The 110,810-nt window shown below is 41.6% G+C and overlaps 8 protein-coding genes and 2 long non-coding RNA genes across 21 annotated transcripts; 7 read left to right on the top strand and 3 right to left on the bottom strand.

The window, feature by feature from the left end:
• Positions 1-10,084: 10,084 nt before the first annotated feature.
• Positions 10,085-12,459, bottom strand: LOC116735992 (uncharacterized). Its single transcript, XR_004342466.1, has 2 exons — positions 12,325-12,459; positions 10,085-11,005 (listed from the first exon to the last, which is right to left on the bottom strand). It is a non-coding gene; the product is annotated as an uncharacterized LOC116735992 (long non-coding RNA).
• On the top strand, positions 10,912-21,576 carry LOC116735991 (extracellular serine/threonine protein kinase FAM20C-like). Its single transcript, XM_032588201.1, has 11 exons — positions 10,912-11,021; positions 12,282-12,809; positions 15,132-15,310; positions 17,764-17,842; positions 17,967-18,059; positions 18,833-18,948; positions 19,078-19,258; positions 20,273-20,382; positions 20,486-20,567; positions 20,708-20,767; positions 21,291-21,576. Exons 2-11 carry the CDS (start codon positions 12,283-12,285, stop codon positions 21,547-21,549), a joined length of 1,686 nt encoding a protein of 561 aa, XP_032444092.1. The 5' UTR covers positions 10,912-11,021; position 12,282; the 3' UTR covers positions 21,550-21,576.
• Positions 21,577-21,689: 113 nt separating this feature from the next.
• Positions 21,690-32,958, top strand: LOC116735990 (nuclear body protein SP140-like protein). Of its 2 annotated transcripts, none has more exons than XM_032588200.1 (16): positions 21,690-23,117; positions 23,844-24,018; positions 24,203-24,391; positions 25,133-25,249; positions 25,325-25,458; positions 25,544-25,588; positions 25,666-25,705; positions 25,792-25,848; positions 25,951-26,070; positions 26,184-26,323; positions 28,635-28,703; positions 28,797-28,930; positions 30,062-30,179; positions 30,282-30,356; positions 30,531-30,674; positions 32,712-32,958. In XM_032588200.1, the coding sequence occupies exons 1-16, from the start codon at positions 22,974-22,976 to the stop codon at positions 32,796-32,798; spliced, it is 1,788 nt and encodes a 595-aa protein (XP_032444091.1). In that variant the 5' UTR covers positions 21,690-22,973; the 3' UTR covers positions 32,799-32,958. The 2 variants fall into 2 exon arrangements, with proteins under 2 accessions (XP_032444091.1, XP_032444090.1); XM_032588199.1 differs by having other exon boundaries at positions 24,203-24,424.
• Positions 32,959-34,987: 2,029 nt separating this feature from the next.
• Positions 34,988-36,637, bottom strand: LOC116735834 (uncharacterized). The gene is made up of 2 exons (XR_004342444.1): positions 36,527-36,637; positions 34,988-35,690 (listed from the first exon to the last, which is right to left on the bottom strand). It is a non-coding gene; the product is annotated as an uncharacterized LOC116735834 (long non-coding RNA).
• A 63-nt stretch (positions 36,638-36,700) lies between these two features.
• Positions 36,701-42,028, top strand: LOC116735833 (uncharacterized). Of its 2 annotated transcripts, none has more exons than XM_032587971.1 (4): positions 36,701-37,231; positions 37,404-37,472; positions 38,603-38,895; positions 39,963-42,028. In XM_032587971.1, exons 1-4 carry the CDS (start codon positions 37,012-37,014, stop codon positions 40,842-40,844), a joined length of 1,464 nt encoding a protein of 487 aa, XP_032443862.1. In that variant the 5' UTR covers positions 36,701-37,011; the 3' UTR covers positions 40,845-42,028. The 2 variants fall into 2 exon arrangements, with proteins under 2 accessions (XP_032443862.1, XP_032443863.1); XM_032587972.1 differs by having other exon boundaries at positions 37,078-37,314.
• An 830-nt stretch (positions 42,029-42,858) lies between these two features.
• LOC116734992 (GTPase IMAP family member 7-like) lies at positions 42,859-45,389 on the top strand. Its single transcript, XM_032586567.1, has 2 exons — positions 42,859-43,052; positions 43,907-45,389. The coding sequence occupies exons 1-2, from the start codon at positions 43,013-43,015 to the stop codon at positions 44,848-44,850; spliced, it is 984 nt and encodes a 327-aa protein (XP_032442458.1). The 5' UTR covers positions 42,859-43,012; the 3' UTR covers positions 44,851-45,389.
• A 2,095-nt stretch (positions 45,390-47,484) lies between these two features.
• Positions 47,485-58,245, top strand: LOC116735352 (uncharacterized). Of its 4 annotated transcripts, none has more exons than XM_032587185.1 (12): positions 47,485-47,604; positions 52,873-53,131; positions 53,300-53,362; positions 53,899-54,032; positions 54,116-54,169; positions 54,259-54,646; positions 55,718-55,803; positions 56,199-56,235; positions 56,316-56,462; positions 56,549-56,644; positions 56,731-56,851; positions 56,928-58,245. In XM_032587185.1, exons 2-12 carry the CDS (start codon positions 52,936-52,938, stop codon positions 57,115-57,117), a joined length of 1,512 nt encoding a protein of 503 aa, XP_032443076.1. In that variant the 5' UTR covers positions 47,485-47,604; positions 52,873-52,935; the 3' UTR covers positions 57,118-58,245. The 4 variants fall into 4 exon arrangements, with proteins under 4 accessions (XP_032443076.1, XP_032443075.1, XP_032443077.1 ...); XM_032587184.1 differs by lacking the exon at positions 47,485-47,604 and adding an exon at positions 51,680-51,847; XM_032587186.1 differs by lacking the exon at positions 47,485-47,604 and adding an exon at positions 51,682-51,847 and having other exon boundaries at positions 56,731-56,839.
• Positions 58,246-58,349: 104 nt separating this feature from the next.
• Positions 58,350-69,818, top strand: LOC116735353 (uncharacterized). 3 transcript variants are annotated; one of them, XM_032587189.1, is made up of 12 exons: positions 58,350-58,615; positions 63,916-64,084; positions 65,005-65,190; positions 65,341-65,409; positions 65,629-65,762; positions 65,847-65,897; positions 65,977-66,250; positions 67,146-67,231; positions 67,676-67,721; positions 68,768-68,908; positions 68,986-69,091; positions 69,175-69,818. In XM_032587189.1, the coding sequence occupies exons 3-12, from the start codon at positions 65,028-65,030 to the stop codon at positions 69,419-69,421; spliced, it is 1,317 nt and encodes a 438-aa protein (XP_032443080.1). In that variant the 5' UTR covers positions 58,350-58,615; positions 63,916-64,084; positions 65,005-65,027; the 3' UTR covers positions 69,422-69,818. The 3 variants fall into 3 exon arrangements, with proteins under 3 accessions (XP_032443080.1, XP_032443079.1, XP_032443081.1); XM_032587188.1 differs by having other exon boundaries at positions 65,001-65,190; XM_032587190.1 differs by lacking the exons at positions 58,350-58,615; positions 63,916-64,084 and having other exon boundaries at positions 65,136-65,190; positions 65,341-65,462.
• A 482-nt stretch (positions 69,819-70,300) lies between these two features.
• On the bottom strand, positions 70,301-74,416 carry ccdc97 (coiled-coil domain containing 97). Its single transcript, XM_032587192.1, has 7 exons — positions 74,039-74,416; positions 73,789-73,953; positions 72,782-72,941; positions 72,058-72,146; positions 71,753-71,933; positions 71,524-71,647; positions 70,301-70,570 (listed from the first exon to the last, which is right to left on the bottom strand). The coding sequence occupies exons 1-7, from the start codon at positions 74,201-74,203 to the stop codon at positions 70,426-70,428; spliced, it is 1,029 nt and encodes a 342-aa protein (XP_032443083.1). The 5' UTR covers positions 74,204-74,416; the 3' UTR covers positions 70,301-70,425.
• Positions 72,883-109,696, top strand: LOC116735351 (myocardin-related transcription factor A-like). Of its 5 annotated transcripts, XM_032587178.1 has the most exons (20): positions 72,883-72,984; positions 77,198-77,298; positions 80,787-80,979; positions 85,456-85,521; positions 92,526-92,581; positions 93,606-93,681; positions 93,819-93,962; positions 98,365-98,522; positions 98,721-98,807; positions 98,885-98,938; positions 99,006-99,175; positions 99,257-99,398; positions 100,685-100,856; positions 100,960-101,081; positions 102,642-103,505; positions 103,694-103,819; positions 106,019-106,171; positions 106,299-106,382; positions 106,522-106,564; positions 107,237-109,696. In XM_032587178.1, the coding sequence occupies exons 3-20, from the start codon at positions 80,853-80,855 to the stop codon at positions 107,719-107,721; spliced, it is 3,129 nt and encodes a 1,042-aa protein (XP_032443069.1). In that variant the 5' UTR covers positions 72,883-72,984; positions 77,198-77,298; positions 80,787-80,852; the 3' UTR covers positions 107,722-109,696. The 5 variants fall into 5 exon arrangements, with proteins under 5 accessions (XP_032443069.1, XP_032443072.1, XP_032443070.1 ...); XM_032587181.1 differs by lacking the exon at positions 93,819-93,962; XM_032587179.1 differs by lacking the exon at positions 72,883-72,984 and having other exon boundaries at positions 76,898-77,298.
• The last annotated feature ends 1,114 nt before the right edge of the window (positions 109,697-110,810 follow it).

Here is a 110,810-nt window from a genome sequence, read left to right as displayed (position 1 = left end):
GCCCATAAATTGACATTTATCATATCAATAATTGCAAAATGATGACCGGTCAATACTCTGAATATTGAGTCTCTGCATCAACGTAACATTTTCTCGTGACAGCTTTTAAAACCTGGACATTTTAGTTGCTTTCCAGCATGTCAGAAATGTTTAAAAAAAAATACTTTGTGATCCAAACTGCTCAGCCTCCACTTGGTCCAATGCCAGAATCATTACATTTCTTTCTCTCTCCACACAATAAACCTCCCCACACACACAAACACACACACGTTTTCTGCAAATGGTCCAAACTCCCATGGAGGCTCCATCTGGACAGGAACAGGCTCTTCCTCCGTTCGTCACCCACTTTGCATCTTTCATCCTCCCACCATCCCTCACTTATCTGTAACGGCTCTGTTACTTAGCGCTCCTTCGGATGCAAGCTCCGGGCTTCGTGTGAGCAACAAAAAGAACAGGAGTTGCCGGATCCGTTTGCCCTGCGAGGCAACGTTGCAAAAATACATAACGCTGTTCGAAGAGGCGTGCGATAAATTGTGTTCATCTGCCAACAATGTTTTAATGCTGCCGCTGCAATCCGCTAATGGCTGATGCTTCAAACGATCTCTGATGTTCTGAGGGATTCGTATCCATTTGTTTCACTGAGAAATGTATGATTATTGCTAATGGCATTTCTGTGCAACTATTTTATGTTATTCTTCTTAATGTTAAAGTTTTTACCCTCTGATTTATTTTTTTTACAAAAGAATATTCTGCCTGGTTGTTCAGGGTGACGTTTAAAAGAGAGAGAGAGATAGAAGCTGTCACATTTTTTTGTTTGTTTATTCACTGCAATATCTCAACAAATGTCTAGCTCCAGGAAATATATATATATATATAAGTATCAAATGAACTCCAGCTGCTTAGATCCATGCTTATTTTCTTATGCAAGTGAACTTTTGTTCTGTTTCTGTCATGATGGGTACCAGTTTCTTAACCCACATGCAGAACACCAGGAGAACAGGAAATCAGATAAATAAAGTTTATTGAACAAAATGAAAAGGTTGGTGAAAGGGTCTGGTCCTTGGAAGGGCACACGGGATCGTCTGCACACTGAAGAGCAGCACAGGAAGATGGTGAGGTTTGTTTTTTTTTGGTATTTTTGAAGCAGTTATATTTTTTCTCTCTGTTTATGAATAAGTGGCATTCCAGTCAAAAATTTTGCAATACCTAATCTTTGCCAACAGGAGGCGATAACTACCTGACAGCATCAGGATTCCAAATTAGAAGATTTTGAGCACGGCTAAAGTCATGCTAGGCTAAAATTCTCCCAGAGCAATCATAGCTTGTCTTTAACATTTCTTACCATTTTCTCTCAGCTATTTAAGTTTCCCTCCCTCTATTTGACGTTTAATGGAAACAGATTCAGAAAAAAAGCGAAACACCTCTATTACTTTTGGCCTTTAGATCAGCAGATGATAGGTCGTCCTATGTCATCATTCTGAATAATTTTGGACGTGTAGTTAACACAGACACACGACAAACCAAACTTTGGATCTAAATTCTCCATTTTGGAAAAATCTCTTTGCTTCCCTCCAGCTTCTCGGTTTGCATGTGTACAAGAGGAGCAAATGCACCAGAAAAGCACCATCTTTGACAGCATCTCCATTAACGTGTTTCGTTGGCTTATCTTCTCTTCACCTGGTCTCGGTTTCACGTCTGAGAACGAAGCCGGTTTTCTCCTCTGCAGATCATTGCCGTGCTGCTGCCGACATCCTTTGCTTTTCCCTCTGGATTTATGTTTGGACTCTTATTGGATTTTCTGGCCTGCAGCCCCGTTCCTTATTAATTCATTTGTTACAGTGTTTGTTCTTTGTTTACCAGGCTCCTGTGAGCTCTCGCTAGTGTCCTTAATTAAGCTCAAGTCTGACAAATCGCTGCATTTTCCTGTTTAGTTCGTCCTCATTTCATCGTCTTTAGAACCCTTTCACTATAGAGTCCAGACGATAAACATCCTGATTAAGGCAACATCTTTGCGTCTTCTTGTCTAATCAATGTTATTGGCTTTTGAAAGCCAGAACATGTAGAGCGCGTTTATTTTTCTGTGGCCCTTTGTAGACATTTACAGCTTCAAATACGTAGAAATATTTTTGGAAGAACGAGAATGTTGATGTTAACGTTTAGGTCGTTTGGTAGGCAGTGATGTCAGTTTCTCTAAATTGACTCCTTTTTTCTGTAACTATTAATCTACCTCGTAATTTCCAATACAGTAATCAAAAGCGCTTTGGAGGAGGAAACACCATCAGTATTTTATGCGAGTGTATCAGCAGTCATTAGGAATCATACCTTTAAACAAAATCTGTATGTTTTTTTTGGGCTTCACTCTTAAACCCACTGTAGTTTATTCTAAGAGAGATGTTCCCTACACGGTTTGTAGCGCCTGCTCTTTCAATTTCCCGGCTGCTAAAAATGACACATAAAAATACATTCAAACTGCCACCTGACAAAACATAGAGTTTTGTCCGGGTCCATTCAACCGGCAAATGCGCAATTTGGAGGTGTGTGCACAATTCCTCTGCTGGGATCAATCTTACACTGTTTTTTTTTGTTCATTTTGCACCTGGCAGCCACAGATCCAGAAGTTTTATAAAAAATGACCATGGTTGCCTGCCTGATTAGGTGACTAAGCGCCATATTTATTCTAAACATTGCAGGAAACTTATCAATAGGAAGAGGACTGTGCTTAATGCATCCCTCAGGAAATACCCTGAAAAAAGCATAAATTTTCTGCAAAATCTTTAATGTCGTAAGGCAGTCTTAGTCTGATCTAACACTCCGACCTTTGTCTTCCCCACCTCTTGTTTCCCACCCGGAGGTTTTTGTCCTCAACAGCGTTTTGTTATTCCCGTCTAAAGAAGAGCTCTTTCATATTTACTGTGGCATTTTCAAGCGAATCCTCTCTCGATGCTGACGCACCCACTCCCAATCAAATTATCCGCCGCGTTTTGGGGAAGGCCATTAATACTTCAGTCTGCCTCGGACACATTTATTCTCTCACTTGTGCGCGCCGCGTTGAATTTCCAATAAAGTTGGAGAATGACGAGAGAACAAAACGGTCATGTGAAGATGAACGAGTGTGAAGCGACGAGCGGGAGAGTGAGAAAAACGAGTGGCTTGTGATAATGTGAGGCAGCAGCCGGAAAATTCAGGGAGACGACCGAGTGGCGGCAGAGTCGCAGCCGGGAATGTCCGCTTTCGGGATGACACCCATCCGGCTTACAATAAGTCTGAGATTTTTTGTAATACCTCGCTGTCACGTTACTAAATCATGTCCTGTCGCTGCTTTCTCCGCCCTTGCTTATCAATAGATTATGAAAACGCTCACAGAGTGAGGTATCCTCGTCAGCTTCAGACTAGAGGCCTCCGAAAGGCTTTTAATGCCATCTGTTCAAAATGGATTTGAGACACCGCCATTTTTTTTTTTTTTTTTAACTGAAAGCCTGAGATTATAAACGAGTCCCTTCCCTCTTCCTCTTCACTCTCCTGGACTATTTTTTCCCCTCCGCTCTGCATTTGAGAATTTATGCACACATTCACAAGCCACATCTTCAGTCTCGTTTCGTTGCATGAGTAACGGATCCTTCAGGAAGTAGCCGAGCTCTCAGTCAAACTCATCAGCCAGGAATCACGTTTGCTACAATTCGTAGCGATGCATCAGTTCTTTGAGTCACAGTTAACGACGCCAGATGAAATATCAGAAGCACAGAATTCCTCGCCACCATGCTTTTTCGATTGTAAAGTCTCTCTCTGTTTTTTAATTCAGGAAACTCCATCTTGATGCGCCTGTAAAGCTCTGGAAAAATCAATAGTTTGAAGCTGATCATAACAAGACACATAATCTTTCATTTCTCATCGTTTCTTTGTCAAAGGATCAAGAATTTTAAATATAATAGTTGCATTTGGATTTGCATTTTACAATAACACTACACAATGACAGTGGCTTTTCTGCCACACAATAACAACTATTTTTAAATAGTTTTCCCTTGAACCCTTTCTAAAAACTCGCCAAACGTAGCAAAAAGCATCGTCAAGGATACAGTGGCTGTTCCTGGATGTTAAGTCAACTACAAAACACTTTTCTTTTCTTTTTTTTTCCAGCAGCCGTTGTAAAGCTGAGCAGCTTCGCTTGCGTTGCTGGATGAGGTTCAGTGGCTGTTGATTCCTAATGTCATAACCAAAAAGTTTTTCAAATGGCTTGTTTTCCAGACGGCAGTGAAACCCCTACAGCTGCCTTTTGTAGGGGTTTTAAAGCACTTTGCTGTTTCTAGAAGCAGAAAAGACCTTAAAGAAGTACAAAAACATTTAAAAAGGAAATTTTTCATGAACACAACCCCCTTACAATCTGATCATTACTTGTTCCATCCTTTAGAGAAGATTCATGGTAATCAGATCAAGTCTTTTCTAGTTCGAAGTGTTACTCTGTAAAGAATAATAAGGTTCTCTTTGATTTCTTCTCTAGTCCAAAAAAAAAAAATCATAGTTTTTCACCTGATGTTGCAGAAACTATAAGCCTAGCATTTAGGTACGTACCTACCATGATACCAAAGTTTTAAACTTGAGTCTCAGTCATGACTTTTCAGCTGGGTATTAATATTGTTTTGACAACTGTAAACCACATCACACGCATTTTTACTCCACCATCTGGCCAACTGGTCCGCAGCCGACCACGCATCCTGTCCAGCAGCCTCTATGCATCATCAGAACACTTTTGAACACTTTTAAATAATGAAACAAATACTTTTACATAGCCCTGGGTTTAAAACACACACCCACACACACTTGCCAGAATTGTGTTGTACTTCTTCTGAAACCTATTACACCGGTTACAGCAAAAGCATGTCTAGAATGATTCGCGTTGAGCTTGCACGCCTTTTGTTTTCCTCTCATTGCGACAACAATCGCTTCCTCACACAGCGCTGCCGCGATCCTCAGACTTAAGTCGCAGCAAATGACAGATCACCCCCATGCGGAAAGACGTGAGAGCGGATTGTCTCACAAGCTGTCACTTTGAGATGGATGCGGACGAGAATGAGAGCATTAGGTTGTGGAGTCAGACAGGACAGAAATATCACATCTGCGTCGTATAAACACAATCACCTGGCTTTCTACATCAGCTGTATGTGTTGTTTTTGAGTAAATATGTCTCCAAGTAGCATGTTGTTGGGTGAGCTGTTGCTCTCCCCTCGACATTCCCCCTCTCCCTCCATCTTGCTTCCATCTCCTCCCCGTTTGTGTTTGGTCTTCTTTGTTTGCATTTGTACTTTCTGCAGCAGTCACCTGTTTCTCTCCATCCCTTCTAGCTCCCGGCCCCATATCCATCTACCAAACCTCAGTCCCGGCCTCCTCCCCTCCGCCTCTCTCCCATCATGAATTATTAAAGGCGCTCCATACGGGGAGTGCAGCGGCAGCCGCCTGAGCTGCAGGAGCCGGCGCAGTCAAAGGCGTCGGCTCCTGCAGCTCACAGTGTAAGGAAAGAAAATAAAAAGAGGTGATGGGGAATAAATAACAGGAGAAAGGAGTAGATGAGAGAGGAAATATAAATTTACCTTTGATAAAGAAAAAATACTCATCAAAACCATACCTGGAGTGTATGTTTTTGATGAGTATTTTGATGAGTATGAGTATTGAGCTGTGCGAAACGCTTGGTGGGACCCAGCCCCGCCTTCGAGGACGAAGCTCCTCCCCACCTCAGAGCTGCAGTTTCTGAGCTTCACTCTTAAAGAGCAGCCCTCTGGTGTGAGCTCCTTCAGACTAGCCAGTAGCAATTAGCAAACACCTGGTGCTCATTATCCTCATTATCATCTATACGATAGTCTATACAATAATAATGGCGCTCATTATTATCGTATAGCTCATTATACGAGCTACTTCTTAGTGCGACGCTGACAAAAATGTTGCTAAAGGGTTAATAGAGAAGCGATGTTTCGATGACGTCTTGAGTTTCTTCGAGACAAAGCCCCAATTCCAAGGCGCTAAATTACCAAGTCAAAACTCCTTTAAGTCATATTTGATATATGCAGCATTTTATTACAACTGAAGGTAACATAGTTACATGATTGTGTTATAAAATGGCTAAAATGCAGCTGGAAAACATAATTCTGCAACGAGAAGGAAATTTCATGAGGTCGTTCAAACACATCCCAATCTAATCTTGTAAGTTTTAACACACATTTTCTTAACAAAACCAAACGACCGCTCGCTCACCACATAAACAACCACATGAGCCAGTATAACTAACTACAAGTACAAATCCACAAAGCTCCCTTTGACTTTCGTTGGTCAGCCTTCAGCATCTCCCTCCGGAGAGCCAGATGTGATCTTACATTCACTTTGTCTACTTATCCTGGGTTTTGCACAACAAAGTCGCCGGGAGTCGTCCCGCCTGTTGGACAGGAGAGCACGCGCGGCCCAATTAAGTGTCAGATTCTGGGTTGTTTCCAAGCAACCCACATTCAGCCACAACTGCTGAGAGGGAGGCCGGGCTTCAAAGCTTTTGAAGGATGTTTTCGGCGTTTGAATGGGAGCGTTCGGCGAACGCTTCCTGCGTGGGGAGAATGGGAAGAAGGCCATGAGAATGGGGAGAGAGAGGATGTGATGAGAGGAGAAAGGCGCCACTTTGCGATATGATTCACTGACAACCTGCAATCAGATCTGTGCTTTCACAAAATAAACCTATCTGATGTGGAATCCTCGTTTTGGATGATCACAAGAAAATGTTGCCGGTTAGTGGTTGCTGACGAGAAACTCTTGGATTTTCTGAGAAATCTGGTCAATTAGGCAACAGAGAAATAGATTAAAGGTCAAATCTGATTTTTTTTTCATTTTTATTGACAAACTGAATGAACTCTTATGGCTTTTTATGATAAATCTTCAAATATGTAGCTTAGATACAATAATCCAGCCAGCTGAATATTTCTTGTTACAATATGTGCCATGGCTACAGTGAAAACGCTCCGAAACCTTTGGTGAAAATAAGCAATAGATTTGTGTACACATTTCTTACCTAATTATTTCAAAGTGAGTGGGACTCCTTTGTATAAACGTGTGTAAGCCTAATTACATCTGAATTAACTCTTTCCCTTCTCTGTGGTCGCTTTGGTGCAACCTTATTGCAACGTGTGGTGTGTTTAAAGGAGCATTATTATGTAAATTGACTTCTTTTGAGGTTTACATCATGCTAATGTTATTCCCTCTTCAGAAAAAATACCTGGAGTGTCGCTTTGATTCTTTCATGCGTTTTTGAGAAATCCTTTAATCTCCCATGGCAACCGTTGAGCAAAATACCACGGAGATGCATTTTCCACGTTTCCAAGCCTCCTCCGTGACTCCCTCACCCGGCCCCTTCAGACTAGCCAGCAGCAATTAGCAAACACCTGGTGGAGCTGTGCACCTGCTGAGCTCGTTAAAGGAGCTACTTCTCAGTGCGACGCTGGTAAAAACGTCGCTAAAGGGTTAATAGAGGAGCCATGTTGTGATGTGATTTATTTTTTACCCATATTTGGTTAATAATACCTGAAGGAAACTGTTAGGTTTATTCTTCAAATAAACTCTGAAAGAATCACAAGGACACAAAAACGTGTCTTTCTGCAGAAAGGGGAGAAGCGTGTCAGACCTAGCAGCGTCAGACGAGCTAACTCCAACAGGCCAACTCCTACCGGGTTCAATATTTATTCACTTCTAAGCATAGGCGTGTCATAATAATGATAATTCAACAGCAAAAACAAGTTCAGGAAAATGCATTCCATATATGGTAACTCTTTAAGAAAGCTGCGTTTGACATTTACACAGGATGTCACCTACCTTTGTAGACAGCTGCGAAAGCATTTTGCACCTTGTCTGGAAACTTCTTTAACAGGAAATCACATTTTGCAGAAATATAAAAACAGCAGATACATCAGTAAATAAATGGCAAAAAGAATCAATTCCCTATCAGAAACATAATTACTGGATTGTGCTATTAAATAGCACTATGCGGCTGGAAAATACACAACACTGCCGCTTTAAAAGAACCCAACATGCATGTGGTCACCGCGACGATGGATGCCTCTCTGTAAAAACATAGTACAGGACAGCTGGTACCTAAATCTGGCTCGTGATCAGAACACGTTTTATTTCTGTGGTCCGTTTCACAGTGAATGAATGGTCAGTTTTCACCAGACCCCATAAACAAAACCCAGAATTCAGGAGGTAACATTTCACTGACCGTTAAATGGTAAACAGACTGAATTTATACTGCACTTCTCAAGTCATCCTGACGACTCAATGCACTTTACGCCACAGACACATTCACCCCATCACACCCGCTGACACACACACACATTCATACACTGACACAAGTCGACAGGAAACTTGGGGCTGAGTGCCTCAGTTGCCCAGGGTTACATCGACATGCTGACTGGACTCAGTCTGTGATTGGCCAGTGGCTCATTTACACACGTTTGGTTAAGCTGCAAGCAGCCTCAGAGCAAAGTTTTGCAAGTAGGGCTAACAACTTTAGCGGCTAAAAGCAACATTAGGTTTGGTGTGATCAAAGTATAAGTTTGTTTGGGAGGTAAAATATTTTAGCTCAATGACTGCTTGACGTGCACAAACTTTCACATATTTTTAAAATCTATGAAAACACAAAAAAATAAATCTATGGAACCACTCTGCCCCAGCGACTCAGTAACCTTTTTTTATTTAGCAGTGCAAAAACGTGAGCATTAATACTGCATTACTTGGAATAGATTTACAAGGCGTGGTGTTTATTTAGAGCATTTTCTCAAATTAATTGTTCTCTTTGTGTCATTTACAATGTTTAAGAGATGTCTGCATATGTTACCCACTGCTTGTTCATGCAAGCTTGAGAAACATCACTGAAATCCACTGGGATCTACTGTAACACATAAAAAAAACATGATGTGCAAAATCCAAACAATTTAATTAGCAACAGACTATTAAATATTATTTTCATCGGCAGAAAAAGAGACAAAAAACGCTGAAGGTCGGGGGAAAAATTGCCTTAAAGTAGCAGCTGGAGATTCAACTGATGGTTTGTTAAAAAGGAGCTGTCGTTTTCAAAAAAAAAAAAAATGATGGAGGGAGACTGTGTTCGGGGTATGAATATTTGATGTAATCTGAGCTTCTTTGGAATATTAATTCAGTAGCCTGTGTGCGCGTTTCTGTTTGTGTGCGCCTGAAAATCCCTCGCAGGTGAATTCAAGACACTTCTCCATTTTCATCCAGGTTTCAAGTGAGGCTTTTTGCATAATGAAGTTATTTGCATTTAGGAGATGGTGAGATAAAAAAAAAATAGATGAAAAGAGGAATTTGAAGCAACAGGAGAGTAACAGAATGGTGTTACATCTCAAAGAGCATTCAAGGTTTTGGGTTTTGAAGTCCAGCCTGGTGTTCTTCTGCAGGGAGTCGGCGTGTTCTTCAGGACATGCGTGGGTTCCCTCTGGCTTCTCCCCCAACGCTCAAAAATATGCATGTTAAGTTAATTTATCTTTCCATAGTGCGTCCATATGCAAGTTTATTCACGTGTGATCATTTGTCCTGTGATGGACGGCCAACCTGTCCCAGATGTGTCCATCCGGAGCCACAGGAGACAGACACCAGTCTCCTGTGGCTCCGTAAGGAAAGTGAGACCAACATCTGGGATTACTTTTGGTTTTCTATCAATTACTTAAAGAAGCAGCACTGTGTGTTTTCCAGCCTCATAGTGCTATTTTGTAACGCAATCATGTAACTATGTCACCTTGAGTTGTTATAAAAATGCTGAACATGTCAAATATGACTTAAAAGAAATTTGACTTTATAATTTAACGCCTTGAAATTGGGTCTCTGCCTCTTTAAGAAACTCCTGCTCTTTCTGAAACTCCGCCCTCAGGAAGTCATCGCAACATGGCTCCTCTACTAACCCTTTAACAAAGTTTTTAGCAGCGGATGCATAGTTTCACCAGGTGTTTGCTAATTGCTGCTGGCTAGTCTGAAGGAGCTGAGTGGGGGCAGCTCCGAGGAGGAGGTGCATCTCAGAGGCGGAGCTAGGTCCACCCAGGCGTTTTGCACAGCTGAATGGTTGCCATGCGAGATTAAAGGGTTTCTCAAACTTGCCTGAAAGAATCAAGGCAACACTCCAAGTATATTTTTGATGATAAAATATCATTATAACATGATGTAAAACAAAAAAAAGAATTAGATTTTCCACTACACTGCCCCTTTAATTGTTTTTATGCAGTGCTCAAGCAGTTGGCAGTCATGATCAGTTGTCCTTACAAATTGAATATGGCGTATGATTTGTATCTTCTAACTCGATAATGGGATAAATCTCATTTTTTCATTGAGATGCAGTTGTCACATTGGATGCTAACTTCAGTGTTGCGTTTTCCTCTTTAAAAAGCGGAACAGCCATTGAGGAGTTTACCGCGTTAATCATGGTTCAACCTGTTTCCTGTCACAACATTGAGGGGGAAAAAAAGATGAGTACAACCTTTAGAAAGAAACGAAGAGTAAAAGTAAAGCAGGATTTCATTTACCTATGCTTTTTAATTTGAACTTTTATGTTTTCTAGCTGAAAATGTGCCATTTAAACCAATATAGAACCCACAAAAGAGGCGTGATAGTACAATATTTAATATAAAACCCATGTATTTCATCTCAAAACGTGATGATTTGAGAAAATGAGAGGGCTAGTTAATACAGATTGATATCATGATGCAGCGTCAACCTCCTCCTGTACATGTTAGCTGACCTGCATTGTGTAACATGGGCGTTTGGCGGTGTTTTTTTCTTGTGCTTTCTTTCCACCCAACTGTGGGTCACGCCGACACAAGTCACCGCGACCTGCCGTTCTCCTCTCGACTGTTTGCTCTGCAGTGACCACACGATGACAGACAAACAATCGGCCTTCCTGCTGTGGCGTGGATCAAAGTGTAGCTCTGTCACACCGGGGGAACGAAGAGGAGAGGAGCAGGGGAGAGAGGTGGACCTGAAGGGAAAGAAATGTAAGTTATACCTTCTTTTTTATTATTATTCCTCTCTGCGGCTTCTCACAGGGGATTCTGAAGGCTTGCTCAATAATGCTTTGATTTTCCTTGGGAACTTTTCTCTCTTTGATTGGATGTAAATGACCTTTTCTTTATGACTTATATGAATATGGATGAAAGTGTGGATGCAGAAAACAAAAAAGGTCGCCGCGCCTGTCTGCTGTGCTTTAGATCTGTCCTCGGAGAACATATTGCAGGAGGACAAGGAATCGATAGGAAGGACAACAATGTTACAATAGTCCACTTTATTATGTTGAGTAATCGTTGCAGACCTGACAGTAAAACTTTGAGATGCTGTTTGGAAGCTAGCAAACTTTTTTTTTTTACCTTAAATTTACCAAATAGCACAAAACAAATCGTTTTAATCAGATGACTAACATTATATTGGCTTTGTAAGTTTTTCTGTGGTGTGTGATTTAAATAATTATAGAATATAGTTAAATAATTACAGCAGTTTCTACTTATAAAGATAAATGTCAGTGTCTGTCTTAAGAGGGATTAGTAGAAAGGTCCCTCAATGTCAAACTTCCCAGTTCTGGAATCTGAAGTTCCTCACCAACCCCAGCCTCAAAATCCAATATGGCCGCCTTCATACATAATGCTAAAAGTGTTTCAAAGTACAAAATTCAGAGATGCTTGTTTTGCTAGTAGCAGTTAGCTTAGCCATTGAGGGCAAAGTCGAAGCAAATCTAATCGTCTCTGTGTTTGCCTGAAATCACAAACATCTCGTCTGCTCCTCAATTCCTTCAGGTCGCTGCATGATGCGTTGCTTCTTGAAATCTCTGAGCCTGTTTTATCTGGTCCAACGAGTTGAATTCAGCTGATTCTGTTGGCAGTAGTCAAGTCCTGGGCGTGGTTTGAAACATTTTATCCCGGGAAAATGGGGAAGATATAATTTTATACGTAGAATTGGGGCGGCTCTGATAGCTTTTTGTTTCTTACTAAATGAAGTCGTCATTCAGAAACTACATTTATGTATTTGCCCATACACATTTTTTCGATTATCTGAACTATTTAAATGCAACAAATAAGTAGAAACAGAACAACTTTGTTTTGTTTTTTGTTTTGTTTTTACAAAACTGTACTTCCAACAGTTAAACTTTGGTACAAATCAAATTGAATCATGGTTTAAACTTAAATGAGATTCTTAATTTAACACTTTGACTGGCTTTTCATGAGGACTTCCTGGTCTTTTTTTTTTCTCTTCCTTGCTCTCAGCATGGTGCGTGTAAACCTGAGACAGTCCACTCGCTCCATCTACCTGGGCCTGGCTTGTGTGTCCCTAACTCTCCACCTTCTTCTGGCCTTGTTTTGCCTCTCCGTCCTCCAGTCCGCCTGCGTCCTTCCCACTTCCTCCTCGTCCTCCGTTCCGAGGATCGATCCAGTCTCACACGCCGCCTCCTCCTCCTCCTCTTCTTCTGCTGCCTCAAATAAACAAGCCAACAGCCGCCAACACAGTGATCGTCACAAGCCCAGCGTCGGTGGCACGTTTGAAAACGAAGGGAACGACTCGTTCAGCGAGGACCTGGAGAGGGCAAGGAAACTGATCGGAGTTGGAAAAGTGAGCCCAGCGGAGCGCGGTCGCTCCAAGCTGCAGGAGCTGTTCAAACATCCTTTATACAACCTGCCACGCCCGAAACTGCAGGAAGACGATTGGCTGCTGAGGCTGAAAACGGATGCAGAGGCAGAGGACATAGAAAAGGAAGAAAAAGCGAATCGAGACTCCGCCACTAGCGACAGCGACTGGTAGGGAAGATTAATCAGAAAAACACAAACCTGAAATCAGCAGCCTAAAAGGTCACGCTTCTTCATACCGGGCCTTTTATTTCTGAGAGAATTAAATTAGAGATAAGTTCTTATAGGCCAATGAAAATCATGATTTATGGACAGAAAAATGTACTTCTTACATGTTTCTTAGGGGAAACGACCAACATCGCCATCATTAAGCTCCTTAAAGTTATGACTTTTCCAAATGATTTAATAACCTCAAATTGGAACGATATTCTTAGAATGTAATCACAAGTTAAAAAATATATTAATTATTATGAGTCTTTGTGCAAATTCTTACAATTTTAAGGGGGTTTTTTTGTTTTGTTTTTAATCTAATGAGTTTTGCTTTCTGTCACAAAATCCCACATCAAGTTCACACCCGAGCCTAACAGGTGATTTCCATTTTGTTGTAGGATTTTCAAAGTTTTTACCCAAATATCGGGTAGTGAAGTAATCTCCTGTGAGTAGGAAACTCCGATGTCAAATCTTTTTAAAGATTCCTTTCAGAAATGCAACAAAATTTGGTCTTGAAGTTGGAACCATTACAAGAAAAGTCTTCAGCTTATGAGCAGCAGAGTGCAAATTTTAAATGCAACATGTAAAACAGTGGGAACTGCATTTATAAGCTACTTATTTGCACTCCAGTGGCACACGACGTCTATCCATGAACATGCATCTCTAGTAAATGAAGTAATGGTCGATTTATATGTTTGTTTTGTCAAATAAAAATCTTAAAAGTTTTAATTTTCATGGTCCAAATAAAATCCAGTTACTTTAGGAAATAAACTTTCTAGCAAATAGAATTTAGGTTTGGAAAACAACCTCAACCTCAAAAAAGTTGAAAACCAAACTTCATTGTCCTTGAACTTTACAATAATAGCGGTCACTGTGTTGATCTGGCACAAAGCCCACACTACAGTTTAGTGCAATGAGAGAAAATGTAGCGTAATCCATCAGCATTACCCAGGCTGGTGACAGAAAAGAACTACAGCTATTGTGTTACCTAAAACCAGGCCGGGCGGCATGGGCGAGCACTGGGCGGGCATTGGGGGGCATTGGGGGGCACTGGGGGGCATTGGGGGGCATTGGGGGGCATTGGGGGGCATTGCCCGCCCACAGAGTCGGCCGTGCCCCCCCTGGACTGGAAGCTGTTTTCTGTTTTTACCTCAGAGTGGCCAACTCTGTTATTCCTACTTCTATTTGATACAGAAGGATTTTCCGCACTTCCTATATCTGCGTCTTCGGTGTGGTGTTCCAGACAAAGAAATGATGGAACCTCCAGGATTAAGATTGTTAGATACTTTTGGTCTGATTATGCTCCTATGTGTTGGAGGCTGTTTGGTTGTATAATCTGAAGGTAAACGAAATATAACAATTCGCCATTGGTGGCGCTCTTGCTGTGCACAAGAGAGGTGAGCGAAAACCTGTGCAGAAGAAGAGATGTTCCCGGTTCGAAAATAAACGTTGCCATGTGCTACTTCCGGTTATCTGCTTGAACAGTATTTTATTTGACCTAGTGTACCATACACAACATTCTGTCACTTTTTTCAGCAGTTAAAACTGTTTAATCCGTTGTTAACACGTTGTAACTTGTTTTTCCGAGGCCCATTTAAACGCAACATGAGCAACATGAGACGCTCGCGCTGGGTTTACACCTGCTGCTGCTGCGCAGAGCTGCTCAGGTGTGTTAGAATCATGGCAGCAAAACGCGAAGAACTTGGCACAGTTTTTCCTCAAACTAACAGAGTGAGTTGAGTAAAGCTGTTCAATACAGGTAATGTTAGTTAAATGATTAGCTAATACCAGTACAGCACCTTAGGCTTGTTAACAAGTAGCCTATAGGCTGCTGATGTTTTTTATGTTCAAAGGTGGGTAGTACTTGTTATATTCACTTGAGTAACTTTTTTTTATTTATTTATTTTTTAGACAAAAGGTACTTTATAAGAGTAGTGTTACTGCACTGTACCTTTTTCTTTTACTTGAGTAATATTGCTATTGCTATGTAGATTCATTCCCCCACCACCAAAAAAAAAAAAAAAAAATAAGCCGATGTTAAACTGGTGTGGAGCCGGGGCTGCCTAAAAGGTTTTTTTTTGTTTTTTTTTACCAACAATTAAAACTATAACAGACATTTAAAAAGACAAGTCATTTGACAAACATTCATATAAGGTGTTAATGTAACCATATCTTTTATTAAGTTCCTTCCGCTGTTGTATTTTCGCCTGCTTTTCTTGACCAACAAAGTGTTAAACGACTCTGTTACATGCTACTGTACGTACACTGGCACTTTATCTGCAGGCAAAGTGCCAGTGAAGAGGAAGGCTATGATAAAGTCACCTGGACCAGAGATGAGGAGACCCACCCTCCCTGGCTGAGGTTCCACCTGGGCATCTCTCGCTGGGAGCTGTACGACAGGAAAGACCTCAACCTGGCCCAGCTGACTCATTATCTGGCAACGCAGCGCATCCTGGGGGCCGGTGAGTAAACATGGCGACAGGTGAGAGAGAGGACAGCGAGCGGAAGTGACACACGAGGAGAAAACGCTGTTGTTGCTTCAGGTTTAAGGACCATGTCCACACATTCACACATAACAACGCATAAGATAGAGGAAAATCAAACGGCAACGCTTGCCAGCGCAGTGGGACGTACCAGAACAAGCCCAGGAGGATCTCAGAGAAGAAGAGGGTTAAAAAGCAAACAGCGAGGAGGCGAGTCGGGCGGTAATTGAGTTCTTGGAGGTCAGTGAAGACCCGACTGCAGCCTCCGAGAGAGACCGTGATGTATTATTAAACCCAAACAAGCAAACGGTGCAGAGACAAACAGCACTTCATCATCATAACTGCTTTTTGTTTGCTTGTTTGTTGTTGTACGGTTACAAAACCTATATTTTATGTCTTCAGCACCACTGAAAGCACACACAGTAACAGAATCTTTCACAAATGCTTTCTGCATACAGAATACAACCTTAAAAAAGTCAGCGTTTAGCTCTGTTTGGTGCAGACAGTACATGTAGCTCTCATCAGAGTAAGCTAATGTAAGTACAATACACAAAGTGATATATTTAGTTTGCATGTCTCTGCTGGAAAAGATAACAGAAAAGCCCCAAAAATGATTTTAAAAATAGATAAGTTGACATTGTAAAGAGGACTTTGTACCACTGAGGAGCAGCAGCTGCGTTTCCATTACAAATGTGTGCAGAGCTTTGTCAATATTCTGCTAATATATAAAAAAGCCCACACAATTTCGCAATTGCGTTGTTTCCATTAAATGAGACGCTATTGAAATCACACGTGAATACGTTTGTTCGTGGGGCTTGTATAAAAAAACGTGCGGCTATGTCACCCTCCTCCCGTTTCCGCTGGTCGTCTTCTTCGTCTTTTCCGCCAGTAGTAAACATCTGGTTGTTGATGACGACTTGTGTGACACGAAAACAAGCATTTCTAGTTTTGCAAAATGCACAAATATTGATACGTTCGAAAAACCACCTTGTTGTAGCGCAGACACATTTCAGCAACAACAAAAAAAGTGAGTTTTTTAAAATGAGCTTGTTTCCATTCAATGAATTTATTTTTACAGTTCCGATTTGCACAATTTGTACTTTCTTTTAGAAGCTCCTGATGTTGTCGCTCGTTCAAAATGGCTTAAATCAAGTAACGGGACAATTGTAACACATTTCCTTGATAGTGTCTGACTGAAGCTCTGATTCCAGAATCTGCTCCAAACACTTGAACAGGCTTTTTCTTCCACTTAACTTTACAACAATATGCTTGGTTACAGCTCCCTGTGAGCAACCGGTTTCCTTAGCGACGACATTTGGTGGCTTAACCGAGCTTAACCTGTGTCTGCTGAACAACTGTCAAGTCAGCAGTCTCGTTCATGACGTAACATTTCTGTACTTTTTTGTTTTGAAATTCTGTTTCAGTCTTATGCCATATCAGAATCTCAAGAATCTGAATTTGACATTTTTATATTAATCATAAAATCAACAAAAACAACAGTTTGAATGACATCACTCTGTGTTTAACGAAACCGTATGATGTCTGAGTTTCCGTTTTTCACTTCAACCGTTGAACTAAGTTCGCTTCTTATTTGACAAACGTATTCGATCCATAGTTTGTCATTTACAGTCTGCACCTCTCCGGGCGTCAGGATAAATAATGTATTGAGATGTAATATTGTTATTGACTTTTCAGTGCAGATTAAGCTCAAATCTCTGCGAAGGGCTTTTTGTTTTTTCCTTCAGCGTGACAATCCGGTTTTCCATGTCTAACTTCTTCATCACCAAGGTATCTATCTAAATACATTTAAATGAGATTGTGTTTGTGCAAACTGATGAAACCAAACTGAGTTAATAAAAACTCAATTTATTCTGAAACCTGAGCATCCTGTTAGTAACTTGGTTACAAAAAGGTGACGCGTCTGAATTGTATTTATACCGATAGGGGCATTGTCTGAAGCTTGGAGGAAGCTGATTTGGTCAGTTGGGATTAAAACACCTAAAAATACAAAAAAAAATAAGTGAAAAAAAACAGAAAAAGACATTTTTAAAATAATTTTTAAATCCCCACAGAGAAAAACCGGCTTCATTGCAGCCATATTTTAAAAGTTCCACATTAATAACATGTACTATTAAATCCTACTTCATGAATTAACTCATTAGATCAGTTTCATCGGTTTATCCAGGTCTGTCTGCAGTGTGTAAATAGATGGCTGAGCAGCAGCTCAGTTATGTAATATGCCACCATGTGGAGGAACAGACACATTGCGCCTCTCAGTTGCAATCCATGCTGTTCTTCCCTCAACAACACAAATCTCGTCTTTAATGTGCGCAGCATGTACCTTACTAAGGCACAAAAGCAGAGAGGAAAGACAACACCCTCTGTATTTGATCATTTATACACCACTGTATCCGCTTGGTGCTTATTTTTAGTTCAAAAGAAAGGAGGCACCCAGCTGAAACTGCTCGTGTCGTTCCCAAACTACGGCCAGGCTCTGCTCAAACCCATGAGGTAAGACACAATGTTCCGACTGAAAACTCTGAGGCTCACACAGCCGGAGGTGGTTCATATTTTATTTAAAAAAAACAAGAAACAAACCAACATACTTTTGTGTGTGTGTTTTTGTTGCCCACAGACAATCCAGGGATGCTGAGACGGATGTGAACCTGTTTTATTTCTCCGACTTTGAGCGACACAACGCGGAGATCGCCGCCTTCCATCTTGACAGGTGCGGATGATTAAGCCCGCTGTCGGTGTGCGAAAAGTTTTAGTTGGAGCCCTCACTGCATTTATTGCCACCAAATGAAAACGAGCGTGCCTTTACTGTTCTACATGTGTATATATTTAAAATCTATGCGAGGAAATAATTGTTTGCTATTTAGCAACTCTCAATCCAATCATTGCCAACTCTAAAATGTCCTACTATACAAATGCAACTGAAGCACTCTTTGAATTTGTGTACATATTTAGGAACTTTTAAATAGTAATACGCAGCTTCCTGTTTCCCTGGGGATGAAAATGACGTGTCACAGTGGTCTGTTTCAAAATGGAAAAGGCTGAAGAACATGCAGTTTAGCACAAGTAAAGCAGAGTGATTGTTGGGCTATAAGAGTCAGAAAGTAGTTTACAACAGGTACTGTGACAAACAAGGCTTTATGTCAGTGTCAGCTGACTGGTTAGCCTCTCTTTTGGAAAATGAGTTGCATTACTTGAAGCCGATGAGCTGAATGAGCAAGAACGCGATGTAAGAACAGAGATCTGAAAGCTAACAGACCTGCGATGAGATCAAAGCAGAAGCCGATGAAATGATTGGAAGAAAGTAGGTTATGCAGCCTGTCAACAAACCCGCCACAGTAGGCTGTTGAGTGATAGCTCAATGCCACAGACTTTAGCTGTTTTAGTGTTATATATAACTCTGCTTAGGAAGAAAACATACACTATTTCTTTTTGCAAGGGATTTGTTTTACGCTAGCATGTAATATTTTCCCTTCAACGTCACAGAGTGCTGGGCTTCAACAGAATCCCGCCGGTGGTCGGTCGACTCATCAACGTCACCACAGAGATCAGAGACGTTACCACTGACGAGAGGCTCTCCAGGACCTTCTTCACCTCCCCAGGTGTGTAAGGCAACGCACGCGCACACCTCCGGACCTACTGGAGCGCCGATGTCTGATGTGTGCTGCTCCTTCATGGAGTCCCAGCCTGCTTTTTTCCTGACATCGCTGCGTCTTATCCACTCATTTCAGCCGGGAACGTGTGTTTCTATGGTCAGTGCGAGTACTACTGCTCAGCAGAGCACCCGGTATGCGGTCGGCCTCACGCGTTGGAGGTGTCCCTCGCTACCATGCTGCCCGACCTCAGCCTGGCTCCACGCAGGTCTTGGAGGTCACCGTGGAGACGGTCCTACAGCCGCACAAAGCTGGCACAGTAGGTAGCCGCTTATGAGCGAAGAATAACATTCGCTTGCAAAAGTATTTGTTGCTCTTCAACTCTTCCACGTCTTGTCAAATTTTGACCCTAAACAGCAATACAAAGGAGTGCCTAACTTAGGAAGTGGATGGCTTTCGAAACGTATCCCAACAAAAATCTTAGATGTATGGAGCCCATTTGTTTTTAGCGCTCCTGAGTCAATACTTTTTAGAACGAGGTTGGACTGTAATTCCAACTACGAATCTGCTGGGTTATGTCTCTGAAGAGACACAAGAAAAACATACACGTGCTTCTATTTCACCATTTTGCACTATTACAAGATAAACCCCTAATAAAATACATTGAGGCTTGTGGTTTGAATATGACAAAAGGTGCAAAAGTTCAAGGGGGATGAATATTTTTGTAAGGAATATCAGTCAGATACCCTGCTGCTGACACACCTCACTTCTTGGTTTACTTTGGCAGTTATATTGCAAATTCTCTTATACCCCTTAACTATTTTAAAGTTGTTGTATTTTTTTGCATGTGCAAATACACGCCGTTACTCATCGGAAAAGCAGTATGGCGGGAACATTACTGTTGCTACCCCGTCTCATCTGCACTGCGATCATCTAAAGTACCATGAGTTTACACTGACCTCCAGAGGTGGGAGAGAAAACTGCAAGGTGCAGTTGTGCATTTTTGTCCAGTCCTCTAGATGCACTTTCATAATCACGCTATTAAGTTTTCAAAAGGCCTTTTAGCAAGTTGTTCATTTGATTCAGTTGTGTTGGAGTAGATATGCATCTATACGCAGCAAGATGGTGGTTCTTATAAAAGGTTTATGATTACAGTTTTCTGTTATTAAAACGAGGAAGGCATTCAAGAACATTAAAACCAATAGCTGAAGGACTGAAAATACACACAATGTTAAAATCTGTAACTTTATTTGTACAGAACAGCAAATTGCAGTTTATGGTCTTGTGTAAAATTACACAAATGTGTTAATTGCTGTTTGCTTTCTGTCCCCAGGTGGGAAAAGGATGCCGCTTACTGTGACACAGTGAAGAAGACGCCTCCTTACAACCGCGGCAGCAGATTGGTGGATCTCATCGACATGGCTGTGCTGGACTTCCTCATGAGTCAGTTCATGTTTTCAACGCCAAACATGGAAAACGCATCCAAACTACCAACAAAACTCCACAGGGAAAATAAAGCATCGCTACTGGTTATTTTGTTTGCTAGGCAACATGGACCGGCATCACTATGAGACGTTTGAGGAATTTGGCAACGAGACTTTCCTCCTTCACCTGGACCACGGCCGGGCGTGAGTATCGACTTTAAGATGATCGTCATCATTTGAAATGATCTCCACTCCACTATTTCTTCTTAATGGTTCGTTTTATTTGCCATTAATTGATGTATCTGTGTTGCCTCTAAAAGCTGTTTTTAATAATTATTTAATAGATTCGGGCGACATTCTCAGGACGAGCCGTCTGTTTTAGCTCCTTTGGTGCAGTGTTGCAGGTAAATACAATTTTTTTAAAAGAAGGAAAACTGAAGAACAAAATCTGCAGTGCTGTGAAATGTATTTGGAAAATATCAATCACAGGTTTCTTCTTTTTGTAACAGCTATATTATTCAAAATCACATCAAAAACTTTGAGTTGTCTGTGCTCGGCTACACTTGATTCAGTATCACCTGCCAAACGTTACTGCCTCTTCTCCAGAATAAAAGAGTTACTTCACTAGAACCCGTCTGGCAGCAGGAAGTAGGGTAAAAGCAAACCAACGAGAAAGAAGCGGAGCTTTTCGGAAGGTGTGCGTAAAACGCAGCATTACGAAACGAAACTAATTGAAATCCTCTCTTTGTATTTAATCAAGTTAAATTTGATGTCAATGTTTGTCGTTCTGAAACGTCTAAGTGTGATAAAAACAGCAAAGACAACAGAAGTCTGTAAGGGAGCAAGTACTTTTCACAACACTGCACATTACTGAAAATCTCAGAACTTAAAGTCGATTTTTCTCCACCTTCCGCTCCTTTTCCGTAGAATCCGTCGCTCCACCCTCCTCCGCCTGAGGCTCTTGTCCCGTCCCGACTTTCGTCTGAGTGACGTCATGCGGGAGTCGTTGGCCCAGGATCCTCTCACAGCCGTGGCCCCCCTCCTCGCCGAGCCACACCTGTCTGCTTTGGATCGACGCCTAGCGACCGTTTTGGCGGCCGTTCAGACTTGCCAGGACGGGAACGAGGATGTCGTTTATAACGATTTGGATGAACCCGACGATCAACAGCTCGGGGAAAATCCATGACAATAAATTATATATTTTCTATATTTAGCAGGTGTGTCCCATATTTTTCGCCCCTGTTTTGTAATTTAGCAGATAGTGTTTCAAATGCTTTGATGCTCTGACGACAGCATCCTTATGGGCCCAATTAGTCCTACCACTTGACTAAACTAAAGACATTCATTTAACAAATTATAAAGAATTCCAATTATTTGTAATTCAAGCTCATTTGTGTACTGCCGTCCTCAATTGACAATCCTGTTATGCCACCAGCAACTTTAAGTAAATCCTAATATTACTGGTTGAAGCTTCTTTTTTCTTCATGCTAGAAGTTCATCAAGATGTTTGAAACATTTTTCAAATGTCTAAACGGCCTTTAACATCTTAGTAAATAAACCTGCTTGCCAGATGTTTCTGTAAGTAAACCTCGCTCACTTGAGATATACCTATAAATTAGCACATCACAACCAGTTTTTCCGTTTGTTTTGCCATTTTGTTGGATGTTAATATTTAAGATAACATCTACCCTCCCAGAAAACAAACCTCAACGTATACATGGATCTGGTGACATAACGAGGCGTCATAGTCATTGCTTTTTTTCCTGAAAATTAGCTGATTTTTGCTAACTGGCTAGCAAAACATCACACAGTAACTGGCTAAAATAATTTAGAACAACTGCTCACAAATAAGCCAATTCCAACAGAATAACAACCATTTTGCTTTAAAATGATAAACTCAAGGCATGCTGTGGAAAATCAAAGGTTTGATGTTCGTACCTCTTGTGATGTCATCAACTCTCCCCTCCACACACACACAAAGCAGAAAAAGTTTTTCTATTGGCTGCACTTTCCGTGAAATCAAGCAGAAATGTATACTTTACATTTAAAACCCTGTTTTATTCTTACTTGTCCATTTGTTAAGGGAGAAAAAAGAACATGGAATAGTTTTCTTTAAAAATTCATTTCACATTTTCTCAGCGAGACAATAAGGCGCTCGTTTTATAAATTGAGTCACAATTTATTAATTCTCTGAGGTTTTATTCCCAAATTAATGTCGCTCTCTTTGGTTATTTTGTTGTTACGGATGAGATCTTTTGTCTGCAAAACCACTAAATAAATCCACGGCGCATAATCTTTTCCTTTGATTTGATCGCACCAAATGTTGTCAAGACAACATTTCGCAAAAAACCCGAAACTACTTTCATTTTCGAAACGTCACTGGAGGAGGACCAGCGGAGGCTTTTTGTTGGGACGCTCCACCGCGAAACCTTTAGAAGTGCTTCCGGCCGTCCCCGCTCCGGACACTTCCAACATATTTTCAAGGAAAAGTGTTTCGCTTCGTGCACCCGAGTTGTTTCTCAAGCTGTGGAACAGCAGCAAAAGCGTGGGTAGTGTTTTGCATTTAGCCGCAAAGACGCTCGGTTCGCAGGGCCCGCACGCTGACCAGTGATGGACCCGCTGGATTTCCTGGAGCACGACGAGCTGCTCAGCTTTTTCCACTGTCGCAAAACAGAAATGTCCTGCATGGAAAACCCGCGGACCTTCCTGAACCAGCTCAGGGACCACAACCTGATACCGGAAGACAAATACAAGGTAACGTTTTCAAGCTCTGTGTATTGTGGTGGTGACGGGGAGTACACGCCCACAGCTCCAAAGGTCGCGCGCGGGAAATAAACACGGACTCAGCTGGTTTAGCTGGCTGTTTTATCCAAATAAGTTGGGTCACAGCTGATCGAGTAAACAATCTGATACCACCAGCCCACCTACTCTTCGGTCTCTAGCCTCTAATTAGGCAGTTTGGGTGTAAATAGTTGCTTCTTTTAGTGTATGTACTGCTTATTTTTATTGTGCAACTGAAGTAATGTTTGTTGGTAGTTTTACGGGCTAGTAGTGACAGAGCAGGCAGGTCGCGGCTCGGAGGGTTGCAGGTTCGAACCCCGTTCCCTCCCCGGGGTACACTGGGGAAGGACATCCGGTGTAACCCATGGCAACCCAAACCCAAAGGGAAGTGACAAGATACTTACAAATTAGTAAAAAAGAATGAATAAAAGACCTATATTTATATATTTAAAATCTGCTTACTGTCACCTACAGACAATACCCGTGTGTAACTTTTAAAATGTCACTTGTATTACAAAGTATCTTTCAATTGAATTAATTCATCTTGTAGTTTCATCAGAGAAACAGCTGTCTAATAACTTAGTCCTTATAATGCTAAACATATCCATATTTATATGAACCTGAACTGACAAATAACGTCCCTAATTTTTGGCCATTTCGAGTACTGACTTCTCTTAATGTCTCTTGGTGTGTGTTTAGACGACGATCCGGATGAGAAGTAAAGATAAAATGAGAAAAGCTGTTTATGAACTCTTAGACTGGCTTGAGAAAGAGAACTCGGAGCACATCCCGCTGTTCTTCAGAAGTGTCTTCAAAGACGTCATCATGAACCAGTATCCCACCCTGAAGCTGCTGCACAATAGTCTCATGGACGGTAAGATGTATTCAGCTCTACTGTTTCATTGGACCTTGACAAACTAAAAGAATGTAAAACAATGTCTAAAAATGTTTTAAATAGCACGTCGTTATCATGTTGGGTCTTCCTTTTATTAATTCAGCTCCTGTGTTGGAAGAAAAAAAATCATTCCATAAGTTATTTGTAAATTTTCTGCTTTAAGGCTCTTTCCACTTTGACCCAAAACTACCTGAAAGGAGGGAAACCGAAGAGAGCGACGAAAGGGGAAGCGCGAAGGTTTCCGAAGGCGAGGAGAAGGAAACGAAGACCGCCAAAAAGAAGAGGAAGCTCACAAGCGGGAGCAGCGAAGGCGACGATGAGCAGCCGGGCTCGTCAGCAAAACAGACTCCAGGTCAGAAGAAAAAGGCCAAGAAAATACATTTCTGTAAGTCACCTCTCTGGCAGGTCACTTTTGTTCGTATGCGTGCATCGGCACCGGGATTCGCCGTTTAATCTTTGTACGTTCCCTGTTTTATTGTGTGTTTTGAGTAGATTTTAGGCATGAGGCGCCAAGCTAAGTGCAACTCTTCATGGCATAATTTAAGAGGTGTAGATCAGCATATTGATATGGATCAGAAATCCATTTCAGAAGCGGAGGAGGGAAGGACTCAAGGAGGGTAGAGCTCGATTCGGGAAAGAACAGCGTGAATTACAAGGGAACAAAGTTGATTTCCGTACTCTTATTTTCTTTTTTCCACACTTATAAAGACTTTGAAAATACTGAAATCAAATTCCAGACTTTTCCCAGATTGCAAAGTAGTTTTTAATAAGCCACAAAGTGTCAGCGGTGCAAATAAACAGGTATCTTTTTGTGGCAGCCATGTTTAAAGTGAACTCTTGTGTACTATGTGATTATTCCCACTAACGGTAATTCAGTTTTTTTTTAGTGGAAATCAAACGCACCATCACAGCTGCTGCTTGTCCACCTGACTGCAGCGTGCTTTCACCCCTCTGTAAATGATCTAATGCTTTTGTAAAACCGTATTTTTATGGCTATGGCTCCTCTGATTTTACATGTCGAATGTGTTTTATAGTCCGTGAAAGTTCCAGTTTGAAGATTAAAAATCCCAGTCCATTGTCTTTTTTTCCTCAGCGTCTCCAAGGAAGGGGGAGGTGGGCGAGATCTGGACCTGGCCCCTCTATAAGACCCAGCTGCCTGTGACCTGTGGCGAGATGAAGGGGACGCTCATACGAGACAAGCTGGCTAACGGTCAGCCTGCGTTCATTAGCCTGTTAGATTCCCAGGAGTCATTTATGTGAAAGAATCGAGTCGTTTTGCTTTCAGGTGAAAAGTGCATCCAGGTGGACAAACAGCGGTTCACTCCGTCTGAATTTGAGAAGTTCGCAGGGAAAGGAAGCGCCAAGAACTGGAAATTGAGCATCCGATGCAAGGACACCCCTTTGGGAAAACTTATCAAGGTTTGCCGAAACGCCGTTTTGGAACTGTAAAATTATTTGTGGTCCGTCATATCGGTTCACTCACACGCAGTCGTTCCTTTGAAAGGACGGGCACCTGAAGGCAGCGGTCTACAAAAGAAGAATCAGACAGGTAAAACCAAAACAACAACAACAAAGAAAGAAATACGCATTATTTTTGACTCACTCATCCACGTCTTTAATTGCCAGGCCAGAAAAGCCCTGTTTGTTGCCAGTCATTCAAACACAGGTAACGCTATTTCAGAACCCACCAAGATTCATAATGACCAAATTCTGCTTTTTTTTAACTGAAAACCTTCATTTTCTTACTGTCAGATGAAGAAGACAGTGAGGATGAAGAGGAAGCACAGCCTTTAACAGAGGAAGCCTCAGGTGCCGGTTTCTACACAACACTAACAGACAACAGCGCTGACATAATAGCAGCGGCGGTGCTGACGTAATAAATATCATTTGCACAACTTTCGTCTCACAAAGGAGAAGAAACGGAGGAACAAGGCGAGCCGACACAAGTGGGCCCGGATCATTACAGGAGCATGTTCAGAGTGACGTGTGGAGCTTTAACTGGGACTTTATACAAATGTCGGTTCGCATCAGGTGACCACAACTCAGCCGAAGAACAAGAAGTGTTAAACTAAAACAGTTCTGCTGTCAGACGCCGTGCGCTGACGTATGAAACGTGTCTGTTATTATTTATCCCCCCCCACTAGGGAAATGTGGGAAAAGTATTCGCACCGAGGTGAGCTGGATGAGTCCGGAGGAGTTTGTGAACACAGCACTAAACCAGAGAGACGCCTCCTGGAGGAAGGACATCCTGTACGAAGGGGAACCCCTCAGCGTTCTCCTGGAGGTAGACATGACTCGCCGTCATTAACCCAACATGTTGATGTAGATTCGATTATTATAGCTGAAATCTAAAATGAACTTTGGTTCTTGGTATTTTCCATTAGTGCTTATTTCATGGTGTGAAGAGTTTTTCACAGTAGATCAAGTTGGGATCATTTCAGCTGTTGGAAAAATGGATCCCTGATTAAGGAGATCAGAAATATTGTATTTCGGGTTGTGAATTGAAACTCTAATCTGCAGTGCTCATCACGCTATTCCTTGCGCCGCTATGAGCCATCCAGATTGTAGTGCATTTGATTCCTGCACACAAGAAGCAGTTAAACATTTTCAAGCCTGCTGTGAGGACGTCTAAATCGCGGACCAGTGAGCGTCACGAGTGTTTCCGGGTCTGCTGCAGTCTGGATTAGCGCCCCGACTCTGTGACGTCCTAGATTAACTTTTATTAGGACACAACAGTGACAAACCCAACCAAACTCAGACAGCTTCCTAGAGAAAGAGACTGGATAGAGATGGGGACAAAGAAAGATGCACAAAGACTCAAAACACATTTAGCTAAAAGGTGAGAAGAGCTGATTTACTCCATTGTGAGAGAATAAAATCAGCTCTCTGCCAGTGATCTGTTTGAATAAAAGAGTAAATCCTATCTATCGTTAATGAACCTGGCCAACAATCTGAACCAGTTCTACTGCCGTTGAGAAAGGCAATGGGTCAGACCTGTTCCCTTCCCACACCTCCACCTATCAGCCACTGATCAACACCTGGACCACCCACCGAGCACCATACCACCCAACTCTCTTATACCACTTAAACGTCTCTAGCAAAGAACAGGATGTAAACAGACCATTTAAAGGCCTGAACCTCCACCAGGCCACAGACCCGGACTCTGTTTCAGCTGATAGTCTGTCTCCAGTGGGGGGGTTAAAAGTTTTCACAATTTTAACCCCCCCACTGTTGACCAGTCATGTTCCGGTTTGCTTCAAGACCTCAGCCAATGTCCCAGTCCCTAAAAAGACAACAGTCAAAGATTACAGGGGAGTCGCACTGATTGTGGTCATGAAGTCTTTTAAACACCTTGTCTTGACTCATCTCAAAGCCAAATAGATGGCAGCTTGTAAGGTTGAGGTAGTTTGTCTCTGATGTCAAAGCATCAACACGGCATACTCCAATGTTGTGGCCTTTCTGCGCACCTTCAGACTCTACCATACTTCATCCAGAGTGTAGGATGACGCATATTGATGAAAATTACTGACTGAAATTGAAATGAAGATGAGGAAAATTGCATCATCTTGTTCGCCGAGAGACGACCTCCTCCACGTCTCAAACTGTTTTGCGCAGAGCTGCTTTGTACGATGCGTTGTGTGCTTGGTCAGAAGTTTGTGCTCAGACAGCAGCGTTGATATTTCGCTTCAACTAGTCTCCGTTCACTATGCAGGTCAGTGTTGGCAGATGACATGAATACTTTTGAGGAGCGTTTATCAGACATGGGGAGAAATTGTGTCAATTTTCACAATTCTTCATAAAATACCTGCAGAGATTGTCAAATTGCTAAACATTCCCGGTTGGAAATTGCGAAGTTATTGTCCGCAGAGGAGGAGACTCTGTCTATTACTGTTTTGTTATCTGTATACAGCTCTGGAAAAAAAGAGACCAAATGATCAGTTTCTCTATCTTTTATAGGTACATGTTTGAGTAAAATGAACTTTGTTCTTTTATCCTGTGAACTACTGACAACATGTCTCTGAAATTCCCAGCAAAAATTTTGTATTTATTGGCAGAAAATGAGAAATGGTCAAAATAATTAAAACAATGCAGTGCTTTCAGACCTCACATAATGCAAATAAAACAGGTTCATAATCCTTTAGAAACAACAATACTAAAGTTTTAACTCAGGAAGAGTTCAAAAATCAATATTTGGTGGAAGAACCAGGAGGTTTTCAATGGGACTCAGTGGAGTGGGCTCTTCATTTTTTTCCAGAACTGTATATATATATATATATATATATATATATATATATCGACAATCACAATATCCTGTAATTCTTTTTATTTTTTTCTTACTTCCTTTACACAAATGTGCTTTTTTTGTTTTTTGCTTTTAAAATCCTCAAAATATTGATGCTTCTGGTTAGAGGTTTTAACTGTGTGTTGTGAAGCTGGGAACTATGCAGAATCAAGTTAGGTCTCCCACAGTGTGTTTGAGTGAAGTTGTTTCATGAAACTGTTCTAAGATGAGTCTGAAAATATGCGGTTTCTAAATCAGGAGCCCTAAATTGTAAAAACAAAAGACTGAGAATTTGTCTACTTTTCTCTTTCAGGCAAAGGTCTTGACGATGCATTCGTTGCTATGCAAATGCAAACGGTGCAAACCGAAACCTGAAGACCTGGTAAGTGTGTTGGGCTCGTTTAGTTTTGCATTTAACAAGCTGTAAAATCACGAAATTGAATTCAATTATGAAATGAATGGACTGACTTTACAGGACGATGACAAAAATGACGACAAGTGTTGCATCTGTAAAAGTGAGGGAGAGGAGGACTTGGTGGAGTGTGATAAATGTCCGAGATCATTTCACCAGAACTGCCATCTGCCTCATATAGACGACACGATACTGGGGTAAGAACTAATGCCTTCTCAGTTTGTCTGACAGTCGTGGCATTTGGAAACAAGACTTAGTTTATCTGGTCTGTTGGGTTTATTGGGAGTTTTTCTGCAGGCCATATTCAGTTTTGAGAAGTATATTTGATTGTAATATTTTCCACATCTGGATAAGTAAGGGGGGAGGAGGGGGAAGCATTTGTGGTTCCATATTTAGTTTTTATTCCCTCATAGAAAAGATAGAAATATATTTCTGAAACAAACTGTGTTTTACATTGATTTACAGTTAGAGGATGATCCTTATCTTAGGTTTACTACATCACAATTTGAGTTTTTGTCCCAGTTATTAGTTACATTGGCTTTTTGCTTTTCAAAACTGATGCCAGCTGCAGTTCAATTCAATTCTTTATTGCTATAATAAATTTAACAACAATATTTCGCTCAGAGTTTGTAAAAAATGTTTTCATTGCACTTTTCTGAAATACACTAATTTTGATGCCACCGAAAAATTACATCATCCTCATGCAAAAAACGTTTCTAACAAGCTTTTTCAAAATGGCCGTGTTTCCATTGAGCACATTTATTTTCAGAATTTCAATTTGCTTAATTTTATGATCAATAGAAATGTAGCTACTGCCAGTATGGGTAGAAAGTTATATAAATACTTCTAATATTTTGCCGCCATGATGCAATAGAAATTCCTAACCTCCTGCTGCACCATGCAGACGCTCTGTCTGCGCTGTTGATGATTCACTCTCCTCCAAATGATTCGAACACAACTTGATGTTTTCCGCAATAAATTTAATTTCCTTATGTTTAAACCCATAAAACACATGTTTTAAAATATATGTAATCAGACTGTTATGCTACCTAAAGTGAGATAGCTACAATGTGCGTAACTGTAAACGCATTCTTTATAAATCTATAACAGTAAAAAGAACTAAACAACTACATACCTGAAGTATTATTGCAGAATTTTGAGTCAGTAACTACCTTTAGTTTTGTCGTGTTACCACTCAAGCCTGTCCAACATATCAACATTTACACTGCTGTTGTTTTGAGTTTGAAGGAAGATGATTGATCCAGTGGAGACCAGACTCTGTCCCCTCAGAGTTAGTTTTGTTACATATATATATGTATTTTTTTCAGCGATGACAACCAGTGGCTTTGCACATTCTGCGTCTTTAAACTCACTGAGGAGTGCCGCTACCCCGACGAGCAGAGAACCGAAGCCGTCATGTCCCGTCAAATATCTCAACACATGCTGGTGAGCATCTTTTCCTCTGCTCCAGTCCGAAAGTCTGTTCATATAAAAACCTGTCGCTCAGACGTCCTGCTGCAACTCATCTCTCCTGTCTCCCCTGGACAGGAATGCGAGTATCTCCTCCTCTATCTGTGCAGCTCTGACGAGGAGCAGATATTTGCCACCGACCCGAGGGAGTATGTAAGTGACTTCTCGCGTCTTTCTGTGTCCGCAAAATAAAACTTAAATGATTCAAAGTGTAGGAATTATGTCTGCTCCTGCTGAAATCACAGTATTGATTATCATATTGCTACATTGCATGGATTCTGTCGTCTTAAAATGAATGCAAACACAATTTGTGCTCGACACCCACAGCTGAAAAATTACTGCAGCATTATTAAGACTCCGATGTGGCTGGAAAAGATTGCAGGCAAACTTCAGAGGAGCGAATACCAGACTGTTGGCGAGTTTGTGTCTGACGTTCAGTTCATTTTCACCAACTCTGCCACATACAACAGGGTAAGCAAATGTTGGAAGCATCTAGCGCAGGGGTCTCAAACTCGCGGCCCGCAGGCCAACTGCGGCCCTCAGGACGATAGTTTGTGGCCCCCGCCTTAATATGAAAGTTTAATGTTAGTGCGGCCTGCGAGTTTGATATAATTGGCACTTTTCAGTGTTGTGTGCGGAGCTGAACGAACTTACCAATCACGGTGGAGTATATTGCTCTCGGGGGCGGGACATCGGCCGGGCCTATTTGCATTTTCTATTTGTCATTATTTGCATGCGGTACATGCGCAATTTCCACGGCCGCTCCCGCTTCATGTTGTTCAGCATCCAGTCTAGACCCGGAAGTTGCTGATCAGTGTAACGTAATTAAGGTTAGGCGCTGTAACGCCTGGGTTGTGTTTAAGGGAGGAGAGGAGGCGGCAGATTCGTCAGGTTGGTCAAAAACTCACAACCACACTGGTACTGGGAATTCCACAGTGTTGTCCTTTAATAAATACGCTCTTCACCAACCTTACAAAGCCTGGTTGAACGGCTGCTATATTATCAGACATGAAAATTGAGCAGCGTCCAAACAACCCGTAACATTACTAAAAAGTTAGGGAGCTAACATGTCCGTCTAGCACGTTTCTCCCACGCTCTCTACAGAGAAGCCGTGGCGCATACTTCTGACATCATTAGCAATACTAGAGTATCTTAAAGAGACACTACACAATTATGGCTGTTACAGCGCCTGACTACGGCCAAATATGGTAATAGGCAATCAGAAAGGTTCGGCTGAGGAGACCGTGTGTGTGAATGCGGCCCGGCCTCACCCAGACTCTACCTCCAGCGGCCCCCGGGTAAATTGAGTTTGAGACCCCTGATCTAGCGCTTTCGTACAGAAAACCGCTCAATATCAGGGTAATGTTCTCTGACTTTTTCAAAACATATTGAATGTGTTAAAATGGGATTTCTGCAGAGGGGAAATCTTGCATTGTACCACATAATGTCTCCACATTTTATTCCATTTGAAGTTTTAGATTAAATTCACATTTATAGTAAGTACAGGTTTTGACTATTTTTTTTACTGCTAACTTATAAGTGTAAGTATAGTTTTAAGTTAGCAAAGCTCAACATATTTAATAAGCCATCAATGTTAATGTGCATCATTTGTATAATAATTAGTCTCATAAACGCATCAAAAATCCATCAAAAAAAATTCTGAAGGAGTTATTGTTTTTTTTTTACCTTTATTAATCTAATCAATAAATATTTTTTATATGAATACAGGGTTTCCCCCAGAAAACTTGCTAGGCCCGGTGGTTGGGCGCGAGAGCAGTCATTCATCCAGCCGGCCGCCATGTTTTTGAGTTAAAAAATGTTTAAAGTTGACAGGAAATTTGAGAATATTACTTGATAGTCTCGCATTTTTGGAAGATTGGAAGACAAAGACCTAAACACCAACTATAAAATCTTTAAAAGAAAGGCAATAATTAATAAAAAAAAAAACTAAGATAAATTAACATTGTTTAGCCTGGTGGCCCGCCAGGCTTATAATAAATTGATTGAAACCCTGGAATAATAAGAAGGTTTATTTTCCAATAATTTGGGTAAAAAGGAGGACAAGAAAATAGAAAAAATAGACTAGTTTTATCCTGTTGCTAGAAAAGGCTGAAAGAGATTGAACATTTAAAACAGTTTAAGTCTAATACTCCCACAGCAGTTTAATGAAAAGTGTTTCACTGCCTAAAATTTAGGGTTTCGTCTCAGGCGTTTCATGTTACAATATAAACAAAAAGCATTTGTTTCAACTGAATCTGACAAGTTGATCAGGTTTGAATATGTTCAATTGAGAAAATGTAGTTTCACTGCAAAAAAGCAAATTTCACTTCAAAATACATTGAATTGAAATTTAAATTCTCAGATGCTCAAAATTCTATAATGTTTTGTTTTTTTTAGAAAATACAGAATGTATATTTTTCTTCTTCATCAGTCATATTGTGTATTGCTCCTTCAAAGACCGTCCTCTTCTTGTTGGAGAACTAACAAGCTCTTGAATCTCTTTCACAGAACAATCCAGAATACCTGGACATGGGCGAACACCTGAAGCAATTATTTGACAGAGAATTCAAGAAGGCCTTCAACATCCAGGATTAGACGACAGACTCACGGACCACCACTTACAGACACTGGCTATACATAAATAACATTTAAATGTTGTGCTGATAATACCGTATTTTCCGCACTATAAGGTGGAAAACCTTAAATTTTCTCAAAAGCCGAGAGTGCGCCTTATAATCCGGTGCGCCTTATATATGGACCAATATTGAGCCACAACAGGTCTCGCAACTACGGTAAGCAGCCGCTGACTTCATTTTCCTCCATAGAAGAAGAAGCGCGCGGTGCACGCTGGGTTTTGTGTAAAGACCCCAAAATGGCTCCTATTAAGAGACACGCTTACGACACAGAGTTTAAGCTCAAGGCGATCAGTCACACAGTAGAACACGGGAATAGAGCAGCAGCAGAGAGAATTTAACATTAACGAATCAATGGTGCGGAAGTGGAGGAAGCAACACGATGACCTGAGCCAAGTAAAGAAGACTAAACAGAGTTTCCGAGGGAACAAAGCGAGATGGCTACAGTTGGAGGACAAACTCAAACAGTGGGTTGTTGAACAGAGAGCAGCAAGTAGAAGTGTCAGTACAATCACTATTCGAATGAAGGCAACAGCGCTAGCATGAAAACTTAACATCAATGAATTTAGAGGTGGTCCTACTTGGTGCTTTTGGTTTATGAAAAGACGTAATCTCTCCATCCGCACACGAATGAATACCACGTCACTTACTTTACCTCGGGGAAAATAATAAAACAGCTGTTTATTCATTTTGGGAATGAACAAAGTTTTCAGAACGCTGGTTTGTAATCTATTAATAAAGTTTGACTGACCTATCTGACTATTTTGTTGACATTCCCTTTAGCGCAGCTCCATCTAATGGATGCATAAGGTAACCCCAGCCTCTACTGTAGCATCTATTCTACGCGCCTTATAATGCGGTGCGCCTTATATATGAAAAAAGTTTTAAAATAGGCCATTCATTGAAGGTGCGCCTTATGATGCGGAAAATACGGTAATTTGATTGCTCTTTATCTAACCAGGATCCACCTTGTTTTTTTAAATATTCTGTTGAACTAATGAAAGAAAATGTAAAAAAAATGTTCCAGTACTGAACGTATGGCACACTCTTTGAAAAACATGCTTCGATATGAACTGAAGTACAGCAGATTCTCTATGATGTTCTGTGGTTATCTTCATCCTGAGAGTCTTAGAGTAAACTCAGAAAAGTCTCGTCCTGCAGGGTCGGGCCGACGTTTTGAAATCGGTTCTTGTTGTCGAAGTTATGTGACGAAAATGGTGTCATTTTTGTTCTCAGCCTCATGTCGTCCGCCCCTTCTTGTCACATGCTCCCTTGCCATGTGAAACTATTGTGTGGATTGGTCAGGAATGCGTTGAACTAAAACACAGAACTCAACCGTCTGCTCTGAAGCCTTGTTGAGGGAACTTTGAGACTCACTTTTGCAACCGGTTGGCCCACAGACTTTTACATTGTGTGGGGAATAAAATGGCGGCATAACCTAAGATGTTTACAACTAGAAATAACCAAAAGTCCAAGATAATTCTTTTTTTTTAACACAAGATTTTAAAGTGCTAAAACGTAGCTAGATTATGACAGTTTTTAGTATTTATTTACAAATATTTATGGCCTTAACTTATGAAAATTGAGAGGTATGCAATGGAGGATGCATATTAATGAAATGATAACGGTGCATTTTAGGAGGATGAACTGCTGAAGTTATCCGAAGCCTTTATCTGTTGCAACGGTTCACGACAACATGATCGCACCATGCGCCGCAAATCCACCCTGAGCGAAAACTAAACCTGGATTTAGCTCTCACAGATTAAAACTGAGTTTGCAATTTGGACATTTTAACATGGCCAAAGTCTCACTAAACCTGCTTTAATCCATGGAGGAATACCAGTACTCATTTTTGACCTAACGGTGGCCTGTTGAGGCCAAGTTTGTATTTGCAGCCACTTTTGAAGTTTTATTATGTTGCTGTTCCTCTTTGTTAAAATCCAAATTCTGGTTAAGCACATCAGTTGATAAAAGTATTACTCAGATAAGGATTTGATGTCAACCTTCAGTCTTTTATGTAAAGAGGAATGCATTACCGCAATGCGAGAGGTATGTATTATTAATATTAATTTCCCACAAAAGCTGATGTAATTGTGCGTAAAGCCTGGACTGCCTCCCATGTACAGAAAGCAGTTGCCAAATGTTTATCTCTTTGAGAAACTCTTTTTTTTTTTCTTCTAAAACGATCTCCGAAATCTTCATTTTCAATGCTTTCGTGAGTAAACTGCAAACAAAAATGACCAAGTGTTCAATACAATTAAGATCTTAAGTTTGTTTTTTTAAAATGCAGGACCAATGCAATTTGTAATAACAGTTTCTTTTTTATGTTTTTGTATGTTTTATGCTTAAATGAATTTGTTTTATGTGGCTTGTTTTTTATTACATTGTGGTACTATGTTTAAAACTGCCAAAAGGTTCACACGTCTGCACTGACTGTGGATGTCTTGTGAATGTTTCTGTAATAAATTAACCTAGAGTGTTTCCCAAACTTGTGCAATCATCCTAAATTTCTTGAAAAGTTGAAAAAAAAAAAAAACATTGTTGGATGTTTAGAAGTGAGATCAAACATGGCAGTCCAACTGATGGCTTAGCTTAGACTTCTTGAAAACCCCAAATTCAGCCAATAGTAAATTTTATTTCAACAATAAGAATTAAAGCCGCAAACGGCGTCGGACGGCCCTCAGAGCTCAGCGCCGCTCCAACCGCCGGGGTTCCGGCACCGCCGCCAGCCAGCCACCGCAGACGCTCTCCCGCAGTTCCCACGCCCGTCTGCCAGACGATACGTACCGATGCATTTGGCAGCGCTCCTCGGCGACGCACAAAAAATCTGGTGCAGATTGGCTGATGGATTAACCTGGGGGTGCAGTGGAGTCAAATTACAATTCAGTGCTTTTGGGCTCCTTAGAGGTTCACAAGAGTCGATCATAAAAAGTTACGTGGAAATCCGATGATGGATGTATTATTTAGAGACGACCGTATGCGGTGGGATCGACGGAAACGCCGTCGATCCCACCTGATCCCACAGGCCCCTTCAGCATGCACGAAAACTCACCGTTTTGATAACTTTTAATCAGCCATGCCTTATGAACAGACTGACCAAGTTTGAAGCTGATCGATCAAAATCCCTAGGAGGAGTTCGATCAAATGCGATTCATTTGATCGAACTAAAAAATAAGAAAGAGTACAATTACAATAGGCCTTCGCAGCACTTAGCTGCTCGGGCCTAAATATATTTTTAATTCAAGAAATATAAGCTTGTACACTTAATGCTTAGTTTGCGTGAATTATTGTCAGTTTTGCATCTCCATTTGGCAATCAACCAGTAGCTTTGTTACGGACTTAATGATTTTATAGCCCTTTTTTTTTCTTCCACTCAATTTTCCTGTGATCAGCTTCACTTGTGACATTTTGGGGTTCACCCTTCTTGAGCAAGGAGGATTGTATGGACCAAGTCAACAGGCTCCTAAATTATTACAAACTCGCCTTTTATGAATTAAAAAATTATCATGGAGGCTAATATCAGTTAGCCTATATTTGTAGTTTGTTTTTATTAGCTGTAAGTTATAATCATCCAAATAACCAAATATCAATGCTTGATATGTATTAATATCTATGTAAGAAAAATAATAGCGTTAAAATAAATTACTGAACCAACATCCAGTTTTTGAACACGTTTTAGATCAGACCTACCCTGGGTACGCATCTTTTTCCTGTGGGTTTGAACTGATGCCTTTGACTTTATTTTTGAAGCTGCGGCGTTCACTAACCACGTGCCGTGCGATCAGCTGACGTCACTGTCACGCTTCCCCAACAGCAAATCCGTGCTGCGAGCTGCGCAGCCGCCCTGCGCATCCGCCAGCTGAGCTGAGGTGGACGGCGCAGCCATTTCTCCGCTCGTCGCTGGAAAACAAAACCCGCGCGGGGGGAGCGTCGCCCTGGCGCGCACGCGGCCGAGCGGAACGTTCCTCGAGCCGAACGCGGCGGCGACGGCGGCGTGACTTCCGGCCGAAGCGTGCATCGCCGATCAACAACCGCGATCTCCAAACTTTCTCTCCCGTTGAACGCCTGCGCAGACAAAAACGTGCGCATACGTTAGTTTTTTTTTTTCCTTCTTCTTTTTTTCCCCCCTTCTTGTTTTTCGTCTTCTTCTTCTTCTCCTCCATGCCGCAGCAGCCATGGACGCGAACCTGCATGGAGGCGGCGCAGCGATGCATGTGAAAACCGAAGCCGGGGATGAAAGCTCATCTGCGCTGGGTTTGGGCAGCCGGGAGTCGCCTGCGCCCTGCGGAGATGCCGCATGCAGAGCGGGAGCAGGAGGAGGGGCGCAGCAGACTGCGGAGGAACTGACTGACACGGAGCTGCAGGCCAACACCTCGGCTCCCTCCGTTCTGCTGTGTGAGCACAGATGAGTCCATTCATGGGGCCACAGATCAGTCTGTCGACACTGGACCTCAGTTATTGTTTAAAAACTATAAGAGGTTTAATCTCCATGTTAATATACCTCATAGTAACCATAATTCATACAGGCACCGTTTCAAGTCTTGTCATGTAATTTGTTTGATCTCAGATCCCGTGAGCACAGATCGGTTCTTTACATCATCAGCCGATGGGAAAACATACCTGAAGATTGCCCCAGGTAAGAGAAGAAACCACACTGATGCGTAAAATCCAGTGATATGCTGCATATTTCTAGGTGGTAAATGCACGAAATACACAAATGCGATTAAGCCATTAAATTAGTATCATCTACAAAAGCCTCCATATCGTTTTTTTCACACTTTATTCCAGAAATCATTTGAATACGTTTTGTTGCGATTTGGTGTGATCGGCCAAAACAAAGTGAAGTGAAGGAAAACGATTCACGATTTCCACAGCTCTGTTTTCACCATTCCCTTTGTGGAACATGGTGGTGACAGCATCATGCTGTGGGGGTGCAACGCTGGTCAGACTTGATGGGAAGATGAGTTGAGCTAGAATCGGTAGATCCCTGAAGAAAGCCTGTGAGGCTGCCAAAGCCTTCAGGCTGTGGAAAGGGTTCGTGTTCCTAATGGGCAGCAGCATTAAAAACACAGACAGACACAAAGTGTTGAAATGGTCTAGTCAAAGTCTGTACCTGAACTCAATCGAAAAATCTAAATTTCCAGTAGACACTCTCCATCTCATCTGACTCCAAGTGTTTTGCTGAGAACAATGTGGAATAATTTGACTCTAGATGTGCAAATTCACTCTGCAGTAATCACATTTTCAATTGCAAATGATGTTGAAAATCATCCACTCTTCCTTCTTTTTCACTTTGTGTTGGTGAATGACGTCAATTCCACCAAAAAATGTCTATCTGTCACAGGGTTTCCCCCAGAAAACTCTAGTGCCCAACCACCGCCGCCATGTTTTTGAGTTAAAAAATGTTCAAAGTTGACAGGAAATTTGAAAATATTACTTATGCATTAGTTATATAGTTATGCATTTTTGGGAGAATGGAAGACGAATACCTAAACACCAACTATAAAATCTTTAAAAAAAAGGCAATCATTTAAAAAAAAACTAAAATAAATTAACATTGTTTAGCCTGGTGGGGGCGCAAGTAAAGCCTGGTGGCCCGCCAGGCTTATAATAATTTGATGGAAACCCTGTGTCATCCTTTTTGGGCACATATTCTTAAGTATGTCACGGCAGCACCAGCTATGATTTATGTGCTCCTTTTAAAGTTATGAGAGGATAAGTGCGGCGAGAAAGCCCCTGATCAAAGCCGCCTTTGTCCCGTCCCAGCTGCAGTGCTGCCACCTGCTCCCTCAGACAAGACGCTCTCCTCCGGCTCCGATTTCTCCTCCAAAGCTGTCCTGTGCCTGATAGAGGCCGTCGGCCGCCGCTGGGGTCTGTATGAGACGCGGGAGCGCTCCCAGCTCTTCCAGAGCGTCCAGGAAGAGATGGTCTCAAAGGGCCACGTCCTTCCCGTGGAAAAAATCCGCCGCAAGTGGAACAACCTCATTGTCACGTACAAGAGGGTCAAGGACCGCAGCCGGGAGACGGGACATGCCAAAACATCCTGGGAATTCTTTGATGTAAGTCAGGAGGAGGAGCGTGGAGACAAATCCCTCTGCTGGGCATTTTAAGACTAATCCAAACCTTCCTAAAGCAGCAGAATATAGGAATGACATTTTGTAATGAGTTTGGATAAAAGAATGATTGCGCACAGACTGTCCTGTTGTCCTCTTTTGCTTTGTCTTTTTGCAGTGTTGTAGAATGAAGGCACTGCTATTATCTGGTCTAACAGGTTTTCCTTTAAGATGAATGGAGGCGACACAAAATCTGAATCCCCAAAAAGAAGCAGTAGAAACAAAAGTCAGGGCTGAACATTGTGTTAGCAGGATGTTAGCACATCTGAGTGATTCCACAACAAAAACAGTCCCAATGGATTTGAGTGTTAAAATATGAAAGACTTCAACTTTAACGTGACTTATAACTGGACTGATTCCAGGATCACTGTCTAAATGTTCTACTCATCCATCTATCCATCATGCCTCCATACACTCATCCATTCATCTGCTTCTGTCTATCACCCATCTATCTTATTATCGTCTCTAACCATCATTCATTCATCCACCAAATCATTGATTTTTTTTCCCATTTTCCGTCCACTTGTCCAGCCACCCATCGTCAGTTCTTCACTCCTTGCCAGTGTGTACTTTTTGCATGTTCTTCCTTTAGAGCCAGATCCCTGGAGAAGCATTTTCTTTTATAAAGTAACTCAACCTTTGTGGATGGACAACTCTGACAATTGTGAGTGAGGAAAAGTGTGAAATTTGAACAAGAAAGTGTGCAGGATTTCTTGTGCTTGGTACAATAGAAGAGTTTCTTAACTTTGTATGAGCTCATAATATTAAAGGATGATCTCTTTTCTTCTATGCAGCAGTACACAATCCGGGAGATAAAGCCTCTGTGTCTATATGTATTTTGTATTGTCTGTAAAAGTCCTTCAAAATTTCCAGAGACAAAATTCAAGGCAGTATCTTCCTGCTTTACAGTGATCTGAGGGGTATTAATTAGGTTAATTTTACATGGTATGACTAGCTGCTCATCTTGGTATCATTAATAAAAATAGTTTGTGGTTTTCCTTTTCTCTCTGTAGCTCATGGACGCCACGCTCTGTGATACTATTGGCTCGCAGATCATTAGCAACAAAAGGAACAAAGGTAGCAGTACAGCTTCTTCACTGGCCATTCCTTCAACAAAGATCCCTGCAAAACCAGCACAGCTTCCGCAGCCCACCACCATCATCCGTCCCAATGGGGACTTTGCTGGGACCGGGGGTTTGGATACGGCCAGTCTGGGAGCTGCCGCCAGCCAAATCATGAGTAGCACCGCTGCCAGTCCCTCACAGACTGCAACAACTGTTACGCTTGTCAATGCTCCAGAGGTCAAGCCTGTTATTGTCCTCAATGGTGACATTGTCGCTACTAGCATTCAGCCAGCGACCATCGTGCCGTCTCCATCGTTTATCTCTTCACCATGTTTTACTGAAACAGCCTCTGCATCTTCTGCTCTCGGCTCATCCGGCAGCACAGACCTGGGCTCGTCGGCCTACAAAAGCCGAAAAGGTCCGTCTTTCACGTCGGGCGTCACACCTTTCTGCCTCGGTACGACCCCACTTAGCCACACTCAGAACATCCTTGGCCTCTCTTCGTTCCCCACAACGTCTTCCTCTCACACCGCTTCCAGTGCCACTTCGATATCTGCGCCTGCGAGTGTGGGATCAGGGGGGCAGAACCAGAAAGGAAACAAGGAGCAAGGCAGCATCGGGTTGTTCCAGGAGGTCCTGAAGCAGCAGGAAGAGCAGGGCTACCTGGATCGGGTGGCTCGGCGCAGGGTGGAAGCCAGAGAGAAGAGGCGTGAGAGGAGGGAGGTGCGGATGTCAGAGTCTCTTGGAAGGATAGCCACGGCGTTGGAGCTGCTCTCCTCCAAGCAGGATACGGTCATTGCGCTGCTGCAAAGACTGGCAGATCGGAAATGATGAGCTTAAGGCAGAAACATGGTCATTTTGAGCCTCGTTTGAAATTTTCCTTTATGAAGACTTCTTCTATGTTGTGAACAAGAACATTATCAAGAAGAGGTTTCAACTCATCAGAAACCTCGAGAGATCAATTTGTGTTTTTATGTACTTTCAGTTTGTTGCACTTACACTTCCAGTGAAAAGTTTACATACACTCGCCATCGAAGGAATTCATTTTGAGCCTTTAAGGATGTATTTGAACCTCATGATAATATTTGGAGACAGTATGTTCCATTAGTGAGTTGAACCTAGAAATCATCAACAAGGTTCTGGCATAATTCTGGTTTGGTGTTGGACCGTTCCTCCTAGCAGAGTCAGTTGAGTTTGTTTGAACTGGTTTGTTTCCTGCTGATGGACTTTAAAGCGTCGTCAAACATTTCCAGTGGATTTAATGGTTACGGTTAACTGAGCAAATATTCCAAAACCAGTTTTGGTGTGTTTTTGGGATCAATGTGCCATTGGAGCAAACACGATTGTGTCCAAGCTTTAGCCATGTGACCCTCGGCGTCAACAAGAAATTTGGTTAGGATGTTCAAGAAAAGCCAAGGTGTTCAAAGCTCAATGAACTGAGAGGGTGTTGGCCAAGAAACAAACCCCAGCTATTAAATGGTCATCTTCAAGCCTGATGGAAATATCAAGTTGCCCACAAGTACAATCAAAATGCCTTCTGGAGAACTGTTAAATTGTCAGTCGTGACAAAGATTTAGCTCTTTATCAAAAATTCTGAGAATAATGTTAGAACAATCAGGCATCATGGTGACAGTATCAAACGGAGGGTTTGTTTGGCTTCCAGTCATATAAAATGGATAAAACTTGGACACAGTTGAATGTTCCAACAGGACCATGATCCCAACACACCAAAACGTAGCATTAAGCAAATATATTGGCACTGACCTCTTCCATATTAGAAATTGTGATCTATTCCTTTAAACCCCCTAAAAAGCAATCTATTTAAACAAACTCGGCTAGTTGTTGACCATCCAGCCCAGAATGTGACAGAAGATTCTTGATAGCTGGAGAAAGTGGATAGTTTCTCTGCAACTGGGATTTCGTAGAGATGTAATTATATATTTAAGATTATATGAATATTTTTTACTCTGTGTGAACTAGAGAAAATCTGCAATAAATTCTAACTTGGAACAGTTTGTTTGCCCTGCGATCATTCCAGCCTAAAAGTAACAGGCCATGTTGGAAGCCATAATTACTGACATCCACTTTTTTTAATACCCCTCCAGGGGGTCTTTTTGTGGGCTCTAGTGTCCCTTATACGAAAGTAGGCTGACAGGAAGGGGGACAGAGAGGGAGGAGGACATGCGGCAAAGATCGCCGAGTCCGGAAGTCGATGTCCATGTCAAGGACTCAAGGCTTCCAAATATGGGTCGTGCTATCCCCTACGCCACCGCGGCACGCACCCCACGTCCATTTTTAGTGCAAATCTTTCACAGACTGCATGTCAAATAAGGGTTGTCTTTCAAGTTTTACTCTGACTTTATTTCCTAATACATTTTCTATATGTGATTTTCTGTCTGGTATCCTCTCTGTCCATCTTTATATCCTTCCTTCCTTGTTGCCCTCATTTGTGCCCTTATTTCTATCCCTCTTTGTGTCTCTTACCTCACTTCTGTCTCTGTCCTTTCCTTCACTCGTACCTATCGTCTTCCATCCCTTCTGTCCTTGCATCTTTCCTCCTTCACTTCTCTTCTTGTGTTTCTCCTTCCTTTGTTTCTTTCCTTTTGTCCTTCCTCCATTCCCTAGGTCCTTTCATCGTTGTGTCGTTGCTTTTGGTTTATGCTGGTATCTTACTTTTTTCTGGAAAAATATGTATAAACCCTGATGGAGTAAACAGCTATTACAAATTACTGTCTCTTTAATTAGGTGGATTGCAAAGTCTACAGATACGTACGGGATGCAGAGGTATACGTACTTTATAATTACCACTAGATGTCGCCAGATAGCTGCTTTTTCCAGCCTTTGATCACTTGGCGAGTTTCACTAGCGGCCGTCACAGCCTCATATCTGTTGGCTCTAGTTTCCCTTTCGTTTTTCTCCTTTCGTAAAAACCTGTATGATATATTAGGACTGGATATTTAAAGCTGCAGCTATTTTCCAACCCAGAACTGATTTCTGCCATGGCTGTTGTCGGAAACCCGGACGCGAAACAGACCACAGGTAGGCCAAGTGTGAAAGTGTAGTACGGTCACTGGTTCTCTAGGGAAAATCTTTACCAGGAAGAGAGACCAGGAAATTAGAACTAACGTGTTTATGATGATGCAAATGAGCCCAAACAAGTAGAAAGATGAATAACCACATCTTTGCTTAAAAGACATCGCTACTTTAAGAGGAGTAACACGTTTCAAACCTTAAACATTTCAACCATTTGAAACAGAAACCAGAAAGTGAAACTTTAAGGTCGTATTAGGATCTGAATAACAAAATTCAACTCAGCTATGATCCAGAGTCAGTTATTTATTCATCACCCTGTTAGATTGAGATGTAAACTTATTTTAATTAAACCAATTTAATATATATACCGTACCGTATATATATATATATATATATATATATATATATATATATATATATATATATATATATAGGATTAGGGCCACCGAAAAAAACCAAACAATTCTGACTTTAATCTCAGAATTCTAAAATTAAAGTCAGAATTCTGACTTTAATCTCAGAATTCTGACTTTAATCTCAGAATTCTTTTTTTTTTTTTTTTTCGGGGCCCTAATCCTCTTCCGTATGTATAACTTCACAGTAACATGTCCTGGATTAGTGGTTAGCAAGCGCTGCTAGTCCACCTCATGTGCTTTTTATAAAAGCAATTTGTCAACAAAAACAGTTTAGAACAAGTCAGAAAAAAAACTAACAGAGCTACTCCATCATGTAGTTGCTATTAGCACCACAATTCTGTAGTTAACTACCATAAGCTAATGTTACATTTCTGAACAAGTAAAGACAGAAAATATAGTTTCTGTCAATAGAAGTGTAATTTCTTTTGCTCATTTTCTTTTCAGAACCTTTGAGGATCATGCTCATTGGGAAGAGTGGAGTCGGCAAGAGTTGCACCGGGAACACAATTCTCAACAGAGTTGTCTTTAAATCCGACATGAAGCTTAAGAGGGTCACCATCCACTGTGAAAAGGAGGAGGGGATGATCGAAGAGACGCCCGTCGTGGTCATCGACACGCCTGGGCTGTTTGAGAAAGACCGCGACAAGGACGAAATCATTCGAGAGATTCTCATGCGCGTTACGCTCCACGAGCCGGGCCCTCACGTCTTCGTGTTTGTGGTCCCAGTAGGACGGTTGACACAGGAGGACGAAGACACCCAGAAACTGATTGAAGCTAAGTTTGGCCCGCGGGTGTGGGACTACACCCTCGTGCTGTTCACCCACGGGGATCGGCTGGAGGGGAAAACAATAAACCAAGTCATTTCCGAGAGCGATGACAACCTCCGCAACTTCATTCGCAAGTGCAGCGGTGGCTTCCACGTCTTTAACAACAAAAACCCGGAGGACCAGGTGCAGGTGGTGCGCTTTCTGGAGAAGATCGAGACGCTGGTGGCCCTGAACGGAGGCAGTCACTACCATGCAAAGCTTTATCCCAAACAGGAAAGCAAGATCAGAGAAAGACAGGAGAGCATCCTGGCAGAGAGAAGCAACGGCATTGGCCGTAAAGTGGAAGAATTCAAGCTCAAGTACAAAGAAGAGGAGCTGAAGAAGAAGGTTAAAGAGCTCTGGAGGAAAGAGGAAGAGAATGCAAGAAAGGAAGCAGAGAAAGAAATAAAAATCAGCAAGGTCTCCAACATCCTCCTGTCCTTGATGCTGGTGGTCCTGCTGTTGGGCTTTGCTCTGCAGGTTCCAGTTGGATACCTGTTTGCAGGAGCAGTCGTTTGGACCGGGATGTTCTTCAAGATCCCGTTAAAGTTTCTAAACCAAATACCATGGTGGAAAAAGTAAAAAATAACTTTTCTATCACAGTTTTATCTATAATCTCTCTGTGGATTACCCACATTTCGGGAGAAGAATGACATATTAGGTATGTTTGTGTGAGTTTTGTTTACATGTCATGATGATGATTAAAGCTATAGCCTTTGAGACAATGGTACATTCGTTATGTACAGGAAAGAACTGAGCTTTTCTTGGTACTGCAAGTAGGCTCGTAAAGCAATTCAATTACCTGCAAGCAGTGTGGTTTACAAAATAAAGTCATTCATGCTTCTGCTTACTCCGTTTACCATGAAGGCAGCAGATTGTGGCCGTTAAACTTCCTGCTCATTTTACAGGGCAGAGTCCGCTGGTTATCTTGTTCTAAGGCACCATTTCTCCATTTAAGTCCTCAGGACAACTGAGAACTGGAGTACGCACTGCCCTGGATATTTTAGACGTGTCTAAAATTGTTACTTGTACGTGTTTGACCAAGCTTGTGAAGTTTATTGGTGTATTTAAGCGTGCTGTACTGGTGCAGAGTTATCAAATAAATTTATAATTTAATACCATTATGTCTATGTTGTTGTTTTTTTGTTTTTTTTAAAAAAGAAACAGTTTAAGTTAATGCAGAATTTTCTTTCTGTATCCAGTCGTTATTGACCAATACTAAACTTTAGATATCTGTAGCAGTGTGTCAAGTGACAAGTTGGAAAGATGGCTGACAATGCTGCGTTAAACCCCCTACACAAACTCCCTCCTATCCCTAACCGACCTGCATGAAAAACACAAACACAATCTGTCAGGAATTGCGGTGGTGTGGTAGAGGCCAGGAGATCCAGGTAAGTGAAATAAAGAATATTTAATGACAGAACTGATCTAGAAATGTAGTCCAATAACAAAGTCAGCACTGCAGAGCGGATACCAGGGCTCTTCGCAGGTAGCGACAAGGAGAAACGAATGGACTGACACAACATCAGACAAGACACCAAACGAGACCAGGACCCGACAAAGACACACAGGTGACACTAAATACACAGGAGGTAATTAGGGAACGAGAAACACCTGGGAGTAATCAAAAGGAGACAGGACAACACAGAGACTCAGGGACACAGAAAACTCTAAATACGCATAAAAACACAGAACATGACAGTACCCCCCCTCAAGGGCGGCTACCAGACGCCCAAAAAAACATAAACACAACAAGGGTGGGCGGAGGGGCGCTGGATGGGGGGCCAGAGTCCAAAACAACAACAAACACCCACAAGGTGGGCAGAGGCAAAGGAGGCGGGAACCACGGAGGTGGTCCGGCAGTCGTCCACGGCGCTGGAGAAAGAGTCTCTGGGGTCGCCCTGAAGCAGCGAGGACTAGGAGCACTAACAGGTGGGGTCTCGGGAGGAGCATTGAGAGGCGGGGTCTCGGGAGAGGCACTGAGAGTCTCGGGAGGAGCACTAAGAGTCTCGGAACTGGCACTAGGAAAACACCCACTAACCGGGGCGAGGACCCACTAACCGGGGCAGCCTGTCGGCCTGGAGCAGTCTCTGGAGCGAAGGCTGGAGGCTCGGGAAAGCCGGCAGGACTGCAGCTGGAGCAGCGGCAAGACGCGGAAGATCCGGCGCTGCTGCGGCGAGACGCGGAGGATCTGGCGCTGCTGCGGCGAGAGGCGGAGGATCCGGCGCTGCTGCGGCGAGACGCGGAAGGTCCGGCGCTGCTGCGGCGAGACGCGGAAGGTCCGGCGCTGCTGCGGCGAGACGCGGAAGGTCCGGCGCTGCTGCGGCGAGACGCGGAAGGTCCGACGCTGCTGCGGCGAGACGCGGAAGGTCCGACGCTGCTGCGGCGAGACGCGGAAGGTCCGGCGCTGCTGCGGCGAGACGCGGAAGATCCGGCGCTGCTGCGGCGAGACGCGGAAGATCCGGCGCTGCTGCGGCGAGACGCGGAAGGTCCGGCGCTGCTGCGGCGAGACGCGGAAGGTCCGGCGCTGCTGCGGCGAGACGCGGAAGGTCCGACGCTGCTGCGGCGAGACGCGGAAGGTCCGACGCTGCTGCGGCGAGACGCGGAGGATCCGGCGCTGCTGCGGCGAGACGCGGAGGATCCGGCGCTGCTGCGGCGAGACGCGGAAGATCCGGCGCTGCTGCGGCGAGACGCGGAGGATCCGGCGCTGCTGCGGCGAGACGCGGAGGATCCGGAGCTGCTGCGGCGAGAGGCGGAGGATCCGGAGCTGCTGCGGCGAGAGGCGGAGGATCCGGAGCTGCTGCGGCGAGAGGCGGAGGATCCGGAGCTGCTGCGGCGAGAGGCGGAGGATCCGGAGCTGCTGCGGCGAGAGGCGGAGGATCCGGAGCTGCTGCGGCGAGAGGCGGAGGATCCGGAGCTGCTGCGGCGAGAGGCGGAGGATCCGGAGCTGCGGGCTCTGGAGGTGCTGGAAGTGCTGGTCACGGAGACGCTGGAGCTGGGCTGGCGGAGAGACCGTGCGGTTTGGGAGGCAGAGTGTTGCCTTTCAGAATGGCAACCGCCGTCAGGCGCTCACACTCTGCCTCCTCATGCAACTCCGCCAGCCCCAGGTGCGGAAGTGGCGGGATCCAGTAATCCAACATAAGGACCAGGCGAGTAGCAATGCCCAGACGCTGACGGGCGGAATAAGGCTTCGCCACCTCCTCTACATAGTTCCTAATGGTTTTCTTTAATCCCGCTGGATCCATATTGAGCAAGCCTCACCATACTTTCTAGTCGGGTCCTTCTGTCAGGAATTGCGGTGGTGTGAGGTGGTGAGGTAGACGCCAGGAGATCCAGGTAAGTGAAATAAAGAATATTTAATGACAGAACTGATCTAGAAATGTAGTCCAATAACCAAGGCAGCACTGCAGAGCGGAAACCAGGGCTCGACAAAGACACACAGGTGACACTAAATACACAGGAGGTAATTAGGGAACGAGAAACACCTGGGAGTAATCAAAGGGAGACAGGACAACATGGAGACTGAGGGACACAGAAAACTCTAAATAAATACACAGAAAAACACAGAACATGACACAATCTGGCACACATGTAACAGATTCATTTTGCATCATTAATCTGTTACGCTCCCTTTAGAGACCACTAAAGGGGATGGGGACATGTGGGATAAACCTGGCTCTCCCAGGGAAACCCACACCAACAACTAAGTGTTGGATTATTTTTTTTTTTTGTGGAAGATGCAGATGTTTCACAAGTTGCAGGTTCTCATAATTTCACAGAACCTGCAACGCATCAGACGTTGGCTGTGGAAAAGGTTAGTTAGGGAAGGGGGGACGTGTGGGAATTGTCCTATAATGACATTATAATGATAAGTGTTGGAAATTCTGTGCAAAATGTGAGAATGATGTGTGAATTTGCGCCATCAGATTTGATAGCATCATGGAAGATTCATAGTGGGATTGTGTCTGTGTTCCCTTGTTGGCTCTGTGCGATTCTCTCTCTTTTCTCCTCATTTTCTTCTTTATGGCAGGAAACATGTCTTCCAGACGTTTTTGCACATTTTCCAAATTGACCCTGTCATCGAGAAGCTTCTTTCGTTCCTCTTGGTGTTTCGCCTCTGAGATGTCTTTTTCCTTCTCCAGTTTTCTGCAGGTTTCCTTGAGGGTGTCCATGCTGACAATGATGTAATCCAAGAACTTAAGCCTTTTCAGAAAATTCATATCTACATTCATCATGGCTCCAAGGTGCGCTAGAGGATAATCAAAACCCTGGATCACTTTCTGCCAGTCCTCATACTTGTCCCACAGCTTATTCCGCCTCTCTGAAGTGGAACTCCTAAATGTCTTAACTTGGTCCTTAAAGCTCTGGATGTTTCTGGACAACGTGATGAGGCATTCCTGATTTTTCGTGATTCTTTCAAGTTGCTTGTCGATCAACCTGAGTGCTTTGTATGTATTGAAAATGGTCGTTTCTGCTTTATCCTTTGACGTTTTGCTGTCTGGGTCTTTGCTCTTTGGTGACCTCTGTCCCGACTGGGTTTTCCAATCCGAATCGAGACTGGACACATACTGTCCCAGCGAGCTGAGGTCCTCCAAGCTTTTGGCTCTTCTCGCTTTGCTCTTTTGCTTCTTCTCTGTGGTTGGACCTAAAGACTTTGAATCACGGTGGTCTCTGCTCTTAGATTTTCTCTGTCGAGATCGCTGTCTCTCATCTGAATTAAAATCCACCAGAGGCAATCCTGGCTTCTCGGTCTCCTTCCAAAATTTGACTCCAAAGTCTTTCTTCCTTTGTTTTGTCGGATCCAAAGTTTTGGCTCTTTGGCCTTTGCTCTTCGACTTCTTACCTGCATCGAAACTGGCCCGATACCTTTCCGGCATGCTGATTTCCTCCAAACTTTTGACTTCTCTCCCTTTGCTTTTGTCTTTTGTCTGTTCAGTCACATCCAACATATGGAGATCCGTGGCTATGCTCTTCGATTTCCTCTGTCGGGGTTGCTTTTTATCGTTTAAATTGCTCTCCTCCACTTTTCTCCCTTTGTTCTTGTGAGATGTGTGTCCAGACTGATCCAAATTTTTGAGTTCTACGTCTCTGCTGTTTCGTTTCCGATGTTGGGATCGCCTTCTCTCCTTTGGTTGAGTATTTGTCTCATTCATTTCTGCGTTGCTGGTTTCCGTAGAAGTTGAGCTTTCTTTTTGACCCATATTTTCTCGTCTTAGCAGCTTCTGTTCAGCAGTGGTTTCTGGTTCTATGACTTCTGCTTTGTGTGTGTCTGTTACAAAAGGCACTGCAGATTCTGACAATGACATCATCTCTTACATCACTGTCAGATCAAAGCAAGGGAATGACATCACCAGTCACATTCCACTCAGACAACTTTAAACCACACACACAAAAAAGAACATAACCCAGCCCTTCAAACATAAAATCTGTTTAAATGGCCAATGACCACACTAGTTATTCTGAACAGGCTCTTGATATGCATAAACATGTGCTGCAAACCCTCCACCCCCCAAAAAACAAACAAAAAAACCCCAAAAACAAAACAAAGTGAAACCGTCAAAAACTAAGTTTGACAAATTAGGTAGGGTATAAGTAATTTTGGCATTTTCTTAGTGAGCGGTCAGTACTCTGGTAATGTTTGTACTTGTGTTACAGATACAGGAAAACCATCTATTTGTATTAATTCAATTCGATTCAAATTCAGACATACTTTCTTAATCCCAAAGGGAAAATAAACGTTGTTGTAGCTCATTAATTTAGATTCTTCAAAGAGTCATTGATGGCTGTTGGCAGGAAAGATCTTCTGCAGCTGATCTTTTAGCTTTAAAATGCCTCCGCAGGGCGTGCCGTGGTGGCGTAGGGGTTAGCGCGACCCATATTTGGAGGCCTTGAGTCCTCGACGCGGCCGTCGCAGGTTCGACTCCCGGACCCGACGACATTTACAGCATGTCTTCCCCCCTCTCCTTCCCAGTTTCCTGTCAGCCTACTATCACATAAGGGACACTAGAGCCCACAAAAAGACCCCCTGGAGGGGTAAAAAAAAAAATTAAAATGCCTCCGCAATGTATTGTAAACATCAGTTGTTCTCTATGATGGTAAACACATCGAAAAAAAACCCCCAAAACATCTAAACTCTACTATATGAGCCATATCGAGAGAATCGGCATTAGCATTTTTCTTCCCTGCTATCTAAACAGTAGGCGAAAAACGTTCAATACCGAAAAGCTAACATATAATCACAATACGTATGCACACATTTCTGAACCGGTCCGAATTACATAAAGCATCAAGTGTTTCATGCAACGTTAATTGTGTTTTTTTGTTTGTTTTATTGAAAATTGTAGGACATACAGAAACACTGGCTGTTGACCAGCCAACAACAGCAGATTTACAAAGTACCAGGGGTGACTGAAAACATCCATAGAAGTTATTAATCTTAAAAAAATATTTGTTGTTTAAACAGCTTTCTTGTTGGGGATGGATTTGATATTTGAGTCCTAAACAAGAAGTTCTAGGAGGAAACATCCCATATTTGGTTGGGAGTTCTTCTATCTGGCTTTATCAGTCACGTGTTTCATGTAACACAGGGGTCTCAAACTCAATTTACCCGGGGGCCACTGGAGGTAGAGTCTGGGTGAGGCCGGGCCGCATTCACACACGGTCTCCTCAGCCGAACCTTTCTGATTGCCTATTACCATATTTGGCCGTAGTCAGGCGCTGTAACAGCCGTAATTGTGTAGTGTCTCTTTAAGATACTCTAGTATTGCTAATGATGTCAGAAGTATGCGCCACGGCTTCTCTGTAGAGAGCGTGGGAGAAACGTGCTAGACGGACATGTTAGCTCCCTAACTTTTTAGTAATGTTACGGGTTGTTTGGACGCTGCTCAATTTTCATGTCTGATAATATAGCAGCCGTTCAACCGGGCTTTGTAAGGTTGGTGAAGAGCGTATTTATTAAAGGACAACACGGTGGAATTCCCAGTACCAGTGTGGTTGTGAGTTTTTGACCGTCCTGACAAATCTGCCGCCTCCTCTCCTCCCTTAAACACAACCCAAGCGTTACAGCGCCTAACCTTAATTACGTTACACTGATCAGCAACTTCCGGGTCTAGACTGGATGCTGAAGCACGTGAAGCGGGAGCGGCCGCGGAAATTGCGCATGTACGGCATGCAAATAATGACAAATAGGAAATGCAAATAGGCCCGGCCGATGTCCCGCCCCCGAGAGCAATATACTCCACCGTGATTGGTAAGTTCGTTCAGCTCCGCACACAACACTGAAAAGTGCCAATTATATCAAACTCGCGGGCCGCACTAACATTAAACTTTCATATTAAGGCGGGGGCCACAAACTATCGTCCCGAGGGCCGCAGTTGGCCCGCGGGCCGCGAGTTTGAGACCCCTGATGTAACACATAAATACGATGTTGTCAATAAAGTTTCGAGAAAGCCAAAAACAACCGACGTCACCGACGTAGCAGCGTAACGTAGCAACGTGTTCAGCACGCGCGCGTGGCTTTTGAGTGCAGCCGCTAACGCAGCTCCAACCGCGAGAGGCGTTTTCACTCCCGTGTTTTCAGGTGAGCGGACGCAGCCGGGACTGTAAATTTTCCACCGCCGCAGCATGGACATAAAAAAAAAAAAAAAAAAGTGGACGTGATTTCCGAGTTAGGATTAAGTTGTTCCGTTAAACGAACAGCTGTAGCTACGCGCGCGACTCCTTCTTGTCTGTTAGTTGTTGGGATGCTAGCCGCGAGGCGGCGCAGATTACTGGAGGAGTTCTGCTGCTCCCAGGATGAAGACAAACTCATATTTCGTGTCTGGGGAAAAACATGGATTTTTTTCCCCCCCAGGCGTGTGAAACAACAAATATCAACAACATCTCTCTTTTGAAGCCGTTTTCTCCGATTTCAATTGTCCAACATGACGTAAAATGTCGGAAAATGTTGGTTGATTTTCCCCAATAATTGTTTAAACTCACAGAGGGCGTTTCACAATTCTGCTATATTGAAATTTCAACCGTGAATCTTGCTTGTCTGTCTAACTTCAGAACGAGAAAAATCACAGCTCTAATTGGGATAACAGTCATTTTATCTGTAGACATAATTAAGACTGACGGTGATTTAAGATCTGAAGCTGAATTGAATCAGCTTTAATGGAGAGGAAAATTAGAATAATTTTCAGTTCTTTAGTAATTAAAACCCGTGAGACGTGTTTCAGAACAGGCTCCCTCAGAAATGATCAGTTTCTGGGCAGTTGTGATCACTTTAATTTGTATCTATGAACATAAAGACTTTGATAAGAGTTTATCTCTGTATGTTGTAGGAAATGCACAATAAATAGGAAGTTTGTGCTTTCTTTATTGAAATATTTTCACCAAGGTTGTTGGGATTCATTAATGTATCTGAATACAAACAGTGGTTTTGGCTGGCTGAACAAAAATACAGAACTTCGCTCAAAATTTAAAGTTGAAAGAACATGACCAGCAGAAAAAGGGGGATGGAGGAAATAAAATACCGGGGATATTCAACTTGTGAGAAATGTTTGGCATGAACCAAAACGTCATTCATGATTACTATACTGTGTTTTTGTGTTATTTTCCCAGACTTCTCCTGAAATAGCTTCTTTAGACCCGGCTCCAAGGCGGAAAATTGTTTGGCAAGAAAATATGTCGAAGAGAAGAAGGCCTTTGCTGAAATCCTGTTGTGCACAGGAGGAAGTGGAAGAGAAATTTGGGGACAGAAAGTTTGGCTTAAGACAAGCAAGAGTTAAAACTCTTAATGTATACAGTAACCAATGTGATGGGAAGAAGAATTTGATTAAAGAGAATGGCATTACAAAGCAAAATGGTGAGTTTTTTCAGGGTAGGTGTTATATTTTGCGTTCATCTTTTTTGTTTGTTTTTGGCGTAAAAGAAAAGTCTTACCAAGCATTTAAAGTGTAATTATTTCACAGTTAATATACATTTTTAATGTTCTGATAATGAATGTAGAAATAAACTGTTCTATCATTTGTGGCTTTTGTCCTCCTAGGAATCTGGTTTGTGACTTGTGAAAACAAAGAGGGAATTATGGATATAGAAAAGCTGAAAAAAGGTGAGAAAAAGAAATTATACAAACATGCAATTTAAAGTATTTTTAATAATATGTATGAAATTGTAGAAGAATATCGGTGTGATTATGAGTAGGTGCCGTTTGGGATGTTACACAGCCAAATAATAACAGCAATAATTTGAGTTATTTGGCCTGTCGCAGTTCCAAACTAAATACGTAGTTGGCAAGCCAAATATTTTGGTTTGTAGTTAGCAGGCTAAATATGTGACTATAAATTGGCAAGCTAAATATTTGACTATGTAGTTAGTAAGCTCAGCATTTGGTTATGTAGCTAGCAAGCTAAATATTTGGCTATGAATTAGCAAACTAAATATTTGACTATGTAGTTAGCAAGCTAAGTATATGGTTATGTAGTTAACAAGATGGCACCAAACTTAAAATTTATTTTCCAGGCTAAATATTTAGCTCCAATTTAAATATCCATCCATCCATTATTTAAACACACTTACTTCCAGGATTATGAGTGGGGCTGGTGTCTTTCACAATCTATATAATCTATGATTTTGGTCTGATTTTAGGTGAGAATTGCATAGCGTGTCGGGGCCTGTGGTTTACTCCCCCGGCCTTTGAGGAGTTTGCAGGACGAGGAGCGTGCAAAAAATGGAAAACCAGCATATGCCATGAAGGAAGACCTCTGACCCATTGGTTTGCGGTAATTAATTCTTTTTCTGTTTTGTCAACTTAAATCGATAAAGTCCTAAACAAAAGTTAATCGACATATGTTGGATCTTACAGAAAGGTATTCTGTCCACAACTGGATATAAAAGAAGAGGAGCCGAGCCTATGAGGGTATTGTTCCTACATTTAGCATTAGCAAAATGATTTATTAAGTAATTATGTTTATTCTGAGTTTAACTCATTCCTAATTCCTACAACAGAAGGTTACGGTTTCATCAGGAAAAATGGAAAGCAAGCCAACACAAAGCTTCCACAAGTTCCAGGGATCTAAGCGCAGTAAATATAAGAGATCTTCCACCTCGGTGACCCAGAAAAGCATCTCTCCAGGAGGCTTTAACCCTCCTGGAGAGGCAGTAGAGGCAGAAGTACAGCTTGTACAGGATCCTGAGGGAAGTCATATTAAAGATGACCACAAGCAGTCCGACAGTGACGAGTTTCTGAAGAGAGACCAAAAAAATAGAGATGATCCGGATGAGAGAAATGATGAACACGGTATAAACTCAGGAGATGCTGAGGACGAAAATAAAACGGACAACGGCAATGTGCTTGCTGATGCTGATTACCTCGACGACCACGGCGATGCCAGAGGTGATGTTTCCCACAAAAATCATTTATTGAAGTTACTGCTGATACCAGTGTTGGTAGAAGGATTGGTGCCTTGCTTTTCTGTAAATTTGGAGAGATATGGTTTTATTCTTCTCCTTAAAAACTTGAAATTTTTCTTCTCACTCTGAAACTTAGATGTGTTTCAAGTTCTTTAATTTAACTAGAAAGCAAACTATTTACATGGTAGATGGGACTGGAGGATGTGATTTAAAAATTAAATCTCAAATTTTTATTTAAACATACAAAATCCGATTTTAATCACTTTTTTTCTCTCGCTAAATTACAAATATTCTTAATAATATTGTAACCATTTTCTAATTTAATGTATTATCATGTTTAGACTAATGTCACTCTGAACAATGGAAACCTACTAAGGGTTATTAGTAAATTTTTGTCAAAAAATCTCAGAAATATTTTAGATTATTCTCAGAAATTTGCTAAAAAAAACCTGACATTTTCATCTTAATCTGATATTTTTTTGCAAAAAATAGTGCAAGTTTGAGTTTCAAAACTTGAACATTTTCAACTTTTTTTTTTTCTTCAAAAGTCAAGACGTTTTTTCTAGAAAGTTTCTGAAACTTTTTTGACGGAAATTTACTCCTCCATTTTTTTTTGCATCTAGAGTGGCCCGAATATACTATCATAGGATACGAAATCCTGATTTTACACAAATTAAATCTTCAAACAAATTCAATTAATCAGTGAAGTTTGTTAATCACTCAGTCGAAATAATTGATGGTCATAAAACCTAAAAAAAAAGTGTTTTTTTTCTTCAAAGGGGGAAATAGATTTCACTCCTCCAGATAAATGATCCTTAGTAAGTAATACAAGGCGATGGCTGCACCATCCTGTGGGGATGCTTCTCTTCAGTCATGATCAGAAAGTAAATGGAGCTCAATATGTTGAAATCATTGAAGAAAATCTGTTTGGGAGAACAAAATGCCATTAAATTACGTTGCCGTTTGCTGTCGTGTATTCAAATGTGAGCGAGTTTGAAGGCTGTACGCAGCTTTTCAAGAGTTTGTATTTCTGAATGTTTCTTCTGTTTTGCAGAAAGACACGAGGACTCGGACGCTGCCGGAGCCGAGGAGCAGGAGATGAAGAGGAAAACTAAAGTGATCATCAGAAGGCTTTCAGAGGTGAGTCGGAGAGCAGAGGTAGAGATGGTAGACCGCATGCAGATTGTTTAAATGTGAATTTTGTTTCAAACACATTTTTATATGTTGGAAACGAACAGAAAAAAGTTTGCAATTGACCGTCAAATCGATTGGAAACAGGGAAGTCGTGCTGTGAAGAAAATAAAACTGAGGGGAACAAAATAGCGAGAGTGACCTCAGTGAGTCAGAAGTTTACATACATCACGGTCCTCATGGTGGCAGCATGTCGGAGCAGCTCTGTTATGTTAGCTCTGATTCGTCCTTGTTGCTGACTTTTACTTTGAATTTGTTTTGGTTGATTTTATTTTCTTTCTTACATTCCTTCAGCTTATGGAGTCTTTCTGCTTGTTTTGCACTCATTCTGCATTCTTTTACAGAGGTGGAGAGCCTGTAAGGTGAAATGGCGTCCGAAAGGTTTGTGAGTAACTCGAGTAACTTCTCAAATCCCCTTCATTTAAACATAGTAAGTATTTTATTGTGTTGCTTGTGAACAGGTGCCTGGTGTGAGCCTTTGGAGGAAAACGCACACATTGAGGAGACTGAAGGCGACACGACTGTCGCTGAAGGAAACCAGTTGATCAACGAGAACCTCGGCGCTTCCTCTGCAGAGCTCGTCGTTAGTAGCAACGGTGACAAGACAGGTAAGGCTCTGTTAGTTAAAACAAAGCTTTCATGAGTCTTTTTGAAAATATTTAAGTAGATTTATTATATTTTGGCATTGTTTAAGATGAGGAGAAAGATGCAGTGTTGGATATGAAGTCACCTCAAGATGCAGAGATGACCTCAAGTCCACTTGTCAAGAACCAAACAAGTGACCTGATGTGTGAGTTCAGAAACTAATTAGATCAGTAATAAAAAACAAAGAAGCAGCAGAAACCTTCATTTTATTGTTTTTTGATTACTTAACAGGTCTTTCTGTTGCACCTGTAAGCCTGCTGCTTCCGTTTGTCAATAAAGAGGTTAATAAGAAGGACGCAGATGAAGCCAAACCGGATCATGACGAAGCAGAATCAGAAAGGTCAGAGACATGGTGAGATGAAACGCATTGCTTCAGTCAACAAAGTCTGCAAATATACCAAACAAATTTTTCTTCTCCCCCCCCAAAGCATCAGAGCCTCAGACTGTCCGAATGTCTCAGAGAAGATGGAGGACGGAGCTTCGGGGGTCTCAGACGGCTCCGACGTGGATGCAATGGATATCAATCAGCTGAAGAAGGAAAAAATAAAGATGCAGCTAAAAGTTTTAAAACTGCAAGAGGAATGTTACACACTGATGCTAAACAACTTAAGAAACTGACGAGAAAGGTTTTAGTGTCAACATCGTAAATGACCAGTTAACCTTCTTTTTTACAATGTGCCTATTGGATCATTTTTACACCTTTTCTTTTTAAATGTGTTCCACATTGTATATCACTCATTTTTTTAACCAGAAAATGTCACAGTTGAAAGTTGCCAAAGAGACAAGACAGAAAGTAGCGATGATATAGTTTGAAGTTTACAGAAAAGTGGAGGAAATGAGAAGAGCTGAGCACAGCAGCTTAAAAACGTATCTAACCGGCATCCCACAGTGGAATTTAAAAGCCCTCTGTGGTTTGCCCCGCCTACCTGTAATTCACCCTGCTGGTGAGTAACTCTTTGTTTTATAAACGGTAATTCAAAACACTAAAATTTTGTCTGCATGCATTCAGTTAGATGTAATTTCTGCTCCGGTTCTGACCGGCATTATTACTTTGACGACCAAAAACGTTGGTCTCTCATTTCTCCAAACAGCTCTGCAGCGGTTGTTTAAGCTTCACTTTTCTTCATGTAATCAGTTTGTATTTTACTAGTGAGGATTTGGGTATTTATAGTTTAATTTTTATCAAATTCTTTTACGCCGTTTCACGACTTAAGCTCCGTTTATCTCGACGTCTTTACAGAGCTCGCATTCAAACATGACAAGTTAAGAAAATGTTGGGTGATTTTCCACTTTTCATAAGTAGCATTTACAGGTTGAAAAGTATTTCTTTTTCTAATTCCCAAACATGATTGCCAGAAGGTCACCTCCGAAGGTCACCTTTCAAGGTCAAGGTGTTATTATTATTATTATTATTATTATTACCTATAAGTGCAAAACTGGCAAGCAATCTTGGAAATCTGAAATCTCTAACCCGTTTGTTATCTTACAGTTTTGAAAGAGGTGTTTTCAAATACCATAATTGCAAACCTGTGAATAACCCTGAGGAGAAAATAAATATTTACTGTTACATCTCATGCATTCAGCTGTTTATAGCTCTTTTGACTGTATTTTGCATTTGGTGCTTTTCCTCACACTGTGCTAAGAATGTCTCTGTTTTTTAGTATACATGTCAAATGCTGCTGTATCCAGGTCTGTCTCAAGTTTTCTACTCACTTTTCTTCTTGTTGTATTAAATAATTAACCAAACTTCTTGTTCCCGTTTTATTTATTTTCTGCAACGACAGCTGAAGCACACAAGTGGTGACCGGCGATGCGTAAAGCATCTGAAGCAATGACGTGTTCTGTTTTAAAATGTCACAACTTTTTTTTTCTGTCTGAAAAGTTTATTTATTGTTTGTTATGCCAGGAAACAGCTGGTTTCCTTTTTAACCCTTGGACGTTGTTGCGCGTCTCTCGGCTCTGCGCTGTTGCTGTGGTTTCTCCATGAATCACTCTCTTAAATGCAGGCATGCTGCGATCCGCCTGGTTCTCAGAGGAGGAAGACGACGTGGGGCGTGTCTGCAGCTGAAGTTTCCGTTTCGTTTCTCAGCAGAGGGAAGACGTTCGCTGTTGATTCGTAAGTTTTCTTTGGTTCTTAAGACTTTTTTGAATTAATGTCAAGTTGTTGTTTTTTTGTAAGGACCACAGATAAGTGAATTGGACCAACGTGTAGGAGGGAAATCATTTTGATAGCTGCCTGAAAACAAAATATCCATCCAGTGGACGTATCTCTGGAAGACTTAACTGTTTTTGAAGTATATTTCGTAATTCTGTTTGGACGGAAAGGGGCGGACCGGTGACAAAAAGAGAGTAAATTACATTTAAGGGTTGATGACAGACAGTAGCAAAGTTAACTAAAGATCTTTTTGATTTGTGGCTTTCAAATATTGTTGGTTGCAAGATAGCGAGTAGAAAAAGAAACTTCCTCAGTTTTTTTTTACTGTTGCTGACGGGCTGCTTAATATGTCGTCACACTGAATTGTTTCAGGTCAACAGACGAATTTTTAACATCACAGAGAGAGAGAGAGAGTAGATTTCAAATTCAAAAATACTTTATTAATACAAGAGGGAAAGTAAATAATTGACTGATTGAAGTTAAAATATAGAGAAAGCCACCTGAACATGTACCAAATACTGTCGTCTGAACATGTTATTTGAAACGGACGTTTCAAATAATTCGTCGCATCACGACTTATTTGAGATTTACCACTTCCTGTGAAAGCAGAGTTCAGTTTCATAAAACGCTTCCGGACCTGGTCTGTGCCAGACCCGCAGAATCTTTAAACAAAACCCGTCTAAAATTACAATTAAAATAAAAAAGTAGAATAGTTTAACTAGAAAATTTCGGAAGAAATTTAGCCGGGGCCTGCCAAGGCGCGCCCGTCGGGCTTGGGCCCGGCGTCGTCACGCCACAAATCGGCGTCGACGCTAAAGAACGCCGCGACGTAATCAGTGGCACGCGGAGAACCGCAAGAACGTTAAGCGAGGCGGACGTGCACCATTCAGTATGATTTAAAATGTTGTCAAGGCTTTTATTTTGGAAGTTTTGTTAAACTTCATTTCAAAGGGCCAAACTAATCCCATGCGTAACAGTCATTGGGTTAAAATAGTTATATAATGCTCAAAACACAAGTAGCTGATGTAAAAATATTCAAGGCTTTTATTTTGAAATGTTTGTTAAGCTTCATTTCAAAGCGCCAAACTAATCCTATGTTTATCAGTGCTTTGGATGAAAACGTCAAATAAAGCCAAAAAGAGCAGTTACGTCATGTAAAAATATTCAAGGCTTTTATTTTGAAATTTTCAGTATGCTTCATTTCAAAGGGCCAAACTAATACCATGTGTAACAGTGCTTTGGATGAAAAAGTCAAATAAAGCCAAAAAGAGCAATTACGTCATGTAAAAATATTCAAGGCTTTTATTTTGAAATTTTCAGTATGCTTCATTTCAAAGGGCCAAACTAATACCATGTGTAACAGTGCTTTGGATGAAAAAGTCAAATAAAGCCAAAAAGAGCAATTACGTCATGTAAAAATATTCAAGGCTTTTATTTTGAAATTTTCAGTATGCTTCATTTCAAAGGGCCAAACTAATACCATGTGTAACAGTGCTTTGGATGAAAAAGTCAAATAAAGCCAAAAAGAGCAATGACCTGATGTAAAAATATTCAAGGCTTTTATTTTGAAATTTTCATCAAGCTTAATTTTAAATTGCCACACTAATCCCATGTGTAACAATTGCTGGGTTAAATCAGTTATATACAGCTCAAAAGAGCAATTTTCTGATGTAAAAATATTCAAGGCTTTTATTTTGAAATTTTTGTTAAGCTTCATTTCAAAGGGCCAAACTAATCCCATGTGTAACAGTTACTGAGTTAAATCAGTTATATAATGCTGAAAAAGCAAGTAGTTGATGTAAAAATATTCAAGGCTTTTATTTTGAAATGTTCAGTATGCTTCATTTCAGAGGGCCAAACTAATACCACGTGTAACAGTGCTTTGGATGAAAAAGTCACATAAAGCCAAAAAAGAGCAATTACGTCATGTAAAAATATTCAGGGCTTTTATTGTGAAATTTTCAAAATGCTTAATTTTAAAGTTCAAAACTAATCCCATGTGTAACAGTTACTGAGTTAAATCAGTTATATACAGCCCATAGCAGCAATTAGTTGTAAAGGCCAGTTCAGTCAACCTCTGTTTCAACTGAGCGGTCCACTATAGATAGAACTACAGCGATGCGTATTCGTAGTCCAAACCAGCAGCCAATAGCCTCTTGAGATCCGTTGCTATGGCAAATAATGGTCTCAGCAGGGTGTGAGCTCTGAGCTCTGAGCTCTCAAACACACAATTGTGTGTTTGAGCAAACACGTTTTACTGACAAAAAGCATTGGAAACAAATCCTTCTTGTTCGGGAACCGTAATACATATTCGAAAAGCGTTTTAAGCGTATGACAGTTCAATATGTCTTCTGCGATAGTCCCGAGATTCATATCTGTACCTCACTCAGAACATTTACAGCGATGAGAGAAAGAAATGTTGTGCCCAGATCTGAACCGAGATCGGCTGTCACTGTAATTTGAGCAAAAATGAGAAAGTTTGGGTCGCTTAGAGGCAAATTGTGGACAAACCGTAACTGGTATCGACGAGCCGTCTTCACTTTCGAAGAGATCACAGACGTATCTACAAAATGAAATTTGAATGGCATTTCTAGGTGAATTTGTGACGACACAGCAAATCCTCAAAAATAGGGTATTTCTAGGATTTTTCCCATTGAGTTATAATGGGGTTTTTTTCGTAGTTTTTTGCGAATTATGTCGCCACGTTAAGGCCAAATCCCACCAGAAGTAATAGCTCCAATGGCGTGAATTTTCTGCACGTTTTGATACCTCATTTGTAGGTGTGCACCCAGCGGTACGAGCCGCATTAACGGTTACGGAAGAAAAATAAAGATTAAAGAGACGCTTCTCTCCGACAATAGTAATAGGTTCCTGCCATTGCTTTGCATGGCAGGCCCCAATTATAGAGACGGTTTATCTATATTTTTAGCTTTGAGAGTTTTTCTTTCTCTGCGCTGCGCTCGGCTCGTATCGGATAAACCAGCAGCCCCTTAAATCCAACCAAATAATACTAATAAAGTCAAGGATAAGGTACATTACTGAAAAAGTAAGTACAAATATACAACATTCAAATTTCAGAGGCATTTTCGATTCAAATCCTGATGGCACATATTTACCTCCATATGTGCCATCCATATCTGGATCTGCCATCAAGGCATTTACTAAACCATTAAACGTTTACAAAAATATTTGCACTAGTATATGATAATTATTTTAAACCATAATAATTTTTTTATTTTAGAAACAAACGTAACCTTGTGAACTAGCCTGCCTTTTTTTTTAAAAAAAGGCGCATATTTTCCGAAAATAAAGAGCAGATCAAATCGCCAGCTTGTCAAACTTAAACAGCAGATATAAAAGTTGCTTAAAAAATAACATTGTGGTGACGTCTTCCCTAAAGGTGTAGTTTTACTTATTTAATTGTAAAATAAACCTCTTTCGTTTTAAAGGGTTAAGTTTTAAACAGACTAAATGTGGAAGCCTGCCTTCAGATTAAACATCTAGGAGAGAAACGTCGCTACAATTATGATATGTAATATAAATCTAAGATCTCGGTCTAATTAAATAAAATATTATGTTAAATACACAGAGCAAAGGAAGTAGGAGGGTTTTAACTACAGACTTGCCATGTAGATGAGGAAAAAATGGAGGAGGAGCTGCACTTTTATTTTTATTTTTTACTTGATCAATCAAATTGAACAGTAAAACGTTATCTATGGTCGGTTAAAATGAACATTCAGCAAATCAAATTTATTCATCGTCTTCCTCAAACTTTTAACATTCTTTTTTTTTTCTCAACAAATTTTACCAGCGTAGTGCGACGCTCATGAAACAGCAAGAGATGCGAGTGTAAAACCTTTATTTTTGGTAAACTGTCTAGCTGTCTGAATATTCAACTACAAAATATATTTGAACAAACAAAATCTGTAAACTCTCAATTTTGTCTTTATCAATCTTTCATTTCACTGTTAAATTCGGTGCGAAAGCAGGTAGAAGGAGACGGCTCAGCTCACAACACATTGTCAAAAAAATCTGCAAGACAATAATAAAAATGTTTGTGGGAGTAATGTCTAGCCATTTGAAAATCGGTTTCATTTAATTACAAGAAAAAAATGATCCCCCCCCCCCCCCCCCTGCCTGATACAGTTTCAATCTTATCTTATCCTAAAGTTGTACTAACTTTATTTTGGACGAATAAAATAAAGGAATCAAGTGCGTCAAGTTGTGCTACCCATGAATATTTGGGTTTTCTGACGAAGGGCGTCGGTGCAAACAGGTTAACAGGTTGGATATGCTGATGATTTCAGAAAGGTTTTTGTTGTTCATAACTGTCCCTTCCTCACATACCTGCTACTCCGATTCCTACTGACCTCTTCTAGTCTGAAGAGGGGACGCTGCAGGTCGCAAACCCACCAAGTAGGCCTGTCACAATAAACAATGAATCCATAAACTGAAACAAGCTCAATAATTTTCATTTCAACATTTTTCCACTCTCTTTCTACCACAAATGGTCTTCAGTCTGATGCTTTGGTCTCAACTCTCCCTTTTTTTTTTGGAAAGACAATTTTGTCTACAGAGACTTCACAACTCATTTTATTTGTTGCTTCTGTTGTTTTATTTATTTATTTTGGATATTAGATTAGATTCCAGTTCCGATGTTTAAATGTTCATCAGAATTTAAAGTTTATTGATCATTGCAAATGTATTCTTGTGTTGTTCTTCCATTATTAACATTTATATTACTTGAAAATTGCCTCAAAACAACAATGTTATCATTTATCGCAATAAGTTCTGGGACAATTTATCGTCTGTATCCGTATCGTAAAAAAAAATCAAAAAATGTCTGCCTACAGGCTTCATACGCCTTCATGAAACACCCTTTCTACTATTTGATGGAATATTATTACATTTTATATTTTATCTTCAGGATGAGGAGCAAAAAGCAGCAGCAATCCCTCAAGTTTTTTTTTTGTTTTTGCTCCCTTACAAGTAATAAATCTAAATGAGAAGTGAAAAAAAAAAAAAAGTCAGACTTATGATGCACTTACAAGTTTTTTCTTTCTCATTTTAATGATGAGATTGTAACACTGTTAAAATGAGGAAAAACTCATTCAGCTGCCTTTGTATTTGATTTGTACAAATGATCCCCTCATCTATGTGTAATATACAGTTCTCATACTGTGCATTGGTGCAAGAACGCATCCTGACTGAACCTTTACAAGAACAAAGCAGTTATTTGGTTCACTGACGGCTGTTTGCAGATAAACCACCAGCCAGTCACAGACAGCAGGTTGGTGGTCCAGACGAGGACCGCCTGCTTTCCAGAGGCGGCAGATATGACAGCAGGATCCAGATGTGTCATGTAAGAGAGAGCTGAGCACGTCTCTGGAACAGGACACAAACCTGCAATGAAATCATTTCATGGTGAAGGTACTGAGTTTTATTCTTTTTATTATTATTATTTCATGCTTGGACCGTACAAATGTTTTTGCTTAATTTTATATTTTTTTACGAGTCATGAACCAAGAAGAGTTTTATTTACGACCAATACCGGTTTTCTTAAGTCTGAAACTTATGAGTTTCTATTTATGAGCAATGGCACACGAAGACCCATATGATTCACTGGACTTAATAAAAATGTAAGTAAAACATGCTGCAGATTTCCTTGAAAGACGTTTGTTTTGAACGGTACAGAGAATAAAGTCGTTTCAAGATGATCACTATTAGGTTTTCAGCCTTAAACAGACTTTAGTTGGGTTTGAACGTGATGCACGAACAGCAAAAAGAGGAAAGAAAATCAGCAAAAGTTTTGTTGTTTTCACAGACGGAAATAATCATGAGAAACCATGATTATTATTATTATTATTATTATTATTATTTTTTATAACAGTAGCAGATAAATGTATGTCTTGTGTCCAGTGTTATACATCACCTTTGATTGTTAAAGACATTATCACATTAAAACGCACCAAAGTGTGAAAACTTGTAAATGTTTTCCTGTTCTGTCCCGACTGAGACAATTGAGTTTATAAAGAAAGAGATGAACCTATGAAAAACATTTCTGTGGTTCTTTTTCTTTCTCTTTGTCTGATGTTACATGTTTTGAAGTTTGAAACTTGAGCCAATATAGAAGAAACTATATGAAAATTTGTTTTATCAGCACTACATTAAAAACCTGACAGTTGCAACAAATGTAGTCTGTCTCATCACAGCGAAACCTAAAATCTTGAAGGCTGAGACAAAAGTTCACCATGGGTATTCACAGTATTTTTTTATTTTTTTTATTTTATGGAATAACTGGTTATGTCTACATTTCCTTCAATTTCTAAACGGTTTCTTTCTCAAGACAGACGGCAGTGAGTAAGAGGAGAAAATGAAGAGAAGGTCTTCGCTACGGTCCGACTCTGGACAGGAAGAACGAAGTTCAGACGCAGAACATAATCTAAGAAAAAGAAAGAGCATCAACTATCACGATGACGATGAAGATTATTATTATTACGAGGAAGACGACTGCTACCGGTCACTAACACACGAAGGTATCCGGTTTTTAAATCAATCCACGCTGCTGAAAGCAAACGTGACTTTTAAGCATTTCAAACCGTATTTTATTGAGAGAGCAAAACGTTTGTATTCGCTTCAATTGCTGAGGAACATCTGAGGAATAAACTGGCTTTTCTGTCTGCAAGATCTAGAACTGTGGCCTGTAAGCTGTGGGGACAAGAAGGGAATGATGGACGTCCAAAAGCTGGCGAGAAGTAAGAACGTCGAGTTTGTGTGAGATGATTAATCGGATCATAACAAGCTAAAGGTAGCGGGGTTTAGTGGAGAAATGCCCGTATTTTTTAGGGGATTTTTCAATGTTATGTCAGCAAATGCATGAGAAAAACATCCTGCTATGTAAATATTAAAAGCAAATTCATTTTTAATTGTTTCTCAACGTCCATCTGTGATGCGTGTACGACTTCGCTCTGCAGGTGAGGAGTGTATCGAGTGTGAGGGCCACATGTTCACCCCGCCTGCCTTTGAGGAGTTTGCAGGAAGAGGCTCAGCTAAAAAATGGAAATTCAGCATATACTCTGATGGAAAACCTCTGCAACATTGGTTTGATGTAATCTAGGTTTTTTTTTTATGAACCTATTTCAATAAAATACTGTTTTTCTCTTCATTTAATGAACATTTTCCCTCATCACAGCAAGGCCTTCTGGACACTGAGGGATACAAAAAATGGACAAAGACGTATAAAGTAAGCGAGTAACACTTGGATGCAAAACTTGTTTTTTTTTTTTTTTCTTCAATAACACTATTATTTTTTCGTCCAACAGAAGAAAGGTAAAACATTTCAGAACAATGGCGCTACACCAGCTCATAATTTAAGACGACTCGACGCTCCAGGAGCAGGAGAGTCAGGAGCAGAAGCTACGGACGACTCTGAGAACGACGATGGGATTCCTTCACGCTTTGGAAGCCGGTTACTGAGGACCGAGGAAGAGAAAGAGAGAAACGACTCAGACCATCCAGAGGAAAAACAAGATGAGAAACCGGATGAAATGGAAGACGACAGGGATGATTACAATAAAGACCTCTGTGCTCCTAAAGGTAATGTCTTCTTCTTCTGTTTTGGATTTCCCCTTCAGGGATTGCCACAGTGAATCATCTGTCTCCATTTAATCCTGTCCTCTGCATCCGAAGGCCTTTACACCAACTAACTTCAAGTCCTGCTTTTTGGTCTTCCTCTGAGCCTCCAACATCAACATCCTGCTACCGGCATAATAATTGTCTCTCCTCTAAACATGGCCAACTCTAAAGTATCTTAACACCAGTCGACCCTCTGATGTTCTCATTCCTGATCCTGTCCATTCTTGTCACTTCTAGAGGAGAACCTCAACATCTTGAGCTCTGCAACATCCAGTGTTTTCCTCAACCTCTTCTCTCTACACCAAGCATCGCTGCGTTGCCATGGACCCTAAAAACTTAAAGTCCTCTACCTTCTTCTCTTCTACTCCCTTCAGCGTTCCACTTGCGCCCGTATCATTTGTGTGCATGTATTCGGTCGTGCTTAAACCGATCTTCGTTCATTTTCCAGCACACGCCTTCACCTCCTTAGCTTTTCCTCTACCTTCGACCTGCTCTGATTGCAGATCGTAATGTCATCTGCGAGCATCGTTATCCTGCCTAACCTCATCAGAGGAAACAAGAAGGGGCTTGGAGTCCAGCCTTGATGCACTCCTACAGCACACCTCACTGCCGTCTAACAGCTCTCCCGAACCACTCTTTGCCACTCCAGACCTCCTCATGCTTTCACAGTTCCTCTCTTTCTCTGAATCTAAGGACACACTGCAGCTCCCTCTGGCCGTCTCTCTACTTCTCCATCAGCGACCTTAAAACGACAAATTCTTTCGAATCATTCAAGCAAAGTCTGTTTCTTCAGTCAGAGTTTGTATCGCTACTCCTGACCAATGATGGATTTCTGAAAACGCCGCCTCTGTTTCAGAACCGGATCCGAGGTTGATCATCTCAACACCTGAAAAACTCGCGTTGCAGATGAACTCCATTGTTCTTCTCGAAAGAATGTCAATGGTAAGATGAGCAGCTGAATTTATCCAATGGTTTTTACATCATCACCCAGGTTTTTGCCTGCTCTCTTGGTTATTGAGGTAAATATCTTCCTCTTTGAAAGATTTCCACTTTAAATGCACCATATATGTAAAGATATGCCTTCTGAGTCAGACTTTCATTGCAGCCCAATGGCAATAATATAGAAATGTCAAGGAAAACGTTAGAAGAAATGGGATAAAAAGCCTTCTTCATCTCCATGAGAAGTCAAAGCTTTGATTGATGAACTAAAATATTCTGACACGAATGGATCAGAGGAAGAGTTGGTTATATTCACACAGAAAGAAGTTTGTTTCTGATATGAAACTAGATGTTATGAAGTACTGATATGCCAGCTGATGTTGGATTGTCATTTTACTCTGTGGAGGTTTTCTGTTAAATCTGGTTTTCTCTTCTGTGTCATTTTAGAGGAGGAGTCGTTGTCAGACCGCCGCTGTGGTACATCAACTCAAAGGTTTATAAGTTTTAATATATCCATATTTTCACAACCTTCTCATTTGAACTTGTTTTAAATCAGAATTTATATGGTTGATTATATCATTTTTCAATCGCGATCAAGAAATGCGTATGAAAAAGAGCATGAAAACAACGAGCCGCGCTTAGCTGGAAACACAGCCAGGAGTTGCGTTATGATGTCGGGATGTGTTTCTGTGTGTGAAGGAGCCAAATCCAGCCGCGCACAATGACAAAAACGTTACAGGCTGTGCAAAGTGAGAGTTCATCTATTAAACTGACTGAAGATTAATACGTAAAATAAAAACTGGGGCGTTAGAAGTGCCTTTGTGAGCCTGCTGCTTTATTATTAAAGTGAATATGATTTCAGATTTCTGTATAATGTTTGTCCAGGTTAACTTAAAAAATGAGCTGTTATTGTTACAGGTTTAATTTTCTAAACTACAGAAAAGTAATTGTTAGGGATGCACAGATATGAACATTTGGGCCGATGTTGATATCCGATATTAATACTGCTGCTATGGCAGCATTTATCAATATTTTTTTTATCCGATTACTCGATTAATTGTCAGAATAATTAACAGATTACTAGATTACTAAAATAGTCATTTACAACAGCCCTACTACACAAACCACAAAGCAGCTGCTAAAAACATTTTAAAAAAACTAGCAAAGCAGCACTGTCTTACCTAAGACACTTTATGCTCACAAACACAGATGCCTCTGTTCCTTATTTAACTTTTACACAAAGTATATATTTGTGGAAAATAATATTTTATTGGCTCTGACTATTTTAGCCAGAAAAGGCCAATTTAAAATGAATTCTCTGCTGTAAAAGACAGTAAAATGGGAGATTTTACCTAATTTGGTATTCACTTCCGTTTTTAACATCTTGAGGTTTTATGGTTTTACGAGATGCTTTGGTGAAGCTAACCGACATTTTCACCATGTCTGATAAACTGTTCCTCCTGCAGAGACACACATTCTCATGTGTTACCTCTGAGGTTCTTAAATTTCTCTCTTTAAACCAAATTTTCTTTCCCGTAGACGATGAGGAAGGAGACGGAGATTCAGAGATGAATTACTATGAAAAGCTCGAGCAACCGGTGGAAAGTGAAACGGCAGACGTGGCCACGAACACTTCTCCCCAACAAGAACCGGTCGAGCAGAAAATCCACAAATTACAGAGTGAGTACACAAACCAAACGCAAGATCAGTGGAAAGACGTTAAAATTTGCGGAACCTACAATATTTCAAGTTTGCAGGGCTTTCTGCTGAAACTTTGACTATGCCTGGTCCGAGCGCATGGGACGACCACACAGATGTGAGCTGCTTGGACGAATTCAAATCACAGACGATGTCAGAGACGAGGTAAATTGTAGGAGTTCATTTACTTCAGTGGTGCCATCTGAACAAATGCGCCCCGGGGTTACAGCTTTCCCCTTTCCTCCCAGAAGCGTCTGCGATTCGGACAGCACTCACATCTCGGAGCAGGTGGAGACCCCAACGTCGGGGGTCTTAACCGGTTCCGATGTGGACACGATGGATCTGGATCAGCTGCAGAGAGAAACTCTAAAAACGCAGCTGGAAGCTGCAAGAGAACAAAGGGAGGCTTCGAGAGTACAGAAGGAATATTACACTTTGAAATTGCGCCTTTTACAAGTTCAGATGAAAGCCGGTCGGTTCAGTTCATCCATGTAGGTTGTGATGCAACTTTAGCAAACTCTGGGAGGGACGAAGCATTTCCTGTTGCAAGAAATTACAAAAAGAGTTGAGAATTTTATCATTGCAGTTTCAAGAGAAGATTTAGATCATCTGTGGAATTAAACTAGGATCCCAGGGAATAAAATAATGTGAATGGACATTAATTTTGAATGGGTATTGTTTTTACATGTAAATAGAGATGTATATAGAGAGGCTATATTTTAAGTTTTCTAAAGTATCTTGTTTTATAGATAACATGACATTTTGCTCACTGTCTTCCTGTTAATTTTAACATAATTATGTTACAAGATGGTTTTCTGACAATGTTGTTTAAAGTTTTCATTTGTCTTGTTTCAAGGTGGAAATAAAAACTGTAGATTACTTAAAATGTTTACATCAGATGTCTGCCGGGACAATTCCCTTATCTTTTCTAAAACAAAGTCAGCCGGTCGTACATGTCAGCACCCAAATAATCCAATAACCTTCACAAATTCATCGCTTTGAAAGGAAAGGTTTCCAACTTTAAAGAAGCCTTTTCAAGAAAAAGCTCCTAAGAAACAGAAAAGCAATTAAAAAAAAAGGAACGTAAAATTATTTTAATATACATTTCATGACATTACAACCGCAAACTGGAGTGGATCGTATTGAGATTTTATTTTTTTTGCGAAAAGCCAACTGTAGAAGAGAAGGACAACCAAACATGGTCGCCAACATTTATCAACGAATGAAAATCTGGAATGTGTTTACTGCATTTTTTTTTTTTACACTCAGCCCCCTTTTGCTCTGATGCTCCAAAAGAAAATCCGGTACCAAGTATCGCCTGCAGAAGTTGTCTTGTAGCTGAAAGTTTCAAACAGTGAAATAAAACTCAGGAAAGCCAAAGACCAATAAGTTTTTATTGCAGGTTGTTGATGCAATCAAAAAAAAAAAATCAACATCCAGCAGTTTATATTTGTACGCTGTTATTTACAGATTATCAGTTGTTTCTAATGAACTCTTCCCTATTCAGCCATTTTCTCTTCATCATCATCATCTTTTTCCATCTCCTCCTCTTCCTGTTCGTCGTCATCTTCATCAAAGTATTTATCCTCGGCGTCTCTGCTGACGATGTCCAGGTTGTCGTAGTCGGGGTTGTCGTCCACCTCGCTGAAACACACAAACACTAAAGTGCTTCATGTTCTAGGGGTGAAATATTTTTACTGAACATTCCAGGAGTTACTTTCACTGATGTGAGCAAATATCCAAATGTTCTTTGAAAATATTCAAATTCAACAACAACAACAAAAAAAGAGTTAAACTACAGTCAAATCCAACAAATTAGCTCCTTTATCAGATTGCAAGTACCTCTTGAAAATGGACAACTTTTAAAAAGCAATTAAATATACCTTTTATACGTTTCCTCATTTAAATTATTTATTGTATGATCTAATTTTAAATGTTTTCATTAACTACAAGTGGAAATCTATCAAACTGATCAGAAATAAAGGCTTAAAAGCATTTATCTGGTGGGCCACCAGGGGGAGCTGTGGAGGCCCTCAGAAAGCTGGAGGGAAAAAAATGCAAAAATAAAAAGACTGACTTCATTGAAATTTTTTAATCATAAAATGTAATCTGTTTTCTGAACTATAAGCAAAAATTTAATTATTTACCATGCTCATTTCTGATTGGCTGCCAGTCAAATTCATCAAACTGCGTTGCTACTCAAGCTAGCATAGCAAGCATGAAACGGGCACGTTTCTGACTAGAAGAAAACTGAAGGAACTGTTCTTTTGCTAAATGAATGTATTGATTATTGAATAGTGAATAAAAGTAAAGGAAAAACTTTCCAAAAGTGGATGTTTCTTTACATATTTTGCTGGATTGTTTGTGGGTTTTCCCCGAACAGAAGCTACGGCTATTTGAGGCGTGATGGCATGAAAAAGTTTGGGAGAGAATTTTATACTGTCGTATTTAGGTTTCACTTCTTTATTATTATTGAATTGTAGAAATAAATTACATTTAGCATTTTATTCTCACTTGTAAATACATTTTTTTTTAAAAAGTAAAACAGTCGCTTTTGGAGAAGTTTCTAGAAGTTTACTGCGCTAACTGTGACTGACCTGTAGTTGAAATCTTTGTCTTTTCCGTCTAGGAATCGCTGATGCATCCGACTGATGAACTCCTCCCTCAGCAGAGCCTTTTCCTCTGCAGTGGGCTCCCATCCCCTCTGCTGGACTCCATCTTCTGTGTAACAAACGTTCAGCAGCCGGATTGAGACGGGAAGCAGAAGACGTAAAAAAAACAAAACAAAAACTCATATTTCTGGGTATTCTTTTAGCAGTTCCTTACCGTCGTCATCTTCGTCCTCCTCTTGGGCGCCGTCTTCTCTGTCCTGCTCCTCCTGCAGGCGGTTCTGGATGAGCCGCTCCTGGTAGGAGTTGAGGAGGAGATTGGCGAGCCCACAGGAGCCGCCGCCTCCTTGTCCCTCCTGCGCACCGTCCAGCATGGCCTCCTGGGAGCGCTCCAAAACCTGGAACATAAATCAAAGCCAGCAGGTTTTGCGAGGCTTCGTGGAAGCTACACACACACACACACACACACACACACCCACACACACACACACATAAATATTGATTTAAGAAAATACGAGTGACCTCTTCATCAGTCAGAAACTGGCCAATATATTGCTCGTACAGCAGCGGCTCCCTCATCCGCATCTGTTCCTCGCTGAAATACTCGCCGTCTGCCAGAAGAGTAGAAGAAGAATAATAAGAGAACCAAATAATCAAGATTTACAACTCCAGTTTATTAGAAATGCTTTAGAGAAACACTTTAAGCAGTGAAAATGATAATTAGTAAGGATTTATTTTATATTTTTAATGATTTACCCAGAATACATAGAAATATTGAAAATCCTCATGATAAATATAAGGAGTTTAATCTGAATGCCTCCATTTTTACTTCATTTCACGTTGGGCTCCCAAATGGACAGAGGCACATACACCTCCAGATTGTGCATTAAGACTGGTCATTTCATCTGTATGTAATTGTCTCTAGACTTTTTTTTTTTTGTTCACTTAGATTTTAAGTGTTGTTAGTGTATGTTTCATATTCTATCCATGAATTGCGGATCAAAATCAGCGTTAAAAATAACTGGTATATTTAGTAAATTACTTTTAACTTATTTGTCTCTGTTAAATAAGGGAGAAAGAAACAACTGTTTCTCAAATACAAAGTTTTTTGTTTTTTTGTATTATTATTCTGCCAAAGTTAAAACCCTGGAAAAATATTGACTTTTAATCATCCCACCATGGTTCTTGATGGATGATACCACCAGTTTTTCCTCCACAGCGGTCCCCATGGTAACCCAGCCCGTACCTTTCTGCAGCGCTCTGAGGGCAGCGTAACGCTGGTTTCTGACTCTGGTCCTGTTGGTGCATCCCGCAGGTCGCGTCTGCACCAGCCAGCTGTAGTGCTGGGCCCTCGGGTCCGAGCTGACGTGGGCGAAAGCAGGAAGGTGCTCAGGCTTCAGGTGGCCCTGATGATGGAAGAAGGTACATCACACCAGAGACATGACATCAGTAAGTTGAGCTCTTTTTTTCTTTTATTTAAATTACTGCTGTTATTTATTTACTGTGTTTTTGTCAGTGAAACAAGAATGACCTCTGCAGGCCTCCTTGAGGTCAGGTTGGACATTTCGGTTTGTTTCATTTGTCCTGAGGATCTGGTGGGATCCTTTGCTGTTTAAAAGCTGCCATTTTTTTTTTTACTACAGTTCATTGTATTTGTACACTGCAACATTTGTACTTTGAGATTTATGTTTCCCTATCTCAATATTTCTGGGTCTTTTTGCATGCCATCTCTCTCTGGTTGATATTGCCTTTAAAGTGGGTCCTAAGTGTCCCAGGGATGAATGTGTGTGAGTCGACCCGAAAACAAAAGCAAAAACTTGGTGCTCACTGATGCTGGTCACCAAACTACAGACACGCTCTGAAAGGCCACAACTCCACGAGCATTGTGAAAACCCAGACTAAAGTTTGTGAATGCTCTCAGGAACAAAAACATAAAAAAACCAGAGACATTCCTAGTGATCAAATGAAATTGAGATATTTGACTATAATGATCACCATTCCACGAGGGAGGCTCGTACGCCTGAAAACAACATCCAAACTGCAGCACAGGAGAGGCTGCATCACGAGAAAGAAACTCGGATCACTAATCAGAGGCAAATTGTCCCAGTCCGATCTTTAAAGCTTTCAAATCTTTCCCCACGTTTCGATTGGCAGCCAGAAGACACATAAGGACACTTCCGCATACAGTAGCTGTGCAAGATCTACTTGTTGTCCCCTCGTTGCTGTCTAGTCTTGTGTCCCGCTGGCACTTACATGGTACCTCTCCAGGAAGACCAGCGGCCTGCTGCGGTACTGATGCAGCAGCTCCTCCCTCCGCTGCCCGAAGGTCAGCTCGGCCTCTCCGATCTGCTGGCTCTTCACGGGGCTCCCGCTCATGGCTACCGACTCTATCATGGCTCCAACGCAGCTGGGCTCTGCCTGTGGTTAGGAAGGCAGTTAGCAGAGAAGCACAAAGAATCCAACCCAAAAATAGACAAATGAGGAAAAACCCATGGAGCCTCACCGAGGGGTCCAGCTGGGCGACCGGCCGGGTATCTGTTCTGTGTTTGGGTATGTAGAGGTCGCATGTCTGTACAGGAGCCGCAGGTTCCTCTGGTAACACCGTTCTCTTTTCGCTCTCACACGGCCTGGGCTGGTCTCTAACGGGAGGGTCGATCTCCCCCCACATAGCTAAACTCCAGCAGGCTTTACCTGAGCAGATAACGCGATGAAATAAACGCTAATTCACTGCGCGTGCTGTGTCGACGCCAAACTTAACGAGTGCGTTTTTAAATATCTACATTCTAACAGTTATTTAATGCTTAAAACACACTACGTTTACATGTTTTGCTAACTGTTTTGGCTGCCATCATAGTCCGTCATGATTATGGTCCCCCCCCTTGTTTGCAAGTGAAATGTTGGTTCCGTTCTCAGCCTGTGGCGTTAGCTTTTGTCGCCATCTAGCGGCGGACCGTTGAACGCCAACCCCAAACTATTAAAAAAGGTGTATGAATTTTCTTTTGCAATCTCATCATTTACTTGGATTTTCTTTTCATTTAATACGGTCTGTAGTTCCTTGTTTATTTACTTTATGTTAATTCGGGTCATTTTCTATGCCATATGCAGCCAGAAAATAACAGTATATTAGAATCTAAAAACTATGTTTAATGAACGGGTGCCCTTACAGTAGAAGATCAGGATTCTGTTACCCATGTGAAGCATATTCAAGAATATTTGGCTAAGATACGTCTGTAAAAACAAGCTGGACAGGGGTTGGTTCCCCTCCTGCATTGTGGCTAGCTTTATCTCCCTCTCAACAGTAGGGGGCGCCGTTGTTGTTGTGGTTTTCCATGAGCTGTGTATTTCACGGCGCAGTCTCAGAATGAGGGCTGCAGTAATTATTACATACTTACACGTACAGTTAGACTCATACATTTCTGCTGCATTTCGATTCAAGTCTCCACCTTGAGGCCAGTACACACACTACAACCAGCAAATCACATGAAAATAATCTGCTACAGATCAGATCAGATCGAAGAGACCAGCTGGTCTTGCTATTTAAACCTTTGGCAGAGAGTACAGAGGTTATGAGATATGTAATGAAAGAAGAAGAAGGAAGAGGGGGCAGGGTGGTGTCAGTTGAGTGTACAGTAAGTAAGTTAGTCAGGGGTGTCACTTCTAATCATCGGACATCAGAACCAAAAGCAGCAATAGAAAGTGCAGAAGTTTTATTCAGTTTGTTGATACTCACTCTTTGATGCTATTTAGATTTTATGAAATAATGCATTTGAAATCATATCTGTGAACTACACATCCAGACTTTGACTTGGCCCGTACGTATCAAGGATTAACCTTTCAGTTGAATTATACAGCTGGCCTTTGATTGGGCAACACGCAAATCCACTTTGATCTAGACAATTTCGTTGTACCTAAGGCTGGTTTTTCAGGTTGTTATCTTACTAGAAACTACAAGTCCTTTGTAGTTTCTCTCTGGTACTGCCCTGTATCTGGTCATGTATCAGATACAGGGCAGTATCTGACACACGATACAGGGCACAATACTGTATCATTTATCGGATGATACACTTATTAGGTACGTGTATCGGACCAGCTTCCTTTCACTTGCTAAAAAAGAGCTGCTGCCACCACCGTGTGTTGCTATGAAGATGGTGTCTTCAGAGCGATGAGCAGTGTTGGTTTTCCCTTAAGGAAACCGTCTTCTGCTTGTTTAGAAGATTTACAGGGGTGGTCATTTCCCGTGCTCATGCTATTATTGTTGACTGCTGCAAACAGACAATGTTAGAAGAAAAACTAAACTAAATTTTGTGCCAAACGAAGGCTAACGGAACTTGAGAAAGTGGTAATCTTTGAACGTTTTGAATCGAGCAGCTTCCTGTAGGGATCTCACAACTTTCCCTAAAGAAATAGAGGACATGTTACCGAGGAGCAAACAAGACAAATAATCATCAGAGAATCATAAGAGCAGGTGTAGGAGGAAGAGCAGCTGCGACTTTGAGCTAATCTGACACTTGTTTACAGCTTTATCGTGTTGTAGAAAAACGACACCAAGCTCTCGCCGTTAAAAAGACGAGGCTCAGATTCGTGACTTTTTTATGAGATTAGATAAAACAAAGTCACGACCCGTGTGTGATGTGAAACCTGAGAAGATAATTACAAAAGTACATCAAAATGTGAGATGCGTGGCTTTAATATTAGCAATCTGGTTTCAGACTCCAGTTACATTAGTTTAATATGCCGAAGTTGGTTCTGGCACATATTCTGAGCAGTCGTTTGTTGTTGAATGTTGTATTAACGACGGAGCAAAATCTAGTAACTTCATTTGTTTAATTCATTCCTTGTTCATTTCTTCTTTCAAACACGTTCTCAAAACTCAGTTTGAATCAGTTTGACCTAATTCTCAACGAGACCAAATGGTTTAATGGTCGGAGGATTTATGCCAGGCTCTATTTTAGATGATGTTCTGCGCTGACAGGATGCTGTGGTTAACGCGTCCCCGTTTCCATCTAGCCCATAACATTCGACTGCTTCCCCCGCCGAAGCGTTCCCAGCTCAAGCAGAAAACAAAACAAAAAACTGCAACATGCAAAGAGGTGAACCCTTCCCGAATTATTACAACACGCCTGGCAGATTTAAATGTTCAAATATTTTCATTCAACCATTTTCCCAAGAGAAAAAGAAAACAAGCAAAAGCACCTACAATGACACGCACAAAAAAACCAAATTATAATGTGAAACAAACACATAAACTGAATTAAGGAATTTACAAAACAAATAAGAAATTAAGTAAAAGCCAGGGAGGATACTTCTTAGAGAAAGTTATTTTGGGTTGCCATCCATGGTTTAAAAAACTTACTTCCATTCTCTTAATAGTAAAATATTTGTTTTCTCCCAATGCACAAAAGACTAGAATGACTATATTCAAATTTAGTCTGGCCAAATCTGAATCTCAGATAGAGCAAACAAAGCTGTCAGTAGATTGGGTTCAAGTTGAGAGTCAGGATTTTCTGAAATTATTTGAAAGGTCAAAACCCCAGATAGCGAGAGACAAATGCGTATGAAACATTTTTTCACTTTTTGGGCGGACTTGTTTGATGTAGATTGAAATGATGTCTGTCCTTAGCAGCTCTTTGTCATAGTCATTGTTGCTCTTAATTCCTTCCAGGCAGAATAAACTGCATGAGAGCTGAAACTACTGCAGAAATGAGGTCAGAGCCTAAAGAGACCGACATCAACAACAGCACGGCGTCCAGAAGGTCAAGCTGCGTACGTTTATGCTCAATTTGTTCTTTCCAAATTAAGAATCCGTCATAAATCTGATCCTCCCGGATGGTGATCAGGTCACCGACTGAATTAAGAGCAGCTGCTTCCAGGAATCTTGCTGATACGGCATAAAATAAACCTGAAGAGCCTGATAAGGTTGGCTGGTTGTTTGTAACACAACGCTGTGTTTACATTTCTTTGTGTTTTTGTTCTAGTTTTTAGTTGAAAAACTAACTTACAAGTAACTTTTCAGCAAGATACAAGAGCTTGTTTTGAGTCTATGATTCCTGAATATTATTTTTTAATTTTTTTGAAGTTCTAGTTCCACTGGTAGATTTTTTTTTACTTCAACTGTGTATCTGCAGGTGAAACTAGCACTTTATATCAATTTTAAGGAATTGTTGACTTAAACCAAGCTCCTTTATCTTATTAGAAAATTTCCTATAGGCTAATTTAGTCTTATTTTAGGTGTATACACAGTGATGACAGTAATGCGTTACTGTCATCGGACCACTTTTTTTCAGTAACGAGTAATCTAACGCGTTGATATTTCAAATCCGGTAGTCAGACTACAGTTACTTATTGAAACTACTTTGCGTTATTGAGCGTTACTATTTTCTTTTGTAATTTTCTTTTATTTCCTTGCGTCTTGGGGAGTGATCGCCATTTCTATGCGACAGTATCAGCAGCGACAGAAATGTGAATAATGAAGGGAAGAGGGAGATGCGCATTTTGTTGCTGGAAAAACAGGAACTATTTTGAGTTTCGCTCAAAAAGTCCGGTTATTACCAGAGGCTTTGGGCTTGTTTTGTTCTTTCTAAAGTCGCTTGCAAATTTAATGAGTCGCGGGTTGCGCTTTTTTTGGGCTTGGAAATAAGCAGACATAAACACAAAAACACGCACAAATTACAAAAGGTTTTTGTTTTTTTTTGTACTGTTGTAACCATTAAAAAAAATCTCCCCTTCAGTTCAACCATATAAGTAGAGACACATTGTTGATCTTACCATTGTAAAATAACTTGCAATTAAGTTTTGGCAAAGATCAATGTAATTTTCACAGGTGGCGGAGCGTTGCTGTTAGCAGCAACAAAAAAGTTACTTTTAATGTAACTTAGTTACTTTCCAAATCAACTAACCAGTAATCTAACTAAGTTATTTTTTCAAGGAGTAATCAGTAATCCGATTAAAGTTACTTTTTCAAAGTAATTAGACCATCACTGTGTGTAGAAATATTCACACTAGAAACTAGACTAAAATATCTGTTCAGGTTTTGTGTGTTTTTTTTTTTTTTTAGTGTGCTTTCTCTCTCCTGATGGACTGATGAGTTATTTTAGAAAACATATTTAACACAAAACCTTGATAATAAAGCGTTTTTCTTCTCACTTTTCGCCAGCTTTGTTGTGTTTGAGTCAAACTTGCCGATTTCTCCTGAACGCAACACCAACCCGTTGGCTGGATTTAATCCCGACTGACAGACGTGAAGAAGCTACTTAGGTTATTACCTTGGAAACGGGGCCCTCTCACCTCCTAACGCCACGTCACATTACGGGACGTCACCTGGGAAAGAGCCTTGATAACAGAGACAACCTCTAGTGTCAGCGGAGGTGAACCGACGATTCAAACCCGGGGGCTTGAGGAGGTGACAGACCGAAAGCAACAGAGACAGCGCTGACCCCATTAGGAACCGAAATGACCCGTAAAACACCGACAGACCGGACGCAGCATCAAAACAGATCATTTAACGGTCTTTCTTATTTCCTAAAACAACCCCCGCTCCCCCCCGTAGAGGAAAAACATTCAGATATCGCTGTAAATTGTCGAATTTCGTTTTTAAAAGAAAAAAAAAACACGACACGGTGCAACACGAAGGTGGCAGTAGCAACGGTTGCTATGGTGATATGACTTGCGGTAAATAAGCAAACGGAAAGTGTTCCTTTCTTTTTACTTTGGGCTAATAGCAGACCACAGAAAGTCCATCAAATTACTAAAAAAAAAAATATTCATTCCATTTTAGTAAAGAAACTTTTACTGAAAAGTTGAGTTTGGGAAACATTACCTTAGTTGTATTTTCTTAATAACTTGACCTCTTTATTTCCTCTTTCGTTGGTTTACATTTGTATGCTGCATTTTAACAGGTTTAATGAAAAGCATTGCAGACATGCAGCGCATGAAAGAATGTACTTGGATAATTATATAACTTAATGGGATTCCAGGAAGTTCTTCCCAGATTTGGACATTATATGCAGTCATATTGCACTGATAAACATTATATTGCGGTTTATGTGGTAGAATGGCCTAGTAAAAACCTCAGTCCTAAATCTAGCTAATTATCTTGAAAGCTTGAAAACTGATGTTCAGAGATGTTTGTCCATCTCTCGCTAGCTAGCTTGACTTGAGCCCATTTGCAAAGAAAACGAGCAAGAATCTAATTTTCTTGATGAAAAATGTAAAGATGCTCTGAAAGAGAACAATGGTTCTCCAAAGTAACGACTCGGGTCTACATATTTAGACTTGGGAAAACTATGTAGAATGAGTTGATATGACGACAAAATGTAAAAAAAATTGTCTGAAACTAGCAAACAGTAGACGATGAAGTGAAGAACGCTGCGTCTCTCAGGCCTGCTGTCAGCTCTCTGCTCAACTTCTTCTTTATGTCATCATTTCCAGTTACTGCTGATGTGCTGCAGACAGACCTTTATTATTATTATTTTTGGATAGTTTAAATTGGGGAAGTTTACAGTTTCCTCACGTTGCTGGTAAGAAATTCATGCAGCTAATCGCTCTCTTAGAGAAATCGTAGACGTAGAGATAATGTGGAATGATTTGCATCGTTTTTATTAGCATAACCGCATTTCTGAGTGGCTCATTTTCTCGTAATTGATTTGGATTTACAATCAAGCAGCAGTTCAGTCATTGTTCTGCATTCACTGGCGCCACCCAGTCAAACAAGTGGTTTAGTTTTTCCTCTGCTGTGTAAATCAAACATGACCTTTAGTCTAAATCGACTTTGTTAGCAGGAAACAGTCAGAAACAAACATCAGGAGAAGGAAAAGTCGGCACAGTTGTAGTGTTAGTGTGTTTATAATGATTTCTTTAGGCCTTGATCAAGATGACAGCAGCGAGGTGCGCACTGATCTCATCAGAGGCGCTAAGTGAGCGGAATTTGCCGTTTGAACGCGCGCGGCCAGGATGCGCGCCTGTTAGAGTCTGTCACCGGCTGAAGGACTGAGTAAAGCAACAGCTGTGGCAGCCTGCTTGATCACACACTCACCGACATCTGACACACATGAAGGCACACACACACACACACACACACTTGTCTCAGTCAGCCTTTGCAACAACAGGCAAAGCGCTTCCGGAGCTCCACGGTGGTTTGAAAGTGGCTGATTTATTTATTTAACCAAGCGGATGGAAATCGTTTTTGATCACCTGTGATTGCTGAAAACACTTATTTTTGTTTCTTTATTTTTTATTTCTTTACACTTCTTCAGTCTGCAGGATTTTCTTTCATTTCCTTTCCCCCCCTGTGGACCTAAAACACTGAAGACTTGTGGCAGATGGAGCACCTACAGGGCGTCTGCATCGACCCCGCCCCTCTCAGCGCTCAGCCAATCAGCAGCGACATGGATGAACGAGCCGTGAGATTTGCGTTGGAGCGTCGCGCCTGCCTCAGCCTCAGAAAAGGTGGGAGGTTTGGTGGAGCACAGATTTGAACCTTTATTTGAATCTGGGAAAGGTCACCAGGCCGGGTGGTCACCGTGTTCGAATCCCGGTCACCAGGCCGGGATTCGAACCTGCGACAGCCACGTTGAAGACTAAGGCCTCCTCTTCTTCCTTATGTGGGCTGTGCTTAACCCCTGCACCACCACAGCACCCACAAAACGCAGCTTAATTCCTAAGGTGTATCTTCAGAGGCGACGTGCCATTCAGGTTTATTTTCTGAGCTGAGGTGATCGGATGACTTACATGTGGCTGGGCGTCAGATGGGCCCCAGCCAGCCGGCACAGTGAGGCACACATCAGTGCATGACCTCATCAACCTGAGCTGCGACCGGCATTTAAACCCTGGGAACTGTTCCCATTTCAGCCACAAACTTCAACGTACGTCAGAGGGATTTAAGGCTGTGGTTTTCCACAAGTCAAAAAGTCGTTTGCTCTCCAATCAGTTTGATTGTTTACATGTCGTGCCACTGATTCCCAGTTTAAAGTCTAGATTTTGTTGATTGGCTCCCTGTGGGGGAGCACCGGACTTAAAGTGACAAGATATTAAAGCATTCAAGTGTGTGAGATTTATATCATAAAGCCCCCCACAATATTCACGGTTTTCATTCACTGCAATGTCATATTCCTCCTCAGTTCTCTTGCCAAGAGCTGCAGGTCTCTTTTATACACGACATCTTCCTGTGTGTCTGCTGGAAGTTTCCAGAAATGCTCCTTCCTTCAGTTCATCTTTCTGTCCAGGGGGATTAGGATCGCAGCGGTTGCAAGCAGAAAACTGATCAGAGGGAGAATGAGGAGGACGGTCTTCATACACTAACAGCTCAAAGTAAAGTAAAGTAAGGGACATTTACGGAAGGAAGCGCTTGCCAAATCTGCAAAACAGAAGACTGATTATGTTTGTTTTGTAACGCAGAGTTATAGAAAGCCACCGGCAGATACATATCTAATAGATGTCTCAGTGGTGAAAGACATTCAAAGCCAAACTCCAGAGGGAGATCTGTCTGCTGCATAAATTCTGAGCTGGGCGTTAAATATACGGCAACATATTAACGCCATAATTTAAATGTCTTCGTGTCTCCCCGGGGACAAACAAACTGTAAATACAGCGGGGAGAAAAAAAAAAAACGCACGTGGAAAGACAAAGATAAATGTTCCAGCGTTTCATCAAGCTGATTTATTTATTTTTTATTTTCTGCCACCATTACAAGAATTTTGCAACAACACAGGCAAGCGGAGCAGCATAGGGGGCCAGTTCAGCTGCTCTACTTCCATTTAGCAAAAACATGGAGACAAATGACCATGGAAAATGTTTAAATTGGAGATATATTTTAACGGTATTAGTTTCCGTCTTATTTTCAGCTGACTTTTCTGAAATTCAACAATCAGATCTCTGGTTAAGCTATAAATAACTGAGTGACCTATATGAGAATCACATAACCACACGCACTTTTCAGAACGGTCTGAGTAGTTGGTGGAAAACCGCTTTAATCGTCGGCTCTCCAAGCGAGTGAGAAGCCAGGGGGTGTCACAGTATGTGTCCAGAGACTGAAATTTTGTCTAAAATTGAACTTCTTGGCCTACAAGCAAAAAAAGTATGTTTTAGCGATTGGAGCATTAATTGGAAAATAATTTCGGAAGCCCGTCCTAGAAGAACTGCAAAGATCTAAAGCTCAGATGGTGAAATTTGTCGACGGGCCAACGGTCAGACGCAAATCGGGCCTTTCAGGTGGAGAAGCAACAAAAGATGAGTTCTGTTCGCCAAAAGTCACGTACGGGAACACGTTTGGGTCAGATGATGTAGAAACTCAAATAATTAAATCTCCATTCAAAATACTACTCATGAAGAAAACAATGTCTGTCCCCCGAACACACTGTTCCACACTGCTGCTTCCATGCAGTGTAAATTTAGGATAGCTGAAAAACAAAACATGCCACACCATTCAGATATGCAGTACATTTATTTGTACATATTTTGACATCCCTACGTTATTTTTCTTTCCTCTTAACAACTCAGCAGAACAAAAGTGAGTCTGCAGCTGCTCCCTCTCTGTGACCCCCGACAGAAAAAAAAAAATAAAATAAAAATCACGGGTAAATAAAACGTTGAGACTTCAGAAATGGCTCCCCCTTCATTGCGGCGCTGCACTTGGACTGTAACTGCTGAGCAGAGCCACGCTCGGTGCCGCACGCTGACATCTGAGCAACGAGCACACGCTCCCGAAATAGACTGCCATCTTCCCTGCCATCTCTGAGCGTAAATCACACGACAAGTGTTTTGTATAATACGAGCGCAGGTTTTTTTTTTTTTTTTTTACTACGGGGCAACACACACGTGTTGTGGTTGTTAACTGCGGCCGCCCGTGTTGTGCCTGCAAACATCGGACGTGCTGGGGCTGTTGATAGTCTGCTGGTGTCCGCCCTGCAGCAGGAGCCAGCCCGGTCCCTCCCAGGCGGAAACACAGAACTCGACCTGCGTCTGGCACCGGCTCCGAAATCAGAGCGCAGGAAATTGTTTTGTGTCCGAGGCTGCGGAATGACGCGCATATATTGTCCGCAGGACGATTTGGGGAAACTCCGAGACATCTGATTAGTGCTTCTTTAAATACAATAAAACACGGTTTCTAAACCTGAGGGCGCGACTTTATTCAAGTGAACACAAAACCGGATTATTTTTAGCAACATGAAAAGGGGGGAAGGAGTCGTCTGGGGTTTTTTTGCATGTAGGTAAACAGAGATTTTACAAAATGACAGGAGAAAAATGGATGTAGAGTTGAGGATGGAAAAGAAGGGAGAAACAGGTGAAAAGATTTCCATTTATACTTTTGCAAAAACCATGTATGGAAATTGCAATGTAGGTACAGTCTCCTTACAGCGCTTTTCTTTAAACGGACCTGTTGCTGTTTTCATTTCTTTACAAAGCTGGACGCCTTTACAAAATGTTTCTAGATTTAAAGAGCAATAATGAATGTTGCAACCATGCAGTGTTTTGTTTCTCCTTTGGACGAACTGAATTCCTAAGCTAAGCAGATAAGTTAAACTAGCGTCCTAAGTTGGAAAGTTTGAGGTTTGTAGCTCCAACATGGCCGCCGCATGACTAAAACACAGGGACACTTGAATTTCTAAACAGCTCAGATCACGTTCTTACAGTTTCCATCTCATTAAATGAGTCACCAGATAGCCTGTGACTGTTTAATGTTTGCATGCATAAAATCCTGGGCAAATTTTTTTTCTTTTTTTTTTTACTATTAGCTTGTTTTGCTATTGCCAGAAAGGTTGCATAAAAATGAGCAATTAGCATGTGTTTCGTTTTATGGTAATTTAGCTAACATGTTATGAGAGGGCTGGTGAAACAAAACAGGACTATTTTCTTTCTGTCTTTCTTTTTCTTTCCTTTTTGCACAAGCTCAGTCGTGTTTTTAAAGCTTTTGTCCCCGAATTTATGTGATAATCAATTTGAAAAGCTGCATCTCTGCCCTCTTTGTCTCGTGTTATTTTTAGTTTGGTGATCTGAAACCTGTAAGTGTGACAAAAAGAAAAAAAAAAGGGCAAAAATAATGAGAAGAAATCCATAAAGGGGGAAATACTTTTTTCACAGCTCTGTTGATTTCTTATTCAGTGAAAAGGGAAGTGAGCCGAAAGCACTCAGAAACGTTTAGTTTTTAACATTTTTAAGCTGCTTGATCCTCCTTCGAGGCACAGCTGATTAGGTGACCCCCTCAGTGCGCTTAGACCAAAAAAAAAAAAAAGCTGCACAGTTATGTGCTGACATATAACCCCAGTGAGGATGTGTGACACAAACCTCGGTAGTAAAAATGCTCCCAGGCACCTCGTGTTGTTACGCCTCAGAGTTCAAACCGCTGATCTGCAGACAAGAGTTTCCTGCTCCTTCATAACTTCATGTCACCTTGGAAGTTGAGCTCTGTTGTCTTCTGAGAAAACCGTGACGCTGAATAGATCTTAAGAGTTTTGCATGGGGCTTCAACTCAGAAGCTCTTTCGGGTGCGATACCTTTATTCAGTTTCTTTTTTTGTTGTTGTTTGTGGGTTTTTTTGGGGTTTTTTTTCCTACAGACTGTCAGTGAAGATCAAGTGATACCGCTTATCGCGCCAGCGTTTTATCTAAAACTCGAAACAGGAAGCAGCTCGAGTGTGAGCTTCTTCAACTTCCCGTTGTCTTGTGTGACACAGTCGCCGGGGCTCTTCTCAGAGAGGGCCACGACTTTTTGACTAGAGACGATAAAATCCTCAAACTTGTTGCTTTCAAAAGCTAGCGGCATTCTCGTATTTTTCTTTCGTGCTCTGCTTGATTGAGCAATGACTCTACTTCTGAGCTTTTTTGCATGTCTAAGAGCAAAGGTGGGGGAGAGATGATGCATCACTGGTTTAATGATGCATCCCAATAAACCTGGGACTGACGTTTGCGTCTTCTTTTTGTGGTTCAGTTCTTCAGCTGAAGCTGCAACAAAGAAGAAGCAGAGAAGCGGTGGAGAGCTGTGGAGCCATGCCTCGTAAGTAAATCCTGCAACCAATTTGTGCTTTTTTTATATAAATAAAGCAGGGATATGTCTAGATACGAATGTGTTTCTCTTTTATACAGACAATAAAGACTTCTTTGTATAATGACATCTTTATAAGTGATAACATACCCGGTCCAGTCTGCAGTTTTAACTCCAGTCAAACTAAAAAAAAGACTAAATATGTAGTTTTCATCCACTTCTGCTCACTAAGTGTGAACTTTGCAGACGCTACGTTCTCTTCAGTTTTCGACTGTTGCCTTTTCACTGCTAAATCACCGATTGGAAAAGATGCCACATTTTATCAGCAGCAAACATAGCCATGTTAAAGCAGCTTGTGTTCGGATGAGGCTCACGTCGGGCAAGGTTAAAAATGTTACACACGCGAGGGCGAATGATGAGGTCACGTCTCAACCGGGCATTTGTTGCTAAATTTAAAAAAAAAATACTGCTAATTATTTATTCATAAATTCAACCATTGATGGTTTAAGTCTGGGTTTAGCATAAAGCGCTATGTTATATATGTTTAAATATATTTCCTTTTCATTCATTGGTTTGCCAGTTTATTTATCTGTTTTTACTATATTATTATTTTAATCTGGCGCCTCCCTGTTTGCCCCCGTTTCTTGTGTTGCTCTGGGCAACCATCCATATGGCGCATAAGGAAGCTGCTGCTGATCCCAGCACCTGTTACGACTCCACCTTAAATAAATGTCGTCATGACCCAAACAAGTTCTAAAAACAGTAATAGTAAAAATGATCAACCAAAATGCCTCGTGAGGGCTGTACACTGCTGCTTTTCTAACTTCCTGGGACAGCTGTTTGTGCTGCACTGCTAATGCTATGACATTTTGCTCTCGGTATCATGCTAACGTTATAAACGTATTGAAAACATGAGTGCAGCGAGGTTTGACTACATTAATAACGGACGAACATATTTACATGAGTGAAGGGATTTAAATAGGCCTTGACATTTGAATCCTGAACAGACTGTGGAGATAAAGGATGCACTTAAAAATGCTATACTTACCAGAAAGCAACATTCATGATAAGTATATATGCTAGACTGTTTTCCTATTAATACTTAATTTTAACACTGTTTCCTTGGCAGCTGCATGTGCAGAAAAGCCTCGGTGTCTAACCGTAACGCAGGTGCAGCAACTTCAGGTTGAGGTTTCTCTTTCTCAGTCAGCACTGTGAGAATCACCTCCGGCTGTTTCTGGTCTGAGTGGGATTGCGGTGATGAAAAATCCGCCGTCCGCCCGACGAGACGGCGCTTTCCGTCTTCAAAAGCACGTCGTCCCGTAGATGTCTTGCAGCAGCTACAGCTATGAATATTCAAAAGCTGCTTTGACGCCGCTCGCCGGATGATTTTCCGTTTCCCATTAAGCTAAGAAGAAAAAAAAGTGCTACGTTTCAGCAGCTTCCAGAGCTTTCAGCTCAGCAAACCTCACCTCCTCTCCCTTCTGTTCATTTTCATTACAAAGCACTTTAGAAAATGTGTCATTATGCTGCTTCCCACCGCATGCATTAATGCGATCCGTGTTCTCACACATTTCTGCGTAGATGTAAATTAATTACTCCGAGCCACGCTACCTTTTTCTGCATACATCTGCTCATTTAAAGCCATTATTTATTTTCGTGAACGGCGGGTTTCTATCTTTGCCCTACGCAGTTGTTCTACTGATGTGACACAAATATCTTGTTTTTCATTCATCACAGCTGAATTAACCCCCTGAAAACTACTCAGACGGACCTCCTCTACATTCATTCAATACATAGATTGTTTCTTCCGTTGCAGTTTAACGCAATTGCTCTTATCTTAGTTGCCAGGCAGCAGCGACAACAATGCTGGGTTTAGTCAGAGCCTTTAAAAATTGAGGTGACAATTGGAGCAGTTCATGTTTTCATCATCAGGCTTGTTGAGAAAGCGCCACATGTGGGCGTGATGGCGAGTTGCGACAGAAGCCTCGGTGAAACGGCGATCCGGCGCAGCGTGGCCGCAGTTTGCTTTATCTCTGCTCTTATCGTATCGTTCTGGTTTGCAGTGGCGAAATGAAAATGGGTCGTTCGTACGCCTACGTGTTGACCAACATCTTCTTTTTTTTTTTATTGTTTCTACACAGAGTCTTTGTGTCGGGTCTACTTGCACTGATAAAGAGAATTAAGCTCTTCTTTTAAAATGCGAGTGAATATTTCAATTACTGTAACTAGAGACGTTAATTGTCAGACGTTTTCAGAATGTTCAGACCGGAAAAGACAAGAGATGTATTTTATTTTACTAAAAGAAAGTCGTAAAAACTTCAAACCATGTCGTATGATTCAGTTTTTTCTGGTTTTGCTACTTTTTTTTTTTTTTTTTTTTTTGCACTGTGGTATTCCCATACATGTGTACCCACATCCTGAGCAGTGCACCATCTACAACTGTGCACCGGTTTTAAGCCTCACCTCATTTCTTTCTCACGTTGGGAAGTAGTGCTCTCCAGGTTTTCTTGAACTTTGTCTGCTTTGAAACCTTTTCTCTGTCCAGACCTTCTGTAACGTCTGTTGCACTTTAGACGTAAAAACATGGAGAAACAGGTAGATAGAATGAAAGCAGAAGTTTCAAGCTTAAAAAAAAAGAAAGCAGATGAACAAGTTCTTAAAACAATGACTCTCTTGTTGGTCTAAAACTAAACAGTAATGTCTGCATGTCAACGATCTGCTTGTCTACCTTACAAGCAGATAGTTGACACATTTGTGTCACTCGAGGACACAAATGTGACCTCGAGTGACCTATGCACTTCTTCCTCCTTTCAACAAGGTTTAGGTAGGTGTGTGTTTAGAGGATTTTTTTTTTTTTTTTACTATTGTTTCTGATGCACATTTTGGAGGTCAGACACTGATGTTGGACAAGAATGTCTCTGCTCTAATTAATCCCTGAGATGTTCTATCGGGCCAGTCAAGCTCCTATAAACTAAACTTCCTGATCCATGTTCCTATATTCTTCTTGCTTAGGGGTATTGTCCAAACCGTAAGTTGGGAGGATATAAGTATCCAAAATGTCTTGTTGGGACAAAGCATTGGGAGCTTAAGACGCCCCACAACATAAACCCTCCTGCACCAAAGCAGTCAGTCAATGCCAAGTCCAGACTCGTCCTTTGGATTGGCAGTCAGAAATAACTCTGAAGAAACTAGTCTAGAGTCCAGATTTGACGTGGTTTATAGAAGAACGTTCAGTGTTTTGGAATGGTGATGTGAGGCGTGGATGCAGCCGCCTGGAAATCCAACAAACTGTTTTTGAGCTAATCTGAAAGAAGTCTAGAGCATCTAACTCTAGGTGCAGAATTAATATGCACCTATTAACTCTGAAGAAAATGTCCAACCTTTTAAAACTTTGCACTTCAGCATCTCTGGTTTGTGATTTTATGTGACCTACCGCTTGGTGGCTGAGTTGCTATCAAAACAGATGCTACGATATCTGTCCGTCTGTCTTTCTGACTGTGTCTACCTACCTACCTACATACCTACTGTATATACCTACCTATATACCTAGCTAAGTACCTACCTACCTATCTAGCTAGCAACCGATCTAGTTAACTACTTACCTACCTCCCTACATACCTAACTAAGTACCTGGCTAGCTATCTAGCTAGCTCCCTAAAGTTCAAGCTACCTAAACAGATAGCTAGCTATCCTGCCTACCTGTTTACCTAGCTAGCCACCTACTTGTCTAGCTAGTTACATAGCAACCTGCTTCGCTAGCTGCCTACCAACTAGCCACCTAGCTACATACCTTTTATATTCCTTTTTAAAATAAAGATTTTCTTGGTCCTAAAATGCAGAAGGACTATTTGCATTGAATTTTCACGCTTTCTATTCTCATGTAGATTTTCTCCATTAGCTCAGACTTTCACTGAGAGAGATTTCTGCAGGTGCTTTCCTATTTCTCGAGATCATGTAGTTGTCATGGCACTCTGAATCATGAGTGTGACTTTTCGCCTCACTTTCACAGGGTATTTTTATACCTTATGAAAAAGTGAAGATTTATAGACTTGCTAAAGAATTCAGGGTTCTCACTCCGCTGCATGCGATGATCTAAATGAAACCTTCCACTAGAAAGAGACTGAGCTAATCAGCATGGAAGTGAACCTTCTTCACTATTGAGAGCATGTTTAAAGTCTCGCGTCTGTGGGTTATGATGGATGTCTTTCTTCTGCATATCTGGAGTCTGATATCTCTGATCTTTGGGTTTCGTGACATTTGCAAATATATTGGGAAGTTTAACCAGCTGACCGGTTGGGCAGTAAAGCAGAATGCAGAGAAACCTTTCAGTTCACACACAAGGGAGAATAAAGCACTCGTCAGCAGTGGAGAGAACATAAAAAAACCATCAAGACCAGATAGGAAGTGAAGCTGCTGGATGTTTTCAACGTTTAAAGACCAGCAATGTTAGTTAGTCACTCAAGCACATAATTAGTCCATGGGCCAGACCATTTTTTGGTCCATTTCAGGGTGGCAAAGTTTATCGATATTTTTGAAAAGATACATGTCTCTAGTTAATATTTTGGTATGATAGCCCTTCCAAAATGGTGGCTGAGTCATAGTTATCAGCTCATGAAGTAAACAACCCCTTTGGACAAATGGTGTTTTTTGAGACTGGTGTATGTCTGGTTTAGGCTCATGGTACGGGCATTTGTCAAAGGTCTATAATATAATGTTTGGTATCATCTTAAAGGGGACACTCTTGGCTTTCATTTAAACCAGGTTTTGCGTCTCTCTGACTAACACAGAGGTCACTAGAGCTTGTTAAACCAAAAATAAGACACATTTTTCCACACCTTTTCACCAAACTAGATACATTTTGTTTATCCCAGTGGTACCCAGGGACATCAGGGACACAAGAGTTAACAACTAGAATACTCAATAGACTCTAAGGAGTCAGAGAATGTATGATATGCCTATACTGCCTGTCTATGGGAGGCGATTATGAGCTGTAATTTGAAGTTACAGACTTGGGCTATAACCTTAACTGGTTCTTTGGTGTGTGGGGGGGGCAGCTAGTGGGTGCTGTGTTTAGAGTGGCACTCGTGTCTAGTTTGTTAGTTATAAAAAAGTTAATCAGTAATGGTATAAATTTACACTTACATAGACTTTAGGTTGATGTACATAGACCTATTTATCAGATTTTGCAAGTTTTTCCATCATGGGCTACATAATAGTAGCCAAGGATGACCATATATATATATATATATATATATACATATATATAAAATGTATCTAGTTTGGTCAAAAGGTGTAGAAACTTTTTATTATTTTTGGTTTAACAAGCTCTAGTGACCTCTGTGTTAGTCAGAGAGACTCAAAACCTGGTTTAAATGAAAGCCAAGAGTGTCCCCTTTAAGATGATACCAAACATTATATTATAGACCTTGGACAAATGCCCGTACCATGAGCCTAAACCAGACATACACCAGTCTCAGAAAACAGCATTTGTCCAAAGGGGTTGTTTACTTCATGAGCTGATAACTATGACTCAGCCACCATTTTGGAAGGGCTATCATACCAAAATATTAACTAGAGACATGTATCTTTTCAAAAATATCGATACACTTTGCCACCCTGAAATGGACAAAAATGTGACATTTTGTCCTCTAACTCTTGGACTAAATGGGGTCTTTCCTCTTTGACCTGATCCCGCCCCTCTCTGTTTCTCTCTCTTCACTTTTCATTTGGTCTGCTGTTCTTTTATTTTTTCTTTCTCGCTAGCTCTTTTTGTTTTAGCCTTAACACTTCAATGTATTTCTACGCCTTCCACTTTACAAAAGATGACTTTCCTCCGTCACACCCACCACTTATTCTGACTCAGGCAGGTTCATACCCAGCATAGCGCCCCCTTTGTGAAAGAGTGAGGGTCTTAAAGAGGGGCTGATGTCTCCGGGGTGTGCAGCAGCAGAGTGACAGTGTGCAGCGACGTGAACTGAGGCTTAAGCAGGTACCCGGAGTGTCGCTTGGAGTTGCTAATCCAGTCAAATAGCTGTGTGTGTGTGTGTGTGTCTAAAAATCAAGAGGGACGTGACTGGGACAAAAGCGCATTATCTGCTGTGAGCTCCAGTAGACGGGGCTTGACTGAGACCATGAAATCGTCGACTTGGCATCTTCGATGACCTCTTGACCTCGTGGCCAGCCACTGCGAAATGATTGAATACTTTGTTGGTGACAATTCTGGGGGAAATCTGGCAATGGGTAAACAAAAAGCTAGCATGATACTAACATATGTTGACTTTTTTAAATACTACCTACTAATGCTGAGAGACATTTTCATTGCATGACTAAAAAATCTAAGAAAAAATGAGCTACTGCCCGTTGTACATTAAGATTTGGGGTATATCCAATATATTTGTCAATATATTGGATTTATTATTTGTTTATCTACCACTCAAGTTAAATCCTACGTGATAGAAATATAAATCTAACGAAAGCAGCCCCAGAATTTGTTTTGGTTTATATAAAGTGACATCAATGTCAGCATTTTTTTTTGCTCATATGCCACTTTTAAGGTTTGTAGGACCAGGTTCAATAGAAATAAACAGCAGGAACTACCAGCCCTGTAATTTCCTGTGTGTTCACAGACTTGTAGTTTTCAGAAGTTCGGCTGCCTCAGCTCAGCGTTTTGGACGAGTCGCATTTGCACTTCGAGTGATTTCTGACCCGTTCTAGCAGCTGCTCTCGGAACCACTTCCCAAAAATACGCCGCATTTTATTTTATCATTGTGCAAAGATATAAAAGGCTGCAAAACGATAGCAGACATTAACTGTGCTGAGACGGTAATCAGGCAGAGCTTTGGCTGTAAAAAACAGAGATAACTGTGCCCACCAATCGCTCTGTTTGTGCTTAACCGATGAAGGGAAGATCCATTTGGAGCCATCTCGCTCTCCTCAGGTGCATCAGTCGGCATGCAGCAGCGTTAATGCCCACTGTGCTTTTTCCTCTCCGTTTCATGTCTTTATCCTTCCAGCACTTAAAAGTTCAGCTGCCTTCCACCAGCAGAGACGGGGCTTGGATCGAGCACAGGTGAGCAGAGCAGTCACCTGAGTTGAAACTGGTTCATTTTTCTGTTTTTTTTGCCTTTAAGAGGCTTAGCAACAAGCGGCGTCGTTCCAGTGACTCTGGGTCATAGAGAAAATCCGAAGGGGGAGGAAGAAACCCCTAAATGAGCTGAAATATAACCATCTGCTCAGAGTATGAATAATGTTACAGGAGCATGAGGTTCGACGCACATTCATTCACCAAATCTGTGGTTGCGCCTCGATTACGTTATCTGAATTGAATAGAGATGCAAGTAAGAATGTACATAAATTGCCTCTCGGTTAGCAGTGTTTGAAACATTTAATCTAGCTCTCAGCTTTGCAAAAAGTGGACAGCAGAAATAAATTGAAAATAATACCGAACTCTTAAGGGCACTACTTTGCCAAAACTATTGAGGACACACGACCCTCAGTGACATCCGACTCATAAAACATGGAGTTTAATATAGAGCTGCTTCACCTTAATGGTGGCGTTTCTCAATTCCAGTCCTCCTGTCCTGCATATTTGAAATATATCTCAGTTTCAGAACACCTGATCCAAACCACTCCATGACCTCCTCCTCGTTAAATCATCCACATATTGGAGTCTGGTGGTGGCAGAAAGGGGGAACACCTGAAACACTGCGGTGCTCAGTGCGGCCCCCCGAGGACCGGGATTGAGAAACGCTGGTCTATGGAGAAATAACACGTTCCTTTGACCTCACAGTTCTACAGCAGAAACCTCAACCCACTTTTTACAAGTCCGGTATCATGGGCCCCGTGTGTTTTCACAGCATTTAGGCAAAGTGGCAGAACTATTTGAACAATAATAGCTGGAATTTGTAGACCAGAAACAAATTTCATTGACAATTGACCCTACAGTCTCTTGATCAGTACCTCATTCTGACTTGGATTCATTAATCTGGACAGGTTTGCCAGTATCATTGGCCTTTATGTCATTATTTCTAAAATAGAAATTCTCAATGTTCTAGTCTTAATGTGATTAGATAATTGTAATATTTGTGTTGCAGCCTGAGAACAGTCGCAAGCAGAGGATCAGGAGTGAGTCAGGGAGTCCCGAGGCAATCAGGATGCGGATCCTGGATGGTAAGTGACACACTGCTTCACGGCGGAGCCACTCGAGTTCAGGCTGGTATGACAAATACTGTTCAGCATTTAAGGCCCCATTCTCATTCTTAAAAGAAAAAAAAAAACAACCTTTGTTTGCTTTGTTCGTTCTCTAGAGAAGCTTCCATCCAAACACGCTCAGCACAGAAACTTTCGCCTTGCTGACGACTCGAACAGGATGGCCCACAGAGCGGGGCCCGTAGAGCCGGTCCACAGAAACATCCTGCCTGTGGACGCGTGTTTCAAACAGGCCGTCATGCGTGAGTCACGCTAGCATTTTCTGTTTGTCATCGACATTAATCATATTATGAGAAAACTGTCCACCCAAATACCGAAAAAATATCGAGAAAATATTCACTTATGTACTGCACAGGTTTAATACATTTTTCATTTGGCTATTTAAAAGCTGCTAAACAGAGCAGGTGAAAAATATGTTAAGTTATATTTAAACAAGGGCAAAGAGGCTAACAAACTCCTTTACATTAGCCAACAGAGGGAGCTTTGAAAAGTTTTCTGCCTTTCTTTGGCCACGTTTCATTTCTGGGAGATGTCCCATGCTATCCAGCTGAATAGCAAGTGAAGATGATGAAATCTCAGAGTAACATTTTAATTTACCCCAGAAATCCAGGGAGTAAACGCATTTAATGTTGTCGATGCAAAAGCTTAGAGAAACTAAAACAATAATGCGAGTCACGATCATCTCAGATTTACATTGTACGTCCAGGAAGTTGATCTAACACTTTTCTTCAAAGCTTCCAATAACCTTTACGTGAATCCAGGATCCATTTGTCTCCCAAACTCGGCCCACTTAAAAACCGCTAAACCGCTGCAACACCTGTGCATCTGCAAAACACTTCCCCCAGTCACGCCAGGAACGAAACATTGGTAAAACGCTTCTGTCCCAATCAACAAGTTCTCACTGAGCAACTGATTTTTAAATTATAGCTAGCTGCAATATGAGCGTAGATAAGCCAACTCTAATTTGGCGGATGACAGTCAATTTCATCAGAACTCTGTTCTTGTGTTCCGAGTTGCGAAATTAGTTGGATTAGCCAAATGCTATCCTCAGCCACCAGGCTAACAAATCTTTGCTAGTAATTTATTTCTCTGTGGTCTCTGCAGTTTTTGTCTCAAAAACACTGTGGCATGATTTTCACAAAAAAAGGGGGGTGTGGTGAAATAATGTGTGTATCAAATATTGAATGTGATCGTAAAAGATAGCTAGAAAAATGTGTGTTTCCTGTGCAAACGCGGTGTGAACGCTGCAGGCTGAGCGGTTTTTAGTGACAACTGCAGAAGCGTTTGCAGTCGACTGCAGAAGTCTTGAAGAAATGTAGCAAGAAAAAGCAGAAAAAAAAGCAAAGCGGGTTGAAAATGAGTGAAAACTTTAAACCCTGGCTAAGGAGGATCAGCTGCGATCGCTAGCATACACGTTGTTTTGTTTTTACATGGCAGCCATATTGGATTTAAGGTTGTCGAGACCTTTTCCACCAGGAATTTCAACTTCTAAAGACTGTTCTGTTCATTTTTCCTACCATCTACCTCTGTTTCCTCATCTTTTGTAAATAAATGAGGAGGTGTGTTTCTATATTGAAGCTGTGATAACAACACACCCACATGGGCAGCATGTTGCTCCAGGTCTGAGAGACGCCTCGGCTTTGCCCAACGCAGAGACATCGTTAATCATTTATGCGCTCTTGTCTTTGCTTGAGAGAAACAAGTTGGAGAATCCCTCCTCACTCCCATCGCTGCTGTCACCTTTAAGCAGCCGCTGCGTCTGTGAATACAGGAATTAATCTTTAAGTAATCGCGCGGCACTCAACCGGCACTCTTAATTAATGAATTAAGACCTCTCTCACACACAGCTATCGAGCTCAAGCCTCTAGGTTTCAAACAACAACTGAGTCAAAATCGAGAGGAAGTATGAAAAATACAGCCCGATAAAATTCTGCTGATGTATTTGGAGGTATATTTCATATTAATTTTAACGGGGCTGAGAAATTTATGTCATATTACCAAACAAAACTGATGCAAAGACATTTTAAAACTTTTTTTAAGGCTGAAAAACAAAAAGTCAATTTCTGGCGAGACGTAAATTGGGACGGTGCTTAATTTGTTTTCACTTTAAGTGGCTAAAAATCCACATACAGAGATGTCATAAAGCAGGACAATGCTATTGTGAAAGTGCGTTGTGTTTAGTTTGGTGTTCTCCTGACTGCTCGAGTGGAACATTCAAAACAACTTTCCAATATGCCCAATCGAGCACGTTCACCCTGAACGAAAGACTCTAAAAGAAACATCTGAAGTCCTAAAATGTAATCAGTGGACAAACAGGAGGCTCTTCAGTCAAACAGAGACGTGCTAAACATGAGCTTTCAACTAAGGAATACAGAATAATGTTGTCTGCTGCGTGTCTTCCCCTTTTCTCAACCCTCTTTCCTGTCAAATTACTGTTCAATAAAGGCCAGCGGTGCCAAAGGAAATCTTTAGAAAAGAGATTAGAAATCGATGTGCAAGCATTTTTGCCTAACAAAACTGATTCTGATGTAAACAGTCCCCGTGTCAGTCGTGCCTGCGATGCTCCGATACGGCAGGTTTCATTGATTCACCAGAGACACAGTGCAGAGCTTCAGCATAGTACATGTTGCTGCTGTCAGACACAACTGCACACACACGCGCACAAACACACACACTCACACGCATGTTTGCGCAGCTATCTTTGCGGGGACTTTCCGTTGACTTCCATTCATTTCTACAGCCTAAACCTTATCCTTACCCTATCATACCTAACCCTAACCAAAACTCAATTCACACCTTAGTCCTAAATCTGACCCCTGACCCAAAAACAGCGTTTCCCCTTGTGGAAACCAGGTTTCGGTCCCCACAACGTAGGATATGTCAGGAAAATGATCCCCACAAGGTATTAGAAACAAACACACACACACTCATGAAGCACAGCGGTGGGTAACTCGGCACATTATTGGATCACAGGATAATAAATCAGCCCCACGTTGTGTTTTCATCATCGCCTGCTGATGGTGAATTATCGGCCAGGAGTGTGATCTCCATAGCAGTCTGCTCGTGTAATTAAATAACACACATCTATTAGTGGGGAAAAGCCTCCGCAGCAGTCCGGGGGAGCCTAGCAGGCGCTGAAATTCCCTGAATCTCGGGGAAAACTTGCTACGGGGCGCCCGAAGAGGGACAATTAGCCTGGATGTCCAGCGGGATGACTCAACCTGTCCAAACTGTTCATGCTGACGCGGGACATTTTCTGTTGTTTTCGCCGGTTGTTAATTGGCTGCCTGCAAAACATTATGTGAAGAAAATACAATGAGAAGCAGCGACAGAGAGGAGAACTCCTCCTAAATAAGCTCTAATGTGAAATGTTTATGCTGATAGGCGTGTGGATCACCCTCGAAAACAGGGCATGTGTTACCTAGGCAACCTTGTGAATTGCCGGCATCAGTTGGCAATCAAAGAGGAAGTTGCTCGGTGTTTTCTCTTCTTTTTTTTGTGTTTCTCTCTCTCTCTTTCTCTGCAAACTTCAGAGCCGGACTGGGCTGTCAATAGATTTGGATGTGTGCAAAAGAAACCATTTGAATTAGCAGCATAATGTCAGTTTGGGGAAAAACATTTACCAGTAGCACAAACATTTATCCCTCTAATCATTCCTCTGAAACAAATAAATCATTACCACTTTCAACAAATATCTTTGTTTTAAAGTTTCTGGTAGTTTCCAAGTCGTAATCAATGACTTCCTGTTTCCAGGTGTGATGCTCTGTACATAATGTTGGTTTAGTTTGTGGTCAGTAGACTGAATCGGAAACTAAGCTAATTTTGCTGCCGCCGCCACACAGTGTCAAACGCCTCCCTGTTAAAATGCGGCATGTCTTGTGTTTTGCCACGTCTCCACAACAACCGTGATAAATAATCTGCTTCTGTTTTCTCCTCCTGTTAAAACCATATTTCTGCGGAGTTTGCCAAACTTTACAGGGACTTTAACTGGAACTGTGTGCTTTAAAGAGACAACTTTTAGGCAGAAACCACTCCAGGTGGGTTTGGCTACTCCTGAGTCCTTTTAACTAAAGTGTTTCTCTTCCTAAGGCACTAGGAACCCTGTTAGACCACACGGCATCACAAACTCTCTGAGATTTGGCTCAGTGTCCAAAACATTGAACCAAATCAAGACAGAAAACGGTTCCTCAGACACAAATTCAACTTAGGAGAAGATGCTATAAGAGAGGAACCAGAACTCCGGTTGAATAATAGAGACGGTTACAAAGAGGAACGGTCAAACATTTCTCTCTGGATGCTCCAACTTTGTGAAATTTTAAAGAATAAGTTTTGAGCTATTGACAAAAAAGTTGTCACTGAAGCATTACGTGCTGGAGCACCAACAGTTACAACACTACTGATTAATTTTTTCACCACTGAATAAATGTACTCAAAGTAAAACCTTTACTGCTTCGATCACTGGTGCGTAAAGTCTTAAAATAACTGTAACTTTTTTTCTTTTTTGTAAAAAAAAAGACTTTATGCACCAATGATCCAAGCAGGTGAGTTACACGAACTCCAAGATGGCCGGCACTTCCTGTTTCTTCTGCAGTTAAAATTAGCAGGATATAAATGACTCTCTCTCCGCTCCTCTGCCTCTCCTAGAGAGGCGGTTTCCGAAGCCCTCGGGGGGGAACTCATCATGCTACGAGGACAGTAATGACCGCCTGTCTCCACGTCAGTCAGAAAGCCGGGAGCGTCCTCTGGGCATTCAACCTTCAGCAGAGAAACCGGCCGGCAGCGACCTCGCCTCTCCAACTGAGGTACGGTCACTCCTACAGGAGTGGGCATGTGGATTGGACGTAGACGATATCCTGACAGGTTTCACCGCACGGATCTGACCGTGGATACTCGGCTCAAATGCAATTAGTGTTATGCGTCCAGAACGCTTTTTTTTCTCTCTCTCTCTCTCTCGCTCTCAAAGTTTTAACCGGAACTTTCCGTCTGTAACCACCCATCAGGTTCCTCCGTCAGTTCTTCCTTTTCATCTCTCCTCCATTCGTCCAAACTCCTCTGTGCAGAGAACTTTTGGAGTCCCTCAAATTAAGGTCAGATGCATAAAAAAACACGAAAAACTGAGCTTCATGAGTGTCGGGGTAAAACCTACTTGTCTTGTGTTTTTTAGTCCCAGCGCCTCTCCACCCAGAAACACAAGACAGAAAAGGCCAGCGCACCAAAGGTAGGTGTTGTCGCTTTGGTTTTGGAGGGAGAATCTTGTGACGCTGAATGAACGGGTTCCCCTCTAGATAAAGAAGCTGAAGTACCATCAGTACATTCCTCCTGACAAGAAGGGAGATGCCGGGCCTCTTCTCGATCTGGACTCCTCCCACGCCAAGATCCTCCAGCAGCAGCAGTTCTTCCTCCAGCTTCAGATCCTCAGTCAGCAGCAGCACAGCTACCACGCCCGGCTGCCCGCGTAAGCGTACAGTTCTTACGGATCCGTGAATCAGCCTTCTGTGGAGGTTTAGTCATGTTTGACTTTCTGGATCACCAACAGGGATCGGGACCCGCCTCCTTCATCCTCTCCGTCCAACTTGACCTCCACTTCCTCCCCACCTGACTCCTCTCCTCGCATCCACATAGGTCCAAGTTCTGGGACAAAAGTCTCATCGCTCCGTCCGAATCTGGACGAAATGAAGGTTTGTTCATCCCCAGTTTTTTTTTTTTTTTTTTGCTTTTATAGCCGTGTCGTGTCTAGTGGTGTAGCAATCCAACTTATCTGAGTCTCAAATAGAAACCTAACAGATTTACCTTCGCATGTGGAGCGTTATATTCTGATATATCTTTAAAAGAAAAAGGTTTCGATTTTGCTTTAGATTAAAGTAAGTAAATGTATAAATGAATGAGTGAATAAATAAAATATTCATTCCCAATATTTTGTGTATTAAACTTTTTTTTTTCCAGGGGGAAATTATTGTAAAACAACTTTAATGATAGTTTCTATTTTTTTTTCAGAAACGCTAAAATTCTGATTTTCTGGCACACAACAGACTTCTAATAAAATATTAATATCAATAAATCATATTAATAATAGTTCCAACAGGGCTTGAGGTCAACAGATAGCTTATTTTTCATGGTAGAACAGACGATTATTTTCATTTTAAATAATTCAAAAAGTTTTTCATTACTCCATGCGCTGGCAGCAAATCAGCCTCTATGCATGATGCTGCCACCACCATGCTGGAACATTGGATTTATGATCCAGGTTCATCAATCCCTTAAAGAACAATTTGTCTACAGTCACTGTGTTTGTGCGCAGCCCAAATTTAGAGTAAAATGTGGCGATAAGCATCATCTAGACATCTAAAGCAAACAGGAAATAAAAGTTTTTGTACAGTTTTCATTGGTTTGAAAGCAGCAAAACAGCCCCGCAGCCTGACGCTGCCACCACCGTGTCTGACAGTGTGGGACGTGTTTCTTTCCTGAGGTCACGCGTCGGCTTCCTTCAATCGATTTAGGTGGATTCTGCTTCTGTGAAGTGTGTGTGTAAACGTCTGACTGGTGCTTGGCACACACATTCATTGAAAACAACTTTAATATAAAAGCAGACATGAACAAGAGAGACTCTTTATGGGAAAACTCAGGTAAGCTGGAGACCAGCAAGAAACACAAGTGAATCAGAAGAACCGCAGAAACGAAAGAAAGCAACAACATTATGTATTTAAGCAATCCAGGCTTATTGAGACTGAATGGAGGAAAAAAACTGATCCTCATTTCGAGGTGAAACTTCATTAAAGTAAACAGAAACTGAAGCTTGGAACAAGTTTTTCCCATAAAATATAGCCCCAGCGACAGTGACAGATTATTCTTCCTTGCTCTAATTCTTTTTCAGCTGTCACTTTTTCCCCTCTCTCTTCATCTATCTCGCTTTTTCCTCGCTTCCCTCCCTCATTCTCGATTTGTCCTGTACTCCGTCCGCCGCCAGGTCGCAGAACTGAAGTGTGAGTTGAAGCTGCGCAGGTTGCCCGTCTCTGGCACCAGGAAGGATCTCATCGAGAGGCTGAGGACGTACCAGGAACTCTGCAGTACCGCCTCTCCAACAGCAGGGGGACCCAGCGAGCCAGAGCCGGGAAGAACACGACCGCGCTCCAAAACAGGTGAACCAGGATTACATACCAGGGTTTATTCTTCACAGTTTACACCGCTGTTGGGCATAAATGAGACTAAATTAGCTCGAATCTTTCTGTATTGGCGATGCAGGCGGCAGTTTCGGTGCCAGTAAGCCGTCGCCTCAGCGGCTCTTGAGGTGTGACGGACCCGGCCTGCCGAACGGCGCGAATCCAGCAGAAATCGGCTTCATCTCTGACCCACTGGGAGAACTGGTCAGACATGAAACATTCATTGTTCAAATCATTTCACTTTCAAGATGAGCTGTGTCACAAAAGTTGTGTGTGCTGATCACGATTGCTTCATTTTATGTCCATGTTTCCGCTGGATTCAGTTCGAAATAGCTTTAGACTTTCAAGTTCAAGTGTCGCGGAAAATGTTTCAAAACCAGATTCAGACTACATGTGTATTTTTAATGCTACGAGCGTGTCAGAAAACACTATTCAAGCAAGCCTATTTGAGGAATAAAGAAAGAAAAGAGTAATTCTCCCCTAAACTTAATACCTGCCTAGTGGTGGCAATGGCTGCCATCAAGCGTTTCCAATAACCAGCAATGGATGTGGAAGAATTTTACTCCCCTCTTTTTTGCAAAATGGTTTCAGTTCAGCCATACTGGAAACCTTTGAAGGATGAACGACACGTTTAAGGTGAAACTTCCTAAAGTCTGACATTTTTAAGCCATTCTGATGTGAACTTGTTGGTGGATTTCGGATCACTGTGTTGACATAATGGTCAACACTTCAGCTGACAGATATTCATGTTTCTGTCCATAACAGTGGGGCGTTCCTGTCCATCAACGCTGCTATTTAACTCCCACCTCCATGTTTTGCTATTAGTATGATGTTCAGTCCTGAAATGTCAGTCCACAGAACATTTCCCCAAATTTATTTGCTGGATCTTTATTTTCTTTTTGGTCAGTAGGAGTCTTGACCTTGGATCTCTCTCCATTTTACCAAGCTTTTATTGAATCATGAATTTTGACCTTAACTGAAGCAAACAAAGCCTGCAAGGCTTTAAATATTCTTCTGGCATATTTTGTTGATGATCATTGAAGCAGCTTTTGAAGGCCGGTCACTCCTGGGCAGGTTCACCGCTGCTCCATGCGTTCTCCGTTTGTAGATAATCTCTCTTACTGTGGTGAACCGGAGATGTTACACATTTGTATCCCTTTCCAGACTAATGCTTGTCAGGGATTTTGTTTTTTACCTCAAACAGCCCAGGCTCAGACAGCGACCAGGACTGGGTGTGGTGAGTGAAACAGCAAACTGACTGCGGTTAGTCACAGCTACGTCATTATTTAAGGAGCGGGGCAATTCACTTTTCAGTGTAGGTTGGTTCGAATGCTATTTTCTCCCTAAATACACAGTTTTGCATCTTTTTTTCCTCATCTAAAATTTATTGATGATCTGAAACTTTGAAGTGTGACAAGACAAAGAAGAAAACTGTAGAAAGAATTTGTAAGGAAGTACATCCTTGCTGCAGCTCTTTCCACGTTTTTAATGCTTCTCCAACAATTTAATTGGGTTTCCCACTCAGATTTGGCATTGCGTTAAGGCCGACCAAAGTGATTAATCATTATGGCAACTCTTAGTGTGTGGGATGCATTAGGCAGTATGTTAAACGTGCAAAATTATAATGGATAGACAGCACTGATATCAGTCAAAGTGATCCCCGGAAGGAACGGTGATGAACCGGAGAAGGCTCATACGCCTTACGTGTCGTATATGAATAATTTACGGGAGTATCACCAGCGCTTCATTTCATTCTCTCTACAGATGAGCTCTCCTGCCTCTGATCCCAGCCTTCAGCCGCTCACCACGGCTCCGGCGTCTGCTGCCGTCAAACAGGAGCGCCGACGCTCCGGCCCGGCGCCTTGTCGCTTCTCCTTAAAGTCTACCTCTCTGCAGGAACGCAGCTCGGTCTCTTCTGCGGCCCCCGCTATTACCGCGGCAACTCCTCCTGCAACTGTTGACAAAGACAGAATGCTGCAGGAGAAAGATAAGCAGATTGCGGAGCTCACCAGGATGCTGTTGCAGAATCACAGGTTGGTGGAGGAGCTGAGAATGCAGCTGGGAAACGGTAACCGAGACGCTCCGGAGGCGCACGTTCTCAAAAGAGTGAAGGAGGAACCTCCCGATAGGTCAACAAGTCCTTCTCTAGTCATTCTCAGTGAAGAGGAGGTTATAACCATCAAGAAGGAAACCGTAGAGGAAGAGATAGCATCCAAGATGCCGCTGCAGGCGTCTAGCCCAACTCAACAGCCTCACAGTCAGACGCATCCTCAGCTCCAGCAGAAGCAGGTTTGCCTGCAGGACTCTGCTCGACAGCTGGCTCAGCAACAAGCCATCAGTAGGCGGCTGCTGATGCAGCGTAACACTAAGAAGCCGCAGCACGCCGCTCAAAGCGTCAACGAGGCGCCGGAAGCCCACCTAAAACCCCGTCCGCAGAAGCAACGGCGATCTCAGAAACGGCACCTACAGACGCAGTCTGAGCAACGTCGCCCCCAGCTGGAGAAAACGAGGCCGGAGCGACAGGTTCTGCTGAGGAAACAAGAGAGCGTCGCCAAGAAGCACCAGCAGCAGAACAACAAACTGCAACCTGTCCAGACGCCGAGCAGGATGCATCCGCAGCAGCAGCAGGTAGGAGTAGAGAAGAAGAACCTCGCGTACTTCACGTTACGGACAATCGCAGCACGGATTTTAGACAATCACCACCTCGGACTCTGTTTTTTTCCTTTAGATAGTTTGGCTTAATTACAAGGTTCTGCATTCTCCACACAAGTACAGAACATCAAAAGATGTATTCAGACTTTCCCTTCGTCCCGCAGGATCTTCTGAGCAACGGCTCCCGCCCAGCCGTGGTCGGTGACAGCAAGCGGAAGCCCATCCTGATTCCTTTGACCAATCACATTACTGGAGACCGAGGAAAGGCGTCAAATCCCGACTTACCTCAGGTGCGTCGAACGACCTCTGCAATTGTTTGTTTACTAGATGACGTGTATCTACAGTCAAATTTCAGTGAAGACAGTTGATGCAACATCTCAAACTCTTTGACCTTTTTTTCATGGTTGGTTATGTTATAAACTCAGATTTTATGTGCGATACAAACACAAGGTGGCATCTGATTGTAGTGGAAGAAAAGTGGTTTTCAAATGGTGTTTGTATTCAGCACCCAGAGTTCATATTTGGTCGAACCAGCCGTCCTTTGGGAATTGTCCCACATGGGTTTTAACATTTTAAGACTCTTTGTGGTCTTACCAGAAATTCTCAGTGGACTTTTTTTTTTACTGGACCATCAACTGAAAACTTCCCACTTGGTCACATCTGGGCAGAACACCTTCGTTTGTTTGTTGTGTCCCCAACATGGCTTGTGATGCAAAATATTACCGGCTTTTGCAAAACTTGTGAGAATTTTCTATGTGTTTTTGTTGTTGTTTTTTAAAAAAAAAAAAAAACGTCACCATTAAAACACCCAAATTTAACCAGCAGGCACAGCATCTTAACGATTTCCTCGAAGATCCGTCTGGAACCGAACCACAGAGTTTCTGAATCCATTCTCTTGTTGCCTGCGCAATAAAAGAAAATTCGAACAGCTTGTTAATGCGCCGCGGTGAAATAAGAGCGTAAGGAAACCGCCGTCGTCAGTCTGATTGCTGTGAAATTAATGGCCTATGCCGTTTGAAACAATAGCAGCAGCTCTTGAGAAGTGTCTGACACTGGCCTGATGCTGATTATTTTTACCCTGCTAATTACCCTAACAGCATCCTCCATTACTATGATTAATGGTGTTGAGAGATGAGGAACAAAGACTTCATCACATCTTGGTCCGCAGAGGCTCTACAAGCGTCCCCGGCTGGCTTAAAAACATCCGGATTTAATGTGAAGTGGCGCTTTACGCGGAACACGTCGACTGTTTTTCTCCTTCGTTGGTTTTTGACTGTCATAAAGTAGCAGAATTAGATTTGAATGTGCAGATTAGGACTTTTAAAGCCCACGGACGGTATTAGAACACCTGGTAAAGATATGTAGAAGGACATAAGGGAACTTATTTACTGCATTAGTGAAATGTCACACACTGAAAATTTTGGAAAAAAATAAGCATTTAATTTGAAAACATTTGTTCACTGGGGTTCCATTTGGAAAACGCGCATAAACCCGGCGCTGGAGGTGGACAGGTTGAGCAGCCAGCGAGTTAAAAAAAAAAAATTAAAAGTTGGCCGAAAATGTGAAAATAAGACGAGGTAATTATGTGTTATTGGAAAACATTATCAACAATTTCTAAACACCAACAAAAAGAAATCTTTAAAAAGGCATACATTTAAAAAATACAATTAAAATAAGTATCAATTATTTGCAATTCAGTTGTTCCATCCTAATTAAAAATGTCCAAAATCATTTTCTCTTTATCCACGATTTGTCACTTTTATTGCTGAAGTGGTTGCCGTGTGAACCGGTAAAGACAGGAAGTTGTGAATAAAAAAGTCTTCTTGTGTTCACATACTGACCTTACCATGTTGCCATTGTGTTTCACCAAAGTGACTCTTTATCCCGTCACTGCTACGGGCTTATTAAAAAAAAAACACAACTCTATAGTGATTAATGAACAATTCTCAGCCTGGTGGGGGAGCAAGGAAAGCCTGGTGGCCCACCAGGCTTATAAAACACTGGGAGAAGCTCTGATTCATTGAAGGGGAGATAATTGTTTTGATTTTAACCACACCAACAGGTTAGTGTTTCTGTAAAACTGGAGTCAGCTGATTGGTGCTTAAACTTTCCTGCTATGGAAGATCCTTCCTGCCCACAGCATCACTCATTCACAACGACTCTTCCAAGACACTTGAATGACACAATTTCATTTCTCTTTCAGAGAAATAAAGTATGTTTGAATTAAATATGAACGTATTAAACACCTCTCCAACTGATTTACTAATCATCCTAATTATTTTTTGCTGCAATTTCTTTTCAATTCGTCGTTCGTCTTGATGTACGCTGAATGCTGCAATTTAAAATATGAGCCGACTTCTTCTAGTTTCCTGCTCTTTTGTTTATATGTCAAACATTTTCCTACAAGCATTTAAAGGCAGCCAAATTAAGTAAAAAAAAAAAAAACATCTTCTGTTTCATCTTCTTAATCTGACTCGCTTTCTTTAAAGTTCTTTAATGACACACCGTCGTTAAAGAACAAGACTGAGGCGCGTCAGGAACGTGTGGAGCTGCAGGAAGCAGCGGCCCATCGTCCGTCAGCGCCACGCAGGCTGCAGAATCCTCAAACGTGGAAAAACTCCCCTTCGCCTTTCTGTCAAACTGTAAGCAACCTGAACATTCACCTAGATTGTCACTTCAGATTTTGTCTCTCTCTCTCTCTATATATATATATATATATATATATATATATACATATTTTTTATTTCCCTGATGTATTGTGACCTACAGGAGGTGTTTCCAGGTCTGGATGTCTTGTTGAGTCCTCTGTCGTCAGATTCGGTCGACACGGCAGCCTCGCCGTCTTGCGATAAAGTATGACAATGTTTTGAAGTCTATCTGTGTAGTTTTCTAAGTCACGCTTAGGTTTCGCAGTCAATTGTATGATTTTGATTTCATATAACTATTTTTAGTCATTCGATGGTAAAATCTGCTGTTCTCTCTCTGTCGTCAGCTGAGAGACGAGGATTTCATCGACCTCATCCTGCAGGCTGGAGGTACAGTCCGTGGACCGTCTAGAATAAATAATGATCTTTTCTGCCATCTCTATAATAAAACTCAATAATTACCATTTAAAATTTAATGACTAATTTAACAATTCCACAAAGTGGGGAAAAACTCCCCCGTATTACAATTGCAGCTTCAAGTTGCTGCACCTTAGAATCACTTGCATGAGTTTTGCGTCTCGTGCAAGACTGTTAATCCCTCATTTGGAAATGGAAAGAAGTACATGAAAGGCACAAATCTAGGAAAACACAACGTTTCACCTAAGCTGAGAGGTCAGCCAAAGAAGAAGTTACGAAGGCCACCATGACTCTGGAGGAGCTGCAGAGCTCCACAGCTCAGGTTGGAGAATGAGTCTGCAACACGAGGATTAGTCCTGCTCTCTACGAATCCGGCCTTGGTGGAAACGTGTCAAAAATGAACACCATAAGAAATCATGTTGGCAGCAGAGCTTTAGTTGATCTAATATTGTCTGACAATCTCATAGGCAACACTTCACTTTTCCTTTGAAAACGTTGCACCGTTGTGCTGTTCACTTCTCATGAAACCCCATCAAACACATTGATGCACGTTGTTGTAAAGCTGTAAATCATTAAAAAAAAAAGGTTAAGATATGTGAATAATTTTGTAAGGCATTGTAAGAAGGTTTTCCTTTTTGCCTTCAGAAACACCTGACACACTGAAAGACGCCAGAGACTTCTCGTTTTCTTCACCTCGCCCGTCACCGCTCCACCTCCTGTTGTCACCGCCCAACTCCCCCATCAGTGCTGCGCTACAACACGACTCTCCTCTGCAGCCCTGGACTCCAGCCAAAGGCTTGGATTATAAACAACACTTCGATCTGTGTGGCGGCGGACGCCTGGAGGACTTTCTGGAAGGTATCCCTGGGAAGCCTCTCCATGGGGTGGAACCAGGTAGCCTCCTCACTTTGTTTGATGACCAAATTATGTGCACCACCTGCATCCTGGAACCAGCTGCCGTGGATTCCTCGGACAGGGAACGGAGCGCGGACCGTAAGGAATGGCTGGGCTTCCCCGTGGGAGGAGAGAGCGAATGGGAAACGTCCACACTGGTCCCCCGAACGCCCCCGAGTGTGTTCTCAGCAGACTTCCTGGACTGTTCCGACCTTCACATGGACTGGGACTCTTGAATGTAGCTGGAAACAGTCAAAAAAGCAACTCAAAGTTTAGTCTATACCTGTTTTTTCAGGATTTAAACCAAGCACAAAGTCTGTGTCATTTCTCATTCTGTCATTCTGCCATATTCAGTCTTAAACCATTTTCACATTTATTTATTTTGTTGACTTGCTAATACTTCTCAGGCTGGTCCTACAGATGGAAACCTAGTAGATAGTTGGACACTGGAAAGGTTTATGTGCCTTTAGCACATATACCTTGTGCTAAAGGCTAGTGGCACTGCTAGTGCCAGTGGTGGGTACTGCTAGCTTAAAAGTTAGCTGCACTAACCCTAAACCACTAATCATAAACGTTAGCTGCGCTCACACTAAAGCAACATAGTGTCTGGCAGAAGCTAATGCTAAAGCTAAAGCATTAAAGCCAGTAATTGCTTGCACTGTGTCAGGTAGCTCTTCAAGAAGTGATTCTCTGAAACAGACCAGTCACTCGTGGTTTCAGTGTTGAGCATTGCTAACTCTGTTAGCAGATTGTGGCCAATTTCCCACAGGAGGGCTTTGGTCAGAAAGCACACCTGACATCAATGGATTTTTAATGCATTCTGGGTAGAGTTATGGTTATGGTGCGTTTACACCAAACACATTTCGTGCGTCTGGTTTATATTCAAAGTCTATGTGGAGGTGCGTCGAGGGCCCGGCGATTTGAAACGTTTGAAGCATTTGAGCATCCAACACGTCCGACAACAAAAAACAACGGCTCGAGCGTCCACCCCGACACGCCCCAACATAGACTGTGAATGTAAACCTGACGCACAAAACTCTAGGTGTAGAGTGAAATGTTAAGCGTCTGCATTCAGAGTGCACACGCGTTGAACCTGAAGCGTTGGACGCGTTTGGTGTGAACGCGCCGTTTGCTGCACCGCGTTAACGGTGGAGAACATTAGGAGAGGAAACGGAAGGCCTGCGTAAGCGGTCTTTGCGGACTTCAGAGTAAGAGCGTGACTATAGACGTCTTCTTGAAAAGAAATCTTAACAGACAATAACCAAAAGCTCAACACAGATGTCAAATTTTATTCCAGCAAAGATTCACAAAACAGCCAAGTAAATTAGCACTTGGAATTTATTTGGAAAAATTTAATTTAGGAGAAGCTAATAACATTGGAGCCTTGCAGCAGAACTTTGCTTAATATGCACATTGTAAATGTGCAGCTGAATGACAATAAAGTCTATAATTGCACAAGACGTTTAGCAAAAACGCAAAAGTGCCGAGTGAAAAATGTTGGCCTGCTGTAGGCGGATTAGCAGAAGTGTGCCCACCCACTCGCTCTGATTTTTAGTCAGGCATCGACTTGAATCCACAGCCCGTTGCGTCACACGGACAAATGAGTTTCAAACGCAGACTCCTTTTCTGTTTACACTTAAGAGTACGAACAATTAGCGCGTAAGGGGAGCCAAGAAATATCTTTGTAGTTTTTGCACATTCCCAACAAATTAAGACTGCAGGATTGAGCTAACCCTAATTTTACAGATCTCTTCTAAACATTTGAGATATTTGTTGTGCAAGACATTCATACCAACCTTTTGTTAAAGGCTCAAAAGCGATATTAAACTGATAATATTTCATATTTTTTTTAAAAAAAGGGGGGGGGGGGGGGAAGCAAAATGTGAAGCCTAGAGGTTTATTTGTCTTGATATTGCATGTCCAAAGCATTGTATTATTAACACAATATTTCTTAGATTATTTTTTTAAAGCATTCTTTTACACTGTGATGAAATTTGTGACGTAGCTTGAATGTAACCACGTGGAAATCTCACTACTCCGTCTTCCGGGAGCAGCACATGCACACGTTCAACACTGAAGCCTGAGTGTGTGTGTGACACACACACACACTGTAAATTACTGTGTTTATTGTTGTTGTGAAAAAGGCACCACGGCGATGGCAAATTAGATTGATCGTGACGTCAATAAATTCCTACTGAATGAATAAATGAATAATCAGGAGTATCTTTAATCAACAGACTGGAATCGGTGCAAAATGATAACTTCTGCGTCAAAGTTCCTTTGAGTTCATTTGCTGTAAAAAAAAAAATGCATCGAAAGGAAATTACAATTTAGTTGCAGTTGCATTTTTGTGTGTTTGGTTTTTTAAAAAAAAAAAAATCTCATATTTGATAAAAATCCATCCACCCAAACTGTTGTTTTAGCTTCACCTCTGGGTTGTATAAAGGGAAGATTTGTGCCCCAGAGATGCGCAAGTTCATATACAGGCACCACACACAAAGTAATTAACCGACATACACACACACACACACGTAACCCTGGAAGCAGCGTTCTCATGTTGGATGCAGCTTAGAAGGAGTCTCGCTATTAAACAGCCTGGAGTGATTCTGCAGATGCTTTGATGAGTCTCAGCGCTGCAGCGGGAGGTCTGCCTGCGATGCGCAACACTCTGAGAAAGAAATATCTGCGCATCAACATACGCAAAACACAAAGAGGAGGTCACTCTTGAACACAGAAAACACACATAGATGTGTTTTTGTGAAATTCCCACAGATGAAAATAGGTTAGTGGATCAAGCATAATCTTTATAGTGTGGAGAAATCTATGAACGCAGGGTGGACGTTAAAGGGCGGGGTTATCCATCCTGGCTTTGTGCTTGTAATGACGACTGAAGTCCTTCAAATCGGAGCAAAACGTGATGAATAAGTGTTTTGTTTTGCATTTGTTTCTGTTGAATAATTACAGAAAGGTTGCAGGTTTGGATTTTTAATTTTTACTTTAAGTCGCGATGCCTTCGAGCTATAGCTCAAACGGTCGACTCGAGCCACGCTCACACACTTTGCAGAACTTACCAAGCAGACACTGACCGATTCAGACGGCCTACTTGGTGCCGCAAAGCGTCCTGCCGCACTCTGCTTTTCATGCGGCGCTGCATCCAGCTTCAGTTTTGCGTTCCTTTTACTTATATCTGCTCGAAAGCATGCAATCCTTCTAACATCTGTTGCTTTTAAAAGCGCTTTTATAGAAAGTTTCACATCTGAAGACTGCATAGCTTGCACACGGCAAACGCTAAGCGTGAAAAATGACTGAACTAGTAAAACTGTGC

Source organism: Xiphophorus hellerii, chromosome 16 (assembly GCF_003331165.1).
Source record: "Xiphophorus hellerii strain 12219 chromosome 16, Xiphophorus_hellerii-4.1, whole genome shotgun sequence".
In the NCBI taxonomy this organism is placed as follows: domain Eukaryota; kingdom Metazoa; phylum Chordata; class Actinopteri; order Cyprinodontiformes; family Poeciliidae; genus Xiphophorus; species Xiphophorus hellerii.
This window is presented reverse-complemented; position numbering and strand designations above follow the sequence as displayed.

What these genes read in the sequence shown, in the direction of transcription:
- LOC116735991 (XM_032588201.1), top strand. Translation starts at nt 12,283, where the DNA reads ATGGTGCGTGTAAACCTGAGACAGTCCACTCGCTCCATCTACCTGGGC. An exon ending in GCAGCGCATCCTGGGGGCCG is followed by an intron (nt 15,311 to 17,763) that starts GTGAGTAAACAT and finishes GCTTATTTTTAG; the next exon opens with TTCAAAAGAAAGGAGGCACC. An exon ending in GACCTTCTTCACCTCCCCAG is followed by an intron (nt 18,949 to 19,077) that starts GTGTGTAAGGCA and finishes CACTCATTTCAG; the next exon opens with CCGGGAACGTGTGTTTCTAT.
- LOC116735351 (XM_032587178.1), top strand. Translation starts at nt 80,853, where the DNA reads ATGGAGCACCTACAGGGCGTCTGCATCGACCCCGCCCCTCTCAGCGCT. An exon ending in CAGGATGCGGATCCTGGATG is followed by an intron (nt 93,682 to 93,818) that starts GTAAGTGACACA and finishes TTCGTTCTCTAG; the next exon opens with AGAAGCTTCCATCCAAACAC. An exon ending in AAAAGGCCAGCGCACCAAAG is followed by an intron (nt 98,939 to 99,005) that starts GTAGGTGTTGTC and finishes GTTCCCCTCTAG; the next exon opens with ATAAAGAAGCTGAAGTACCA.
- LOC116735833 (XM_032587971.1), top strand. Translation starts at nt 37,012, where the DNA reads ATGGACGCGAACCTGCATGGAGGCGGCGCAGCGATGCATGTGAAAACC. An exon ending in GGCTCCCTCCGTTCTGCTGT is followed by an intron (nt 37,232 to 37,403) that starts GTGAGCACAGAT and finishes GTTTGATCTCAG; the next exon opens with ATCCCGTGAGCACAGATCGG. An exon ending in ATACCTGAAGATTGCCCCAG is followed by an intron (nt 37,473 to 38,602) that starts GTAAGAGAAGAA and finishes GTCCCGTCCCAG; the next exon opens with CTGCAGTGCTGCCACCTGCT.
- LOC116735352 (XM_032587185.1), top strand. Translation starts at nt 52,936, where the DNA reads ATGTCGAAGAGAAGAAGGCCTTTGCTGAAATCCTGTTGTGCACAGGAG. An exon ending in GGTGAAATGGCGTCCGAAAG is followed by an intron (nt 56,236 to 56,315) that starts GTTTGTGAGTAA and finishes GCTTGTGAACAG; the next exon opens with GTGCCTGGTGTGAGCCTTTG. An exon ending in CCAAACAAGTGACCTGATGT is followed by an intron (nt 56,645 to 56,730) that starts GTGAGTTCAGAA and finishes ATTACTTAACAG; the next exon opens with GTCTTTCTGTTGCACCTGTA.
- ccdc97 (XM_032587192.1), bottom strand. Translation starts at nt 74,203, where the DNA reads ATGTGGGGGGAGATCGACCCTCCCGTTAGAGACCAGCCCAGGCCGTGT. An exon ending in TCGCCCAGCTGGACCCCTCG is followed by an intron (nt 73,954 to 74,038) that starts GTGAGGCTCCAT and finishes TCCTAACCACAG; the next exon opens with GCAGAGCCCAGCTGCGTTGG. An exon ending in CCTCAGAGCGCTGCAGAAAG is followed by an intron (nt 72,147 to 72,781) that starts GTACGGGCTGGG and finishes CTCTTCTGGCAG; the next exon opens with ACGGCGAGTATTTCAGCGAG.
- LOC116735990 (XM_032588199.1), top strand. Translation starts at nt 22,974, where the DNA reads ATGGACCCGCTGGATTTCCTGGAGCACGACGAGCTGCTCAGCTTTTTC. An exon ending in GCACAATAGTCTCATGGACG is followed by an intron (nt 24,019 to 24,202) that starts GTAAGATGTATT and finishes TTCTGCTTTAAG; the next exon opens with GCTCTTTCCACTTTGACCCA. An exon ending in TGCCAGTCATTCAAACACAG is followed by an intron (nt 25,706 to 25,791) that starts GTAACGCTATTT and finishes TCTTACTGTCAG; the next exon opens with ATGAAGAAGACAGTGAGGAT.
- LOC116734992 (XM_032586567.1), top strand. Translation starts at nt 43,013, where the DNA reads ATGGCTGTTGTCGGAAACCCGGACGCGAAACAGACCACAG. An exon ending in GGACGCGAAACAGACCACAG is followed by an intron (nt 43,053 to 43,906) that starts GTAGGCCAAGTG and finishes TTTTCTTTTCAG; the next exon opens with AACCTTTGAGGATCATGCTC.
- LOC116735353 (XM_032587189.1), top strand. Translation starts at nt 65,028, where the DNA reads ATGAAGAGAAGGTCTTCGCTACGGTCCGACTCTGGACAGGAAGAACGA. An exon ending in CTCTGCAACATTGGTTTGAT is followed by an intron (nt 65,763 to 65,846) that starts GTAATCTAGGTT and finishes CCCTCATCACAG; the next exon opens with CAAGGCCTTCTGGACACTGA. An exon ending in CAGACGATGTCAGAGACGAG is followed by an intron (nt 69,092 to 69,174) that starts GTAAATTGTAGG and finishes CTTTCCTCCCAG; the next exon opens with AAGCGTCTGCGATTCGGACA.